At 32.7% G+C, this 121,896-nt stretch overlaps 5 protein-coding genes across 6 annotated transcripts; 3 read left to right on the plus strand and 2 right to left on the minus strand.

The window, feature by feature from the left end:
• The first annotated feature begins 3,163 nt into the window (after positions 1 to 3,163).
• LOC134723704 (gamma-glutamylaminecyclotransferase-like) lies at positions 3,164 to 5,769 on the plus strand. The gene is made up of 2 exons (XM_063587256.1): positions 3,164 to 3,360; positions 5,388 to 5,769. The coding sequence occupies exons 1-2, from the start codon at positions 3,175 to 3,177 to the stop codon at positions 5,664 to 5,666; spliced, it is 465 nt and encodes a 154-aa protein (XP_063443326.1). The 5' UTR covers positions 3,164 to 3,174; the 3' UTR covers positions 5,667 to 5,769.
• Positions 5,770 to 16,879: 11,110 nt separating this feature from the next.
• Positions 16,880 to 20,199, plus strand: LOC134721741 (GTP-binding protein Rit2-like). Its single transcript, XM_063584927.1, has 4 exons — positions 16,880 to 17,536; positions 18,118 to 18,200; positions 18,765 to 18,957; positions 19,596 to 20,199. The coding sequence occupies exons 1-4, from the start codon at positions 17,017 to 17,019 to the stop codon at positions 19,850 to 19,852; spliced, it is 1,053 nt and encodes a 350-aa protein (XP_063440997.1). The 5' UTR covers positions 16,880 to 17,016; the 3' UTR covers positions 19,853 to 20,199.
• A 3,326-nt stretch (positions 20,200 to 23,525) lies between these two features.
• LOC134723706 (uncharacterized) lies at positions 23,526 to 107,571 on the minus strand. The gene is made up of 7 exons (XM_063587258.1): positions 107,466 to 107,571; positions 57,439 to 57,559; positions 44,465 to 44,570; positions 29,803 to 30,120; positions 26,878 to 26,996; positions 25,559 to 25,742; positions 23,526 to 24,161 (listed from the first exon to the last, which is right to left on the minus strand). The coding sequence occupies exons 3-7, from the start codon at positions 44,523 to 44,525 to the stop codon at positions 23,899 to 23,901; spliced, it is 945 nt and encodes a 314-aa protein (XP_063443328.1). The 5' UTR covers positions 44,526 to 44,570; positions 57,439 to 57,559; positions 107,466 to 107,571; the 3' UTR covers positions 23,526 to 23,898.
• On the plus strand, positions 67,825 to 84,996 carry LOC134723705 (uncharacterized). Its single transcript, XM_063587257.1, has 7 exons — positions 67,825 to 67,935; positions 68,156 to 68,461; positions 77,983 to 78,273; positions 81,043 to 81,372; positions 82,222 to 82,335; positions 84,064 to 84,140; positions 84,593 to 84,996. The coding sequence occupies exons 1-7, from the start codon at positions 67,860 to 67,862 to the stop codon at positions 84,689 to 84,691; spliced, it is 1,293 nt and encodes a 430-aa protein (XP_063443327.1). The 5' UTR covers positions 67,825 to 67,859; the 3' UTR covers positions 84,692 to 84,996.
• Positions 107,572 to 109,040: 1,469 nt separating the features above from the next.
• On the minus strand, positions 109,041 to 121,605 carry LOC134723707 (putative tyrosinase-like protein tyr-1). 2 transcript variants are annotated; one of them, XM_063587261.1, is made up of 4 exons: positions 121,500 to 121,605; positions 112,508 to 112,927; positions 111,136 to 111,254; positions 109,041 to 109,954 (listed from the first exon to the last, which is right to left on the minus strand). In XM_063587261.1, exons 2-4 carry the CDS (start codon positions 112,913 to 112,915, stop codon positions 109,078 to 109,080), a joined length of 1,404 nt encoding a protein of 467 aa, XP_063443331.1. In that variant the 5' UTR covers positions 112,916 to 112,927; positions 121,500 to 121,605; the 3' UTR covers positions 109,041 to 109,077. The 2 variants fall into 2 exon arrangements, with proteins under 2 accessions (XP_063443331.1, XP_063443330.1); XM_063587260.1 differs by lacking the exon at positions 121,500 to 121,605 and adding an exon at positions 113,322 to 113,455.
• Positions 121,606 to 121,896: the final 291 nt, after the last annotated feature.

Genomic DNA, 121,896 nt, shown 5'->3' on the forward strand with positions numbered 1-121,896 from the left:
CTCCATCCAAAAACCAATTTAAAAAGTAAACCATTATAGGTCAAAGTACGGTCTTCAACACGGAGCCTTGGCTCACACCGAACATCAAGCTATAAAGGGCCCCAATATTACTAGTGTAAAACCATTCAAACGGGAAAACCAACGGTCTAATCCATTATTTCAGTCTATATATTGTCCTCTAGATGTCTCTAGATTATCTTGTATTGAGATGTTGTCTCATTGCAGTACAATGTATGCCCATATATTGATTAAAATGATTTTATTTGGGGAGTGCGTTATTGTCTTTATCTGGTGTTTGTCCTTTTGTTTTGATAACAATATCAAAAAACAGTTATAGTTTCGGCAAGCTACCTCACAAAAGACAAAACGATACAGATAATATAAACAAAGATCTATTTAGAAATGAATGATTTAATGAAATTATTCATTGCGGTGAGAGCATGCTAGCCGATCAAACGTCGTTTTTAGTGATTCATTTCATCGCACTTGACGTTTAAAACATGATAAAGATATTAAAAGATCTTCATAGCTGCCATGCACATTTCATGATCATCTTTCATAGCAATAGCAAAGTGTTAAAAAAATAAGATTGTATACTTTATTAAACAAATGTCTGCAAAAGTTGAAAACTATGTGTTTTGCCTCCGAGGGACTAGTACAGGCTTCCCACTGCATATATATAAAGTGTATATATGTGATTGACCTCCATTACATATATATTTAGAAGGAGTATCAGATTGTTAAAAATCAACATTAGGTGTGCTCAGATAATTATTTTGAACACAGTACAATGATGGTGTTTTTTTCATTTCAAAATGTCATTTCCTAACAGTTATTTTAAATAAATATACTGTAAATTTACTGCGCGCAAACATATATTAGAATTGACACAATATTATGTATACACCTGCCACATTTAAAATCTGTTTTGCTTCCTGGAGATTTGAGTTTGTGTGATAAACCTTCTCTAAATATATATATTATCATTACAGCGTGTCAGGTTGCTAAATATAAACAAAAGCGTTCATCATTTAAAAAGAAAAGTGTTATGATGTGTTTTTGTATGTGAGTTGAAACATCACTGGCCTTTAAAGGTTATTTTGAATAGACATTTTTGGCGCAAAAAAAACAGTTTTCAAATTAAACGAGGTTTCTAAATAGCTACCTTATGGTTACTTTATGTATATTTAAATCTTTCATATCAAACTTAATAAATTTCTCACGAATTTCTGTAAGGACTCATATCGACAACAGGTCTCTAATCGACGTCTGTTCCTCAAATAGACGTCCAAATCTGTCTATATTATAGTCTACAAAATAGCCTTTCAAATCGATGACCAATAGTATGTCCCTCTAATCGACGTCTTTTGTTCTCGAATCGATATCCAATGTTTGTGAAATCACAACTTTATAAAAGGGTGGATTGAACCTAAATATCAAACAGCTAATGAAAAATATAAGACCCAATTATAATACTTTTTAACCATTAGCTGTACGGGTTTTTTTTTTTTTTTGTCTATTGTTAGATTCCATATACTATCCTCTAGAGGTCTCTTGATTATCTTATATTTGGGTTGTTGGATCATTGTCGTACAATATGCCCAAATATTGATTCAAATACATGTACATGTAACATATGATGTTTGTACTGGTGTCATTGTCTTTCTCATTATTGGTCCTTTTATTTTGATAACAAAATCAGAATCTCTCTCTCTCTCTCTCTCTCTCTCTCTCTCTCTCTCTCTCTCTCTCTCAGGCCGTTAGTTTTCTCGTTTGAATTGTTTTACATTGTCTTTTCGGGGTCTTTTATAGCTGACTATGCGGTACGGGCTTTGCTTTGATCATTGTTGAAGGTCGTACGGTTAGTTCTTAATGTCTGTGTCATTTTTGTCTTTTGTGGATAGTTGTTTCATTGGCAATCATACCATATCTTATTTTCTATAAGCAAGTTTTTAAATCAACCAATCCAAATTGACCAATGCAGTAATATAGAATATATGAGGAATATACGATGCACTTTTAAGACAAAGGTTGTCTTATGCATGAGAAAGTTTTAAAGGTTCGTTTAAAACCTAAGTAATCAATAAAACATAATTTCCTGCTAATTGTTCAGTATAAAGTGACCTTTCGATCTTTGCAATAAACGTGAACTTTTGTTTACTTGTAGTATACATTATACATTACATGATAATGCTTATCATACATGTACATATTTCATATACGCATCAAACATGTTCTTTTCAAAGACTGAAAATAAAAAATAAAAATTAAGGACAAGTAATACAACATGGACAATGCATTTTAAACTTCGATAGAAGTATCTTTATACTTTGGTTCAGAGAAAAGGTCAATTATTGAACGAAAGTTTTAGTCATTTATTACAACATTTTCGTATATTCCTCATATATATTTATTACAACATTGTGCCGTACATCTTGAGTGCAAACATTAATTTGTACTGAGATCTAAGATGTGAAGTACATATATTATGCACAAATTGTCAAGATAATCAAGGAGTACGTGCACTAATGAAGTGCAGAACTTTGTCAAAAAATGATGCATCTACTTTATAGGAAACGCTTTCTTTTTATGTTGTATTCCTGGCTTTCAGTTATATTATCATTTAATTTTCTTTATTTTTGGAAATATTTCGCGGTTAAACTTAAACTTCATGCGTGCTATTGCTGGCTTTCCGTTACATAACAATATAAGAATTTGATTGTCTTTCTTTATTCTGTTTACCAGAAACTTTGAATTTTATCTATTTTTTAACCAGAAACTTTGAATTTCATTTATTTTCGAAAATATCTCGTGGTTAAACCAAGTAAGTTTAAATATGTTTACCATTATGCAACCATTTTTTTTTCTTAAAGAAAATAGCCAATAAAGCTAGCCGATACAATTTGTGAATTTTTTTCAGCAATCCGTTTTATAATGTATTTGAACACACACAAAAGTAAGTACACAAAGTTATATTTAGATTTTTTTTTCTTGCGGATCCTATATTGTCCCTTTATTGTGAATTTTAATGCACACTTTTCAATATACATGTATACGCTATACATATATGTGTACACGTTTCTAACATCGGTTGATAAGAGTTAATTTAATAAATTAATTCATGACACGACACATTGTTATCTGTGAATATGTATAACTTACTAGTGTCCAGCAATGACACACAACGTGTTTGTTTTTGGTACTCTCAAAAGGGGTCAACCAAACTTTTACCTACTAGAGGATACAAGCAACGGTTTGGCGGTATACCAAGCTGAAGGGGCTACGGAAGAAAAATTTCCCGTTGTCATAGCGAGCAGGTGCAACATTCCATTCATGTTACCTGTGGCAGGTAAAGGCAAGGTAATGTTCTTATCAACGAAATGTTTGTGTGTATTGCTTTTAAGTACTACACGGAAGATTAAGTGGAGACAAAACAAAACATGCTTGCTAACTTCTGAAAAATTTCTGTTTTAATCCTGCAATTGGGTGTCCTAGTTATACAGCTACAGCCCTACAGATATCGCTATGCTGTATCTGTATACCCACTGCCGAACTGACTGAGTATTGTGTGAACCTGTGTGACCTCATAATGTGTATTCCAGTTGCATTCCAATGACGATGACAATTGTCGATTTCAAAACTTGAGTGTGTATGATTGTGTTGCAAAATCAACCATGTCAATTTTAGCATGCGTGTTTAGTGAATGTCAAGTCTGAAGCGTAGGACAACTCGTACACTTCTGTTTCAAATTTGACAATGTTTTGTTATTTGTTTTTTACTGTTGAAATTAGTTGCATTGTTAAAATAGACAATTATTCACCTTTAGCGATGAATTATTTTTGACCACTTGAGATTCTTTTTTTGCTAACCTGCCTTCTGCGTTATGTGTGATTTTGATATTACTACGCGGGCCTCAAAAGATTACAAATAGAAAATAAATACTAAATATGCTTGTTTTTGTATCTGTCAAAACACAAACAATATACAGAATTAATTGCAGGAAAAAGACAGTAACTGTTTAAGTGTCTTTATATATCAGCTGTATTTGTACTCGGCTCGAAACAGGTGTAGTAGCTCGCTAAAAGCTCCGATACGCCTTGTTTCCTAGCCTCGTATAAATACAGCTGATATTTAAAGACACTAAACAGTTATTGTCTATGCATCTCTTTTCTTTTGTATACACCTGTATTTTATGCATTGTGTGTGACAAAATGTTTATTCCGGTAGCATTTAAAATATGTGTATATGTCACAGAACCAATTTAACAATACCATAAAATACATGTACATAATTCGTTCTAATATATTTTTTACAGAAAAAAATAGTATGTTAAACAAACAATGCGAAATTTTTATATACGGTATCAAAATAATCTCAAGTTAGAAGTCCATATTTATTTATGATTGACTTTTATACGGGCCACACTACTCACTTCTTTTGTAATATTCCTCGAGTAGTTACAGGGAAGGTAATGACGTTGCTAACGTAATTTGTTATTTTCGCGACGTCAAACTGTGACATATTGGGAAAAGATGCATTTTTCGACTGATTTTTATCATTCAAACTGATTTAATTTGAAAACGAGTTCATGGACCCCTATTTTTCAAAACGGCATTTTGTTCCATTTTGCAGGGAGATTATGTTACCCAAATTTTATAAAACTGTAAATAGAGGATTTTTTTTAATTTTGATAAACATGCAGTAAAAAATGACGTGTTTTACTAAATTCATGAACATTTGGTAACTGAGTTATTTCTGAATAAAAAATGCATATTTTTTATGAAATTTATAAAATACAGAACTTACCGAATATTTAACAAAAAACAATTTGTGTTTATCTTTTATAACAAAAAAGTTATGTCTTTCTTTCGAAAAAGAAATTACGGCCACAAATCTGAATTTTGAGCAAATATACAAAATTTCGACCTCATTTTACTCAAAAAGTAGCACATGAAGGTATATTTTTCATTACATATTTGATTTAATCAGATAAAAAATAGCCTATATGCAAATTTTCATGAACTTGTAAATACAGGATCAAAACTGTATCGTATGCCCTTAAACGTTCTATACAGAATTATTTCTTGTTCGTGGTATGTTATATGCTTACTATATTAAATATCGTATAGCTGCACTAAAATAGTATTATTTTTAAATCAGATAACTTTGTATTGTATGGATGTCTTGTTCCTGTGATCGAATGATAAGGTTTGTTAAATTCATATAAGGATAGGATTCGCTTAGACTTCATGATCTTGAGCACCCAAGGTATCTGCCTGTATTTGGATATAATACTTATATATGCGTATAAAATATTTATAAAACATTGATTCTAAATTTGTTAAAATAGAAGATTAAATCATACAACTTTTATTTTTATTATTCAGAATGTTGTCGGTGAAATTTATAAAGTGGATGACAGCATGTTAAACCGTTTAGATATCTTAGAGAGAAAAGCAGAAATCCTTGACAGACGTGAAATAAATGTCATATCCAATGGACGTACTATAATATGCTGGTGTTATCATCTGGTTAACCACAAGAAAGAGCTACAAGAACTACCAACAATCGATAATTATGACACGAATGGTTCACACGGCCTACCATATATTCCCAATTCTTTAGAAATATGTGACGATTTCAGCGATGTACAAATACCGAAATAAATGAGAATAACATAAAACAGTGACGATAACTATCACAATATGTTATGACAAAAGATGACAAATTAATGCAAACATATTACAATGAATTGTTGTTTTTCATATATACAGACGTAAATAAAAACGTGTTTAAAATGTCTATATTAGGGTTGTTTTCTCCTGTGGCATAATATATTGGGTATATTATTCCCACGTTGCTCACATATTAATTTTATACAAAACAAAAAGATAACTGCCCTGAATTTAGAATTTCAGAAACGAATACACATTTCTCATAAAAATAAATCAAAAGGCAAAGTATACGTTTCCTTTTTGGTTTATCTTCGAATTTCTATTTGAAATAAGGGAGGTAAAATCTTGTAAATGTATACCTCGTTTATTTCCTCCTCTAGAATTTACCATAACACGAATTTCGCTGGGAATGATTGGGTGATTGCTGTTTTCTCTACGACGCCTGAGCACAAAAAGTCTATATTGCAGAGATAATGAATTCCGGATAATATATTCATGCATGACATATATATATATATCTTTTAGACTTGTCTATCATGTCATCATTTTCAGTTATCACAGCTAGTCTAAACAAGAGGCTCTCAAGAGCCTGAATCGCTCACCTGAATTTTTTTGGTTAAATCTCTCACCAATGATTATTTTGGCTTTTCAATTTATTTAAATGTTCTTTGAATCGTCCTATTTTCTTCAAAGCAAAAAAAAAATCAATTTCTCCTATGTTCTTTTTTAGCCATGACGGCCATGTTTTTTGATGAAATAAAAAATAAAGCACAAATTTTATTTTATACACCCTACTGATCATTCAGTTGAAGTTTGGTTGAATTTGGTTGAGTAGTTTTAGAGGAGAAGATTTTTTAAAGTAAGCAAATATGATGAATAAATTGTGAAAAATTGTCATTAAAGAACAATAACCCCTTAAGGAGTCAATTGACAATTTTGGTCATGTTGACTTTTTTGTAGATCTTACTTTGCTGATAATTTTTGCTGTTTACAGTTTATCTTTATCTATAATAATATTCAAGATAATGACCAAAAACTGCAAAATTTCCTTAAAATTACCAATTAATTGGCAGCAACCCAACAATGGATTGTTTGATTCATCTGAAAATTTCAGGGCTGATAGATATTGACCTAATGAACATTTTTACCCCATGTCAGATTTGCTCTAAATGCTTTCGTTTTTAAGATATAAGCCAAAAACTGCATTTGACCCCAATGTTCTATTTTAAGTAACGGCGGCCATGTTTTTTGACGGATCAAGAATCCAAGCACACACTTTGTGCAGGATATTCTAAGGAACAATCATGCTAAGTTTCATCCAAATCCATTCAGTTGTTTCAGAGGAGAAGATTTTTTAAAATTGGCAAATATGATGAATAAATTGTGAAAAATTGTCATTAAAGGACAATAACCCCTTAAGGGGTCAATTGACAATTTTGGTCATTTTACTTATTTGTAGATCTTACTTTGCTGATCATTGTTGCTGTTTAAATCCAATAATATTCAAGATAATAACCAAAAACAGTAAAATTTCCTTAAAATTACCAATTAAGTGGCAGCAACCCAACAATGGTTCGTTTGATTCATCTGAAAATTTCAGGGCTGATAGATCTTGACCTAATGAACATTTTTACCCAATGTCAGATTTGCTCTAAATGCTTTCGTTTTTGAGATATAAGCCAAAAACTGCATTTGACCCCTATGTTCTATTTTAAGTAACGGCGGCCATGTTTTTTGACGGATCAAAAATCGAAGCACACACTTTGTGCAGGATATACTAAGGAACAATCATGCTAAGTTTCATTCAAATCCATTCAGTAGTTTCAGAGGAGAAGATGTTTGAAAAATTGTTAACGACGACAGACGACGACGACGACGACGACGACGTCGACGACGACGACGACGGACGCCAAGTGATGAGAAAAGCTCACATGGCCTTTTAGGCCAGGTGAGCTAAAAAGTAGAGCGAAAGATACCCAATGAATATTTAAACTCATAAGTCGAAATCATGCCATTGCAAAAACGACCATGAGACAAATAATAAAAAAAATTGTATACAAAACTCAGATACATAAAAATCTAAGCACTGAACGACACGAATAAATACCACAACTAAAACAGTTTAACGACCTGAGTGTTCAGTTATGTTAATATGTTTGAACTAAATGCCCTTTTCACACATGTGAATGGTCATGATGAATTCTTCTCTCGTAATTGGAAACCTCAGACTGTTAAACTTTAAAAAAAAAAATATATAAATATAGACGTTGGATCTTTTCCTACAGGACATTGATATTGCGCTGTTTGAACAATATATTGAAGTGATGCAATTGGTGTTTAATGATGTTCTTCCTCCTTTACCGAGATATTTGAAATTTATGTAATAATTCTCTAATTCACATGAACAATATGTATTCCTTAGAAAGTGCTTATGACTGAATATTTCGCAACAATTTTGGTGTCAAATGAAAACGATCATGACTCTTTCCTCAAGGTCAACATGAACTGTACACAAAAAACTACACTTTATGAATTCCGTTTTCACTTGTGTACAGCTGATGACCTTAACTGCATTCACGGTCATCCCAAGATGTCGGATGAAAAATTAGATCAGTTTCTGTATTGTCTGTTAAAGTGTTGCTATATCATTTTCTTTACAAATCATACATTGAAACTATGTAAATCTATAAAATATTCACACGGAAATCACTGATCACTACCGAGAAATGTGCATGAAACAGGAATTTCGATTTGAAAAAATCGTTGAGATGACCGTAAATCACAATTGAGATGACCGTTACAGAATCAGCGATTCATAACAAGGGTGACCGTAATTGGTTTTAAGATGACCGTAATTTCTAAGAAATATCTGTATTTATATAACTACCATTTGTATCAAATGTAGTTAATCGTGTTAGTATAAACGTATTAATATGAGAGATTATCCTATAAGTAGAAGAAAATAAGACGTGCATAATTCACCATATGTATATTTTTTACGGTAGAGGGTTTAGTTTTTAAAATGAATTTGCAACAAGACATGCACATGAACAAGTGGGGAAACCATGCAACAAAAGCGCGATAAAATGACACCTTACATGTATAATGAAAAAAATGCGGTGCACAGCCTCCAACTATATATATATTATTAATAATAATACAAAAGATTTTTTTTTATTTCTGGGATTCCATTTAATGACACATTTTTAAAAATGCCGATGCATGTATATACACCCATTGATATTATATCTTCCATTTTGTCGTGCAAATAAAATAACAGAAAATATTTTGAAAATATCATACAACTAAACTAGTGATGGTGAGCTCCAGCAAAGTAGATCCTTAAAATAGTCTTGTACGAATAGAGTATCACAAGGGGGAACGTTGTCAATTTGTATAAATACAGAAATGTTATTCATAAAGTCAGGATTCTACTTGGTCAAAATATCTCCCCATTACGTCAGACTGCAGGGCCGCGTTCAATAGTGCTACGTAGATTTTGACTATTGAACGTGTAGCTATAGACAAGCTGTTGCATAGATATTGAACTCAACCCGGTTCATTTTCACAATCGTTGAAATGGAAGCCATTGTAGGGATGACGTGCTTCCAATTTTGCTCTCGAAAACCGATAAATTTATCAAAATAGGACTATTACGATCCTTATATGTCAGTTGTATTTTAAAAGACAAATGTATCTTCTAGCTAATGAGCAACCGTTAATGATCTTGTCTGCATTGATTCAACTTAAAACTATTGTCTGATCGGATGTCAGGTGGAATTTTCGAAAATTCTTAAGCTTTAAAAAAATTTCTGATTAAATATTTCGTGGAAGGGCAGACTAAAAATGTTCAGTGGTTAAAGATTATAAACCCTAGTTATCACACACAAAATGTATATTTTTCGAAGATGCATTTTTTAATATCATCCAAATTAAAAGACTGTCGTCAGAAAAAATAGCTATTTGAACACACCTACTCTAGATCTGTTTTTGTGATTCATTAGATAGGTATTTCACTTGACCCATATATTTCATCTGTTATATATGGGTCAAGTGAAATACCTATCTAATGAATCACAAAAACAGATCTAGAGTACTGTAATTTTTTTACGTTATAAAGTCAACCTGTAGCTTTGATATATAAAAATGATAGAATCTGAAGCGAGATGCTATATCAGATACTCTTGCTTTGTACGTTTTAAAGACAAAATAAACACCTCAAACACGCCCTAACATAAAAAGGTGCACTCGATTTTCTCTTTTCGCTACAAACGTTTTCTATTTTGGGAATTTCTTTCTTGATTCAAATGGAAGGGCAGACCCGAAAATTTCTGAACTCATTGATTGATATGTTCTCCGTTCGTGGTTAAAAAATTAAATCGGAGGTTATGCATGTTCTACATCCAACTTATAGATACCCATGTCGTCTACTTGATATCTTATTGTTATACATTACTACGTAATAGGTAAATTAAAAACTTATGCATATGGTGTTTTTAAAATTAACACTTCATTTCGTAATTGAGAAGAAAATTGTCATTTAATTTGTTTCTTATAACTTTTAAAAATATTGTTACTATAGTAAACATTGTAATCATACGTTTTTTGATTGAGTTAAGTCTGCCAATTGATATTTTATTGTATGTTTTTCTATGTTGTGATGTTATGCTATTGTTTCAGAAAAAGGGAGAAGGTTTGGATCCATTAAAACGTTTAATCCCGCTGCAAATGTTTGCACCTGTCCTAAGTCAGGAATCTGATGTACAGTAGTTGTCGTTTGTTTATGTAATATATACGTGTTTCTCGTTTCTCGTTTTGTTTATATAGATTAGACCGTTGGTTTTCCCGTTTGAATGGTTTTACACTAGTAATTTTGGGGCCCTTTATAGCTTGTTGTTCGGTGTGACCCAAGGCTCCGTGTTGAAGGCCGTACTTTAACCTATAATGGTTTACTTTTTTAAAAAATTTTATTTGGATGGAGAGTTGTCTCATTGGCACTCACACCACATCTTCCTATATCTAATTACAGTAAATATTTAGCGCCTTCTCTAAGAAAGAGCTACGATTTTTTTGTTCTATTTCGACTGGGTTTAATTTTCGCCTGTTTATATCAAGAAAAAATAAGATTTTCATCTGCTTCCTCTAGAATCATACACATGGCCTCGATTACCGAATATTCATATGCATTATTAATGTTTTTTATGCTCCATTTATGGGCATTATGTTTTTTTAGTTTGTGCGTGCGTTCGTCAGTTTGTCTGTTCGTTTGTCCAGATTCAGGTTAAATCAGCTGGAAACTTAGTTCAGTTTTTCCCTATAGTATGATCTTTTCAATTTTAATGCCAAATTAGTTTTATCCCGTTTTTACAGTCCAACAAACACAGAAAATGATACTGTAGATGAGGCATCCGTGTACTAGGGACACATTCATGTTTCTTCAAATTTTCGTCGTATCGCTGTCAATTTGTATTAGACATTTGCGGAAACTATGTCTATACCTAGGATAACACTTTAGACTTGCGATTATTGGTGACAATAACAAGGGGTCATCTCAAAATACAATAACAAACCAACAACACAGATACATGTACAAAAAAAAAAATAGCAAAAGGTGTCTTCTATATATAAAAAAAAACGATTTAAGCAACACGTTAAATTGCATGTGTCCGAAGTGCTTTTCTGAATTTACCATCAGGACCGCACAAAGCCGAATATTTGAAGATAATGATTCAAGGACCGAAGGTGTAGATAGATGTGTGATATATAATTATCAGCAAGAGCAATAAATTTCCCCCGCGAAACAGGGTCCTTTTAATGCAATGTTTAGCATAAGAAAACCATAAAAAATATTGTTCAGAGGACACTCTACAAACAGTTTCATTTGAAATAATATTTTTTGTGTCGTTTTTGTTTTGCACGAGTACAACTTGACTTTGTATTCGCAACTGTTGCATTGCCGACTTAAATAGATTGTGATTGTTATGACAATTTCTTTTTTGGCTGCTACTCTATTGCATTATTTTATTTTTATCTCTAACAGTCAGTTGAAAAAAAATGCGTATAAACTTTGTGACACAATGAGAGATCACAGGTTGTTCCAGGTGTTGGAACACTCCATTTCTTGCCAATGAATGCTTTTGAATAGGGACATATGGTCGGATCCCCTCCCCCTTATCTTGGGTTGGAATCTCCGTTTAAAAATGGCTGAATCAATCCCTATATTACAATTCTATGAAAATAGGACAAGTCTCGGAACAGGGGTAAAAGCTCATGTTTCGAGCATACCAGTCCCACCCATGTTCATCAGGGTCAATTATCGACACCGCGAGAGAGAAAAAACGTCCATTCTTAATGATTTCCAAGATCTCTATTATAATAATTGCATAAAAGAAAAACAACTTGGAACTCGTTTGTCATATTTTTGTGTTGTTGTTGTAGACAAAGATAGCAAAGTTTTAACAATTTTAGTACACCTATTCTTACATTTCAACAAGGTCTAGCGAACTTTCTAAAATAAATTTCCGAAATGGAGAAATTCGTTTATATAACTACATGTAGCTACTGCAACGACAATTGCGATAGTTTGTGTGTCTCATGTTAAATTAATTTTTAAAATGATGTTACTTCATTCTTCCATGCGTCGTACACTTACAGCATCATCAACCTAGATAACATACTATATATAAATAATGTTGACACATTGCTGCAAATATATTATTTGGATCGACGGTTTATTTTAACACTTTGAGAAAGCCCCAGATTTAAATGCTACCTGTAGGTGTAATTGTAATCCTAATCGTAGGTGTATGACAGTTTTCGCAAATGCCTATTAAAATTCGTACGTCGTTATAAATAAATATTTCATTGTTTTTCGAAAAATATGTAATTTACTATCATTGTCATGAACCCAAAATACGGCCAATAGTTTAAAAAAAGAAATTTTTGAAACATATTTATATCTGCTTACCGAGCCCCTATTGAGATCGACAAACTCAACAAAAAGCTTTGAATACAAATACGGATATTTCTTAGAATTGACGGTCGTTCTTTATAAAGTACAGTCAGCCTGTACAAATTACGGTCATCCTTTACAAGTTACGGTCATCTTTTTACGAATCACGGTCATCCTTGTTATCATGAAAATATTTTGATTATGATTTACGGTCATCTTAACGATTTTTTCAAATTTCCCGTTTCATGCACATTTCTCAGTAGGAATTTGTGATTTCCGAGTGATTCTTTTATAAATTTACATCGTTTCAATGTATGATTTGTAAAAAAGATGATATAGAAACACTTTAACAGACAATACATAAACTGACCTAATTTTGCATCCGACATCTTGGGATGACCGTGAATGCAGTTACGGTCATCAGCTTTACCCCAGTGGTTTTACTGAAGTCTTTTTCAGGAGTAACCTTCACTAGAAATGCTCATATTACCCAAACACTTCAAAGATAGGGATATACAATTAGTACAATAGGTCGGTGGTTTAAAAAAAGATTTTCACCAACTTTTATATAAACAATAGTACAATGTAACTGTTATATATTTCCGCAGACTTTCCAGGCAATAATATTATCACAAGCGAAATACAGTTTCCGTTTTCAAATCGATGAAAGGTAGAAATATCAGTTGATTTCAATTTGGACACATTAAGATAGTATTTTTAAATAAGTAATAGTGCATATGCCCTTCCAATTTAATACAGGTGTTTCAAAGTTCAGATTATGGAGCAAACGTCTTTTCGTGTTGGTTAAGGGAACCGCGTTTTACATTGTTGTAGAGTTTCTGCTCTTCACCAAACATACATGAATTTACTAAAACAGTGCAAAAACTGAAAGGCTTCTTACATACATATTTTCCAGCCAATTCATTTTCACTTGATATTTTTAAACAATTGAATGAAACGTCCAGCTCCTTTAATTTCCATTACGTTTTACTGTAATAACAATAATGATAGCACGAGACACAATTACAGGTGATTGTTGCATAAGTCTCAGACGGACCAATATAAATTATTCAATATTCCACTTGTTTACATGTAAATATACATGTTCTCGTTATTTACCTACTAGAATTAGATGTATGAGCATGTTGATATAATAAATCATCTGTATAATAGTATACAATACAAGGTGTTTTATTATGTAACACCTAGTAAACAGTCTGAGCAGCAAATAAGCCGGAGATTGAACTAAACAAAACAAAACAAAAACAACGGATACTATGAGGATACTATATGTATATTTCAATTAGTATATATTGTGCTGTAATTAATTATAAAGGTTACATGCATTAATTGATTTATTTCTGTAGTCTTTAATTGCTTGGCTCACAGTATTCTTTCAAATATTCTCTCGTTATTCTTCAAAACAATTACATTGCCATTCTGTAATCACTTGACAACTGTTTTCAGGACATGTTTTTTTTTCTGTTATTAGTATCTTATACTCAATTCCTTAATGTTGCAGTTATACTTTTTATCGAAACACCCAATATTCTCTTTTTTTCCATTTTTCTCCATTCTTTTCTTCTTTTTTTCCCAATGTGCTCTATTCTGGAAACCCTTGATCGCTATTCTGTATACCCCCCCCCCCCATCCCATTTACACCCTCCTACATGCATAACTTCTGTTGAATATTTGGTGCATTATTAATAATAATTTAAAATGGTATGTTACTTGTTATTGTTGGAATTCATTAAGGTAAATTTCTATTCAACCCCCTTTTCACAACATACAAATGTCCATATACCCTTTTTATAAAATATATTAAAATCCTTGCATGTTCAAATATTGTGATAAGCAAAAACATACATTTAGACCAATACAACAACTCTTTGTATGCATAGTATGTACTAGTCTAATTCAACTGAATGTACTAAAAGATACCCTGGATTTGTATATACTAAAAAGTCTATTTGTATTACCACAGTCTAAAAATACAACCGCAGCAGCGTCTGGTTTGATGATGTTTTCTTTCACAATAATGCACGCATCGACTAGGAAATAATGTTTTAAATTAAAAGACAGTATGCGACTTTGAGCAAAAACGGATGGTTTATACTTTAATTTAACAAAATGCAAAATGTGCCAAAAAGACAACAACCCAACCAAAGAGTAAAAAAAACAACCGAACGTCAACAACGGGTCTTAAATACAGCGTGAAATCCCACACCCGGAGGCGGAATTCATAGCTCTTATAAAATGCTTTCAGAGAGTAAAAACGAAATTTCAGTCATGCTAGTTTTCACATTATAGATTGAGTTACCTCTCCTTATAAAGCAAAGTATGTATAAAGGATACATGTATGCATCGACATTTGTTAATTTCAGTAAAACTTGTCGGTCATTCTCGAAGATAACAGAGAACTCCTTAACTACATAAACCAAAATCGTATATATAGTCGGCTTTTGGGCAAAGAAGGCACTGACTATGTAGTCTTATAAGAATGAGGAAACATTAAAAATCATTCCATTATCAATATAATTACAAAATTGTGTTATACAGCAAAACGAAATATCAATGTTTTATAATAATTGAATACCTTTTTCAGAATATTTAAAGTAATTGCTACTATATTACGATATATATAATTATCTTCTTGAATGTTCAGGTAAAGCAAAACGAATTTAGTTCTCTCATGACAGGTGTCAACACAAATTTGCTCTCAAACATGTGCATGTATTAGGCAAAGTCTGTGTTATAAGCAAAAAAATGGCAGGATGTGTTATACATGTACTTTGTTGATGAATTTTTCGACCTTTTTCTTAAATAATGATTATAGATATAAAGAGTAATTTCCTAACTTTTTTCTAGATAAGTATCGTATTCTGTACGGATTATACATTATACAAGCAAGTGTGTTACATTGTATATGTGAATGAAAACTTTATAATACATTCTAAAAAAAAAAGAAAAAAAAAGAAGAAAGCGTAGTTCACCAACTTTTGTTTGCTACTTATAAAAAAACTTATAACCATAATTAGACGTATTTTATCTAAATCATTCAAATTTCATATTCGAATGAAAAATCTCCTCAAATAAATTGCAAGTTTGCATCATCAAAATTAAAGATTTCAGTAAAAATATGGACATCATTTGTGAACAAATATTGTAGATATGTCCCATTTTATCTTAAGAGCTTACAGAACTTTACTTTATATCATTTTAAAATTTAGTACTTTCACATAACTATATTTAACTGGGTTATACGTTTTCAAAAAAACATGATACATTATAACGAATCAAATTTAGAAAAAGACTATCTAAGTTGTGATAACTTGCATCTATTCCTGTATGTTACATTATGTCAGTAATTAGAAAATACTTTACGTTTAAATGAAATGAAATAAACGAATGAAGTTATATTAATATATAGCTTTTAAGAAGGTGCACACGTTGCTTCGTAATTGAAATTTAGATAACATTATCAAATAAAATGCACTGGATTTGTAATGTATTGAAATTAATCTTCTGTTATAAAGCTAACATTTATCGATAAAATGATAGGGTATTGTACTAACATTGTTCGTCAGTCTATGTACCTATATCAGTAGGTAACTGTTCTTAATGACATTTGTTTTATGTACTTGGCAGCTTAGTTTGATCATACCGCTTTGTCCTTAGTGACATAAAGAGGAAAGATATAATTATCATTATTCTTCCGGACAATTATAGTGCAGCTAATCTGCAAGATATTTAGTTTTGCATATTTGAGGCCCTAGCAATACATACGGGAAACTTGTAACCAACTGCTTTTTACAAGAATGCATACAAACAATTCCAAATTGTCAAATTGTTCTAGTAAAAGGTTTGTTTTAAGATTTTATTCAAATATTAAAATCCAATTTGACATCATATATGTTGTACTTGCAAACTTTTAAATAGTTTTCAAAAATAAAAAAACTTCAAGTACATCACGCCATAAAATACCCTTGAGTGTGCCTTGTGTTAATTTCTCGCATTACTTCTTTATAACCGATAGATCAGGGTTAATACGAAAGATAACATAATAATTGAGATATAATGATCTACCTGGGATGTTGTTTTTATATCAGATATTTCCTCGACTTATCTTATGTCATAACAATGCACTGACTGCTGGCATTGCATCTTCAAGAATTAATTATCCCATCAAATAATGTTATTGTACTATGACGTCAAAAGTACAATGATTGACAGTTCAAAATGAGTCAGTGGTGTTTGCTCGGGTATGATTCTTGCAATATAAAAGCATGGATGATTCCTCTTAGCTCACAACTGAACTATAGTGAGCCATATCAAGATATCAGACAATAAATAAAGTGACTTTCGTTTTAAATAATTGAACAGGATATTATGGAATCTGTTGACAACTATTATGAAGCTTGTGAACAGTTTTTGGATGAGGAATTTAAAATGCGATCCGAACCGAATTCACGGACATCATCCATAAAATACAAGAAGCGACCAACACTACTTGCAGACTTTGACGACGATAAAAGACGAAACAGTCTTCCTATTACAGCTGAGATGGCACTGTCTGGTTCGTTTGCAGAACATATTGTGCATAGAAGACAAAAAGTCAAGAAAGTCAGATCGTTCCGAATGACATCGAAGGGTATTAAAAACGACATAGAAGATGAACGCCGACAAAGTAATGCTAGTATTTATTCAGCGGTTTCACAGAAAGAACTTTTTCGAAAACGTCTATCGAGTGAAACATCTGATGATAGCGCCATATGTTGTGGATGTTCGTCTACTTCATCTACTGGATACTATCGTGTCTGTGTGATGGGAGCTGACGCTGTTGGTAAAACAGCATTGACCAATCAGTTCATGACGTCAGACCTATTGTGTTCATTTGACATTGAAAATGGTACGATATATGTATATTTTGTTTACTTTTTACACTTTGATTAAGAGTTGTCTCATAGGCACTCGTAAAAAATGTACCTCATCATCTTACATATGTACATTTCTTATTCTCAATAACGTATAATATGTTGCTTATATTTCATATGTTTTACCTTGAAAAGAAAAGTAGAGATGATATCAACAGCTAAATATGAATAATTTACCTTTAATAATAATAATTATAAAAACGAAGATGTGGTATGATTGCCAATGGGACAATCTCTACAAGAGACCAAATGACACAGAAATTTACAACTATAGGTCACCTTACGGCCTTCAACAATGAGCAAAGCTCATACCACATAGTCAGTATGTTATATCTGCTTATAAAAATGTTCTCGCAGCGATGTAGCCTGTGTGCTGATGCGGCGTAAAGCAATTGCAAGCAAATAAATCTACTTTGAATAATAAAGGCTTAATAGTCTTTTTGGGAAAAAATAGGTAAGAAACTTAATTTGGATGATTTGACTTAATTTATGTCAAAATCAAGACAATGCATTTTTTGTTGAGATACACACTTTTAAAAAAATCTCCTTTTTTCAGATGAAATAGACGAACAGACATTAACAGTGCTCATAGATAACGAAGAGTCAACTTTAGAATTCATAGATTTCTCAAAGCACAAGGTAGGTTACTATTTATAAGTTTTCAGGTTTTTTTTCCGGAAGTCAAATTTTGATTGAATAGTAATTTATTAATTAAGACGGAGAATTCTACTGTCTCATCAACCTTCTCACTATTATTCACCCTCAAACAATTCTAATTGTGATAGTTTAACCTTTGCATCGATGTCAATTATAATGAATGATTATACACCTTGACTCATTGTATCTCCTCGCATCTCTTAGATGTTTGCTGATCTTGCGTGATAAGAAACATAGTTCAGTATATGATTCATGTAACAAAGGTGCAATTAATTTATAATCTTTGACAGTTAATGACTAGGTATTGGTGGTTTTTATACAAATGAAATACGCAACACAGTTTAATCTAAACAAAGAAATGTACTACAGTAATGATAGTTAATACAATCACAGAAGAAAAAGGGGTTTTTTTTGTTGTTTTTTTAAATTGAGAATTTTCAAGATACAGTACTGTAAACTTTTGTGTCTTTCATTTGTAGTAAATGTATAAAAGTCTTTTATTTGGTGCTTCAATTTTATATTTTCTTTTCAAATTATCTTTTTTAGGAGGACATTGAGAGAAATACCTGTGACGCTTGTGATGCCTTTATTGTTGTCTTTTCTGTCCACGAGCGGCCATCATTTGATGTGGCTACAAAGTACCTCACTTACCTTAGAAATGAACTATTTATAGACAGAGCTATCATTTTAGTGGCAAACAAGGTGGATTTAGTCCGTAAAAGACAGATCGCTTCCGAAGGTAATACTATTTATTTTTATATTGGTGTCTTTAAACATAGCAAAATTGATCAATTGCTATAAAATAAACAAGTCAGTTTTACCAAAGCAATTTTTTTAGTATAGCTGTTCTCGAAATTATGGCTACGGTCTATATAGCTACCAGTTCAGCCTTTTCCGCTTTAAAGGGTTTTTTTTATTTTGCGGTTTTGAAATTTGAATTCTATCAATGTATTGTAAAACGATTTGACTCCTTTATACAACCACTACATCTATTCATTAAAAGCCACCATGTGGACACCAAACATAAAAATAACGTTTCATTTGGTAATTATGATAATAACCATTATTTAGATATCAAATTCCAAAAGCAACAACAACCACTGTCTTTCTAATTTTTAGAGTCGGTAACAGTATGCATATAATATAACGAAACTAAATACATCACATCAGCGACAACTATTACACTAGCTCGATAACTGAAATTAAATGTCTTTAGAAATGCTTTACTATTCCCTAACAAGTAAAAAGAAGTGTAAATAACCAAAAATTATCAAGTTTGCTATTATAATGCACATTAACGAAATTGCCTTTACATTTGCATTACAGAACGCATAAGTGTGAGCTTACTTAATCTTCTTTATACACTTTATATTTCAGAAGCAAAACAGCTTGCCATCAAATACAACTGTAAATACACCGAGACATCAGCAACATTCAATCACCAAGTTGATGAATTACTTGTCGGTGTTCTGAAACAGATTAAACTTAAACTTAGTCCAGAAGTTGTTGACAAATCCACATTTGAAATTCCAAAAACAGGAGTAAAACAATCTAAGGGACCCAGAGGACTTTTAAGTAAACTTTTTAGAAGAAAATCGAAACCAGCCAATGAAGTTGTACTGGATTTGGAGTGAAAATCAAGCAATTATGATTAGTATATCTTGAATTAATCCCCCCTCCAGGAGAAAAGAACACTAATGCCAGTAGTAGAGAAAGGACAAAACTAAAATATTATAGGGTTTTTTTGGCGACTGGTATATGAAATTCTACAATCTTACAGAAGAAAGCTCCAAACTAATTGTTTATGTCGAGACGACGAAGTAATCTAGTGGAATAAAATTGTACACATGTGAATAGGAAAAACAAACATCAAAGATAGAAGATTGATTGAAATTTTGAAAAATCATTGTAAATATCATATCCATCACTCATTCAAAGTAGACGTTTACCATTCCTTATTTTTTATACAAATAAATTTTATATAAAACTTTTTTGTCTTTAATATACAAATCAGGAGATGAGGCGGGGTTGCCAACGAGACAAAAATCTACCACAGTACAAATAAAATGAATTTAAGTAACTATAGCCAACCATACGGACTTCAACAATGACAAAACCCATACAGTATATATAGGAGGCTATGAAAAGCCCTGACATGAAAAATATGAATCAATTCACTTGAGAAAATTAACGGCGTATTTTATATCAAAACAATTAACGAATAACAATATAACAGACGTGAACAAACTACAACCGCTGAACTACAGGATCATGGCTTGAGACAGACACATAAAAATGAAACAGAATTAACATGCGTGTAAGCACTCACCCTAACCTCGAAAAGTAAAACACGAGAACAAACTATACAAACAATTGAAAAAGATAAAGTCAACAGATCGATAAAAAGTAGAAAAACCTCAAAAAAAGTAAAGACCGGACGTAGTCGGGTGTTTATCCCTATCCTAAACAACAAAAAGGACACTAAGTACAGACCTGAGAGTACTCGATATTTCTGACAACTAGTTCAAAGCGCATAACAACTTATGAAATAATCATGTGTCTTTAGCTTTAATATCAATCGAAACACATCATCCAATGTAATGGCTTTAGTGTAAAGATTTCATAACAGTCAGAGAAAAACATGACCTTGTGCAATGCCAAAGTATGATATCGACAGATTGTAGGACCGTACAAGTGCACAATTACATAAAGGTAGAACAAAACTATTTACTAGAATAATTAATTACTGATAAAAAAAATCATTATATACCATTTATAAAAGTAAAATCACAAAAATACTGAACTCCGAGCAAAACCCAAAACAGAAAGTCTATATTCAAATGGCAAAATCAAAAGCTCAAACACATCAAAGGAACTAATAACAACTTTTATATTCTTGACTTGGTACATGCATTCATGCATTTTCTTCTGTATTTATTTACCCGGATAGTAAGATTTTTTTTCTTTTCTTGGCAAGGCGTTTGTATAAATATCCGGGAGAATGCACATGCAACAATTAAACCAGAATGTGTCCATAATACACAGATGCCCCACACACACTAGCATCTACTATGTTTAGTGGACTGTCAATTTGGGGTATAAACTCTAATTGGTAAAAAATAGAAAGATCATATAATAGGGAACATGTGTACTAAGTTAGAAATTGACTAGACTCTTACTTCATCAAAAATTACCTTGACCAAAATCTCTAACCTGCCGCGGAACAGACGGAAGAACGAACGAACGGTACGACGGACGGACGGACCGAAAAGCATAATGACTTTAAATGTCTTTCTTCTCTTGAACATATATAAAATACTAGCAACTGGACATACCATAAACAACAATCGTGATACTGTCGAACAATTGTCTCAAGAATACCAAATTTCGTACGATGCTCGTACAACATTGATTATCTGTCGTACGACAAATGTACGTTCGTCGTGCAACATGTTTTTGTTTTATTCAGAAGGATGCAATTCGGCGGGAATGAATCTTTGGAAAAGCATACCGTCTGTCGTTTAAAGAGGATGACTATTACACCAGAACTGTTACGCTTGATCCTGCTAAATAGATGCCTTGCCGGACTCCAACAAGAGCAAAAAATGGTCATGTTAGCGTAATTCGAGCGCGTGAACATTATAGGAACCAGCGAAACGCCCGACTTTGGTGAGTTAGGGCATGGATCGAACGGCGCCTTATGTTTGGGCAGAATAGTATACACTGATGCAAGAGTTGGAACAGGAAACAGCCGGTGATTTCGTTGGATTCGTGAGGATGGGACCTGGCATGTTTCAAGACAGTCGTACGACAGTAACACGCGCATCCTATGACATGAAAACCTGAAAAATACTCGTGATACAGTCACACGATTGTCTCACGAATACCAAATTTTGTACAAAGCTCTCACAACATTGATTGTCTGACGTACGACAGAGGTACGTCCGTCGTGCAACATATTTTCGTTTTATATAGAAGAATTTTTGGAAAACACAAAGATTCTAGCGTTTGAAGAGGATAGTTAGCCCTGCTAAATAGGCGCCTTGCCAGAATCCAACAAGAGCAAATATGGTCCTGTTAGCGTTGATTCGAGCCCTTGGACGGCATACAAACAAGCGAAACGCCCGACGTTGGTGAGTTAGGTCATGGATCGAACTGCGCCCAATGTCTTGGCAGAATAGTACACTGATGCAACAGTTGAAGCAGGAATCTGTCTGTGATTTAGTTGGATTCATGCGGATGGAGCCTGGCATGTTATAAGAACTTTGCCAAGAATCGGGCCTTCTTTATATACTAGTATTTCGGTTTCAAACGCGCGAGTGACCCTAGATTGTTGTGCAAAAGTCATATGAAAGTGACACGACAGTCGCACGACAGTGACATGACAGTAACACGCGCACCACATGACATGAAAACCTAAAAACCTAGCCCCAAACAACTCACAATTGTCGTACGACTATCGCACGACCGACTTGCGACAAACCCACGACAGTACTCTTACAATTATTTTTTCTGTCGTGTACCCATCATGGAATCATCGTGGACATGTCGTAGCTGATGTGAACACTCGAAATGTATTTTTGACATTTTGCACGACAGTGCCACGACAATTGTTTAAAAGATCTTTCACGACAAAATATCGTACGATTTGTTACGAACGACAACTTATAAATCCATTCTAGTTTAACAACTCCTAGTTCTGTAAATCAAATAACTGTTCACTAGCGATTAATTTTCACCACTTTCGCCAGTTGTAAAATAACACGAATATAAATCGTCGCGGATATGTAAATGTGCTTAATATAAGACAACAATATAAAGTCAATGCATACAAAAAAGACAACATATTTTGATAATAGTACATTTTGAAAAACTTGAAAAAACAATGGTTTTTAACGAAAATGTATGTACATGCATGAAAACGTTACAATTCAACAATCATGAGTATGTAAAACTACTTATCTTTTTTCTTAAATGCAAAAGATCATCATGATGATAGGATTTTAGGTTCATGATACTAAAAATACAAACACTGACATGGTAAACTCACAGTGTAGAGCAAACTAATCGATAAAATAAAATTGTACTTTTAATTTCTAACATTATAACAAACAAAAACACACTAATTATATGAAGAAGAAAAATTCTAAATAGTAAGTATATACTGTCCGTCAAACAGACTTATTTTAATTACGACAACACCATTGGCTATTCAAATGACTAAAAATATAACAAATCATAACGCATATATTCATAAATCAACTACATGACGGATATTTCCATGAATATCCAATTGCAAGGCAATAAAGAAATATAACAAAATCATTGAATGTAATGCACATCAATCCATAAACATTTTAAATGTTATTTATTATTTTAAGGTGACGAAACTTTGATTTTTATATGGGGGTAGGGTTTTAAATGAGTATACCATCCTGCCTACAATTTGAATAGAAACAGCATAATAAATGTAGATGAATATTTTATATCACAAATTTCAGGAAATGATTGTTTATTAAATGCACTAACTAGTTGTAAAACAAAAAATACAAAATATGCCTGAAAAAAATAGTATAACGTACGCAAAAATAAAAGCATTACTGAGAGTAAGTTTCATGATGTAAACAGCTGTAGAAGTCCCGACATCATAGTTTTCTGTGCGTTAGTCACTATCATTGCTTTAGTCGTCCTCTTGGTCTGATTTCTCACAAAGAAACGTTTGGTCACTTTTAATTGTTGCACCAGCGAAATCAGTATCCAAAACAGGTAAGTTATACATTTCCTTCAAATCTGCTTCTCTTGTAATTATTGTGCATGGTAAAGCATCCTTCATCCTGTTTCTACAACGTGGATTCCTGTATACGTATATAACAAAACAAATAATTGCTAGTATAGATACACATGCTATTATGCTACCAATTATTATCCACTGGTTCTTATTATCTAAAAATATAAAAACAATTTTATCACATGATGACTCTAATAAATATTAACTCAAAAACATTATCAAAACAGTAGATAAGAAGGATACTTTTTTGATTGATTTTATTTTAAAAGACCGTAACACGATATCTGATACTTTTCGTTGATCTGATTGGGCCATTTGTTTTCATTCTTATCAAAACTTTTAATATTTTTTTCCAAAACTTTTCTGACTCCGTACCAAGGCATTTTTGTTGTTCTAATAATATTGCTCTGTTTTACGTTGACTGTTTTCCTGCAAATGAACACTTCATTATGCATTGTTGTTGGTTCTTTGTATGTGTAAACACTATGTAGGTCGATGCCACTGCTAGTGGACGTTTCATCCCCGAGGGTATCTCCAGCCCAGTAGTCAACACCGAAATGAATATCAATACTGTGGTCATTTTACAAATTTCCTGTTAACAAAACTTTGAATTTCTCGAAAAACAAAGGATTTTCTTATCCCAGGCATATATTACCTCAGCCGTATTTGGCAAAACTTTATTGCAATTTTGGATCCACAATGGTCTTCATCTTTTTACTTGTTTGGCTTAATAAATATTTTGATATGGGCGTCACTGATACATGTAAGTCTTATGTAGACGAAACGCGCGTCTGACGTACTAAATAATAAGTCTGGTACCTTTGTTAACTACTAACATATTGAAGAATGTTTTCTAAAACAACGCAATAGTCAAGATAAAAACGAAGTCAAGATGTGACAAGTTTTTAATGTGAGATATCATGAAAATTATAATTAAAACAAAAGCTTTGGTATACCGTTTCAATTGGCATATATATATATATATATATTCCATATGCAGGCGCTGCTAGAATGTTGATACATAGAAGAGGAGCGTTCCAATTGGAAACTTAAAATTATCACTTTTGTCGTTAAGTTTAGGTTTTCTTGAACTATTCTCAGTATATATTTATATAAGTGGGGTCCTTTATCTAAGATCGATTGGAGAGATGCCATCAATATACCCCAAACTTTAAATAATTAAGTAAAAGGACATCATCTTATAGCGGAACGTGAGGTTAAAGAATAATACCTTTCCTTTTCATTCATGCTGAGAAGATCCTGTATGCAGTCTCATATGCTTAAACGATCAAGTCGATACGAAATACATGTCATCTAAACGTTACAATTATGTTGCCAAAATCAAACCAATCATTTATATGATGTCAGCTTCAAAGATTTTTTTCTTTGAATTAGAGTGATTTTTACAACGTATGAACTATCTTTTCCTAAAACAAGATAATGTTATCTACGTTGGACCTTCTTTTGATAAAACTAAGTTCAATCATTCTCTTAATCGTCTATATACTCTTTCTGTCGACATGACTTGTCATGGCTTTAAACGTATACCTACCCAAACATTCATCGAAAATTGTGTTAATTGGATCGAGCTGTCTGGATCCTATCAAACAAGTCACGTGGAAGTCGCCTTTGCAGAAGCCATAATCTGTTATGTTCAATGTCAAATGGTACGTTACTTTGTAAAAAAGCTGGATAAGCTCAGACTTTATTATCACTTTGGAAGTTACGTCTTTACTCTGCAGAAAGATATTTTAGTAAAGACATTAAAGTTGAATTTGAAAAAGCATACTATGTGTTTCTGTGTTAATGATGTAATGTTCTAATACCCCTCAAATTATTTTGTTAAAATCATTTGAATGATATTTGCAGTTAGTTGCATGCCATATATTAATGTACAAAAATTATACGAAAATGAAAAACATGGTTAACTTCTAATCATTCTAACCATATTCGTTATTAATGCTGTGGAAAGAAAATAAGCAAATTGTAAGTTCATGCAAGAGACCACACTAAAAGTTATGAAAATACATATGACATAATTACCTTACCTTATGGGTGTACCTAATTTTATGAGAAAAACTCGATCTGCATTTTGGATCTACTTGGTGTATCTTCTAACGCATTCAAAATGAAAATCACAACATTTTACTATCTTCATACGTCCGAACACATTTTCTGAATTTACATTCATCAGGAATACCCAATATTCATGACTTGTGACAGGTATTTTCTTATTTTCTTAATAACTAGCTTAACCTCTCACAGTCGCATTGACAACAACAAACAAACTTTATAGGTAAAACGGGAAAAATTGGGGTACAGCAGTCAATATTGAACTATAATCTTAATTCTTATAAACCAATAACTGTTTCAACAAAGTTCACAAAATGGCTTACAGAAAAAATGCATATTAAGCAAATATGAATTAACCATAGCACAGTGACAAAATGGGATGTACCGACCCAAGTCATACGTATATTATCAAAGATGAACTTAACAGTAAAGGTTTAAAATACAAAAGAACAAAAACAGGAACTTCAACACGAAATAAATATGACAAACAAAAAAAGGGAATAGTGTATGCTGCCATCTGTATATTAAAAGCTTTCTGGATTATTTCTTTTAGACGATTTTTCAATTTCACGGGGAATTGTGGGATTCATGGATGAAAACTCAAGTTTTTAATAGAATTAAATTTAGAGATTTAGAATTATCAAGTCGTTCTTTTCATTTACCTTTTTTTCGAATCTGCATATGGTTAATGCTACTACGCTATAACATTATTTACTTATCTCAAATGACTCGTCTTCAATAACATGGAAGTCGAATTTGAAGACATTTTTTCGTGTAATTTTATTTCAATACACTTACGTTAACAGAGGTAGTGCAGTTTGGAAATGGATGAACTTCTTTGAAATCAACTCCCATAGACAAAGTGGTATGGTCGTTAAAAGAAAACTGGCTATCTAGTGTATTATTCATAGGAAGATCTGTGTGAAAAATAGAAAAAAATTATATTAATGAAACATAAGCAGCCGATTCAATTCATCTGGAATGTATATATATATAAAAAAAAAAAAACACGCTAGCATACTTTTAAAACAAGTCGGGATCTTTAAATTGCAAACAAAATAGTAATTCAAATTTTCATGAATTGAAGAAAGATTTTACTAAACTTTTTAAATATCTAATTGTTATGTTTAAATGCCTCCACTTTCAAATGCATTTAACTCTTGTTTGATATTTTTATTTACGAAGGACAATTTCTATATGACTTCATGATGACATGCAGATATTTTCTATACATAATCTCTTTAACTGATTCATGATTGAGTTATTGTATTATAGTAAATTCTTAAGCGTTCAAATATAAAAATTAGTTTTCACTGTTCCAGAATAGTATCCAAAATAAAAGTCATCAAAGATACGAGACTTAACCTTCTGTGCTCCAGACGCGCGTTTCTTTTACAAGACTTTTAAAAGACCCTCCAAACAAAATTTTGAATATTCAAATACAGTAAGAAATTGAAAAGCATTGAGAAACCAAAATGTTTGAAAAGTTTTACCAAAATGCAGCTTAGTTAATCTATTCCTTTTGTAATACGTGGTGAATTTTTTAATTGATTCGAAGTTTGTAAAACAGTTAATTCAAAAACGATATCAAGATATTTGACATCAAACGAGACCCAAAAAGCCCTTTACCAAATAAATTAACGTACAAACAAAGACTAAAAACATATGGTCTAACTTTATTTTGATCTTATTTATCTTATTTATCTTATTTATCTTATTTATCTTATTTATTTATCTTATTTATCTTTTATTTATCTTATTTATCTTATTTATCTTATTTATAACGTATAATACCAAGTGTAATACCATTTCATCACAGTAAATCATTTTTGAATGAGAGTCATCAACATATATCTTTGGTGTTTCAAAGCACCATTATATTGTATTTGGTGTTTCCATAGAATACGTTTGGAACTTGATGTTATATGGTTACTAAAGCTTGTACGCGGATCAAAAAGGGGTAAACATTTGACTGGTTAACTTCTAGTGATGGTTATTGTCTTATAAATTTATAAACAATGAAATATTATGGAACATTTTGTCTATTGTACTGGGCAGGAAAAAAATTTACTCATGCCAAGTATTTCTTTATTAAGAACAAAGATCATTTCTGCACATTATTTATAAAACTGCAAATTTAACTAATACTAAACAATGATGGTTTTACACCTATACTGTGGATTGTTAGGTCTTTTTGAAATGTACTGTGGGTGGTTTTAAGAACTAAATCTCTCTATTTTTCTCATTGGTATTCATGGCGCATCTTTATATTTTTATATTTTAAAACATCAAAGGCGATTATATAAACAATATTTTTCCAAGTTTTGTTTTATACATTTAAAAAAAAAAATTCTAATTGTTTTTGTTTTAAACATGCCAGTAATACCGATGGCAAGACGTGGCCAATTTCCCTCTACTGACGAATTTGAACGTCCCTTTGTTATTCCGGCGTATGGACCGGCGTGCACCAGAGGCACAGAGAAAAAGTCCGTATACGTTAGTCGCACAACAGAGGAACGCTAAGCAATCGTTAAACACGCGTTGCATAAGTTTGAAGTACGTCTAAATGAAAAGGTATACTTCTGTTGAACGCTCTAAATCTAGGTAATATTTTTGCAGCATAAAAAATTTCACCCAGCTCAAGCGTGTGTCAAGTATATGCATAGGCTACAAGCGCTTTGAAAACGCTACAGATAAGTTTCAGACACGTTAATGGCACGTTGTTTACGCTTCAAGATCGTTTGACTTAAACTTAAACGTATGCGGGTGTTTTAGTAACAAACACCACAGTCATATTTAAACGTCACAGACACATCGAAAGCACGGATTATCGTCCTAGATACGACCGGGACGCGTCTCAAATACGTTCTAGAGACGCTTTTACCTTCGTTTCGTGCATTCAATCTACGTTAGATAAACGCCAGACATACGCCAACTTTCGTTACTTGAACGGCCGATAAACGCTTACGTACGCTTCTCGTACGCCCAATACACGCTTATAGCCCGTTGTGCACACGATACAGATATGATTGACAGCTTAAATGCATCAAAAATTACTAGCGTATTGGCAGCGTACGTGAGGTTTTACCATTTTACGTATACCACGCCCCGCGTACATCGGAGCTATCTATACGCTGATGTGTGACACTGGTATTACTTTCTGCCTCTTTTATACAAACCTTCCTATAGTAAAAATGGGTTTCCTATATATAGCTAGTTCCTACAATAATACAGAACTTATCATGCTATCCTAAATAGAAAGTGGCAGCTTTCGTGGACGCAAATAAACCAAACGCTTTTCGTAGTTTTGTTGAAGTAATTTGTTTGAAATGTCCAAGAACACTTGCATTTCTTCGGTGACTGTTGCTGATATATAAGTTGCATATGTTCACAGATGTGTTCCATTTGTACTAAAGTTAATCCAAAAATAATTTTCTCTATAATAACTATAAGTTATGATATGCGAAATAATGAAATATTTTATGCATGCAAAGCATTTCTTTCTTCTAAATCAGTTGATTTCAAATGTTAGCTTTGATCATGTTTACACTGCTGATATTGTAACGGAGAAGTGTATGTCTTTTCCTTTTTTTTCAATATTTATCATTGTTGTCTGTTTTCCTCCGTTTGTTCGCTCGTGTCAGTATCTTTGTATATTTTGACAATGAAATGGATATATGTCAAAAATGGCAATGATGACATGTATCCATGTTTTCTACTTACATTCATAATCATTCCCAATGTCCAGGTTTTTTCTATCATTTTCGAATCCATAAGAACATCTATATGAACCTTTTAAATCTTGCTTACTGAAGTTTTTTATTACTAGACCAAAACCATCAGGTCCTTCGGTAGTGTTGTATTTTGATATTTCAGAAGGAAACCCATTAAACGATAAGAGTTTGAAATCAGATGCCAGATATAAATGCCATCTTTTCGTACATTCGTCACAGCTATGATTGGTTGTCTTGTTATAGCTGCAAAATAGTTCGACATCTTCTCCAAATATAACTGGCTTGGTTTTTAGAACCCAGTAGACTGCTATAAAAACAAATAAAATTATAATTACTGAATGTATTGCATACACCATGAGGGTTTTGTTCTGATTGGATTTAAGTTATTCAAGATATCATGACTAATGCAAATGACCTTAATAATTAGTAAGAGTGATCTTGGTGGATTTTTTTAAAGTGTGAAAACTACATGATATGTATATTCAAATACGTTCAATGCTATCTTGATGTAATACATGCATTTATTATATTTTTTTACGTGAAGGAAACATGTCACAATTAAAGAAATGTTGGTAAGCGAACATTTTAATGATATCATTTTGAAACGCGAAGCAATTGTTTCTTTTAAAGTTGTAACACGATGATGACTTCTGTACCCAAATTTTGACTATTTTATATTCATAATATTATGTCGTTTAGTTCATGCATCACTGTAAATATAACGAAATTAGATGAGACTGTCATACAAAGTGAGAGTTTTAATCCTTTAAAACCATTTTCTACATTTAAAAATGCCTGTACCATGTCCGAAATATGACAGTTGTTGTCCATTCGTTTTATATGTGTTTTGTCATTTGAATTTTGCCATGATTAGGGACTTTCCGATTGATTTTCCTCTGAGTTCAGTATTTTTGTGATTTAACTTTTTTCGAACAGTAGTGCTTCAATTTATGTGTGCTTATGGTTAGTCCCGTGTGCCAATTGTGCAATTACGTTAATAATTGGTTCATGAATTAACTCATCATAAATACCAGGATTGAAATTTTGTATTTGCACAAGACGCGTGTTTCGTTCATAAGAATAATCAGTGACGCTAGAATAAAAAAAGTTACATAGGCTAAATACAGTACGAAGTTGAAGACCAATCTTTCCTAAATGTTTTGCCAAATTCAGCTAAGATAATCTAATCCTGAGATAGAACAGCCTTGGTTTTACAAAAAAAACAAAGTTTTTTTCTCTGCAGTTGATTTATAATTATGACCATATCAATGATATTTCATGTAAACACAGAAGTGCTGACTATTGGGCTCGGGAAATAAAAAAAAGACCATCACCAGTAACATCAACCCAGTGGTTGAAAATAAACTCATCATAGTTACTAGAAATAAAATTTTGTATTTGCGCCAGACACGTGATTTGTCTACAAAAGACTCATCAGTGACGATTGAAAAAACAAAAATTAAAGAGGCTAAATAAAGTACGAAGTTGAAGAGAATTGAGGACCATAAGCTAGATGATTAAATGTATAAAACACATGTTGTTTTGCTACGTGAAATGAACAAATACATATACCATTATGATATTTATTTGAAAGAATCAATTTAAAAAATCATTGCATACTAAATGCAATAATTTGACAAACGAACTGCCACAAGGTTGATCATTATCATTTCAATTGTTTTATTATAATATGGTCATTCTTGTTGGAAAATATAATTAAATTGTTGTACGATTTGAAATGTTAGCCCTACTATAATAAGTGTACTAGTTTTATTTTACTAATTCTATTATATTGAATTGTAAATAGGATAATTTCATTGTTTGATCATTTTCATTGCTCATGAGTTTGGTGGTTTTTATTCGTAAATTTGCATATACCTTTCCGATAAATGTTTTTTTTTCTGTCATGTATTAAATTTTTACACTTTCTTCACATTATCATACATATTCTTATTTATAGTATTCCAATATATACGATGATGAATTTAAAAAAAAGAATGAACTAAAGGACAAATGAAAAAAGATCCAAAGACATATTCTTGCGCCGTATTTCTAGATTCATTCATGTTTTAAAATTTTCATTCCTTTCAACTCGACTTACGAAATGAAAATGTGTAAACACACTCACATACTAAATAAGACCCTATTAATCGTAAACCATAATTCATTGTATGACATGGTTGAGGGCAACTAGAAACGCATGCGTATAACTGGTGTGGACTAAGGTCAAGTTAGTAGACGACGGAAACAAACCATTTAGATGTCTGTGTTTATACTATCGAAATTGATTAATAAAATACTACACTAAAATAAATAATCCATCGATGCACATATTGAGCTAAACACACTGACAAATGAAAATCCTCCAAATCAATAAATTGTCCAGCTGACTGTAATTAATTACTTGTACTTTCCAAAATATAAGAGCGAAAATACAAAAAAGATCAAGTCATCCCTACGTTTATTTTGAACTTCTATTGCATGTATTCACTGTGAGTTATTGCATGATGCTATGCGTCAGGAAAGGAGAAATTGGATTGCTCCTGAAATCCTCATTTACTTGTAATTGTATTCAGTAAATGTATTTAGTAATGTCCTGTTCAATATTTCAAATCCTTAATAGGATATAAATATGAATGATTATCGATTCAAGACAATGATTTTTGGAAGCCTTTTTCCCCGCAATGTTATATTGTTTTAATATTTGATATTTAATAGCGCTGTAACGTTTATACCCTTTTCCCTAATGCATTTCCGCTTTATCTTTCCCCGACAGACCATTTAAAATATGAGATATAAATTGACAAAACAAACCCAGTAATCGCACACAATAGAACTAGTTGTAAGGTTCTAAAGCAAATAAAAAAGGATTCCATACAGTCATGTGTTAAAATTGAGAAAAGAAATGGTGAATTTGTCAAAGCGGCAACAATCCGACCATAGAGCAGACCACCAATGGGTTTTCAATATAGCGAGAAACTCTCGCCCCCGGGAGCGTTCTTCAGCTGGCCCCTTAAAAATATGTATACTAGTTTAGTGAAAATGGACGTCTTACTAAACTCCGAATTATACACATGAAACTAAAATTTAGAATCATACAAGACTTACGAAGGCCAGAGGCTTCTGACTTGGGACAGGCGCAAAATTACTGCGGGGTTAAACCCTCCTTCTATGCCTCCAGCCAATGTAGAAAAGTAAACGCTTTACAACATGTACAATAGGCACAATAAAATTCAGTTCAAGAAAAGTCCGAGTCCGATGTCAAATGTTACAAAAGAAAATGTAGAAATTGACAATAATACATAAATAACAAGAACTATCTTTAAAAAATATATCCGACGTATTTAAATTTTAGAATATTCACCAAAACCCCGCGGAAATCTCACATGCGTAGGTGCTTTCTAAAAGTCATGTACGTTCGTACAACAAAGTTGACATTAAAAATTATTATATACATTAATTTTCCCGAATAAACAGCGGTCATGGATGAAAAGAGCTATTGGAGAAACTATTATTTTAATATAAATATAAATCTTTGTAAGATCTAGTTCAAATATTTATAGTTTTTCACTTGCTTTCCATCATGATATAATTTACGAGACGTTTTTTCAAACACAACCAAATCACCCACCTTGACAGCATTTTGTCCAATCACAGAAAGGATTTTCGAGCATGCGTATACTGTTGCCATAGTTAAGCGTCCTTTAGTTCAAAGGTCAGAAACCGAAACTATACCGACTACGTCGGAAAAACAGACTACTAGCAGTTAACTGACATGCCAGCTCCAGACCTCAATTAAACTGATTGAAAGATTATGTCTTCATCATATGAATATCAGGTACAATTCCTCCCGTTAGGGGTTTAGTATCATACTACCATAAACAATATGAGAAGAACATAACCCGTGTCATGCCAACAACTGTTTTTTTTGTTTGTTAAATAAATGTGTTTAGCTCCGATGCAAAGACACTATAAGTGAATCAATATTAACTCCAAAATATGCAATCTTTAATGATCTGACAACAGTATCGTAACTATATCCCTTCTAAATGAGTCTGTTTAGTTTTTTGTTGAAGATTGACCTTTCTTCTAAACTTTGTCACTTTTTCCAATCTCTTCATCTACGACAATAACCATTGTACAGGTTTAGAGAAATAAGTCTATCTCTGAGTGGTGCCTTGCCATATTTCAAGCAAGTTACATGTAACAAGAAAGTTGCAAGCAACAGGAACTGGTTTTTCATCCTTACGCAATCTGTAAGTAATTACGCCATATTTGTCACAAGAAACAGATTTAAGACGTCTTGTTTAATTCTAGATTTCTTACAAAATGAAAGACACAGACTTATATTCTGTTTTGCAAAATACCTCCTGTCATTTGAGCTTTTTCCAAATGGATCCATTAACGTATCGATCGAAGCTAATAACATTTTTTTAAGTTTATTGCATTCAAAGCGATATGCTGAACCTACCTTCATCACCAACTTGTGAAAGCTTAGAATTATAAGATTCTTAATTTTAGGTATAACAGCTTTATGACTGCATAGACAAATGTGACATAAATAAATAACCAAACATTAAATGGAAATTCATGTTTTCAATACATTAACAGGACACGAATCTCACTTGCTAGTAAATATCAGAAAATTATCGATAGCTTTCATAAAATATTTTCAACATTATGAGAGGGTAAAAGAGGGAAACAGCGATATGTATGAAAGCTTATAGTATTTTGATGCATTTAATAGCTATTAAATCGGTTTGTTGAGTTCAAACATTATTGATGATATAATGGATTTGTTGCGACTGTCATACATCTGAGAGGTTTGGTAGGTTATGAAAAACTGGTTTAATCCACCATATTCCATGTAAGAAAACTTCTACACTAGATAAGGAATATGATAGTGTTTTCCATTCGTTTGATGTGTTCGGGCTGTTGATTTTGTCATTTGTTGAAGGACTTTTCGTTTTAAAATTTTTCTTTGAGTTCGGTATTTTTACACAAAAAATTATAAAAAAATAGCCAATTTTACACTAGATTTAAAGTTCATTCTTTTGCGAGACGCAATCACGAGTTTGTTGATCGTTAGTGAATTTTTATTTACAGATGAAAGCAGATGTGTTCCTATTGTCGTAGCCAAAATCCCAATCTCTTTTAATTGAATGTCCCCTGCCAATTTAAAGTTATCAACTAATTTCAAATATGAGAATCACGATGGGTGACAAATCTGAAGGAGAATCTACTAAATTTTCAAGGGCAACTGATATCACCTTCTATATTTTCTTGTTACTTGATCTATATTTAGTTTGCTTTGTTGTGTTTTATATACTTGTGATGAATATTTTTATATAAAATAGGATGACAGGAATTTGAAGAAAGTTTAGATTTATTGAGTGTACAGGATCACAAACCTGGCATTGATACCTATATACCTAAATAAAAATACGATGTCTGATATCTGACTCCCTCTGTACCAAAAACCGCAATGCTTTACACAGATTGGTACATGATATATCTAAAGAAGAGTAATATGATGCTCTTGCGCTTTTATTGACACCCTATATCTAACTGAATCACCTATTGCTATACAATATAGATTAAGACAGTAAAACTATTAGAATTTGATATTCCGCGATCAACATATAATGAACAACGATAAGATTATAACCAAAAAATGTATGAAGAACATCCCATATGCAAACATGTGACAAATAAAAAGGTTTACTTTATGCAGCCCAGTAACTTCAATGATAAATATAAAAAAAAGACCATCACTAATGAGCATAACCTATACTGCATGGTTAGCTATAAAAGGCCTCGGTATGACAAATGTAAATTAATTTAGTGTAGAAAAATAACGGCTTCTTTTATCTACAAAAAAATGAATAAAAAGCAAATATAACATAGAAAACAAAAAACGACAACAACTGAATAACATGTATATATTTTGACATATCGAATTGTATGTAACATCTGACAGTGCTATATAATCTTCCCTAGTTTAAAAGATTTATTTGAAGTTGATGACCTTGTTTTATCGGGGCCTTTTAAAGCTGACTATGCGGTATGGTCTTTGCTCATTGTTGAAGGCCGTACGGTGACCTATAGTTGTTAATGTTTATGTTATTTTGGTCTTTTGTGGATAGTTGTCTCATTGGCAATCATACCACATCTTCTTTTTCATAGAGTCAGGTTATCGCTTTCATGGTACAAATTATTCATCCAAATTAAAATGGCAGAAGAACTGTTATTTGACAAACGAACATTTATAAAACATAAGCGATATCCACCAACTGTACAACTATGTGTATCAATGTGACTCTGTCGATATTCTTCATGATTAATGTGCATCATCACAAAGCTTAAGATTGTAAGTATAGAATTAACCTGACACATCTGATTATATATCACTGTATAAGTGTATTCATGTCGGTGGTTATAAAAACTGCTATTTTTAAATAGATTCATTTCAAGTGTTGTTTTATGATATGATATTGTAGCTTAATTAAAATGTAAAACTATATATATTTATAGGCTCGTTTAACCTAACATCACCCTAACATTAACACAAAAGACTTTTAACTCAACTATCCTTGGTTTCGGTTTCGGTATCTGTTTATAATTGTATGAACGAAGACACATTAAGGTAATATTTCTACAACAGCAATCAATATGATAAAGGTTACTGCTACGTGAATAAGAATATGCTGTATGAAAGTCAATTAGACAACAATCCATTTATTTCACAAAGTATAAAGTAAGACTTTAAAAAAATAACCTTGGCTTACAACAAGCTATAAGAGGCCCAAAAATGACTAGTGTAAAATGTTACATACAAGAAAAACACATATGAACCACAACAACAAACCACAACCGATGAACAGCTATCTAATGACTTATGACAGGTTGTAACAGCCACCAACCTTCACAATAACATGAGAAAACCAAAAGGAAAACAAGTAAACATACATCGAACGAATAAGTTGGATAGACGGTACAGGCAGTAATAAAAACATGAAGTATGAGTGTCAATAAGACAATTCTTACCTTGGACGAGAGTGCGTTAAAAAAAAAACGTACACAGCTTAATCTTAATATATTTGTTCTTGGGATTACTGAAGTAAAGTTGGGTTTTTTTTACAAAATCAATAAATGAGTTATACACGTACTGAGTAAAGTAGAGTTAAGTGGAAATTTGTCGTCCTACTTAATACCTATCTTAGGTGGCACATATTTAAAGTAAAACTTATTTCACAAGAGGATATTATGAAACCTGTTACAATTTTTTTATTATGATCTTCAACTTTGACCTTGTGTGGCTTTTGATCAGAGCGGCACTGATGAGTCTCATGTAGACGAAACGCGCGTCTGGCGTATGAAATAATAATGCTGGTACCTCTGATAATTATTTACAACACCGGGTCGGTGACACTGCTGGTGGACATTTCGTCCCGAGGGTAACACCAGCCCAATAGTCAGCACTTCGATGTTGACATGAAGATCAGTTATATGGTCATTTTTATAAATTTCCTGTTACAAAACTTTGAATTTTTTGAAAAACTAAGGATTTTCTCATCCAAGGAACAGATTTCCTTAGCCGTATTTAGCAAAACTTTTTGAAAATTTGAGTTCTCAATGCTCTTTAACTTTGTACTTGTTTGGCTTTATAACTTTTTTTTTTTTATCTCAGCGTCATTGATGAGTCTTATGTAGACGAAACGCGCGTCTGGCGTATTTAATTAGAATCCTGGTACCTTTGATAACTATTTCCTTGTTCAAAAGTATCCAGTTAGTTTCAGCAATTCCACCTAACGTAAGTATACTGTATTTTGATTGGTTGAGAGAAATTCACAATTTTTCTAGATATTGAGATTTGTTTCTCTGCATTTGTATTGTTATATGAGAATTCCATGTGCCGGGTTATTTGTAAGGGAATAACTTGTCTAAAACTCCTTGAATTATTTCTTTACTTAAAGGACAAATTTATGGTTAATCTTTGCAACTGTTTAAAAGGAAAATTTGGAATAAAAAACATCCTTTTTTTCAATTGGAGGCGAAACACGTTAAATATTCACATTATAACGTGGAATGGAATATTCCAACAAATAAATTTATAGTTAACTTTGAAATAATCAACAAATGCAAAAACCAATTGAAACTTTAAATCTATAAGGTTGAATTGACGTTTTTAATCGTTGTGTTTGACAAGTATAATTGTTAACATTAGATAACTTATATACGACCTTTAAAAATAATTATTCTTAAGAAACATTATACTTAGAAAAGAAAGACATAAAAAAAAACTTGTCAGTATGAAATAAAAAAAGACATGACATAACTGTGCTAAATATAAGCATATCCACTTTTTTGCCTTGCACAACTATCAAAAGAAAAACTCTTTTTCGAGGTCGTTGTTAATCGGTTAGTTTTATCGTGCAAATATATCTTGTAACAAACCAGTATGATTTACTTGATAACACGTATATGAATAGTCGTTTGTCTAATTTAATCCTCACTAGACTTCTGAGTGGTTAGTTTTGAGATGTTGAAGAAAAAGTACATAAGGAAATTATTATAGCGAAAGTTTTCAAAAAAAGAAATGATTGAAACGGTAAAGAAAACTAAGAAAACTAAGTGATAAAAATCAAACCAGTCTGAGTGGTCATCAAGTACAACTTATAAGATAAAATTAACAAATGGATATAAAAAAGTATCTATTGCATAAGAATAATAAACAGCAAGATGGACAATACCGTATTACACAACGGTACTAACAGGAGTAATTCAGTGGTTGTCGTTTGTTTCTGTGTTACATATTTGTTTTTCGTTCATATTTTACAAAAATAAGCCTCTTTGTTTTTCGTTCGAATGGTTTTACATTGTCCAAATGTTGTCTAATCGGAGCCTTTTATAGCTGACTATGCGGTATGGGTTTTGCTCATTGTCGAATGCCTTACGGTGAGCTATAGTTGTTAATGTCTGTGACATTTTGGTCTTTTGTGGATAGTTGTGTCATTGGCAATCATACCATATCTTCTTTTTTATATGTGAGACAGAGCAAATAACCGTAAAAAGAAATCTAAATTAGTTAATTAATGAAAAAGTAAAAGTAAGTCTAACTCTCTTCTTATTGATGTTCTGGGGACATAAGATTGAATTAAAACCAATTGTAGCAACAACAAATAATGGGTTTGCACTATCTATAACTGAACACCTGCGAATCTCTAGTCAATAGACCACTTTCGAGTTCATCCGTCACCGGCAAAAACTCGTCAATTATACACGCCTTTATGACGTCATTTACCAGATAGAGGGGCTTGCCTGTATCCCTGCACTATTTACGTTCATCAAGCGTCTTAGTGATCGTCTTTGTGCAGGATAAACTAGAAATAATGGTTGCTCTGTAGGTACTTACTGACATTTCCCTAATGACAGCAGTGTTGATTGTCAATTTTGAGAATTTAATTTGCCGAATAATTCGTACAATATAGAATTATAGTTTTCCAACCACTCGCTAAACATTGGAAGGAAGTGACGACGCCCCTAAACGCACAAATGACGATGATAAAGGCGCGTATAATTGACAAGTTTTTTCCGGTGACGGATGAACTCGAAAGTGGCCTATTCATACTCTTTGTTTCTATATTATATATATGGAATTATTATCGTTCGAAATGCCATTTAGGCATACAAGGTAGTCGGTTGGCGTTGTGAACCTATTTTTTGAGAGGCAAATCACGGGGACTCCAATTAGAAGGCCTTTAAATTTGTATGCTGAATTGTTCATTTCATTTACAAATGTATGTTCCCATACAAGCACAAACATGCCTACATTTAATTAACTTCAATCATTTATTAGCATTTTTTAAAGCATGATCCTTCTACGCGAATTTCACTATGAATCTGGTTTATTTATTTCCTCTTGGAAAATATTGAACATAAAAGAGCATGAAATGCCAAAACCTTAATTTATATTTCGTCACGACCTCTATCAGCAGCACACTTTTTATATACACCTGGAAAAAATTATTGCAACACCAAATTGAAATTGAAATTAAAAAAAACACTCTTCATTTTTTTGTGATATAATTTGGTAAAATAGAACTAGTTAAACATTATTTAAGTGTCACCTGAGTTTAATCAATTACTATCGACTCGATAAGTTTTTATCTGCACATGCAGCTACCGTAACCGTAAACAGCAAAACAGATGTTTTTATCCTCATTGTTTTCAACACTTTAAATAACCAAGTTTTTAAAGTTATGTGATTGACACCTTGTAAAGGGTCCTTGACAACTTTTAACTGCAGCAAGATGGCAGATTATCAGCATAAGAGAAGCAGAGATGGCGCTGTAACAGCTGCACGTATGGTTGGTCATCACCATTCCACTATAAGTCGTTTTGAGAATAAAAATCAGGCAATAAACGCTGTTAAAGACCTTCCGAGATAATGAAGACCCCATATACCATTTGCTAGGAAAAATTAAGTATAATGAAGGTTGGTCTGGAGGCAACCCATTGCATACAAGACAATCCTAAAAAAAGAGTGGTGGTCATACATGAGCCTTTTAACAAGAATTGTTCGAGATCGACTCATCGCTACTGGTCATCGTGCGATAAGACCATTCCGGAGACCTTTGCTAACGAACATACACACAGTTTTCCGTATCCAATGTAATGCAGAGCTCACAAAAGTTGAAAATTAACATCGTGGAGAAGGATCCAATGTTCAAATGGAATTCGGTTCATCTTCCTTGGCCCGGATTTGAACCATATCGAGCATATTTGGGACACAATTGGGCGGAAAGTGCGCGAAAGGACAACCCAGTTCAAACAAATCATAAAATAAACAATGCCCTTCATCAGAAATGGTTGCTGCTAACTTAGCAACAAATAAGTCGTTTATGGCAGGAATCAGAAGACGTTTAGATGCGGTTATCCGTTTGAATGGAGGCTGCGCACAAAGTACTAAGTGTTTGGCGTATAACGATCAACCATGATGTGAACAGTCATCTGAAGATTAATTTCGAAATGTCTGACATTGTAAAGTTCAACTACAGTAAAAGTTGTACAATGCATTTTTTGGACCAAAAACACTTCATTTTGTTATTAATATTGTGGTTATATAAATCATATTTTTTTCAAACATTTTTTGTTCGTTTCAATGCCAATGTTATCACAAACTATGTTTCAATAATATTATACAAATATTTTATTATATTTCATCCCAAAAAAAGGCCGATTTTTCAAGTTTAAAAAACTCATGGTGTTGCAATACTTTTTTCCATGTGTATATATAATTACTAGATGTTTTGTTTAGATGAACACTTCCCATATAATTTGTAAACTCAAATAAATCAATTACTTACAACAAATGCTAAAGGAGTGGACCTGCGTTGAACTAAAGTGACGAAACATTTCACCTATCTGTGTTGGTAGGTTAGAATACCCATGAATACTAGATGCAAAACTGTGGTTTACCTATAGAAATAAAGTATACCATCAACTTAATATTATCAATATTCTATCAAAATAAAGTCACGGTCAGACGAACAATGTCAGAAAGACAGATATATGTACCAAAATTAGATGGTTGTCATGCGTATAGTACTGGATAAATAGATCAAACCACAAAATCGTAATATCGACCGATAAACCATGGAAATTAGGTTAAGGTAATGAGAATCCAACCAGAAATGTATGTACACCTTACAACCATTCTGTACACTTATTATAGTCATGGTCAGAAAAAACCGCCAGTCGCATATGGGCATCTTAAAACCATCTCATTCATCAAATAAAAAAAGAATTACTGCTTATATGAGAAACGGACTTGACCATGAAACTTAATCACTCATCCTTCAAATGAGTTTGAATAGATATACTCTATCCCAATATTTTGGTGGAATTAATTAGTTGAACACTGAAATGTAACAACTTCTGGTCACTGGCAAATGATATTATGCCCATGAGAATGTTGATTCAAATTTGAATTACCAAAGAACTCCAACAAAAGGCTTTACCAAACAATCAATTTCTATGTGTAAGAAGCAATATAACAAGGTAATACAATTTGAGAGAAAACAATAAATACAAAATCAGGGCTTTATTTCATTTTGTATCTAGAAACTGAGTAAACAAGTAGAACCCATTCCTTAATTATCAAAGGTAACATGCTTATAATTTAATTCGCTAAACGCGCGCTTCGTGTTCATCAGACTCATCAGTGGCGCTCAGATCAAAATAGTTATAAAGCCAAACAAGTACAGAGTTGAAGAGCATTAAGGACCCAAAATTTAAAAAGTTATGCCTAAAACGTTTAAGGTACTCTATTTCTGAGATAAGAAAACCTTAGTTTTGTAACAGGAAATTTAGTTAAATGACCATATCATTGATATTCATGTCAACCCCGAATTGCTGACTACTGGTTACAGGAAATTTATAAAAATGATCATGTCATTGATATTCATGTCAACACCGAAGTGCTGACTACTGGGCTGGTAATACCCAGCATATAAAATTGTATGTCAGAATTTCATTTTATCTTTGAAAACGTTTGTTCTCTGCAGTGATTTCTTATTCTAACAATATTTTGAGATTTTGAGAATTGATACCCATACAGTCCCCTTGAGTTGGATGTCTGTACTAAGATATAGTAAATTTTCTATTTTTCCTAAATGAATAAAAATCTTAAACTCTTATTTATATTACATAAAACCATCAGTCCTACATTTGATGGAAGCTTAATAATATGATAAAGGAAATGAAATATCTTGTTTTCTGAGTAAAGAAATATAAAAAAAAGCACTTTTACTCTCTAACAGAAATTTCTAGTTACTCTATATAACATGTGTACATATATGTGTATATGCAATAACAGTTATTGTCAATGCCAAGAGTATCAAGATATATTCTGGGTGTGACAGCAACTAAGTATTTGTCAACTTAAAACCCAATTCCCAATCATGTATATCAAATAACTATAAATTGCAAAACATGCTATATTTGACATAATGAAAATGCTGTAAAAAAATGAAAATAGCCTTTTCTCTAATTGTAAGTTGTTTAAGGGGATACATGTTGTTTGTAGTATGGTTATTGAAAGTAATTCAATCACACAATTTGAAAAAAACATCCATTTAAGACATTAAATAAAGTTTTGGGATTTGAAAAATAACTATATAATGAGTTTCAAAAGATTTTTTAAAGTCTAATTGGTACAATCAGAGACATATAAAACCTTGTTTGGTAACATAATAAATAAAGTATTAAAAAAAAAAACATGTTGACCGAATATTTAAATCCTAATTACATGCAGGTACATGTATATACAGCTACAATATTGTAAAAATAGAATGAACTACAATTCATAAATAGGGATTTATTTGGGTAAAACTAAATGCAGATTGAAAAACCATCTATGGAATATCTAATGAATGACTGAATGAATAGATAATGAGCACAAACAATAGTAAATGATTATGTGATATTATCTTCAACTTCTGAAATACATCTGAATGATCTTGATATACAAGCTTCAAAATATGGATCTTAATATTTTCACTCTGTTTTCCTCTTTTTTTTTATCTATGCTATATTAGATCTATGGATATTGTGTCTTTAAGGACAAAACCTGACATGCTAAAATATTACAATAATGTACACCTGGACTTCCCAAAAAATAAAGCACTGCTTCAGGGTTGTCATTTGGAGATTTATGTATATTTTCGTATATGCATAATTTGCTAAATTCATAATATCTGAGTGTGTAATTTCACTTTTGTTCATTTCAAATAATTTTGTGTACTTAAAATGACATCTTTTGAGGCATGAATAAGGGAAATAAATCACAAAAACATCAGATTTCGTTCATTTGAATTACTTGTTGACTATCTTATTCTTAGTGGCCAGTTTGACATATTTCGGAGCTGTTTTGGTCAAGAGCAGAAAAGTTTCAAGATAAGATAAAAGAGGAACCCCTGTGTGGCCTCACCAAAAAGTAAAATCACAAAAAAACTGAACTCGGAGGAAAATCAATTCAGAAAGTCCGTAATCACGTGGCAAAATCAAATAACAAAACACATCAAAAACGAATGGACAAGAACTGTCAAATGTGTACTAAAATTGTGTTCGTATGTAAACAACGAATGGTAACGTCACGCAACTGTTCCAGTTCTGTTCTCCATGATCCAGTTTACCATTCATATTAATTATATCTATGTAAACAGGACATGTGGCAATCTGTCCCGAGCTAACAATTTGTCAGTGACAGTCGAAGTTGAAAAATGGACGCATCAAAGTTAAACGATACATTCCTTTGTCTCCTTATATTTTTCACGTATTTTTACAGCTTATGATATCGTTTATACCGCTCCTGATACGTTTGGTTTATTCAAATTTAACAAAATTCATAATTTCCTACCGGGTGGTCTTCCGCGGGGATTTATTCGGGGGATTTATTTTCCGCGCAGCGTCACTTATTGACTGCCTCCACAAAAAATATCTCTGCTTGATGCTCGATAAATAAATTAGAGGTTTTAACGGAAAAATCAGGGATTTGCTTTCCGGCTGAATAACTGTTGATTTTCTGCATTCATCGGGTTATCAAAATGGCTCTCAATGGGGAATAGTAACATTAAAAGATTACATACTACATACAAATTGTAGATCCAGGGTCCCAAACAAGAAGTGCTGGAAAATCTTCCTTAACATTGTGAATATAATTGCTGGCTGGATCACACTTGTGTATAAATGAGCCTGTGAACGAAAAAATATTTCTGTCATTTCAAAAATATCATTTTAAAAAAGGTCAAATCCGAAAATTACATTTGATATCTATAACAAGGCATTTTAACGCGCATTATATAACACTTCAATTACTCTTACTGCTTTGCACGTTGAAACGAAAAAAAATGTCAGTATTTAGATTGCTGCTGTTTGTTATCCCTAATAAAAATTCAGTATCACAGATTGCCTTGATTTATGAAGACATGTTGTATCTTTTCTTTTTTTTTAATCGTTGTAATCACGTATTCCTTTTAATATGATTGTAAAACTGTTACATCACACTACCAGTTGTATCCCAATATATTTGTGATAACGAATTTGTTAAGAGAGTTATCCTTCGGTCTGTCATCATTCTTATAATTTCCAATAACAGTCTAAAAATCATGACATTTTTTTCAAAAGAGCTTCCAATATGGGCCATATTGAGTTGCAATCACTGACAGATTGCTCGTATTTCGAAAGACACCGTCTACAACCTTAACTCTTAAATAATAAGAGACCGTATGCAGAAAAGTTGTCTCGACCTTTAGAACGAGTTCTGACACAAATATATATTTTCTAAACCAGTTCTATTTTTCAGTAATGTTTTACTTTTTTTACAGCCTCATACCAGTTTCAAGAGCCAATAGGCAGCCCCATAAAGACAACATGGAACTGGCAATCAGACCTGAGGTGACAACTTTTTGTTTCAAATCAAAATGCAAATGTTGATCAATCTGTTAACACTTTTAAATAGATAAATCGATTCTTTATTAATGTTACTCAAAGACAATGTGACCTTTTCAGGAAATAGCTCTCAAGAGCAGAACCTTTGTTTGAATCAAACCTTAGCAGTCTTTAGATGCAAGAAAATGTCTGTATGTATTAGGATGGTTTTGCTGAAGAGCATTATTGAGGACTTTTTATTACTATGGGGAGTAAATCAAATTTGGGTATCAAATATTTAGAATTTATACCCCTGCACCGAATATCTTAAGATATTTCTCTACTCGACTTTCTCTACATATAAAATTTTAGGACAAAACGCACGTCTGACGTACATAATTTTAATCCCAGTATCTATGGTGAGTCTTTTTTATAATATCTCTAAAAAGTGTCCACAATATCTAATCATATAACTGTTCTAGAGTGTTACTCATATTATAAAAGAACACTTTTAATTTGTAAGAGTTCGAAGATAAAACTGCCAGAATTTGTCCAGAACTGTTCATGAAGACAGACTTGCCTGTAGGAACTGAAAAACCTCCATCAAGGTAGATCTGTCAGAGTCTGTTATCAAGTAGAACAGTTCAATTGATATACAGTTCTTGTCGTCGTATATATGAGTAGCAGATAATTGGATATTGTAATGGTAAGATATATTTAAGATATAAAAGGATAATAGGAAAAAAATAAATACATTTTTAAGTTAAAAAGTACTTGCCTTAGTACATAGATGTTATTTCGCCATGTTTGAAATTGATTTCTTTTAAAACATGAAAAATTTATTTTCTGTTATACTTAGAAAAATCGCATCAAAACACATTTCTTGGAATTATATAAATAGATAAATCAGTTCGTATAACACAATGAATGTTTTAATATTAAATAAGTTGGCATAATATCAATAATTCCAAATGAATAATTGACTTAGTTCAATAATTTGTTTAAAATTAATAAGATAAAATACTGAATAATAAATAAATAAAAATTAAAAACCAATTGTTCAGAGAACAATTGAAGGTCTTTCCACATGAAAGAATTTTGAAAAGAAGCTAGTTTCTCAACCTGATGCTATTACTAATAGTTTTGATATGCTTTAAAGTGAACTAAAGGAGATAATGTGCTACTTCTGGTAAAGGAAATGTTACTTCCGGTCTCAAATCATAGCTTTTTTACTCTGATTCCAAAAATGTATAGTTTCTGTATACTTGTATGTGTACAACGTAAGATAATTGGCCACTTCCGGTTTATCGAAAGTTATTTTTAGTCTTGAGGGACAAGTTTATGTATCGATATTACAAAATATATGGATTCCGAGTACTTTTACATGACAAAAGTGCGGTTTTCTCAAGGTCACTTCCGGTTGTCATTTTTCAAGGTCATATGTCACCTAGACTTTTATTGAAGGTCTAATGGCTTTATACTGAACCAAGTTGAAGTTGTATTCAAATAACCTGATAATCAGATATATCAGGGGCATTTACTCCTGTAAGATGTCTTTAGATGGTATCAGACCAAATGTAACATATCTTTATTACCATCTAGCAATCATTTCACATTTGTTCTTTTATACATATCTTTTTAAATGTTGGAGAAAATGCAAAAACATGAAAAAGTCAAAATTAAGAACTTGACCTTGACCTTTGACCTTGACCTTAATTTCTAAGTTAGGACCTAGGGACCTCAAATACAAAGGTTTCAGGGTAATACGGTCAAAGGTTTATGAGTTAAAAAAATAAACCGATTAATTTATTTCGTAAAGGTAGATAACTCCTGTAAAATTTCATCGAATCGCTTCGATCCAAATTAGCCAAAAGATCCTAGGAATATAATGAACAATGTAGAAAAAGAATTTATTGATATCTTTTTATGTTACGAAGGAGATGCACTCACTTGATAAAAAGTGAATATGGAGATAACTCTTACAAAGAAAATTGGTCGTCTTAGCAGGGTGAAATTTAAAACTGCATAAACTGTACGATACTATATAAAAAAAATATCTAAGCGACATATTGCAAAACAAAAATTTCAAGATGCGGCGGAAAAAAAAATAATAATTAAAAACCAATTGTTCTCTGCACACAAAAAACAATGTGTTTTAATATGAAAGTTGAAAAATTTAGTTTAAAATGTCATTTCAATCTTTAAATGATAGCTTATTGTACGCTGATTCCAAAAATATATGGTTTCTATACTTTTTTTTAAATAAGAGAGATGATTTGTTACTTCCGGTTTGAAAAATGTTTCTTCTGATAATATTTAAATATTTACTTGACACTCATTCCAAAAATATCTGGTTCTATATACTTTTATATTTATAAAGTACCAAAAAGAGCTACTTCCGATTTACACAAGGTCACTTCCTGTTGTTTTGTTCAAGGTTAAATGGTTTGTTACCTTTTGTCAAAAGTCTCATGGCTTTATCATGTATATACGTGAGGTAAAAGCAAAGGTCAAAATCTAGAATGTCAAATTAAGCTATGACCTTGAGATCAATTTCAAGATCATAAACCAAGGACCTCAAATCAAAAGACCATAGGTCTTAATTATATTTGGTTTATCAGTTATATCACCATTCCCGTATTTTTAAATGCAAGAGGGGAGAAAACTCACATTAACGTTCATTGTACACTTGCAATCAAAATTTACGTGTTACGACATGTCGCAACTAACAATTTAGAAAAAATATTTTTTTGATATCTTAAGCGGTTTATGAAAATGAGTGGAAATAAGCCAATTTCAAAAATTAGAATATGGCCTTGACCTTTGACATTGACCTAATTTTATTTCTTTTGGATCAAGGACCTCAAATCAAAAGATCCTAGTCTCTTTCACTTATGGTTCACAAGTTAGAAATGCATATCACTTATATCAAAAGCATAATGGGAAATAACTCTCATATGGAGCGTTCATATTGCTTAGGTAAAATAGGACAAATCATGCGAAGGATATAACGAGCAATTTTGTAAAAAAAATTTGTCGTAATCTTTTACGGTTGCGAAGGAGTCGTGGAAACAAGGAAAACAGTGTTTGGGAGATAACTCCTACAAAGAAAAGTATTCGGTTACGCAGGGTAAATTTCATAAGCGCATAAACTGTTCGATATCATATACCAAATATCTAAGCGACATATTGCGAAACAAATATTTATTGCAAGAACAAAATTAGGCGGAAAAAAAATAATCAGAAGAAAAACAATAGGTCTTTCCACAGAAAAGTGGAAAGACCTAATAATCAGAACAAATACAATAGGTCTTTCCACAGAAAAATGGAAAGACCCCCAAATAATACAAAAACACAAAAGTATGTAAAAAGGTAACAAAATGTTAAACGGAATAAACAAATAAAAAAAATAAAAAACTGAAATAAATAAATACATAGATAGATAGAGATAAAACTGCCAGAATATGCTATAGGGTAGAAATGTTTTAAAATGTTCATTGTCAGAACTATAAATTGATCAAAACTCGTTTTCAATCAAACTGCTGTTTTATAAGTATTCTTCAAAACGACTCTTAATTAACAACTTCTTTTCACGCTGGAACCCAAATAATGTCGTGGAAGGTCAAAATCTACATTCTAAATAAGCATTATGGAAAAAATGAGTCTTTTAAGAATAGCCAAACAATCTGACGGACACTTATCTTTGAATTTGGAATTAAATTTTTAAATTATCCTACAAATCATGTCAGTAACGAGGTCCTAACGACAGTGTCTTTGACAGGTGTGCTTTTGATAGGGTCTTGAAATTTTTACTCTGACATTGGTTTCCTGTCTGACAGTCTATAAAAGACTTTATGGGAAGTGAGAGTCAAGAGTGCAGTAAAGAAAGACAATGTGAAAACTGGCCATCATACATGGGGCGCCAAATTTTGTTTCAAAATAGAATTGCAAAATTCATTAGATCCAATTAGAATTTAGTAAAGAACTCAATTCCTGATTCATTTAACTCTACGACTATGTAGCCTTATTCATGAACTACTCTCTGTAGCACAAATTTTATTCGCAAAAGTCCACTGTAGATTTTAAGCGACAAACTTTCACTATGCACAAAATGTTGCGATTTTTTGTATTCCCACGTAATTATGGGAGATGTTTTACGCAATTCTTTTTTCACAATTATCCAGTTATCAATCAGAGATTTTGATAATTAATTACTGCTGTGAGCGCGTAGAATCAAAACAAATAGATATTTACAAAAATGTGCAAAAATTTAGTACTAAACATGAACATGTTGTTACAACTATAAAAATAACTACTAGAAATTAATGTTCTATCTTGTACAGAACAGTAGGTGACAGATGTTTTTCTTAACATACTGAGTGTAAGGGGAAAGTAATACAGATGTAGGTAGTTAGTTCAATTGTATGATGATAGTAAGTTAGAAAATTTATATTTGTAGCAGTCTTTAGTTGCACACACTATCTGTATGTATATGGATTGTTTTGTCGAGTTCTAGTGACTGTTGGTAATTTTAAAACTAGTAATATACTAGGAACTGTTAGTGTTTGACAAGTTTATTGCAGTTTTCAGCTGTATTATGGTTTCACACCGAGCAAGAGTTTTAGATGGACAAGTGATAGATATGCGATGTCATGTTTATGATTGAATTGTTTTTCTTTATATTAAACCAAGATTTTTTTTCGTGTTGAGTCCATTTGAAGTCTGATTGAAGACATTTAATAAGAATACTGTTTCTAATGTATGTTATGATGATTCATTGGAGTTTCTTGTTAGAAGCAAACATGTACATTTGTCAGGATAGAAAGCCACATGCATGCCAGTATTCTAGCCAATTTTGAGATTTGTTAGTTTTGAATATGATACTTTCATTTTTGAACAGTATGAGTTCACTGAACTTCAGATACTCTGGTAAGTTGCAGACCCACAAAAAACTGATGACTCTCCATCCAGGATTATTGTTTATGTGTCCTTTAATGAAAAGGTGGAGATATTATTAAATTGTTGATTGTGTTTCTTTAAAAAAAATTATAACAGCCCCTGGTGTGGAACTTTGTCAAATGCTATGACAAAGTCGATATACTCAAATATTTTAGTGTTCTTTTCTAAATCTGAAGCAAGTTCTTCTACGCAGGACAGGCGTTGTGTTTCAAAGGATCAATAGTGTATAAAGCTGTGTTGGAGATTATATTCTAGGTGGTTGATTACTTGTTTTGTTAAGATATGTTAGTTAATAGATGATACAGAGATTGACAGAGATTTGTCTGTTATAAAATCAACGGTACCAATTTTGTTGCACCAGATGCGCATTTCGACAATACATGTCTCTTCAGTGATGCTCGTGGCCAAAATATTTGAAATCCAAAACATATATAAAAGATGAAGAGCTATAATCCAAAAGGTCCAATAAGTATAGCCAAATTCGTGAAAGGAATCAGAGCTTTGCATGAGGGAGATACATTCCTTTATTTATAATAATTTCTAATATTTTGTAACAGCAAATTTTAATAACACAAAAAATCCGTATTTTCATGCCAGTACCGAAGTACTGGCTACTGGGCTGGTGATACCCTCGGGGACTAATAGTCCACCAGCAGAGGCATCGACCCAGTGGTAGTAATAAAATCAACGGTACCAATTTTGTTGCACCAGATGCGCATTTCGACAATACATGTCTCTTCAGTGATGCTCGTGGCCAAAATATTTGAAATCCAAAACATATATAAAAGATGAAAGGCTATAATCCAAAAGGTCCAAAAAGTATAGCCAAATTCGTGAAAGGAATCAGAGCTTTGCATGAGGGAGATACATTCCTTTATTTATAATAATTTCTAATATTTTGTAACAGCAAATTTTAATAACACAAAACATCCGTATTTTCATGCCAGTACCGAAGTACTGGCTACTGGGCTGGTGATACCCTCGGGGACTAATAGTCCACCAGCAGAGGCATCGACCCAGTGGTAGTAATAAAATCAACGGTACCAATTTTGTTGCACCAGATGCGCATTTCGACAATACATGTCTCTTCAGTGATGCTCGTGGCCAAAATATTTGAAATCCAAAACATATATAAAAGATGAAGAGCTATAATCCATAAGGTCCAAAAAGTATAGCCAAATTCGTGAAAGGAATCAGAGCTTTGTATGAGGGAGATACATTCCTTTATTTATAATAATTTCTAATATTTTGTAACAGCAAATTTTAATAACACAAAAAATCCGTATTTTCATGCCAGTACCGAAGTACTGGCTACTGGGCTGGTGATACCCTCGGGGACTAATAGTCCACCAGCAGAGGCATCGACCCAGTGGTAGTAATTTACTGCATTGTGGGTTTCATTTTTTTGTAGCTGCTGTGACATCAGTTGTGGGTGATTTCTGAAAAATCATGGCATGTTTTGAAGTTGCTTAAGTATTCTGCTTCTGCGTCACTAGCTTTGTGTGAACTAATATTGTGTCAAAATGTCTGTAAGCTATATTAAGTAATGGTGAAAGATGTTATAAATGGATAGGGACTCGCCACTTAATTAGGTATATTATTTAAACATATTGACCTTGTTTATCTAATATGTTTTGTTTCACCAATCAGTTGATTGGGTTGGGTTTTTTTCGGAAAACAAATCTGTTTGTTAGTATTTGATGTTTTATGGTCGTAATTATTGGTTATGTGAAAAAAAAAAAAAATCCACTTATCATTTCTAGTTCGTTTGGTCTTATGGTTCATATCAATTAGCTTTCTAGGTGTATTTTGCAGATCTGCTTCTATATTTTCCTAGTTTGAATCTTCATATCTTAGAATTTTTCTTGGATGCTTTTGCTTCTGTATAGAAAATGCCATTGTCACTTAGTCTTAGAACTGGTGGTGTATCAGCTTCGTTGATGGTTAATATGTTATTAAACAGAGAAAATTTTATATTCCTTCCTTTCTTGTTGGTGTAGTTATAATCTGGTGTATGAAGTCGTCTTAAAGAGGGGACACATAAAATCGAAGATAAACTGACAAAGCCATGGCCAATATAGAGAAAGACACAAAAACAAACAAAATACAAGATAGACAAATAAAGACTTAGAAACACTTACCGCACCAAAAACTGTGGGTAATCTCAGGTGCTTCGGAAGGGTAGAGGAGCTGTGACAGATCATTATGATGTGCAACGCCCGGTTTACCCGGTTTCACATGAGATATAGACCAATATATATATTTTTTGCGAAAGCAAATTTACAGATCTAACATTGTTGGGTTGATGTTTAGACGAGTTGTATATACATTATGTACACAGCCTTGTATCACCATCATTGATGGCGATCCGATGGATACATCTGTTGTAGGGTTGTCACTGACTCAGACGTGCTTATAAATATAATTATTGTTTGTGACTGTATCTTACATTAATTTGTAGGATCCTTTACTATAGATAATTTAGCTGATCTGTAACAAAAACATCTTCATGCCTTATATATCATGTACTGTAGTACGCCGCTAGATTAAAACTGACGTGGAAAGGTAACACATGGCCAGCGAAAGCTCTTTTTTTTTTAGAGCCCAGGTGGTCGTGTGGTCTAGCGGGACGGCTGCAGTGCAGGCGATTTGGTGTCACGATATCACAGTAGCATGGGTTCGAATACCGCCGAGGGAAGAACCAAAAATTTGCGAAAGCAAATTTACAGATCTTACATAATGGGTTGATGTTTAGACGAGTTGTATATACATTATGTACACAGCCATGTATCACCATCAATGATGGCGATCCGATGGATACATCCGTTGTAGGGTTGTCACTGACTCAGACGTACTTATGAATATAATTATTTTCTGTGACTGTATCTTACATTAATTTGTAGGATCCTTTACTATAGATAATTTAGCTGATCTGTAACAATAACATCTCCATGCCTTATATATCATGTACTGTAGTACGCCGCTAGATTAACACTGACGTGGAAAGGTAACACATGGCCAGCGAAAGCTCTTTGATTTGAGGGCCCAGGTGGTCGTGTGGTCTAGCGGGACGGCTTCAGTGCAGGCGATTTGGTGTCACGATATCACAGTAGCATGGGTTCGAACCCCGGCGAGGGAAGAACCAAAAATTTGCTTTTGCAAATTTACAGATCTAACATTGTTGGGTTGATGTTTAGACGAGTTGTATATACATTATGTACACAGCCATGTATCAACATCATTGATGGCGATCCGATGGATACATCTGTTGTAGGGTTGTCACTGACTCAGACGTACTTATGAATATATATATATATATACGAAAGCAAATTTACAGATCTAACATTGTTGGGTTGATGTTTAGACGAGTTGTATATACATTATGTTCACAGCCATGTATCACCATCATTGATGGCGATCCGTTGGATACATCTGTTGTAGGGTTGTCACTGACTCAGACGTACTTATATATATATATATATATATATATACGAGTCTAAATTGAAAACTACGTTCAAACCTATGACTGCGTTGGATAAAAACCGCAGTTTTTATACGTGTGCATGTAAAACAAATTTCGTTGTAGAAGGGTCTAAAAACAGCACAAACAACATTTTCCAAAAGACCAAAAGAGTGAAAAAGTATATTTAAACAAAACGCATTTGACTAACAGGTCGAACAACTGATGTTCTTTAACCCTGCTGACTGCCATTGACGATTGCCAAATAAAATTGAATTGATCACAAGCTGTAACAAAATGGATCCTAATATAAATTTAATACGTCACAGAAAAAAAAAAAAAAAAAAAAAAAAAAAAAAAAATGTTAACTTGTGGACAGGATGTTGTGCCACAAACATTCGGTGTCAATATTTCTTTAGTACACCATATCCGGATTTCGACAATAAATGTCTCTTCAGTGATGTTAGGGATCGAAACGGTATTTGGAAGGCCATATAAAAAGTACCCTCATTTTTAGAGAAAGTACCCTCATTTTTAGATTAACTCTTGAATTTTAAGAGTCAATATATAGGATGAACGGATCATATAAACCGGAGGGAAAATATGATACATGCCCAAACAAAAAATATAAACGAGTCTAAATTGAAAACTACGTTCAAACCTATGACTGCGTTGGATAAAAACCGCAGTTTTTATACGTGTGCATGTAAAACAAATTTCGTTGTAGAAGGGTCTAAAAACAGCACAAACAACATTTTCCAAAAGACCAAAAGAGTGAAAAAGTATATTTAAACAAAACGTATTTGACTAACAGGTCGAACAACTGATGTTCTTTAACCCTGCTGACTGCCATTGACGATTGCCAAATAAAATTGATCACAAGCTGTAACAAATATATATATATATACAACTCGTCTAAACATATATATATATAAGTTGAAGGCGTCATGATGTTACTTTATCTGATGGTGTTCTATAATATATAAAACTGAGAATGGAAATGGGGAATGTGTCGAAGAGACAACAACCCGACCATGCATGGAACTGAAAACAGCAGGTGCAGGTTTTAAAGAGGTCTGACTGCTTATCATGTTAATTCGAGACAAAAGTGTTTCACAGTCATTCGTAAGTTCATTTTGTTTTGCACCTATAAATATTCAATGATTGCCAATAAGTTTACCTACATAGCTTTGGTTTTTTTCATTTAGTGGTCTATCTGATCTGTGTAAATTAATAGTGCTGATGGAAAAAAATTCAAATGTTTTGTCTAGACATGTTTCAGTCTCGAAAATAATGTCAGGTTTAGATGAATCAAATTTTTGATGAATGTTTACTTTTTTATAACGTATCGTTTGAAGATTGATGTTAAGAATTATAATAGTTCTTTGATTTTTCTTTTGGACTTGGTTTACTCTGAGTGGGAAACAATAAGGATGCATGAGGAGTTACTATGCTGTTATTAAAATTAAATATCACTAATGATCAGGTAACTTGTTTCAGTATGTAGTAAAACTGCAATATTTTTACAAAAAGTCTATTGAAAAATTTTGACATTCAAACATGGGTATACTCCCAGCTGATACAACTGCCAACTATACACTTTGACACATTCCCCATTTCCGTTCTCAATTTTACTCATTTATAAGGAATGCAATACTCTGATAGTTTATGTGAAACCAAATATCGCGAGTGTCGTAACAAAGTGCATTTAGATTTCAATTTACTGCTCTTTGGCACATACGACTTTTGCTTTCAATTTTGACAATTTTGATTGGTTATTGGTTTCCTTTCTGGGTTAGTATTATCATTCCTATGATATCATGAATTGGTACGTCCGATAAATGTGTACTTGTGTCGATACTTTTACTTGGTAGAAATTTGGTGATGTGATTGGTTTGTGTCTAAAAATAGAAATGGAATGTTTGGCCTTCTACATTTTATAAATCCCCATCTGATATTGATTCAACCGTTCGTACATTTATGAATGAATTTTATTGGATACAAAAATGGACAATTTCACTTACCTGTAGACTGATGTGATCTATATAAATAAAGATATAAATATCTTATATCGTGTACATATAGGTAACTCGGGACGACTGCCAATACACAGTACATTAATTTCGTACACCATTGTGGAATTATTTAAATTACTTTCTATGCATTTCCTCAAGAAAATATATATATATATACATTGTTACATTGTTGGGTTGATGTTTAGACGAGTTGTATATATATATATATATATAACTCGTCTAAACATCAACCCAACAATGTTAGATCTGTAAATTTGCTTTCGCAAATTTTTGGTTCTTCCCTCGCCGGGATTCGAACCCATGCTACTGTGATATCGTGACACCGAATCGCCTGCACTGCAGCCGTCCCGCTAGACCACACAACCACCTGGGCTCTCAAAAAAAGAGCTTTCGGTGGCCATATGTTACCTTTCCACGTCAGTTTTAATCTAGCGGCGTACTACAGTACATGATATATAAGGCATGAAGATGTTATTGTTGCAGATCAGCTAAATTATCCATAGTAAAGGATCCTACAAATTAATGTAAGATACAGTCACAGAAAATAATTATATATATATATCTAAAAATTTGAACATGCTGCTAAACAATTTAAACATATTGATTTAATTTTTCTTAACCACTCTCTTCAAATGGCCGCACTTGGCACAATCCAAATAAGTTCACAAAGAATTTTTTTTCAAAAAATATTGTGCAAAGGTCAGGCAATCTTCAGCATTTGCTGAAGGACGTTCAGCAAAAAAGAAGGATATACAAGCAAAATATTTTCAGTCATTTTTTTTATTTTTTTTTTAAATAAGATCATTTATTGTTACGAAAGGGTTCACAACAGGTTCAATCAAGTTAAAACATTTTTCATGATATGATTAAGAATGTTTCAGCTTTATTTCGAGCATTGTTTTGAGTTTTGAACGTGTTCAGCTATTACTCAAACAGTTTCAGAAAGGAATAGATGATGTAGTCAGAACTTCGGTGTTGACATGAATATCAATCATATGGTGATTCTTATAAATGTACTGTTTGCAAAAGTTAAATTATTCGAAATACTTAGAATTTTCGTATCCCATGCAAACATTGCCTCAACCGTATACGTATGTTACACAAATCTTTTCAAGTTTATACTTGTTTGGCTTTCAAACTATTTTGATCTGGGCGTCACTGATGAGTCTTATGTAGACCAAACGCACATTTGCGTATTAAATTATAAGCTTGGTACCTTTGATTACTATCTGTTATCTGTTATATTTTTCATTTATAGTGTTGAAGTGTAAATAAGGATGTAGGTTTTCTCTTTTGATTTGATTTAAATTTTTATAACAGTGAGAACTTTTATCTATATCTATCTTTTTATTTTGGTCTATGGACAGCTGTCTCACAAACATTCCTCCAAAAGTTTATGTTTTATCACTGAATAAAGTGAAAGTCTTTATGCTGTTATTTAAACTTGATCTTAAAAATGCACATATTCGAAAGACGCTTTGAAAAAACAATGTAGTATATATTTCTCACCTTTTTTTCTTAACACACCTAGAATTATTGATTAAAAACGAAATTTTAAAAAACGACTTCAAAGGCAAATTGAAAAGGTTAAATTGTCATTACCAAAGGCTAGCAAGTTATATCTAACAAAAGTGATAAAAAATCATACTTAAACCTATAACATAGTTTCTTTTGAAATTCATTGTTTGTCCATTTCCGTATTCGGGAGTAGGCAGACACACATTATTTTTCTACTTACATAATCTTTTCAGTAATCCAAGTTAAAGTTTCAGGTCTTCCAACTTGAATAGTTTAAAACACCTTTCTCTGCATGAAAATCATTAAGTAAACGCTTCTCTGTCAAATGCATGCATTTTCTCCTGCAAGATAAAGACAATCCACAAAGAAATGAATGATATATATTTGTATTGTTTTAATATAAATTTTGGGAGCTTGCATCACAAAGTTAAAACAAATGAATAACATTGATTGAATAATTAAGTTCTTTTGAAACATTTTCTTATATATATATAGATTTCAATATCAATTAAAGATAAAGTCGGATCACATTAAAATTGTTGAATATAGCTTTCCTTGTAAGTAGAATGAAGCTTCCTGTCAATATCTTCAAACGAATTAGACATTTTGAAATGTCTTTAATATAAGCGGAGCTAGTTGTTGCAGCAGACTGACATTTACTATGTCATGAACATTATACAATGTTGTATCGACCTACCTCTGGAAACCGTCGTCGTTTAATAGGAGCATTTCAGTTTGTACTTCTGTAAATATTGACAATGCAATTTCCAATAGGAACTCCTTTTACGGATAAAACTGTACCACTTTTACTTTGAAGTTTTGATACAAAAATCTTATCCTAGAATTGAAAGTTTATATGCACTACAATTTTTTCCAAATGTCAAAATATAGGGCTGTGCGGCATATTTTCAACGTTTATATGACCTGAACTAACAATAATTTTCTTAACTACCCCTACCTCGAATGAAGGGTTACCACAAATTTCAATGTAAACAATGAATATTTACTGGTAAGTTATTTCTCTTTGAGACGGAACACAGAGAGCATAACTGGGAACCAGTATGTAAACAACAAAACTAATTTTCTATGAATATTCTAAATCTCCCCATTTACCATTGAGTCTATTTTTGATTAAGTGACTATTTAACTGGGCTCGGTACTTTTACTCCCCGTCAATGTGTGGTTGTGCATTGATACATTTTTGTGTTCTTGTCTTTCGTTTTTGCTAATGTGCTTTGTCTACATGACCTTTGTTTTTCTTGGTTGACATATCTGTTTGTTTTTATAGTGATTAAAAGTATAACACAGGGTTTACTGTTATACCCCTATTGTTGACATTTTTAGCTATTATGTCTGTTTGTTTTGTTTACATATTGTTGTCAATATAATGGAAATGTATACAACTGTCATACAAGTGAGAGATTAAGCAAGCTATTGAGCCAAGTTTAATCATCCATTTTCTTCATAAGAAAAAAATAGCTGTCCAAAGTTCGAAATATGACAGTTGTTATGCATTCGTTTGATGTGTTTGAGCTTTTGATTTTGACATTGATTTGGGACATTTTTTTTTAATTCTCCTCGGAGTTCTTGTTTTATTCTTTTTTAAGGATTATTGATATACAACACTATAGTGTTTTGCACATATAAAAGGAAGAAATGAAATACATCGGCATAAAGTACATCGGGAGAAGTAAAAAATAATTGACGGAAGGAGCACGAACGATAGAATAAAGAGACAGAGACAAAACAATACACTGGAAGCGAATGATAGGGCAAAACCATACCCGCTAAAAACAATGATAAAATTAGGTGTACTGGTAGTTAAGCGGGCTAATGGCCAAATACTAAAATGGAAACGATTGTGAATAATAATAAAATTGAGAATGGAAATGGGGAATATGTCAAAGAGACAACAACCCGACCAAATAAAAAAACAACAGCAGAAGGTCACCAACAGGTCTTCAATGTAGCGAGAAATTCCCGCATCCGGAGGACTAACAAAGGCTAACAAAGGCTCCTGACTTGGGACAGGCGCAAAAATGCGGCGGGGTTAAACATGTTTGTGAGATCTCAACCCTCCCCCTATACCTCTAACCAATGTAGAAAAGTAAACGCATAACAATACGCACATTAAAATTCAGTTCCAGAGAAGTCCGAGTCTGATGTCAGATGATGTAACCAAAGAAAATAAACAAAATGACAACTAGTATCTCAATTGTTTGTAAAACAATTGAAAGGTCTTTCCTGTAAAAGTGATGTTTTCGTAATGTACTTTGTACGACCTTTCGTTTGATATACGACAAGCATACCTTCTCAAACTTTTCGCTTTTAACACTTTATGACCTCATCCGCCTACATTTTAGAGATCGGAAGTATGATATATGAAACACAGAGTAGATGAGCTTTCATTTGATATGCGACAATGCCATGTTCTAGAAAGTTTGATTTTTGCACTTAATAACCCTATCCAACTAATTTTTGGAGGTCGGGAATTTGATATTTCAAATGTACACATCATGACATTTCATTTGATATACAACAACCCTATCTTAAAAGAAAATTTATTTTTTGCACTCAATGACCTCATCAAACCAATTTTTTGGGGACATCAATTTGAAATTTGAAATGTACGCTTTATGTTCTTTCATTTGATATGCGACAACCTTACCATCTGAGAAATTTGATTGTTTGCACTTAATGACCCCACCCGTCCCCCTGGAATGAAAAGGGGGTTTAAAATTTTCATTTTTAAGTAGAGTTTATTAAGACCTTCAATTTGATATATCAGATGACCCCATTTGACAAAGTGCAAAAAATGATGCAATAACAACTATATAAATAGAAGTTATGAAACTTACAAAGTCAATGCAAAACTTGAAAATTTCAAACTGATTTTTTGGTGTTTTTTTCCATGGAATATTTTTGGTATTTGGTCAAACATATAACTATGTTAACCTCTTCAATTTCTAAAACATTTTAAGTGATAAGCTCTTGTTGATTCAGAAATACATGCCTCCGCTCGCAAAACTTCAAACTGCATTATCTCTATAACGATAATAGATATCTCAAATCTGTTAAATGATAAATGATCTACAGTTGAAGATCAACATTATAGAAAAAGAATTGGAACAAATTCAAAGTTCACCAAGGTCACAATTAATCATCAAATATATGATGCAATATCAAACTTGAGAACCGGAAGTCGTAGAGACATGGGACTAGCACCTTTCAACTCAGGACTACTTGTCCTTTCAACTATCACAAGGTCAAGGTCATAGTAATATGTGAAGGTCAAGGTGAAATTTCATCATGACTTTACATTGACCTCAAATTGAAGGTCTTGAATTACTGATCATCTTTGCAGTTTATAGTAGGTTGATATCTGTTACCTTTAAAAAGATATACACACAATACTATACTTTTAAGAATCATCCCGTTGTAACTTTTCAACAGACAGTCGGACATGTTTGGGCTTATTGCATAAAATGTAGAGCTCGTTGAGAGGAACAATTTACACGCTGTATGTATGCAGCAAAGTCTTAACGTTTTCATAATATGTAATCTTGAAATTGCAGCATAATTTTTTTTTGCACTCAGTGACCTTTGAACTTGACTGCATATTAAAGGTCACATGAATTAAAGTGTATTGGTGAAGGTCCCAAGTCTCTACGACTTCTGGTTCTCGAAATACAATTTTTCAAAAATTATGTTCAATTTTTCAAGGGTAATAACTCCTTATAAGGGTTAAAAACAAAATAATTGTACATGTTTATTAACATTGCCATCTGTTCCTGTACATGTTGCCGTTGTCAAATCGATCCTATCTCTTATACTTTTTGAGAAAAATGCAAAGGAAAGATATTGTTTCAAGGGGATATAACTCTCATAGGGGATGATGAAATCTTTTGCAGCCTTATATGGTAATACATCTTCATTAGATCTACCTATTGTCCAAATAAAGTCATGATATCTTTAAAAACAACAAGGGGGGGCCATTTTGAAAAAAATCAATAAAAGGGAGATAACTTCTCAAGGGGATGATGAAATTCTACAAAAGTTCATCTGGTAAAACTTCATGATGAGGTCTATCGATGGTTTAAATTTGGTATTGATAACTGCAATAAAAGGGGTAGGAGGGCTTGCCAAAAAAATGCTGGAAGTAAAAAAAAAAGAAAAAAAAAAAACATTAGAAAAACAATAAGGTCTTTCCTCACGTAGGGGAAAGACCTTAATAATACATAAATAACAACAGACTACTAGCAGTTAACTGACATGCCAGCTCCAGACTTCAATTAAACTGACTGAAAGATTATGATTTCATCATATGAACATCATGCACAATCCTTCCCGTTAGGGGTTTAGTATCATACCATCATAACATATATGAGAAGAACATAACCCGTGTCATGCCAACAACTGTTTTTAGAATAAATGTGTTTAGTTCCGACGCAAAGACCTTATCAGTGACTCAATATTAACACCAAAATATGCAATCTTTAATGATTTGACAACAGTATCGTAATTATATCCCTTCTTAATAAGTCTATTCAAAGGTTTTGTAAGTTTCTGAGGTGAATACTGACACCTTTGTGCTTTATAAAGAATATTTCCATAAAAAATTGGATGTGAAATACCTGAACGTATAAGAAGTCTGCATGTTGAGCTATATTTACGAATGATGTCTTTATACCGATGATAAAATTTAGTAAATGTTTTGACTAGTTTGTGATATCAAAAACCCTGGTGTAATAATTTTTCAGTAATACATAAATTTCTCTCGTTAAAATCTAAAACATTGTTACATACAGGAGCGAATCGTACAAGTTGAGATATATAAACACCGTAAGATGGTGACAAGGGAATGTCACCATCTAAAAACGGATAATTAACGATAGGAAATGAAAAATCATCCCTTTTATCATAAATATTAGTATTCAGCTTTCCGTTAGTGATATAGATATCAAGATCGAGGAAAGGGCAGTGGTCGTTGTTAGTATTAGCTTTATTTAAAGTAAGTTCAGCAGGATAAATTTCATTAATATACATACTGAAGTCGTCATTATTGAGAGTCAAAATATCAAAAAGTATATAAAAGTATTATTAAATTTGTTTATCAGATGTTGTTTTGATGGGTCTTTGCTTATTTTTGTCATAAATTTTAACTCATAACAATACAAAAAGAGGTCCGCAATAAGTGGTGCACAAATAGTCCCCATTGGAATTCCGATAATCTGACGATATACGGAATCCCCAAAGCGAACAAAAATGTTATCTAGTGAAAATTCAAGCGCATATAAAGTATCAAAGCATGTCCAATTGACATAGTTTTTTTGTTTATTGCTACTAAAAAATGACCTAAAAGAGTTTGAACATATATATTCCCATTCTGATTTTTTTAATGCCCATTTAATTAGGTGTGTGAATTTTTTCTTAATGAGAATGTGAGGCAATGTGGTATACAGGGTAGAAAAATCAAAACTTTGAACAGATTCAAACTCACCAATATTAGCATGCAATTTATCAAGTACTTCCAACGAGTTCTTGACACTCCAAAAGTAATTCATTCCACTATTTTCGAAGGCCTTATTTGAACAATTTATTATAAGGTTTGTAATTGTACCAAGTGTGCTGGTAAGATGAATAGACAATTAAGTAGTTAAACAATGGCTTGAAGACGAAATAAATCTATATTTGTAAGGGGTTTTGTGTAGCTTCGGAAGTCAATACATAGTTGGGACTTTCATTGTATTTGGCTCTGCTTGTAAAGCGGTGGCTAAAAGTTTATGTTTGTTACAGATTTCGTTTTCTGAAAATAGAGTCAGTTGGAATGTTGGTGAATTGGTGATTTCCTTTTTCAGAACCTCAATGTAAAATTTACGTCAAACAATAATAATATTATTAGCAGCTTTATTGGCCGGGACAAAAACAAATTCCTTGGCTAGTTCTTTTAGTTTATGTTTGATACGAGAAATAGGTTTATTGTGGTTATTGTTAATAGTAAAATGTTCTTTAAAATGTTGAATACGTATATCAACTATCTTCATTACTTAATTAAAAAAAGAGTCAGCTTTTTCCAGTTTTATCCATTTCATACAGTAAGTATGGAGTGAGTCGTGGATGATATTACGACACTCATTCCAATTAATAATTGACGGGGGACGATATTTAGGTCCTTTACTGAGGAATGATTTTAACTATCGGTCTTGAACGATGTTAAGATCTCCTGTTATAACATGGGAAATGGGTCCATAAATATATTCGGAATTACTGCAATTACACGAAGTAGGTGTATTTTCCCTGATATTAACATCTTTACACAATTGACTATAATTAAACACAAATTTCCGGTTAGACTTCTTGTAAATATAACAAATAAGAGGTAGCTCAGTATTGTCAAAATATCCAGGAATTTGTTCTTTAACAGAATGGTCGTTAAATATACCGGCAATATTTACAAAATCAAAGCCTTTATAGACATACTTAATTTTAATAAAATGTTTTTTATGATCTTCAGGGCGATCAATTTTGGGAAATAATCTAGAATAACAATATGCCATAATAATTTGAACAATTTCATACTTAGGACTCCTTTATGAAATTGTGTTGCAATCCTCCAGAATTTTATTTAACTTATTAACCGGTAACGAACAGAGTTTTGTTAACAGATAATGTTTGCCGTTGTTTTTTGAAATAGAAATTAGGTCCGAAATATTGGTATGATTGGCCCGAAATTTTCTTTGCGATTTAATGATTTGGTATGATTGGCCCGAAATTTTCTTTGCGATTTGTTCTACGACCGTGAGAACGGTTTTTACGAACAGTTTTAGAAACTATATCCAAAATGTTAACGGAATTGGTTCTAGATATATTACCAATTCCCATGATATTATCATAGTTCATCGGAAGGTACCAAGACCTTGTTGATAAATATTCCGTATCAACTTCTCTAATAATACACGATGGTCTTGATGTATAGATTCTGCGTACTGATGTTGTGTATCATCTTTACAACATGTTTTATTGTTCTTTTATTTGTTTTTGTTCTATTATTAAGATTACTTTTACTGTTGAATGGTTTTATGTGATATCCGTTTGACGTGGCTCGGTACTTATACATCTAGTCAATGTGCTTGTATTGGCTTTCATTTTTTGGTGATTTGTTTTGTATATGTGACTCTTTGTATTTCTTTTGTGCTTATAACGTGACTCTGTACTTTAAAGGATCCCGTCAGTATGATATTTGTCTATAATATGTCATTATGATATATTTCTATTATGAATTACTATATACGTTGAACCACAAACGTCAAAATCATTCAATGGCGTAGTGGAATTAACAATTTTTGGATTCTCATAAATTCTGTGTATAACTTTTGGACTAGTTTGAATCTCGGTCTATTTCTGTAATTTATTCTTACATACTTTTGATTTTTTTAACCCTGCATGCGTACATTGCCTATGTAAATTTTAAAATTGTTTGTATGCACATTGAACGACAAATTTATGTGACGTATATAATTTTTCTGACGTCAGACATTCAAATCAATCCATGTGTTCGTAGATAGTAGATGTTTTTGTGTCCTGTTAAATTATTCCCTTTTAAAAGTTTTGGATTCTCATAAATTCTATGTATAACTTTTGGACTAGTTTGAATCTCGGTCTATTTCTGTAATTTATTCTAACATACTTTTGATGTTTTAACCCTGTATGCGTACATTGCCTATGTAAATTTTAAAATTGTTTGTATGCACATTGAACGACAAATTTGTGTGACGTATATAATTTTTCTGACGTCAGACATTCAAACCAATCCATGTGTTCGTAGATAGTAGATGTTTTTGTGTCCTGTTAAATTGTTCCTTTTAAAAGTTTTGGATTCTCATAAATTCTATGTATAACTTTTGGACTAGTTTGAATCTCGGTCTATTTTTGTAATTTATTCTTACATACTTTTGATTTTTTACCCTGTATGCGTACATTGCCTATGTAAATTTTAAAATTGTTTGTATGCACATTGAACGACAAATTTATGTGACGTATATAATTTTTCTGACATCAGACACTCAAATCAATCCATGTGTTCGTAGATAGTAGATGTTTTTGTGTCCTGTTATATTGTTCCTTTTAAAATTGTTATACGATGATGACTGATGTACCCATATTTTGACTATTTTATTAATTGTGACTGTTTTTTTTAAGGCATCATGTAAATATAGCGGAATTTGATGAGACTGTTATTAAAGTGAGAGGGTTAGCGCTATAGAACCAGGTTTAATCCACCATTTTCTACATTTGAAAATGCCTGTACCAAGTCAGGAATATGACAGTTCTTGTCCATTCGTTTTTGATGCGTTTTGTTTTTTGATTTTGCCATGTGATTATGGAATTTCCAAATTGATTTTCCTCTGAGTTCAGTATTTTTGTGATTTTACTTTTTAGACCGAGAGGGTAAACTGTCTGTAATTTTTTAATCTAATTTAATTCAATTACTTTCCGTGATCGTACAAAATTTGAATGCGATTCACCAGGCTGCTTATTTACTACTTCTAAAGGTTGAACTGCTAAATATTTAAAAGGATGGTTGTGCTTCTTAAGGTGTTGGTAAATGATACTTTTGAATTTATTTGGTCTTTTAAAACGATACAGATGTTCTTGAGTGCGTTTAGATAAATATCGTCCAGTTTCTCCTACGTACTGAATACCACACCCCGGTTTGTTTCATGTGAGTAAATAAATAATACTGTTTGTTTTTCAAGTTATATCAGTTTCAAAATTTAAAGAAAATGTGCGATCATTAAACGTGGACCTTACCGTATTGTTGGTGGAAAGACGGGGACATGTAAGTCATTTTTTGGCATGACACTTATCGATAGAAGGGTAACCACGATTTTTATTGTTAAAAATATTAGCGATGGTAGTATTTTTAGATAACCGATTTTGAAGATTGAGACGTGTAGATACCCTTTGAACAAGTTTAGTATTTAGTATTTTTCCATTTCTAAGCTTCATAATTGTTTAGTTACCACACGCTCAATTAATAAGAAACATTAGATTGTTTATACCAGCTTTAGTACATTTCAGACAGCAATATTTATAAAATTTAGAATCTCGAAATAATAATTAAAAAATCACGTTTGTTAACCATTGATATTTGAGCCAGATTTATATAGGTATCACATATATTTTTATATGAATTTTTGAAATTTTTATACTTTTTCCATTTTTTTTTTTGTATTTTTAGGCAAAAACAATCACCATTTGTTAGCTTCTAAAAAAATCTTTTGAATTTTTCGTTTAATTGGTATATATGGTTCGATATATCAATATGATTATCACAATGTTTTTACGATATTGTCTACCATTCGACATTTTCTTTAATTTGTCCACCCTATATGAGCAATAAAAAAAATACAATTGTTCATATTTCTTTAGAAAATAAATATTCTGCCTAGATACCACTGATTTTCAATTTCGTCAATTAAGGTGAGTATTCAGTATCAAATATGTTCAAGTGAAGTTTCCATATTCCTGTTTATCATACGAACAATAACATTTTGAATAATTTCGTATAATTGTCCGTTTAGTCTTTAACGAACGAAACGCGTGCACTCGTCGTTATCAATGTAAACGGTTTATATTGACTTATTTTATTTATATGATAGCCTTTACTTTAATTTTTCCAATCAAGTTTTATATTTTTTGTTTCCTCAACTATGATGTCATAGCACTTGTACTTGTATTTGAAATTTGACTGGCGCCACATTGGTATGGGTTCATATTGCACAGTATTCAGTTTTTTTTAGAAGTGTTTTTCTTTTTTACTTATTCGACTTATCGTGGCTTCTTCCCGTTTTACAAAAGTGCTGTCAGTTTTGTAATGTTACCTTAGTCTCCCCTTATGTTTCTTCAATACTAGATAACATGGAAATTCATAGACTAGTTTGCATTGAGTATTATATGTAATCGAGTGATCAGCTTTTTATACTACCATATGCATTGCAGTTTTTCCAATCTTTCAAAAAATCCATAATCACAATAATCACAGTTTGCTTCATTGAATTGTATCTACCATAAATATTTTGTACATACTAATAATTTAATAGAAAGCTATCCAAGCCTGGATTGCAAACCAAAATTCCCGAACTTATACATATTCTCTCTTTCAAACAAATAGGTTTGTTTTATATTAATTTCATCTTTTTTGAAAACCAGAGGAAGAATTTGTTCAAAACTTGACTAAAACACATACCCATTGTATTTGAATATACAGATGTATCTAATACTTGTAATTGTCTTTCGGTGCAATCCAAATAGGAAACATTACGCTAATGGTTTCATACTAGTTCAGAATGCAATATCATTACAATTATCTCTATGAAATTGTTAAAATCTTTAAGAGAGAAATAATAATTTGCCTCTGCCTTGATTATATTAGGTCAATTAGTTCCAGTAGACGTAATCAGCCTTTTTCAAAGAATTCCACTTATTTTGGTTTTTTATGTATGTAATATATACACAATCGACGGGAAATAAAAACATTTGCGGAAGATATTCAAAAGTTTTATACACTTGATTGAAAATCAATTAGTCATTTATAGACTATTGAGGTCAATTTGTATTGTTCTTATATAAGTAACTTTTATGTATACTATTCATACATTTCGTTGTTCAATATTTGCAATGCAGGCGATTATCTTACTTGTATGTTTGTGTGAAGGTTTGTGGAATATGTTTATCTTGTGAACCATACAAAATCATTCATATTTAAACGTTTTGGTTTTTATTGACAATTTATCATTGAAATGTTTAAAATTTCCCTCCAACTCATTGAGTCTTTACAAGTTGTTTAGATAGTGTTTGAAATTTGAACTCCGTTGAATACTCGACTCTTTATCGATTTATTATGATAAAAAAACATTGTTTGTATTCTTTTGTAGTAATAGTAATATATGCAAATAATGACATTAGCTGTAAACAGACGAGTAAAACCATTAATACAACAGTTGGATCCACAAACGTTTTAAAATGTCTCGTCAGTAAACAGTTGCCGTCCACTTGGGAGTATGGAAACTTTACTATTGCAGACGGGACAAAAATAAACCCAAAGTTTCAACACAAGTTTACTATTAATCGCATCGGCCAAGAATACAATTTACAAATATCCAATATCTCGACAACTGATAGTGGGAAATACTATTGCGTACAAAAAAGTTTCCAGTACTGTGTAGAGTTATTCGTAATAGGTAAGTATATGCAAGATTTATTTCAATGTTTGAAGATATGAGTCTGTCGGGATGTTCCTAAGATGTTAAGTCCTGACAAGTATTTGCTCTGTTATCTTCTATTTCGCTTGAATATTTGAATATTTTCTGGAGGGTATGTTCTATGGGGAATCTTGTTTTATAAGAAAAGTAAGCTTTGCGAGTCACATTTTTTTTTAATGCTTCCGACGTGATAATGATTGAAGTGGTCTATTTATCTATGTTTTGCTTGTGGAAGACTGTGTTAACTTTTTGTAGTGCAAAAAATAAAAATAGAAAAAATACCGAACTCCAAAAAAAGTGATTTTTTTTCATATCTTCCATATATTATATACTTTCATAACCCCATATCAGTTTACTGTGGATTCTTTTATTTTCCTTGGAACCGATTTTCGTGGATTGCGGAAACTTTTCATTTTCGTGGACATTTGACAACTTTATTTACAGGAATTTTGATTTTCGTTGAACATTAAATTCGGGGTTCACCTGTACCCACCAAACCCACATATATTGGTATCAAGCGATAATGATGTATTTGAATAGTATGTAAACATAAAAACTTTATCATGAACGTTTTATTTAAATTTGACTTTACTTTATTGACATATTTTATTATAGTGCCTTAATAAATTTTGTGAGGGAATTCGATGTTTGCTATACCACTGTTCATTTCAACACACTTTTTGGCAATACTACTATACCAATCCAAATGAAAATATTTCCAGTGTTTTGAGAAATGATATTACGTTGTAGTCACGTATTGTTTGTGAAACAGTTTATGTTTTAAAAGGACGAATTTTCTGTATTAAGTCATTAAATATGTGGACTTTTGAACCCCAAACTTTGTATTGCCTTACATACATAAATGAAAGATCCAAAAAACTGTATCAATACAATACGACATGTTTATGAAATGATGGCAAAAACTTTTGGTTGACAAATTTTTATTCGTTATTGCAATAAACTGGACTTTTAATATCTTACATTTTCTCAATACCCAGTTTTAGCTCTTTTACTTATTATTATGTGGACTGGTCATTGTTATTGAATATAAAGCAATTTGATTGGATTAAGTTATTATTAGTATACCTTCTAACTGTTTATGCTTTTCATTCTCGACCATTGATTAAATTGAACGTGCATGAATCTGACAATAACTATAAATGACCTTCAAACTGGACACTGGATGAGTCCATGTTATGTTTTATCAATGAAAGTATAGGTATGAAACGTTAGAATTCTCTTATTTTTACAAAACTTTTCAATAACTCAGTAGAAAGATTATTTTTCGATAGCCAATTGCTGAGAAAACAGACAAAGTTTACAAATAAGACATTGTATTCCAATCAACAAGTCATTTTTCGAAGAGAAATGCCGAAATAAATTTTACGCACGGCTACGCCAGGTAAATTACAAACAACAACAATTTTCAGTCTCAAAGGAACATACTAATTACAATCAATCTCAAATTAAAGAAGTCATCAAATAAAGTCAAAATATGTCCGATCTACCTATTTTTTTACAAAAAAGGTCAATACGATCGTTTTAAGGTCAATTTCGTCTACCTCACAAAATCTTGTTAGGCATTATAACTATCACCTCGTACATCAACCCTAAGTTGTCCAGGTAAACAATTAATGTGGGCCCGCATTGTAACAGTTTTATTTGTCGCGTGAAATGCAAATGAGCATGCAGAAACTCCCATATTCAGGATTCACATCTATCAATATATATATTTATCATCTTTCAATATATGGTTTTTTAAAGTAAAAACCTTGTTTATGATAAATCTGTACTTACCTGTCTGAAAAAAACATTTGCAATTACCCCTTGGTAACCCCTTGCAATCGCTAACTTTTTAAATTATCTCCCTTTCACGATCTCCCGAATAGAAGATCACTTTACCTGAGGCGAAATAACTATATACATTATATAAAATTTAACTTCCTCAGGTGGGGAGGTGGGTAGGGTCAGACAGGTAAGTACAGATTTATCATAAACAAAGTTTTTACTTTAAAAAACCATAGTTTATATCAAAATCTGTACTTACCCGTCTGAAAAAACATTTGCAAAGAATTTGCAGCATAAACCCAAAGGTGGTGGGTAAGAGGAAGAAAGTAACTAGTAAATAAAAAATATCTACTTTAATACTTCTTCTGTCTTCTGTTAGCTGTATGCAAAATTGCAGCTTTTGCAAAGCGAGATTCCAAATCTGGTACATCTTTCAAGTAATATGAGGTGAATGTTGTCTCATTTGACCAATGAGCTGCTCTTAAAATTTCTTGAGAGGAAAGTCCATTGAACAAAGCCCAAGAAGTTGAGAGCTTTCTTGTATCATGAGCTCTCACAAACTGAAGTGTGTCTGTATCTGCATGTTCATATGCATATTTAACCGTGTTCACAATCCATCGTGCAATGGAATTCTTAGAAGCCTCTACATGATGATTCTTTTGATATGTTACAAAGAGTCTTCGTGATTTGCGCAAAACTTCAGTTCTTTTAATATAAGCTAGTAGTGCTCTACAAGGGCACAGCAGTAAATCCTTTGGATCTGTAGCATAGTTTTCAAATTTGGGAATGAATACTGGTTCCCATGGTTTATTCAAAGTTTGAGTTTTAGCAAGAAATTGCATATTTGGCAACAACCGTATACCTCTTTGATCTTTCCTGAAATGTTTGTCATTAATAGTGAAACTGTGTATTTCACTGACTCTTGCAGCAGAAGCTAATGCCATCAGAAAAACTGTCTTTAAAGTTGAATATTTCAATTCTGCTTCTTCTAGTGGTTCAAAAGGTGTCTTTGTTAACACTTGCAAAACCAACGGCAAATCCCAATTTGGCGCCAACTGCCTTATTGGTGGATTAATGTTGTACAATCCTTTAATTAAGTTACGCAAATCCATTTTAATAGAAATTCTATCTTTAGATGAATGTATTAAAGCTATTGCTGACTTGTAGCCAGCTAAAGTGCTTGGCTTACAATTCTTTACAGTATGTAAAAACATAAGAAATTCAGCTATTTCTGGCACAGTTGCCGTACTGGGATTGAAACCCCGTTCTTGACACCAGCTGTCAAATATCTTGAGTCTTGCATTATAAACTGTCTGTGTTGATTGTTTTCGTGCATTGGAAATAATTGAAGCAATTTTTGGTGAAAATCCTTTTGCAGTGTAAGATCTTTTGACACTTTCCAACCTACAAGATTTAGAACACTTGGATTTGGATGAAAAATTCCATTTTGACTTAATAGATTTTGTTGGACAGGCAGTTGTATTGGAAAGTCTATTAACAGGTTGAGAAGTTGACTGTACCACGACTGTCTCGGCCACATTGGCGCTATCAGTAAAATTACACAGTCCTCTTTCTGTATTTTTTGTAATACTCTGTTTAGAATGATCGGTGGCGGGAATGCATAAGCAAATAGATTTGTCCATATCATTGACAGTGCATCTATTGACACTGCTGTTTCTTCCGGCCAAGGAGAGCAAAACACTGGCAGCTTCTTGTTCATTGAAGTCGCAAACAGATCTATTACCTGTTTCTAGCTGAAGGAACAGCAAATTCACTATTGTCGTATTTAATGCCCATTCTGTCAAACGAATGGTCATTTTCCCCCTTGACAGGGCATTTGCTATAATTTTCTTTTTTCCCGGAATATGAATTTATACACCATTTCAAAAGATCCCATGCCAAGTAACAAAGGTCTGGGGATCGTGTACCTCCCTGTTTGTTCAGATAACTGACGACAGTTGCATTGTCTATTCTCACTAGCACACTTTTGAATTGTACTTTTATCAGAAATGTTTGCAGTGCTAACTGTAAAGCTTTGAGTTCTAGCCAATTGATGTGTTTTACTTTTTACTGAGACGACCAAACACCTGCTATCTGATAATTGTTTATATGAGCTCCCCATCCCGACTGTGACGCATCTGTCACTAGAGTCACTTGAGCAGATTCTTGTTCTAATAGCACTCCCTTGAAAAAATTTCTTCGGTTTAGCCACCAGAATAGATGTTCCTGGAGAGGTTGATACAGTGGAATCAAATGATTTAAACTGTGTAGAGCTGGTCTCCACCAAGCTAGAAGATAAAGCTTAAGTGGTCTCATGTGCAGTCGGGCCCATGGAACTAAATCTATGCATGAAGCCATTAGACCAAGTAGTCTCAACATTACACGTGCCTCTACTGTTTGTGAATTTAGGAATATATGAATCATCTGACTTATAGTTTTGAATCTCTCTAGAGACGGAAACACAAGACCTTCTTTTAAGTGAATCACTGCTCCCAGATACTCTATTGTTTGAGTCGGAACTAAACAAGATTTTTTCACATTGATTATTTAACAATTCTTGAGTGTACTATAATTGTTTTGTCAGCTTTACTTTACTGCTGTTTTTAAACATCCAATCGTCCAGGTACATAAATATGTGAATCGTTTGTTTTCGCAAAAACGCACCTACTACTGCCATCACTTTTGTGAAAATCCTTGGAGCCGATCGTAGACCGAATGGTAGAGCTCGGTATTGATACTTTTTTCCCAAAATGCTGAAGCATAGAAATTTTCTGTAATGTTTGTGAATGGGTATATGGAAATAAGCATCTTGCAAATCCAGTTTTACTGCCCAGTCCCCAATTTTCAGACTTTTTAGAATCGATCGGAGGGTTTCCATTTTGAAGTGATGAGGTAGCGTATAGCGGGTTATTTTCGCGGGGTGTAAATTTTCGCTTATTTTCGCGGACAGAACAAAATCGCCAAAATAAATTCCGCCAATTTAAAAGTGTACATGCAAAGGTAATGTTAAAAATGTTGAATCCGCCAAAATAATAACCGCCAACATTTTTCGTATACCTTATTCAATGAAAATCGCGAAATTTTACACCCGCGAAAATAACCCGCTATACGGTATGACAAACTGGTTTAGTGGTTTTAAATTAAGAATTGGTCTGAGACCTCCTTGTCTTTTTGGTACCATGAATATTGTACTGTAATAACCCTGATTTTCTGCACTTGTCGGGACAGGCTCTATAGCATGTTTTTCTAACAAAGAATTTACCTCTTCTAATATAGAAGATTTTTTTGTACCTACGCTGGGTAAACTGTCTCTTTTACTCCTGTAAAAGCTGGAAGACTTATGAAATCTAAAATTAATCCGTTCTTCACTATCTGAAGTACTAACTTGTCTTGAGTTATTTGAAACCACTGACTGTGGTAATGTAACAACCGTGCTCCTACCTGGAGACTTACCGCAGACATATAATTGTTTATTTCTTGAAATTTTTCTGGGAGGAATTTTTCCATAAAAAAGATCCTTTTCCTCCTTGTTTTGCTGGCAAGGCACGAAAATAAGACGAAGTGTCAGTGCCACGACGGTCATTAAAATCCTGCTTATCATATTTCGATGTTTTTTCAGGTTTGTTGTAGGATACATTAGAAGTTTCTTGAGATTTTCTTTTCCTAGATCCGTCATCAAAGTTTTGCCCTCCAGGAACAAATGAAGAACGATAAACGTTTTGTGTTTCTTTAGCATCTCTTATATTTTCAGCTGAGGAATGCAAAGTATCAAAATATTTACCACCAAAAAGTTGTGCGCAATTCAAAGGTAAATTCAACAATTTTGCTGATGTGGCTTTGCTAGTGAAATCAACATTTTTTAAGAAAATTTTCCTTCTGTTTATAACAGAGTTAGCAACTACCGGTATACGTGAAGTCATATCTGCCATAGATTTGAAACATGCTACTAAAGCTGAACATGCTTCTACCCTGTCTTCCTCTGAATCAGCAACATCAATATAGCTTGCTATCAAAGAGCCATATGAAACACTTCTTAACAATGTTCTAGCTGAGTTGTCAACTTTCTTAAATTCAGCATCCATTTCCTTATGAAAGGAAGGTAAAGAGTGTGAAAACTTTTTACGGTCTACAAAACCTTTTTTCTTATTTCCCATAGTAGATGACAAACCCTCCTCTATGTTATCATCAAGCCTTGGAGGGGAACAAAATTCTGTGAAATCTTTTTTCGACACCATAAAGGCCTTATCATCTCTAAGACGAACGGACCTATTTTTGAGTCTTCCAGACATGGCTTCCTTTTCCACATTCTTAAATACTTCAACTGTGGTACCCTCTAGAGGTAATTTCAAATGAGCTGATTTATTTGAATTGCCAGAATTCAGTCTTGAAGGCAAATAGGAAGTTCTGACTGTTTCTGTTTCAGTTTCCTCTGAACAATCTATTTTTAATTTAGTTGTCAATTTATGGAGAACATTATTACATTGAATTGGATCAGTAGATCCTGGTGCTCCTTCACTAAACAGAGAAAAGTCTTTTTCATGAGAATGTGACTGAGAGTGGGCATCATTATTATTTTCCTCAGAAATAGCTGAACCACCCATACTTATTTCATCCTCGATTTCATGGGAAACAACAGAAATCTGATCATCGGATGGCATAAATTTACTATAGTGGGCCCTTGGCCTAGACAAAGATTGACTCTCCGAAATCTCACATTTCGAGTCAATGAAGCATGCATTGCATCACTTGCAATAAGGCCTTGTGTCTGTACCTGTGGTAACAACTTTTTCAATTGCATTTGCACTTGATCTGCTACAAATTTGTTAAATTCAACTGCTTCAAAATGTACTCCCGTACTTTGAGGTTCACGATCATCTGCACTATGATCAGTTCGAACAACTTTCGATAGTTTTTCATGCTTTGCCGGCGACGCCAATTCACTCAGCTTTGCCGTTTCAAGTTTCTTGCCTGCCGTCTGCACAGAAGGGCTTACGGCACTTGATGAAACCGAAAGCTTTGACCTTGCTTTCTCCAGCATTTTATCCACGAGTGTCCGTTTCTCATCATTCCATTCCCGACAAATACCGGTATTGCAGGGAAAGGCCTTATGACAAATCCGATGTCGGTAGCATTCATCGTGCGTATCTAATACGTTCATGCGTGCGCTGCACTTTCCATAGCTCTTATACTTGTCTTCCATTGTATCCAAACCACTCGATGTCTATTCCTTCTAATATAATATTAACGATTGCTTTTCAAACCAAATGCGATTAGGCTGTAGCCATTTTCGCTGAAGGTAAAGTGATCTTCTATTCGGGAGATCGTGAAAGGGAGATAATTTAAAAAGTTTGCGATTGCAAGGGGTTACCAAGGGGTAATTGCAAATGTTTTTTCAGACAGGTAAGTACAGATTTTGATATAAACTATTCAAATATCATACATTATCTTACCTCATATAAATTTCTAGAAATATGATTGGCTAAAAGCAACCGTGTATGTTCCGTATTAGGTTAGTTGGTAGGCGGGGCTTTTAAATACACGGTTAGTTTTCATGTTCACCTATATCACACTAAATTCTCTAAAATGCTACTGTACAGTACTGATTTGACAAGTAGCAATGTTTATTAACAATCTGAATCGCCCCATGAATTTTTTCTGAACAATCTAAATTGACTGCTAGCGTTCTGATTGAAATTATTGATTACTGCTGTGGATAAGTCGGAACATGACTTGATAATCAGTGTTCGGACTGATGATTTGAAGATCCATAACCACCTTTTCGCGCAGACTTTTATTTATTTACTGTGGCTACATTTAGGTATTTCTGGTCGTGGTCTGTAGAAACCTAAACATATAAACCAGTCATGTATTGACTTATAACTAGGGAAACAAAAAATGTATTTTTCTAGCGTCATTAGCTAGAGGAAATGATTAATGTTTTTTATAGTTATATGATTTAATTCATTTTTTTTCTCACGCATTTTTCTACTTCAAAAACAATTGCAACGAGTCCTTAACTATAAAACCTAATAATTTACTGATATTGTAATTACTATTCAAGTGTGACGAGGCTCGTCTGAGTCAGAGCTCATTATTAAGTGATATGTTATGAAAATTCATGAAATTACTGTTATCTTTTTATATTTTATTTAAGATATATTTCCATTCCTACTTCCATACATGCCCATTTCTGTATTTTAGATTGCGACCTCAATGTTACATAACCCGGATTAAGTTTTTTTTTCTCAATCAATTTGTGAGTTTCGAACAACGGTATACTACTGTAGCCTTTATTTACACCGAAATAGACATTGATTTTTTTCTATGGTATCTTCTTAATTAATCTATGACGTGTTTTAAACTTTATACTTGTTTGGTTTTCTAACTATTTAGATCTAAGCGTCACTGTTGAGTAGATGAAACGCGAGTCTGGCGTACTACATTATAAGTCTGGTATCTTTGATAACTATAAGCTTGTAGAAATGTATCATTGTATTGTGAATTTCTCTCTTCAAAGTGTTCTTGCATTTATTGGATTTTTACTTAGGGCCAATTCATTCAGACTCGACACAGTGTACATCACAACAGTTTCAATACAAAAAGAGTTAGGTATATTGCAAGGGCAGAACTTGTCGCTGTTGCAAATATACATTTCTGATGTAACACTAATATATGCCGTCATAACTATAGAAAACATATGAAAACATCGTCGTAAAATAGCCGTTTAAGATTACTCAGGAAAAATATATAAAAATAATAACAACTTGGATATCAGAAGCTGTGCGTTTTGTATGACTTTGAAGAAAAACATGTCTACTAAGGAAGAAAATGGTCATAAATTCGTCATAATTCGATTAAGCAAAACATATCCAGGTAGCAAACTAAAACCTAGGGAGACACATAAATTAAGATGAAAACAGAGGTACAACCAACAGAAATACTGCACTACAGCAAAATACAAACCCCAACATGCATACATACAAACGGACTATCTTATATCACTGCCATATTCACTCATCTTCGCTAGCCAAGGGTTACGATCCACTTTCGCTCTCTTCACCCTTGGCGGATTGAGATAAAATTTCGGAGACACAGGGTAAGGATTTTTATTGGTTGCAGTCAAAACTTTACATCCCTAAACATACGACTATATTTAGTGACAACTTTAATGTTTTTATTCGTCCAATAGAAGTTCCTGTGTATGTTTAATGCACAAATGCATGAATGTTGACGTAGATTTTCATTTTCGGCTTTACCAAGTGTGTAGAATCTAGACGCTACCGTGTTTTTACCTCCAACTTGAAGAGTTCAAGTGCTACCATTGGTCAAGAATAATGTATTCGGAATGGGCGTGATTTTTATCTTCCGATAGATGGCGCAACATTGTTATCACAAATGTTAGCTCAATCCGCCAAGGGTGAAGAGAGCGAAAGTGGATCGTAAACCTTGGCTAGCGAAGATGATATTCACTTAAAACACATAGATGAAATGTATTACAAATGATGTCCGTTTAAATCCGATGTGCATTGAATTTAATATTTCCAACATAAGCACACTTCTAAAACTTTTTAATTTAAAGCAGCGTGGTTTATAGGGATTATTAACTATGTTCAGTAGAATTATCCTCACATAGTTTACACTTAATATGTAACAAATTGTATTTCCAAAATTAATTGCCTTACTTATAAGAATATGCTTTATTTTTAATATAGAGGCTCCAGAAATTTCTGTTATTCAGCTTGGCGATGGTTCCTTGGTGTGTATTGCAAGTGGTTTTCCAGATAACTATAGCTTCTCTAGATGGGAACACAAATCTTCAACGGGGAAACACTTAAGATATCTAAATGGGACCGAAAATGGAATTCTGAATTTTGACACTTTGGAGGCAAACAGTGGACTTATGTACAATTTGGACGGAATATATGTTTGTCAAATTGGTAATCACAGGGCAGAAAATGATGAAGGCAGTTTTCAAAATGGGTTTGCAGATATCATATTTAAAGGTTAGCATTTTTGTTGTGCATTTGTTGTGATGATTTAAACTTTTGCTAAAATAATCAAATATAGATTTTGGTACTTGTTTGACTTAAACTGGATGTCGTTCGTCAATTTTACGGTGACAATCCCGTTAAGTTGTATCAGTCGGCTCAGTCAACCAAGAGAATGTTACTAACTACTCATTTTAGCACCATTGGTTTTTTTTTAAATACAAACAAAAAGAAGCTTTGAAAAATACTCGAAACTATGGAGGTTGCAAATCACTGAAAGAATTCGAAGTCAGAAGTCAGAAGCACCTTAAACATATCGACAAAGTGAATATATTGTATAAGTCAGAATTATCGGTAGATTCGACGAAACTGTAGTTAGGTTTGAAAAAGAATTCATACAAAATAAGGAAAATTTAGAAAGATAACAAATAATTAAATTATCAACCAGAAACCAAATCATGTCCATGAAGGCATCAATGAGTCACTGAAGCCTACGGTTTTTATCAGTGAGTAAACACCATACCGTTAAGTAAGCTGTAACAGATGACCCGACATGACAAACTGTGAAAAAATTCAAGCAAGTACAGTAATTACCTGAATTATGCTCAGACATTTAAAATAATATGACGGACAGCAACAAACGACAGCCATTGAATTATACTTCTAACGTCGGACAGGCATACATGTGGCGAGGTTTAAGTAACAAACAAAATGAAAGAAGAAGCAACTTTCCGTTTTAAAAGTTCCCACTGTAACTGAAAGTGTTGTGAGTCTAGTACAACTGATACACAAATCATTTTTATTTACATAGAATATCTTTTAGTACACATCCAACAGACTAAGAACAAATATATCATAAAAACGTTGATGATTCAAAATAAAATAATATAAAGCAAAAAACGATAACCAATGAAGTACATGATCCTGACTTAGAACAGGCACATGCAGAATGTACTGCACTGATACAGTAGAATAAGATTGAGAAATCTTACACCATCGGCACTGGTATTACAGTCACATTTCAAATCCTTAATCGGACTAAAAGTTAGGACTCCCGATTGTTTCGACTTTTTTCATTGATACAAGTCTTTGTACAAAAACTATGTTCTAAAATCCTAACATTAACTTTGTGTCACTGTCAGTGCTTTGTTGACGACAGTATAGTATGGTGTCATGAAAATATGATAGTGATAAGCTAAATGATAGACAGTGACTGTGGTTGTGTTTGATTTTTTCGCTTGATCCGGAAAAGCGAAAGTGAGAAAACAATCTAGTAGAGACCTGTTTATCGCTGACGTCTTGTTAATTTCATTGACAACGCACGTGTTCCCTTAGTTTCTAGCGACACTTGTTTTTATATCACTCGGCTACGCTTAGAAAGGAAATTATCAGTCAGTAAGATCAAACGAAAATTTGGTAACATAGCGATAATGTAAAATATAACGAGTCCTGCGCAAATATATAGAGAAATTATGCGTTTGTTAATCGATTTGTAAACACTTTCTTTACGGATTAATCAAAGGGTTTCATTTTTATATTATAATCTGTAGCAAAAGAAAACAAAAGAACGACCAAACAAAATTAAACAAAGTAAACCAAAACTACTCATCTGAATTATACTACTGGTAGTATCCGTGTGCTATACAATAATGACCATGCTTTGGGTTTGTTTCGAGTTAAAACGTCAGTGTATCCATGGAGCACGTTGCTATTGTTAAGAGGTTTATATATAAAATGTATTTGCTTCTTTTTGATGCAGAACGCTACAATTAATATTGGTTTTCCCACAAGTAAGCTCATATAGAATGATTTTGATAGAAAAAAGGTCATTGTTCAATGAATTAACCATTTAACAAATTAAGATCACCGTTACGTTTCTTTAACAAATTTCTGATTATAACTTTAAATTAAAGAAATAGTATACATGACACGTGGCTCTGTAGTAAATTTTGAACTTAAGATCAAAATTATAACTTCGAACTTTAAAAATCTTTAAATTTTGACCAACAAATAGCTATTTCCCATGACCATCACAATATCGTTGTAAGTACAGTAGACGGCAAACTTTTTCATCTAGACTCAATCAGATCTTTTTGTTTGCTCATTGATTAGGGTCAATTTTTAAAACGCATATGTGTAGTGATATTTTTTGTTGGAGAGTATACATTTTATCTGTGCTGGGAAGGTGTTTCGGATTTCTTTACTAGTTTTTACCATGTAATTACTATTATAATAAAACCTATAGTCTAAAATTACAAAGTTACAGCAACAATAGTCATTTAATAAAGTGAGAAATGACTCCCACAATACAAAAAAATGTGCAAGTAATTTCAGTTATAGTTGGTTAGTGAGAGCTCGATGATTAACAAACAATACGCAATACATTTTTGCAGCAGCTTAAAATGAATGAAGTTTAATCGTCAAAACTTTGGCCTCGGCATACCACAAACTTTGCAAACCCTCGCTCAGATTGTTTCAATTTGATATATCTCCAGGTAAATTAACCCCTGTTTTGTCAGTTTGAGTTATTCTGTGATAATTTAAGATCTTAGAAATTCTATGTAAATAAACTCATCGTAGATACCAGGACTAAATTTTGTATGTACGCAAGACGCACGTTTCGTCTACAAAAGACTCATCAGTGACGCTCAAATACAAAAAGTTCAAAAGGCCAAATAAAGTACGAAGTTGAAGAGCATTGAGGACCAACGACAAGTTGGCATTCAAAATTATTAGTCAACTAATTTTTCCAAATATATATATGTCAAATTACATTCAAAATAGGAAAGCCAGAATGTCTTGGTAGAACTGTTGAAATTGCTCAAACAGATGGTTCTATCACATTACAAGTCAATGTTTACAGTTCAAGCAATATATCTTGCAACTTGATTGATTCGGAGGAGGACCTTCCTGTAAAACAGTCACCAAAACACAAAGTAACAATAACTAAAAGTCAAACAATGGTAGAAATGTATAATCATCAAGTACGACTAAATTCAACCAAAATCATTTTGGAGATATTTGACATTGATCAGCAAGACACAAGAAGCTACAGACTTAAAGTATCTAATGAGTATGGAAAACGTTACTGTACCGTATTATTACCAGAGAAACGTAAGTGCATTCATATAGACATTTTATAAAATAAAATATAAAATGTCAACAATCTATGAACATTTCTTTCCTGCAATGTCTTATACGGATAACGCTCTGATTTAATATATATTATAATTACTTTACTGATCCACTTAAAGGAATCACCATTGAACTTCAACAAAGACAGTTATTAAGAGAGGTTGAAATACAAACATTACTTTCCGCATATAAATTAATGTTAAAATAAATCGTCATGTTACAATGAATAGTTACCACTTGAAACGATGTATTTTGCGTGAGCATAACTATAATATTATTCTTTCGCTGTACTGATTATCAGCTGTGTGTGTGGTAAATCAATTTGTAAATATTCATACGCATGAACACCAAAGGAACATATATAAATGAAATTATTTCAGTTATAAAAAGGTTATTAAAAGTCAAGGTTGTTTAAAGACAAAAGATAAAGCTAGTACCAACCTCCACTTGTATTTTAAGAGAAAAAAACGTATCTTCAATTGACAGATTTGTATAATTCTTTTATTTTACAAACTGTCGGAAAAGATAATTTCTGTGTTTATTGTCGATTGGTTATGTCAAGCCTTTTCGAACTTATTTTTATATGTCGCTTTTATGATGTGATGTAATCTCCACTGAAACTACAGTGCCAAATAGTACCAAACTTTCATTAAATGTGTTTATGGACTGTACGCAGGGCTGAGATTGCAGTCTGTGGCATATGTCTAAAAACTAAAGCAGCACAAAACACAAAAAAAATATCATCTAATACTAATCGATTAAAATATGTTTACATATATATGACAGATTTTTCAATAAACTTTTATAATTTATGATATATTTTTAAAGGAAAGGGAAGGAGGAAACACGGCACAGTCAAATTAGCATTACTATCATGTGGAAGTGCTGGTTTTTTATTGTTGATTATTGCTATTGTTTTGATAAAAATTGGAAAACACAGAGGTAGGTGGTAACCATAAGCGTTATTTTTTGTCTCATTTAGCATTATAAGCATTTATTTGTTGTGTTTTGTTACAATTCCCTGCAGGATGATTTTGAAAATAAATAACTCAGCGGTTCCAAAACCCTTCAAAAAAAATGTTGCCTCGCTCCGATCGGCAAAATATGTTTGACAATAATTTTGAATGAGGCTAGGTAAAACCAAACTTTAATACTATGTATATGTATGTATGCAATACATGTATATTGGTTGGGAATATAAATGATTCATTTCGTGAAGAAAAGTATAAAATACTTAATCTAATATACCAATTGTCTTTTATAATATACTATGTATTTGTGTTTCGTTTGTCCAGTCTCGCTATGTATATTATCTTAATATGTTTCTTTGTATATATTGTCCTCTTATACACAAGTATATGTCTGAGGTTATGAATAAAATCTTGAATCTTAAAATTTCTGCAGGGGATAGTGATTAATTTTGATTAAATGGTACACAATAACTTGACTATACATGTATTATTCATAATTAACAAATATTTTAAAAATTGTATGTTTTCGAATATCATAAATATAGTTGTGAAAATGAATAATCAGTCCCTTGCTTTAATAAAAATGAAAAATCTTGCTTCAATAGTGCAGAAAATAAATAATCTGTCCTCTCAGTTTACAAAAAAAAATAACCGATCAAAAACAAATCCTCCTTGTTTTACTCATCTTTTAACCTCAAAATGAGATATATTATCTATTTGTAATATTTAATCATAGCCCTGGTCGCCAATTGAAACCATAAACGAAGATAAAACGATGACCGATAACCGTAAACGGATATGATTCACAATCAATCTTTATTCGAACTTAAAGGTCTGTAAAAGATCTTAAAAACCAAAACGTATAATTGAAGTTTACTCAATCTCAATCATTAAATGCATTCAAATTCTATTTAATCAGATATATCGTATAAGTAAAATTATCCTTTAATTGCCAGTCTCCATTAAGACACTATTCAAATATCTATAACAGAGACATGTGTGTTACCCTATAACATAATTATGTTCCTAATTATATTGACATACCAACAGATCCCGTATTTTTTTAAACTTAAATAAGTTATCACTGTATCATGTTTATAGTTCAAACAATTTTGTAATCACACTTTGATGACATTGAAAACCTGTTCTATCTTACACCTACTACTTACAGTTTTATGCAATTCTAAAATGTTTCTATGAATAATGTGTACATAGAACATCTGGGATATTGAAAAGATCTCGGCGCCCTGTAATTTTTATGAATTTGCTTTTAGTATTTATTTTATGAAAACATAGCTACCGATATTAAAATTTAAGGTGGAGGTACGTCATTGCGATAGACGTTTGCAGGAAAACTAGTACTTCTTTTTTATCATATTATTTTTTTATGTTTAGGTATTGGGAGAATTTGATATAGATCGTTAATATTTGTATATTTTTACTCTTTAATTTATTCAAATCTTCTATAGACTCACTCAAACTCTTTTTTGCAGACTGGAATTTGTAACCCCCTCTAGTTGCTCTTTAGTCATTTTAGATGTCAGAATGTCTATACCCTACATTCCCCTCTATTCACATTTGTTCCACGTGCTCCTGTCGAAAAGTCATAATGATAATATGTTTTTGAGTCATTTGTTTACAATAAAAAAGAATTTATGTTATATCTTTATTTGATTAATTAAAAAAATATTTTTTTAAGTTTCAAAGAAAACACAAAAGAGAGAAAACATATGCTACCACAGACATGAGAAACAGTTCAATACATATTCTATGGCGGTACGTACTAAAATTTTATTAAAAAGATTAAAAGAAAATGTGGTAAGTGTGCCAATGAGACAACTCTCCAGCATATTTATATAAAAACTGTTGACTTACCACTTGAACAAGTGCGAATGAAATACACATATATGACATGTATGAAGAACATAACATAACGTTAAAAAAGAAATCATTTCTGTAAATGAAAGGAAACTTTAAATTGTACGTAAGCAGTATTAAGGCAATGTTGGAAAATATGTAGAGAAGACACCTAGACGTTTTAAAACCTACAATATGAATGAATACAAATACCACAATAGCCAAATAGAAAAGTCCTTAATAACAACGGTCAATTAAACAATTAACCAAAGTTTCTTTTCCACAAACTATCAGACACGTCGTGTTACCAGCAAGCACAGATTTAATGATAAGGATATCAATTCTCTAAAACATTTTATTTATTTTTTTAGAAAATGAGAAATGAAGTATTCGAAGAGGTGACACTCAACATGGATGAACGTGACAAGGGAAAACGATTTACAATATGTTCTGTAATACAAGACGTTTAGCAGTGACGCATATTAGACTTAAAACCACTCAAACTTCGTTTGGTTTTCACCAGCTTCAAGGACATTAGTTGTTGTTTTTCCAATAAGCAACATTTTAAGTCCGTTGGAGTTCTATAACTCTATTAAAAAAAAAGTTATTATATCAATAACTCAGATGCGGCAGCTAGTTTCATATTTCATCTTTCCATGCAGTCATCTTGTTGTACAAATTAATAATTTGGTTTGGTGTTCAAACAGTTCTTCATGTCTATAAATTCATTCACAGTCCATCCTGTACAGATGTGTATACTTTATGACCATAGCAGTTATTTGATTGTCACTTAAAATTAATTTATTCATTTTCGAATAAAAATTAAAATAATTCAGTTGACATTAATTAATTTTTTTGACCCGCCTACAGTAGAGAAATGGGAGCATTTTAGTTACTCCGTCTATGCGTCTCTCTGTGTTAACAATACACATACAATGTAAGTTTAGAATAGACAACGGAAACGGACACTTTGTGATAGAGACAACAACCATACCAAAGAGCAGCCTATGACCATAATTCCTCAACGCAGCGAAATAATTTAATTGTCAAAACTGATGTCAGTTGAACAAAGAGGAATAACTCATAGTTTACATAATACTGTATACTTATGCTTGATAAATGATAGACTTTCCTGATAAAGTATTGATTTTATGATACTCAAATTATTCTCTTTACAATACAGAATAAAAGGGGTTTAAAAAGTCTGTTTGTATTTTTGATGCAGAAGGCTTACTATTCAGTTTGTATGTTTGAAGCAGATAGCTAACTATCAACACTATTGCATTACTAATTTCAATGGTTTTGTGTAAAAAGTTCATCTATGGTGATCATTACTTGTCAAGTCTTAGGGACGATATCAAAAGATCAATGTAGGATAACAAAAAAAACATTAATCAAATAGTTTGGGGTGGTGGGGAGGGGGTATTTGGTTGAAATTCATCTACATATTTTGTTCATCCAAAATCGAGTTTATATATTATATCCTTATTGGTCAATAATTTTTTTCCAAAATTAAGTTAAGAGGAAAAGGAAGGGGGGGCGGGGGTAAGTGAAAAAAAAATATGGGAATTAAATTTTTATCCTTCATTGACCTTTTCATGTCGTCCCTTAAGGGCATACGATACAGTTACAGGGGAGGTAATGACGTTGCTAACGTAAAATGTTATTTTCGCGACGTCAAACTGTGACATATCGGGAAAAGATGCATTTTTCGACTGATTTTTATCATTCAAACTGATTTAATTTGGAAACGAGTTCATGGACCCTTATTTTTCAAAACAGCAATTTATTTCATTTTGCAGGGAGATTATGTGACCCAAATTTTATAAAACTGTAAATAGAGAATTTTTTTTAATTTTGATAAACATGCAGCAAAAAATGACGTATTTTCCTTAATTCATGAACATTTGATAAATATGAGTTATTTCTGAATAAAAAATGCCTAATTTTTTAGGATACTTATAAAATACAGAAATTACCGATTATTTAACAAAAAAAACAATTTGTATTTAATTTTTATAACAAAAAAGATATGCCTTTCTTTCGAAAAAGTTATTACGGCCACAAATCTGAATTTTGAGCAAATATACAAAATTTCGACCTCATTTTACTCAAAAAGTAGCACATGAAGGTATATTTTTTATTACATATTTGATTTAATCAGGTAAAAAAAGCCTATATGCAAATTTTCATGAACTTGTAAATACAGGATCAAAACTGTATCGTATGCCCTTAAGATGCAGCAAAGTTTGTTTGACTCCTATCTTATTTAACAAAGATTACCACCTTTCCTGTTAAAGGTTCCTTGCTCATACTTTTTTTTTACTTTTTGATACTTGAGTTTGAATTCCAAATATATCAATAGGTGGAAATATAAACTACACTTTTTAATTGTGATGTGTCAATGCACTTTTTATTTTAGCTTAAACAGTAATGCTCAAAACCAAAGATGATTAAACACTTTATAACCATTAAGATGTATTAGTGTATTATGCAATAGCTAGTAAACACAAAGTCGGTGAACCTATTATTATTTTACATCATCTATATGATAATGGTGTAGATTTCTAAAGAAAGCTAATGGATTTGAAATGTAATATGATTCTAAATAGACAAATTTGAAAACGTTTTTAATGAAAGAATCCAAATAAGTAATATTCATTGATATTTCTGAAAAGTCAAAGATACATTATTTTTTCTCTCCAATTTTACGCTAAATGTTTCAAATGGGTCAAAGTTGTATACAAAATTTTACCAAAATCTGTGACAAGTCCATTTACTGTAACAATTTTACAGCGTTTAACTGAGTATTTGTAAGTGTAAGTGCACTGAAAATACATTCACCTCCATAACAAAACAAATACTTGTTTAGACGACAAAAGATTATACAAAATCAAAATATTCAATCTATTCTTTTCTATTCAAAAATATAGATGTATATTATACAATGCATTCTGACAAATATTGAAAATTTTAACCAAATTATGTAACGACTTTTTGAAATTATGTGAACCGGTATAAAAAAAAATTGTATACCACATGTCAATTAAGAATGCTACATATGCTTGTTAGTCAATTATTTGAACAATACATTGACATATAAGTCTATGGCATGGTATTGGTTGCATAAATTTGATATTTTTCATTTAAATGCAATATTTTATATTTAATTGGTATATTTCTTCATTTAAATGCAATATTTTTTCATTTGAATTGTATATTTTTTCATTTAAATGCAATATTTTTTATTTAAATGGTATAATTTTTCATTTAAATGGTATTTTTTTTCATTTACATGCAATATTTTTTATTCAAATGGTATAATTTTTTATTCAATTGGTATAATTTTTCATTCGAATGGTATAATTGTTTTTCAAATGCAACAATTTTTATTCAATTGGTATATAAATCATGTGCATGCAATATTTTTATTCAATTGGTATAATCGGTTTTTATTTATATGCAATAATTGCATTACGGGAAATTCTTTGACGGCTTACGGTCAAACTTGCAACAACATTTGTGATTGGTCGAAAATTATTTGGATTTCTCCCCTTTCTTTCTAAACATGGGTGACCAATAATTAAAAAAAACGCTTCAGAATATCGCCCATCTAACTAAATCTGGCGTTCGTGCACTGGCAATTAATGCCAATAATGTCCAGGTAGAGCCAAAAATGCGAGTGACAAGTAATTATAATTAATTTGACACACAACTTGTTCATGGATAGAAACAGATGCCTGCGTGCACTGCAAAAACATCTCCAATGAAAACCCTTTCTGACGAAACTCTCCTTGTCTACACATTGAAATAAAAAAAATATATACACATGACAGCTAGTCCCCCTTTCCCCCCTCAATGTCCATATACATGTTATCATGACGTTCTTTTGTGCTACATGTATATCATTTTTTTTACTTTTCTTGATCCTCAGAGACGTTGCAGGAAGGAAATCATGAAAAAAGAATAAAAAGCCTTCCAGGACGTTATAATTATTTGAACTAAACCACCTCCTTTGTATTTGCTACATGAAGAAAAACAAATCACCTAATTACAAGAACCAGAGACCCCGTGACAAGTAGAGACATAAGCTGTTATACTCCGGAAACTTGCATGTTCTTTAATAAAGCCAATTGAAGATAAATTAGAACCAGTTACTAACCCATGTTACAACAATAGTCCTATGACATAGTACTTCATTGTATGAGGCGAGAACTGCATATTTAAAACTATCTATAATATGTGTTCTCATGTATTATGCCGCAAGTCATATTACATTTAGAATTCGTTGCTGAGCTTTTTTTACTGTTCTCATCTCCGAATACCATAAATAGACCTTTTTCAAGCCCCACAGTAGTTCAATAATTACTATATGTCATTGTTTAAATGAGTATGCAGAGCAAATTTCAAAACATATTTTATCTTCAGGACTTTTAAATGATTTACTTTTCAAAACTGCATTGGGAAAGGAGGTGGGGTATACGAGTTTATTTTGTGATACAGTATATAATATTATTAGGTATCCAATAAATTATATGATTGTATGTTTAGCTATTATCTAGAACCGTACGAAATGTATATATTAAGACACATATAACAGGGGCGGATAAAAAAAACTTCGGTGTCTTAGGGGGGAGGGGGGAGGTTCAAATTTAGATATTTGTATAGAGATGTATATATATATATATATATATATATGCGAGTATTGGCAGTAATGGTTCTGATGTGAGTGTGAGGGGAGGGTTTCAGATCAAAGATCGTTTCTATAATTCTATATCTTTTAGTTTTTACCATTTCACTTCTTTATCCTGTTATCTCTATTATATTTGTCCTTAATATGCGTGACATATTTGCCACTGGACATAAAGCAACCAAAAATCAGTCAACTAATTCTGTATATTTCATCATTTCTTTAATATGTTATCGATAGGTTTGGTCCCGCCCCTTATCTATGTTTTGTTTATATATTTGAAAATGCCATTTTTTGGAGGAAGAAAGGTCGGGGTAAGGCATTTTAAAAAACATATTAATGGGTCGCGTTTTGGGTTTATTTTGTTCTTCGGAAGTGAGTTAGAAAAAGTAAATTTTTGGTTTTTTTTTCTGCATTTGAAAGATCGTCTGGCTCTCTTTTACCTCTTCTTTTTTTATAGGTTATTTTAAAAGGCGGCAGAGGTACATAACAAACATGACGTCGTTTATTTGAAATGAAATTAATTTTATGAATGCAGATATATTAGAATGTGAGCTGTTTTTTAAACATGTTTTATGGTATGAAAGTAGGACGATAAACTGGATAAATATAAGAACTTCACGGACAAAAACTGTTAAGAAACAATTATTTGATATTTTAGGGAAGGGTTTTTGATTAATTACTGTTTAACGCTACTTTCAACACTATTGGGCTATTCCGTGGTGGTCAATTTAAATTTATAAATGAAGGATGGGGAAGGGCAGGGAAGGGAAGGGAAGGTAAGGCATTATTATTCATTTCAATCTGTCGCTAATCATGCCTGCTTTTTAGCTCTTACCAGGCAACCATATTCATATATGAAATCCTCCTGTCCCCACCCGAACAAATATAAAATGGCTCTTATTCAAAACAAGTTTAAATTGATTGATTGTTTGTTTCTAGTTTTAACACCCAGTGACAAATATTTCATGCTGTTCATGAAAACACGAATTTAGAAGATAGGTATTTAATACAAAAACGAAGAGATGGAATGTGATTGCAAATAAGGCAACTATCCACCGGAGACAATCGTAAGGCCTTCAACAATGAAAAAACCATGTAAAGTCGTCTATAAAAGGCCCGACATGAAAATGTAAACAGTTCAAACGAAAAAACTAACAGCCTAATTATACGTATACATAACAAAACAATTTACAAAATATCAAATATGAGTCGAGACATGAACCAACGACAACCACTAAACTACAGGTTCCTGACCTTGGACCGGTAAATAAAGAATATGACAGGGTTGATATAGAAACGAAGATGACTTTTTTTGTGATATAATTGCAAATAAGACAACTTTGCACAAGAGACCAAATGACACAGAAATCAACAGCTTTAAGTCACCGTACGGCCTTCGACAGTAAGCTAATCATACATCGTATAGTCAGTTATAATAGGCCCCGAAATCACAAATGAAAAACAATTCAATCGAGAAAACTAACGACCGAATTAATGTACCAAAAAATAAACAAACACAAATATGTATAACAAAGCAACAAACGGCAACTACTGAAATACAGGCTCCTGAATTGGGACAAGCATATACATTCAGAATGTGGCGGGGTTAAACATATTAGCGGGATCCAAAATCCTCCCCCTAATCAGGGACAGCGGTGTAACAGTACAACAACATGTTTGTGAGCACTCAATCCATCCCGAATCTGGGACAGTGGTGTAACAGTACAGTAAAATAAAAACCTGTACAATCAGTTGCAATAAGGTTAACTCTAAAGATCGAAACGAGACACAAACAAATTTTAAGACAATAGAAAAAGCACCACATGAAAGAATTTGCAATTACTGGAAATTTGCTCAAAGCTAATAACAACAAGAACTGAAATAAATCTTGTTCTTCCAGATTGAGTTATCAAACAGTACACAACGCGCGGCAAAGGATTTAAAAAAAAGAAAACAGTAAGACTTTCTAAGATAACAAGACTAACCAGATGCTCCACAGGGCGTAGCTTTATACGACCGCAGAGGTTGAACCCTGAACGGTTGGGGCAAGTATGGACACAACATTCAAGCTGGATTCAGCTCTAAATTTGGATTATGATTAAATAGTTGACACAGCATAGGTTTCTTACACAGAATGAATTTGTTCTAATGAACTTAAAATTTTTGTTTTCTCTTAGAGCAATTCACTATGCTGTTGAATATTAATCCTCTCAAAAAAATGTTTGAAGAAATTTTCTTTTTATTTATGAAATTTCAAATGAGAAAAATTGAACCCAATTTTTTAATCACATCCCCCTTTCCCTTATTCCAAAACTAATCTCAATTAAAATATTCTAATGGAGTTTGCAACAATAACTACTCATTTAAATACATCATAAAATATTAAGATGTAAAAAAACTGCTTGTTATCACTGAATGGTAAAGATTATTTTAATTTATCAGTTGGTAGTAAAAAGTGAATATACATTGTATATTGTATATAACAAAGATTTAAGTTGATTCTGGACAAAGAAAGATAACTCCAATTAAAAAAAAATCTTGCAATAAGATATTTCTTGCTTACTATTCTGGACAAAGAAAGATAACTCTAATTAAAAAAAAAATGCTATTTCACAATATTGTGAAATTAGATATTTCTTGCCATTGCACAATACTGTGCAATTGAAAAGACTTGCTATTGCACAATACTTAATATAATAATTTTAGATCCTGATTTGGACCAACTTGAAAACTGGGCCCATAATCAAAAATCTAAGTACATGTTTAGATTCAGCATATCAAAGAGGCCCAAGAATTTAATTTTTGTTAAAATCAAACTTAGTTTAATTATGGACCCTTTGGACCTTAATGTAGGCCAATTTGAAAACGGGACCAAAAATGAAGAATCTACATACACAGTTAGATTTGGCATATCAACGAACCCCATTTATTCAATTTTTGATGAAATCAAATAAAGTTTAATTTTGGACCCAGATTTGGACCAACTTGAAAACTGGGCCAATAATCAAGAATCTAAGTACATTTTTAGATTCAACATATCAAAGAACCCAACCGATTAATTTCTTGTCAAAATCAAACTAAGTTTAATTTTGGACCCTTTGGACCTTAATGTAGACCAATTTGAAAACATGACTAAAAGTTAAGAATCTACATACACAGTTAGATTCGGCATATCAAAGAACCCCAATTATTCAATTTTGATGAAATCAAACAAAGTTTAATTTTGGACCCTTTGGGGTCCCTTTTTCCTAAACTGTTGGGACCAAAACTCCGAAAATCAATACCAACCTTCCTTTTATGGTCATAAACCTTGTGTTTAAATTTCATAGATTTCTATTTACTTATACTAACGTTATGGTGCGCAAAACCAAGAAAATGCTAATTTGGGTCCCTTTTTGGCCCCTAATTCCTAAACTGTTGGGACGTAAACTCCCAATTTGAAAACGGGACCAAAAATGAAGAATCTACATACACAATTAGATTTGGCATATCAACGAACCCCATTTATTCAATTTTTGATGAAATCAAATAAAGTTTAATTTTGGACCCAGATTTGGACCAACTTGAAAACTGGGCCAATAATCAAGAATCTAAGTACATTTTTAGATTCAACATATCAAAGAACCCAACCGATTCATTTTTTGTCAAAATCAAACTAAGTTTAATTTTGGACCCTTTGGACCTTAATGTAGACCAATTTGAAAACATGACTAAAAGTTAAGAATCTACATACACAGTTAGATTCGGCATATCAAAGAACCCCAATTATTCAATTTTGATGAAATCAAACAAAGTTTAATTTTGGACCCTTTGGGTCCCTTTTTCCTAAACTGTTGGGACCAAAACTCCCAAAATCAATACCAACCTTCCTTTTATGGTCATAAACCTTGTGTTTAAATTTCATAGATTTCTATTTACTTATACTAACGTTATGGTGCGCAAAACCAAGAAAAATGCTTATTTGGGTCCTTTTTTGGCCCCTAATTCCTAAACTGTTGGGACCAAAACTCCCAAAATCAATACCAACCTTCCTTTTGTGGTCATAAACCTTGTGTTTAAATTTCATAGATTTCTATTTACTTATACTAACGTTATGGTGCGCAAAACCAAGAAAAATGCTTATTTGGGTCCCTTTTTGGCCCCTAATTCCTAAACTGTTGGGACGTAAACTCCCAAAAACAATACTAACCTTCCTTTTGTGGTCATAAATATTGTGTTTAAATTTCATAGATTTCTATTCACTTAAACTAAAGTTATAGTGCGAAAACCAAGAAAATGCTTATTTGGGCCCTTTTTGGCCCCTAATTCCTAAAATGTTGGGACCAAAACTCCCAAAATCAATACCAACCTTCCTTTTATAGTCATATAGATTTCTATTCACTTTTACTAAAAGTATTCGGACGCCGACGACGACGACGACGACGACGACGCAGACGACGACACCAACGTGATAGCAATATACGACGAAATTTTTTTCAAAATTTGCGGTCGTATAAAAATGAGGAACAGTTTTCAATTTGTTAGTGGACATACATGACGTAAAACAGCGACTCAAAGAATTCATCTTTATTTATAACTAATATAGGACAATGTTGTTGATTAAAAATATACTCCATTCCAGGACCTTTTGTTTTCCAAATAATTAATATTACCAATAATTGATAAGTTCCAGTTCGACGGGTTCAAACAGAAAGATTTGAAAGCAGAGAAAAACTGTGTATCTTATAATCGGCATGACTTTATCAGATGACAATACTAAGACTAAAATAAGGCTTGCGCATATAGTTATATACCTTAATTCAGTCACGGACCCGAGATATCACGGGTATTATTATCGGTTTATACATTCTTCTGCATGCGTGTGCATAAATATTTAATGATTTTTCACTTATATGTATATATACTTTTAACAAAACACTTTAATATTATTAATTTATCTTTTTTTTTTAAGTATTTGATGAGTATTCATTTAAAAAATGAATTTATAACAAGCGATGAATGTTAGTTTGCCCTTGATGATGTCTACGTATCATGTTTATAGCGCCAGGTAGTTTCATATTCCGGAAACGGTTTTCCGATGTGTGTCGGACATTTAACTTGAACTCTCTCTCTTCCTGTTTAACGATTACATAACATGCCATGTTTTACTATGTTCGTCAATAAATAGACAATATCTCAAGTCGTACATTTGTGTAGTGATTTTCCTTATTGGCGTGGTGGCAGCGGTATTACGTCCCACGTTCTTCGTACAAATGTGTGTAAGTCATTCCGTAATAAAAACATTACTGTGAACGCAAGTGAACGACAACAAATATTACCCCAACTTGAAGCATGGCTAGTTCCACCCGGGCACCGAAGCAGTGGTGCTTAACAAAGATTGAAACTGTGAACACTTTTGAAAACTGGCGCCAGAACCTTATATACACATTATCTTTAGACAAAAACTTTGCACCTTTTCTTGTGTCTGGTACCAAATGGGAAAAGAAAACAAAAACAACAACTCACAGGGGGTTTGCAAATGATGGGGAAGAAGTCCCAGAAGCCAACAGAAAAACACGAGAGCAAAAAGTTAGCATGCTAGAGCTTATGTTAGGACAGATTGCCAACTACTGCCCAATAATTTCTAGGAACACTATTGTTAAAAATTCCACATCGATCGACAACATTTGGCAAACCATCCGCCTCCACTATGGTTTTCAGATTATAGGTGCGCATTTTGTTGACTTTGATGCTATCCACTATGACCCAGGCGAGAGACCTGAAGATTTGTACCAACGGTTAATGGCTTTTATTGAAGACAGTCTATTAAGAAAAGATATGGGTATAACTCATCATGATGAAGACATAGAGGACGACGAGGAGCTATCACCTACCTTAGAAAATCTCGTGATATTGACATGGCTTCGTCTCATCCATCCTGAGCTACCTAAGCTTATAAAACAGAGATATGGTACAGAGCTTCGTGCAAGAACACTAGCATCTATAAAACCAGAAATATCACAAGCTCTAGAATCGCTTCTAGAAGAGTTACGTACCACAGAGGATGCCAAATCCATGAGAGCAGCCGTCAAGCGCTTTCCCAAGACAAAACAATCTTCGTTTGTGCCCCGTTCAAACTTCAAATCATGCCCACTGTGCAAATCAGCAGGACGACAAGACCGTCATTTTCTAAGTCAATGCACATACTTAACACAACAAGATCGACAATTTATGGCTAAAGCTCGTGCTGTATCTGGAATTCATGATGTTGACGAATACGATTCTGATAACCATGACAACAATGAGTCAACCATTCAAGACCAGTACCCTGTAGCATCTAACAGAGTTCAGATACAACAATCACCTTATATTGACGTTTATTATGGCCACAATCCTACAAGACTTACCATTGACAGTGGTGCTACTGGAAATATGATACGTGCCTCCGCCGCTACCAAACTTAACGCAAAAATTACTAGCAGCTCACAGTCAGCCCATCAAGCAGATGGATCATCACCTCTAACTGTTGTGGGAGAAACTAGACTCACATTTACGAGAGATAAACATCAAATGTATTTTGAGGGACTAGTAGTTGAAAACTTAGATTCTGACATATTGGCCGGTATCCCATTTATGGAGAAAAACGATATATCTATTCGTCCCGCACGCAGACAGGTACTTATAGGGAATGATTGTGTTTACAAGTATGGTTCATCCGCTAACGGAACTTCCAATTGCGCTGTGCGCAGAGCACATGTGGCACGAGCACCATCTGACGCCACAACTTTATGGCCAGGAGACTACATTGATGTAAACATACCTACAGATATGATTTCAAATGACGACATATTTTTCATCGAACCTCACAAAAATGATTCTTTTGAGAATCTCAATTCTTGGCCTGAACCCAGTCTAGTTTCTAGCGTTGCAGGAAACCTAAGAATACCTAACATCACTGATCAACCTCTCGTATTGAAACGTAATGAGCATTTCTGCAATGTACGCTCTACCTATTCACCAGAGAATACTGAAATTAAAAATCAAGATCATGCAGTTGCTACTAAATCTCAACTCAATAAGGCTCAAGTACTACATTCCGATCTTGTTCGAGTTGACCCTGATGGTCTATTACAACCTTGTCTGAAGGAAAAATTTAAATCTTTACTTCGACAGTATGACAATGTTTTCAGTCCAACGTTTAAAGGCTACAATGGAGCAGGTGGAGCCCTAGTAGCAAAAGTTAACATGGGACCAGTTCAACCACCACAAAGAAAGGGACGGATACCTCAATATTCAAAAACTCAGCTAGTTACTTTACAGGAAAAGTTCAATGAACTTGAAGACAGGTGTATTTAAAAAACCAGAAGATAAAGGTGTTACAGTAGAATATCTTAATCCATTTTTAATTATCAAAAAGCCATTTGTCGACTTGTCACAGCATTCGCCGATGTTGGCCGCTACAGTAAACCTCAACCCTCATTAATGCCAGACGTAGATTCTACACTTCGACAAATTGCTCAGTAGAAACATATTGTGATTTCCGATTTGACTAAATCTTTTTATCAAATTCCGTTACATAGGGACTCGATGAAGTACTGTGGTGTCTCAACCCCATTTTGTGGTGTAAGAGTATATGTGAGGTCTGCAATGGGGATGCCTGGATCTGAGACAGCATTAGAGGAACTTACTTGTCGTGTACTAGGCCACCTAGTACAAGAAGGAGTCGTAGCGAAAATTGCCGACGATCTATATTGCGGCGGCAATTCACCAGAAGAACTTCTTACTAACTGGGAAAGAGTATTACAAGCCTTACAGAAGTGTAGCCTAAATTTATCAGCTACAAAAACAATCATTGCACCTAAACAAGCTACAATTCTAGGCTGGATTTGGGAACTCGGATCAATCCGTGCAAGCCCTCACCGCATTGCTACACTTTCTAACTGTCAGCCTCCACAGACCGTACGTGCACTTAGATCTGTTGTTGGTGCCTACAAAGTGTTGTCCCGTGTAATTAAGAACTCTTCTGGACTTCTGTCACTACTTGAAAACGCAGTAGCTGGATCTGAGTCAAGACACAATATTATGGACCGAAGAACTAAACTCAGCCTTTACTAGTGCACAAAACGCACTTTCTACCAATCGTTCGATTGCTCTCCCTCGTCCAAACGACCAACTCTAGATTGTAACAGACGGAGCTTTAAAAACATGCGGACTTGGAGCTACCTATTCATTAACAGAAACGACAAACTTCTTCTTCCGGGATTCTTCAGTGCTAAACTTAGACAAGCTCAACGCCAGTGGTTACCATGTGAAATTGAGGCCTTATCAATTGCGGCTTCTATCAAAATTTTAGTCCATACATTATTCAATCGTTATCTTCAGCATGTGTTCTAACTGATAGTAAACCGTGTGTTCAAGCCTTTGAAAAGTTATGTAGAGGTGAATTTTCATCAAGCCCTCGAGTTTCTACTTATCTGTCGACTGCAAGTCGCTTCCAAGTATCTATAAGACATGTTTCTGGATTAGCAATACTACCATCTGACTATTCAAGCCGTAACGCACCCAATTGTGACAATCCTGCTTGTCAAATTTGCAATTTTATACATCTTCAGGAGGAATGTGTTGTGCGTCACGTAACAACTGCAGATATTTTTAACGGAACAGTAAAGCTTCCCTTTACAAGCAGGACAGCATGGCTCTCAAACCAGACCGAATGTTCTGACCTCCGGCGAACGGTTGCTCACTTACGACAGGGGACCAGACCCTCCAAGAAACTCACAAACATAAAGGACATAAAGCGCTACCTGAATGTAGCTTCGTTAGCTAACGATGGACTTTTAGTAGTAAAAAGAAACCTTCCGTTTACACCTTGTCGTGAAGTAATAATTGTACCGCGGCAAGTATTAGATGGATTAATTACTTCAATTCACATTAAACTAGACCATCCGTCGTGTCACCAGATGAAGTCTATATTACAACGATACTTTAACGCATTAGACATGGACAAGGCTATCGAATCTGTAACTAGTAGCTGTCATCAGTGCGTTTCATTGTTGAAGACCCCAAAGGTCCGCGAGGAACAGAATTCAGCAGACCCCCCTTTAACTATTGGTTCATCATTTGCCGCAGATGTCTTAAAACGAGAGCGTCAGTTAGTTTTTGTTTTACGAGAATGTGTAACTTCTTACACCTTTACCAAATTGTTAGATACCGAGCGCCATCACGATTTACGAGATGCAATTATTCAACTTCTTGCAGAAGTCCACCCACTAGACGGCCCATATGCTGTTATCAGGACCGACCCTGCATCTGGTTTTAAAACTTTAGTAAAAGACGAACTGTTAGCTAGACAACACATCACTATCGAATTAGGCCGTCCCAAAAATGTTAATAAAAACCCTGTTGCTGAGAAAGCTATTCAGGAACTAGAAGATGAAATACTTCGTTCGAACCCGTCAACCCCAGTATTAACATCATTAACACTTTCACTTGTCACAGCTCGACTGAATACACGTATTCGAAACCGAGGATTATCTGCACGAGAAATGTGGACACAGAGAGATCAGTTTTCAAATAACCAAATACCGTTCACCGATCAAAACTTAATTATTGCTCAACACGAACAACGATTAAAGAATCATCCACACAGCGAGAAGACAAAGTGTCCATCAGGAAAATTACCCGTGTGTCCGTATCTAGAAATTGGTGACATAGTATATCTACGATGTGACCTCAACAAAACTAAGTCACGTGATAGATACCTAGTGTAGCCGTTGATACCCCATGGTGCAATATTCGTAAATTCATTGGATCACAATTAAGACAAAATTCCTATCGTGTGAAATGTTCAGATTGCCACAAAGTTTCCTATGAAGTTGCGCAACTTGATAATCGTCAACACCGACTGCCGCATTCCGATGACGACGACGATGAAAGAGTGACCGACAGCTCCTTACCTCCATCTGTGCCGGTAATTCCTAAAGCTATATCCGACCTTCCAGCATTGCCGTCAGTAATACCGCATCACATTACTCAATTAGAAAATGTTGAACATCCTCTTAGTATAAACAGTCCGGACATGAATTTAAGTAACGATAACTTTATGGACTCACCAGAGGAAACATATAGTGATTCTCAAAAAAATGAACAAAATTTCTCACCATCCGATTCAATTAGTCGACCGGATCGCCAGCGCTCACTTCCAAAGAAATTCAATGACTATGTTATGTACTGAGTGTAATGGAGAGATTAACAAATGTATATAGAACAGTTCATTTTTATTTTTGTTTAATTATTGTATTAAAGGAGCAGAATAATCCCCAACACCAGAGGGCAGTCTACCCTGTGAATGTGTTTATAATTGTGTAAAAATAAAGAGAAAAAAAAAGCAATAACGCCAGGTAGTTTCATATTCCGGAAACGGTTTTCCGATGTGTGTCGGACATTTAACATGAACTCTCTCTCTTCCTGTCTAACGATTATATAACATGCCATGTTTTACTATGTTAATCAATAAATAGACAATATCTCAAGTCGTACATTTGTGTAGTAATTTTCCTTATTGGTGTAGATCGGTTAAAAGCTCAAAACGAATATTCCGTAATTAAAATCTAGGCGGTAGCAGTACACCAGATGCACTCACGGTCATCCGCTGTAAAAATCAGTTGAAAAGGCTTATAATTAACTCATCAGAATAAAATTAAATGTAGGATGCAGCTGTGTTTTAACTGTAATAATTTTTAATTAAAATTGTTTATATTCTGTCCCTATACTTGTGTGATCTGGAGATGAATGACGATTTTTAAATGTGTGAGAAAGTCATGAAAGTAGCCAGGGCCTTGGCAATAATAAAATGAGTGAATGTTGAGATTCGGGAGGATTGAAGATAGTATGTGAAAGAGAATGGACGTGTCTCTGTATTAACAATGTAATGTAATGAAAGAATATATATAGTGATTTAGAACTTGTACATAATATATTTGTATATCTGAACATAAGTTTTTAAAGCCAGTGCCTTATTACAGCTCCGTGAAAAAAGCAATCATGACACCCTTCATACGTCAAATTTGTAGTATTTCAATTAATTTTAAACGATCCCTCCTGGAGTCGTAATTTCAAAGGCCATTCATGCAAGGTTCATTTGGCCCTCCATACTTTTCGAACGGCCCAACTGATATATAGTAGGGACAACAGGGAGCCTACTATTACCATCTGTGAACCATGAGTTGTTATGGAACTATGTTCATATGAATGCCCTTCTTTAAAGAAGAAGTCATAAAATTTTAACAAAAAAAAAGAATTAGTAATATCAATTGAAAGGGGTGAGGGTGCAGAGTAATATAGTCATTAACAACCGCCTATTATAAGTATAAGAGGAATACAAACACTACTTGTAGAAGTAGCACACAAGGAACGGCCAGAACTAAAAATTTAAAAGCCGAGGATTTATAGAGGCAAGAAAGGGTACAAAGCTCCATGAAGAACAATTTTATTAAAGTAAATAATTACAAGGCAATTTTCTTTTAAGTTGTCTTAAATCAAAAGCCAGTTTGTCAGAAATTAATAAAAAATTTTTACTCACCAGAGTTATTCGTATATATATCCTACTTTAACTGCAGTTTATAACAGAATGAAAGGTTGTTAAGTGTGCGTCTAAACAATATAATTGAGGTCGACGATGTTGATCAGGTTGGTTGCATTGAATTAAAGCGATGGTCTCGTGGAAAACATTAGATGTATAATGTAAAATATATATATATTGATTAGATTACATTTAATCTCATTAAATGAATACAGATACCAAAATCCGTGCTAGCGATATAACTTTATGGATCTGTTCTTATGTAGTATAAACCAGTTGCTTCGCAGGGCGCAGCATTATACGACCGCAGATGTAGAACCCTGAACAGATAGGACAAGTATGGACACAACTTTTAAGTTTGATACAGCTTTAAATGTGGATTGTGATTTAATAGTTGACACAACATAGGTTTATGTCACATTATGATTTGGACCCTTTGGATCTTAATGTAGACCAATTTGAAAACTGGACCAAAAATTAAGAATCTACATACACAGTTAGATTTGGAATATCAAAGAACCCCATTTATTAAATTTTTGATGACATCAAACAAAGTTTAATTTTGGACCCCGATTTGGACCAACTTGAAAACTGGGCCAATAATTAAAAATCTAAGTACATTTTTACATTCAGCATATTAAAGAACCCCAAGGATTCAATTTTTGTCAAAATCAAAAAAAGTTTAAGTTTGGACCCTTTGGACCTTAATGTAAACTAATTTGAAAACGGGACCACAAATTAAGAATCTACATACACAGTTAGATTTGGCATATCAAAGAACCCCAATTATTCATTTTTTGATGAAATCAAACAAAGTTTAATTTTGGACCCTTTGGGCCCCAAATTCCTAAACTGTTGGGACCAAAACTCCCAAAATCAATACCAACCTTCCTTTTATGGTCATAAACCTTGTGTTTAAATTTCATAGATTTCTATTTACTTATACCAAAGTTATAATGTACTGATTTCAATTCAAATTTCTAATGAAGTTTGCAACAATAACTGCTGATTTAAATACATCATACAATATTAAAATGTAATAAAAAGTGCTTGTTATCATTGAATGGTAAAGATTGTTTTAATTTATTAGTTGGTAGTAAAAATGAAAATACATTGTATATTGTATAAAACTATGATTAAAGTTGATTCAACTACTATTCTATACAAAGAAAGATAACTCCAATTGAAAAAAAATAATTGCTATTTCACAATATTGTGCAATTAGATATTTCTTGCTATTGTGCAATACTGTGCAATTGAAAATTTCTTGCTATTGCACAATACTTAATATGATAATTTTGAATCCTGATTTGGACCAACTTGAAAACTGGGCCCATAATCAATAATCAAAGTACATGTTTAGATAAAGCATATCAAAGAAGCCAAAGAATTTAATTTTTGTTAAAATCAAACTTAGTTTAATTTTGGACCCTTTGGACCTTAATGTAGACCAATTTGAAAACTGGACCAAAAATTAAGAATCTACATACTCAGTTAGATTTGGAATATCAAAGAACCCCATTTATTCAATTTTTGATGAAATCAAACAAAGTTTAATTTTGGACCCCAATTTTGACCAACTTGAAAACTAGGCCAATAATTAAAAATCTAAGTACATTTTAAGATTCAGCATATCAACGAACCCCAAGGATTCAATTTTTGTCAAAATCAAACAAAGTTTAAGTTTGGACCCTTTGGACCTTAATATAAAACCAATTTGAAAACGGGACCAAAATTTAAGAATCTACATACGCAGTTCAGTTAGATTCGGCATATCAAAGAACCCCAATTATTCAATTTTTGATGAAATCAAACAAAGTTTAATTTTGGACCCTTTGGGCCCCAAATTCCTAAACTGTTGGGACCAAAACTCCCAAAATCATTACCAACCTTCTTTTTATGGTCATAAACCTAGTGTTTAAATTTCATAGATTTCTATTCACTTATACTAAAGTTATGATGTGAAGACCAAGAAAAATGTTTATTTGGGCCCCTTTTTGGCCCCAAATTCCTAAACTGTTGGGATCAAAACTCCCAAAATCAATACCAACATTCCTTTTGTGGTCATAAACCTTGTGTTTAAATTTCATAGATTTCTATTTACTTAAACTAAAGTTATTGTGCAAAAACCAAGAATAATGCTTATTTTGGCCCTTTTTGGCCCCTAATTCCTAAACTGTTAGAACCAAAACTCCCAAAATCAATCCCAACCTTCCTTTTGTTGTCATAAACCTTGTGTCAAAATTTCATAGATTTCTATTTACTTTAACTAAAGTTACTGTGCGAAAACCAAGAAAATGCTTTTTTGGGCCCTTTTTGGCCCCTTTTTCCTAAAATGTTGGGATCAAAACTCCCAAAATCAATCCCAACCTTCCTTTTGTGTTCATAAACCTTGTGTTAAAATTTCATAGATTTCTATACACTTTTACTAAAGTTAGAGTGCGAAAACTAAAAGTATTCGGACGACGACGCAGACGACGACGACGACGACGCAGACGACGACGACGACGACGCAGACGACGACGCCAACGTGATAGCAATATACGACGAAAATTTTTTCAAATTTTGCGGTCGTATAAAAAGAAGATGTGGTATGATTGCCAATGAGACAACTATCCACAAAAGACCAAAATGACACAAACATTAACAACTATAGGTCATCGTACGGCCTTCAACAATGAGCAAAGCCTATCATATCTCATCTAGGCTAGAACTGTGTCCAAAACGTTTTAAGATGAAATCTGTTTTAAATTGTTCTAAGGTAGATCAGCATCTGTCAGAAACTATTATAAGGGTTTCATCGGAGCTGTTATAGAACAGTTATCCTGGTAGTTTTGTGAGTTTAAGATAAGTAAAAACTGATCGGTACAGTAAATAGGGAAAAGACAGAGCTGCCATTAGCACTAAATTTTACAAATGAATAAAAATCATGTTAAGCCATTAAACTACCTGACTTGTGCATGTTGAGGGTTTTCAAACTATCTATTTTAGATCTTAAATACACCTATTTACTCTACTCATGGGTGTGCTAATGTGTAAATTTACTACTTGCAATATAATTTAAGACCAATAACCGTAAAACGTGTATGGTTAATTAGTCTGAGTATAGCATGTATAGATGTTTGTCGGGTCACCTGGATGTGCGGCCAGTAAATGAAAGAGGCGTCGGTTGGGAGGGACTTATCAAAACTAAGTCACGTCAGATCTAAAACGGTATACAGTATTATTTCTATGTCCTGAATATGCATACTTCGAATATTTGTCATTTGATATAAAGTAAACAACAATCAATCAAATTTGAATTTTCTGTAAACATTACTCTCATGCTTATAACAAAAACTATATAGTTTTTTTAGGTTTGAATGTCATGTGATTGTCAAATATAATTATAAATAACATACACGATAGGCCATACATACAAGTTTTACTGACCTTTTTATGTCAAAATCATGCCTGACGTCACTATACGATTAATATGAGGGGGAGGACAGGGGTATGGGAGTAAGGGAGAAAGGGGTTAGGAGAAAGGAGAAAGGGGGTAGGAGAAAGGAGAGGAAGGCTGGGAGAAAGGAGAAAAAGTTATAATAAAATATGAAAAAATAAAATATCTCTCTTTTTTCCGGTAAATTAAAAAAAATGAAATAAGGAGAAGGGTAGGAGAAAGGAGAAGTGGGGTAGGAGAAAAGAGAAGATGGGTGGGAGAAGGTAGAAGGGTACCCCCTGTCCTCCCCCTCTAATATACTTGTTTACTTCCAGCATCAGAACAGAATAGTCTGATTCATATTCGTTTGGTTTTTTACAAGTCCCAAAAATAGATAAATTGAAGTTTTACAGTTCACAGATTTAGTTTGACCACATTCATGGACTAAATGAGAAAGGGGATGGAAAAGGTACAGAAAACACACAAAATAACACAAAGGTAAATATGGTCCCTGGCCATTTACGCGAACAACATTCACCTATGTTTCGTCTAAATATTCGCATCATCTAAAAATAACATAAAATCGCTCGTTAGTCATAAACGTTTCAGTAGAACTTCCGATCAATTTAGATCCTAACATTTTTTAATAGTGCAAAGAGCCACAGCACATAAAGAATATTGACGTTTTCGGCCTTACAGTTGAATAAACGATGATTTATATGATTGAAACAACGAAATGGAGAAGCAAAGCACGTTGAAATGGCTAATTATTACTTTTGTTGAAAAGAAAATGACTTTCAAAGCACAACAAATTCCTTAACAAGAAAGTGTCCCAAGTACAAGGATGCCCCTCTCGCACTATCATTTTCTATGTTCAGTGGACCGTGAAATTGGGGTAAAAAATCTAATTTGGTATTAAAATTAGAAAGATCCTATCATTGGAAATTATATGTGTACTAAGTTTCAAGTTGATTGGACTTCATCAAAAACTACTATGATCAAAAACTTTTAACCTGAAGCGGGACGATCGAACGAACGGACCCACATACCAGAAAACATAATGCCCCTCTACTATCGTAGGTGGGGCATAAAAACGGCTGGAATAACGTAAGAAAAAATATACAAAAAATACAACAGGGTACTAATGAGCTAACTTTTTTATTGTTTTAAAAATTGTCAAAAAAATTAAGATAAAAAGTAAATTTTCAAAGAGTAAAATTTAATTTGGAATTCCCATATTTAATATAGACCACACACATTTTGATTGTTTATTGTATGTTATATGTCTTGCTGTTTACATCATTGTTGGTCGAATTGATCTTTGTCTACCTTTTAATCAGTAAAATATAGATTAACGTTTCAATTTTATTTTTGTTTACATCTGTATCGTTTTGTATTACAAATTTTGAATTATTTACCTTTATAAAAGCCGTAGTAATAGATTACAGTCACCACCAAAAGCTATCGAGTGCTTAATAATAAATACAATGATGCCTATGTAAAGATATATAAGATATTTTTTTAAATATAATTATGGTGAATGTAACTGGGGCAAAGATGGTGTAGATAGGCATCTTTAATACATACAATACATAATTTAAAGTGCAAAATGTTTCTTTTTTTTAGTGGATGGGAAGCCAAGGGGACATGATCCATGTTGCTCTATCCGATTAAAATCGTGCAATTCCTCGAGATATTACGAAACTGTGCATCTGATGCCAGTCGTCTGTTTATCACCCGTGCTGAAAAAAATTATTATGTTCTAGGAATTAAGATTGAAATCCTTGTGATAGAGTAAATAACATACTCGAGAAAGATTTCGTTCAGATAACTTGACTTGAAAAGACGCAACGTGTCATGGGATTTACCTGGTGTAACGTTAACCCACCTCCCCCTATTTTTGTAATTATATAATCGTTTAAATTACTTATGTTACAGACCTCATGTTTATAACAAATAATGTTACTTCACAGTAATAATCAAAAGTGTAAGTGTACCATCATCATGTCAATGATTGACTGGGCTGTACCATTAGACTTCTCTCATCCAATTGCCACAGAAAAACGTCCATTTCGCAAAGCTTTAAAACGTCAATTAGCACATATGTTGTGCATTTGTAAGAACTAGTTAACAATGAATACAATAGGTCCTGCAATAGAGTTCATCCTTGATGAAAGTCGTGGTAATTTGGACTGCCACTGCAAATTGAAATGACGGTAAATTTGATAGGGAGATACATTTTGTTTTGCATCCGACCACCAAAGGACTCCTTATGGAATTGTTGCAAGGGGTTTAACATTCAGAGAATGGAGCACTATCTCTAGAGGAGGCGTCGGTTTTATTGTTCGAGTTACCATTGGTGAAGGTGTTAGTCTGCAATCTTATCACCAGTAGAACTTATAACAGTGTGAACACACTCGTTTTTGTGATCCCACCATTCTATTCCTCAATGGAAATTACGCCTGTTCCAAACAGACCATAAACATGTACTAATTTGGCTCCATCATTCATTAAAAATATTTGTCAATTGTAAGAAAATGAATATTTAACTCTGATGTGGGCTATGGTTATTATATATTAAAAAAAGACCCATTCTGATTCCAAACATATTTTAACTGATTTTTATAGTTTGTGTGTATGTTGTACTGTTACACCATTGTCCCAGTTTGTGTTAATGTTGTGCTGTTACACCGTTATCCCAGTTTGTGTTTATGTTGTACTGTTAAACCATTGTCCCAGGCTAGGGGAGGATTGAGCGCTCACAAACACCCACATTGTTAATGTACCTGTTAAAAGTCAAGAGCCTTTAGTTCATTGGTTATCGATGTGCGCCAAAAAATAGTAATTTGATTGTTGTTTTGTACGAACAAAAAGTTCTTAATTAAAAAAAATCAGTACATTATCAATAACAATCCCCCCCTTTCCCCATTTTACTTTTCAAAAGAGAAATGTTCGTTCCGGTCAATATGATCAACCCATTCTGACCAACACTGATTTGTTAGAAATCTGAATGGGACATGTTGGGCGACTTAGCTTGCCATTAACGTTTTACCATGCAAGTCAATAAAGTCGCTGATGCTTTCAGTCGACAAAAGTAACACTACAAGAACACATTTTGATAAAAAGACATTCGGATACAACAACGGTCACTTGGACACCAGACAGAATACCAAAGCAACGAAGGAAGTACTTTGGGTTGGGAATGATGTTAAGATATAATGCCACGGTCGATCTGATTGGAGACAAACATATGATAGATTCCCGATTACTTGCCACTTGATGTTTAGTAAACAAAAATCAATCAAATGATAATTAAATTTTCTGTTAGGATCATGTTCGCGGTCCTAAAAGAAGTTATATATTGTTATATAGGGAGTCACAGGATGTCAAAGTGACATTGAAACTGATAAACTTAAGACAGAGCAAAAAATGAAAAACTTGAAGACAAGCAATAATCTACAAAGCAACATAGAAAACTAAAGAAGACTGATGAACACGAAACCTTCCGAATTTCAAGAAGATGTCAGATAAAATCTAATCAACAACAAATAACGCAGTTAATATACTAACCTTCGTTTTGAACAACACTATGTCTTCCAGCATCAATTTAGAATGAACTAATCATTGTTAGCCTATAAATAGAATGGATTACCAATCTTTTTGTTTGATTGATTAGTCAGCGAATGTGTTGGAATTTGTATTTGTTCAAATACAAAGCATTAATCAGTAAATTAATGGAGTTTTAAAATAATTCAGCAGACGCATTTGTCACATGCTCACAATTGTTTTTCGTTTGTATTTTATAATGTATTGTCATACTGCAAAAATCGCATCATGCTTTTTTATATAATCTGTTGGGTTTTTAATGTATTGTACATTTAAGTATCAAAAAAAATCATAGTTCAGTGTTAATGCTCATCCATAATGTAGATATCTCTATATGTTATATCTGTGATTAACTCTCTGTACCAAATCAGCAAAACTAGAAAACTTTAACCAATAAAGTGTGTCTCATACCGTATACTTGATCTTCTAAAACTGAAATTTTCAGCTCTCACAAGATTGATTGTTAGTTTTAAAAGCCACTTTTAACATTATTGCCTTTTATACCGTTGCTGTCAGTTTTTATTGACTGACAAAAGCAGTAGGGCTCGCAAATCACAACAAAAACTGACAATCCTAGTCAATAAAGATTTTAGAGTGTTACGAACCAACTGGGTTCTGGATTCGAACTTATTTGGAACAGGCATGTCAAGGGACTCAGTAAGTGTTATATTCGAAACCCCCAACCCTTGTTACTATTTAGACATAACGAGAACATACGGACAAATTGTTTATAGAGTTGTACATTAAGTTACGACCAAAATAAACTTATATGAACTTCTTTAAAGGTTTAAAAATTAAATCTTTCAATATTCCCCTTATCTATACCGATCCCTATTGAGGTCTTTGAGAACATTGTTTATTTATTAGTTGAAACTGTGATTTCCGAAACTACAATATCTAATATATCTAATATAAGAACTTTTTTTCTTTTAACTGTTTTTTTGGGGTGTTTTTTTGGTTGGTGATTTTTGGTTGTTTTGTAATAAGGTCCAATCAGATGAGTTATTTTAGTCTTTATAAAAAAGAAGATGTGGTATGATTGCCAATGAGACAACTCTCAACAAGAAACCAAATGACACAGAAATTAACAACTATAGGTCGCCGTACGTCCTTTAACAATGAGCTAAGTCCATACCACATAGTCAGATATAAAAGGCCCCGAAATGACAATGGAAAACAATGGAAAACAACTGTAACGAGAAAACTAACGGCATAAACAAAAATGAAAGAAAAACAAACATGTAACACATAAACAAACGACAACCACTGAATTATAGGCTCCTGACTTGGGACAGGCACATACATAAATAATGTGGCTTAGTCCTTTTTTTTCCTTTCTTTTTGTCTTTCTTTCTTTCTTTTGCTTTGTTTTGCTTTGTTTGATTTTTTTTTGTGGTGGGGGAGGGGGGAGTTTTCTGCGTCTTTTTCGTTTTATCTGTAATGGATACTTTTTTCGCTGGCGATAATATTACATTACTAATTCGACATGTACGAAATATTAGATTCTGGTAATAAAGGACATATCATTAAGTATTGGTATATTTCCGAAGTATTATTACATCATTTATTCCTTTATTTACATAAATCTCATGGAAATGCCCGTCGTTCGTCTGTCTCTCATTCCCACAGGTCCAAACATTGGCCCATGAATTGGTAATGCACCAAAGCGGTTCATGATTCTCTGAACACGAACAGGACTATCGAGTTCCATCATTTCAGCAGTTTCAATACCATCATTTGTGTTCATTGGTACTCGGTTTACAGCCATATTTTGGGTTCCTTGTCTTGTCCTTGAGACGCAAATGTTTTGTCTTGTATCACAATATAGGTCATCACTTCCGGCACAATTTGGGCATGACGGAGTAGAGGTGTAGCTAACTAGTTGATCCAGATTCTCACCATATCCATCTTCGTGTGTTAAAGATTCTATACCAGGAAATGTGTTATAAAATAGCATTCGGTCTCTAGGTGCATGTCCCGTTATCTGTTTGTCTGGATAAACTGCATTTCCTTCTTGTATCATTCTCCTTCTAAATAATCCAAATATTTTATCAACAAAAGCATGTAAGGGATAAAATATTGGATCAAAAGAAGCTGTGGCAGTTGGCTCAGCAGTGCCACCAAGCCAGACATGCGTACCATCGTGTAAACATTCCATACTATAAGCGTAGCGATTTCCATTGTAACAAGGTGATGGTTCAGTGAATTCGAAATAACTGGGTTTAGAAAGTGCCATTTGAATATCTTGTCTAGACATTAACCAACCGGCACTATTTATGTTTCTTATGGGTTGCATTACTCCAGGTAAATTGGCAAAAGGACCGGAGGTAATTGCACCATAACCATTACCAAAAAATTTAGGAGACCAGACAATGGACTGAGTGGGGTCGTCCATAGGAAAGTCTAATGTAGTATCCCAGTAAGGTAATGGACAACCAATTGCAAATTCCATTCTGAAAACAAAAAGATTCATATCTAAATGTTAAGGCAAAATAAGAAGTTCATTAAGTGTTGTTTTTAACACTTGTTTGCATTTTTATTATTTCGAGTGTCATTGACAAATCTTAGGTAGACGACATGCGCGTCCGGTGTAATATAAGCATCATCCGCTCGGATTTGACGGTTGCTTTCGTTTTCTTCACTTCTCTGTGCTTATCATTCATTCCTCTAAATATCTGTATCACGAAAAACGCACATGGAACAAAATCTTAACATGTGAATGTAATGCTTTTTTACAAAAAGGTCTTAAACTGTTTTTATATATATATAAATAACTTATAAATATATAATTATATATATAAACAGTTTAAGACCTTTTTGTATATATATATATATTAAAAGTGAGTTTTAATTTTAGTTTCTTGTGTATAATTTGGTGTTTAATATGGCGTCCATTATCACTGAACTAGTATGTATATTTGTTTATGAGCTAGCTGAAAGACGCCTCCGGGTTTGGGAATTTCTCGCTGCATTGAAGACCTGTTGGTGACCTTCTGCTGTTGTCTGTTCTATGGTCGTATTGTTGCCTCTTTGACACATTCCCGATTTCCATTTTCAATTTTATTTAGTAGTTTTTTACCATTAATGCAATCTTCAATACATTGACAATTATAATAGATAAATTATGTATAAAAATCATTTTTCTAAAGTTAATAGTTCTTGCTTTGAAGTTTCGTCTACTTTTTTTTATTGTTTTTGTCATGTAGGTACCCAACATTCATAATTTCTTTTAAAAATAGCCTCATGATTAAGTACATCCTTAGATAAACCCTTCTGATATATACACAATGCAAGTACATGTAAATGTACCTTTATTGTTTTCATCCTGCAATTTACACCCGGCACTTGAAACCTCATTTCTAAAAAATTCAATCAATGTCTCTTATTTTTCAAAGAAATCGACATAGTATATAAGCGCGGACCGCGAAGAGGACCCCAAATGAACTGTTTTAGCAATTAGAATTATCAATATTACCGGTTGCTCATCATTGAAACAGGGTACCAGAAGACTTTATTTGTTCAAATACAAAGAAAGGAAAAATGTATCTGTGTACCTATTATTTTAACAATAGTTGGCTGATTGCAGAATGAAATAAAGCAAAGGTAAAAATCTATATATGCTAAACTATCATACATGCGTAGAAAGGCTTTATGCCAGCTGAAGAATCCCGGTCCATCATGGCCTACTGGTATTGCAGCTCCAGTATGTAAAGATGCGATGACGTCAAAAGTATTCATTGTATTGCTTACATCCTTCAATACAATATAACATTACTGCATTACGGTACATTTTGATATTTGCTTTCTGAATTAGTTACTATTAGAATGTTAACAATAGAAAGCAACATTACATTAACCAAAGCTTTTTATGTGTTTCTGTTGTGTTATGGATTGATATCCTATATCCTTTGTTGTATATTACATAAATATTTTAGGAATTGTAATGTTGAAACAAGCTCTAAACATTACATTAAATTTGGTTCATTCTAGACAAGGTCCTGCAGTCTTAAAACTTGAGTAAGATTACCGTACTTATACTCCTAAATCCATCAATCAAAAGACTGAACTTTTCGTTTCGAGCGCACATTTAGTACACCGCGTACTGAATATAAGTTTATGACTGTAGAACATGGGCATTATTTTACCACCCCACGCCTAAAACACCACTAATAACATATTTTAAAAGCATCGCCTACATGTAACCATTCAGAATCAAAATATTATAAAATAAACTATGGTAATTTTTATATATTTTATCAAAATAGGGATTGTAAATTTAAATGTGTATTGTGACACGCGTCTGGTTATGCGACGGTACAACACTGTTTTTTTACTTTATGCATTAACCCAAAATAAAGACGAAGAATGTGTCTTTTCAACATCATATAAACATTTAAATGTTCCGAACATGCATAAAATATTTGACACTGAACGTGAATCAAACAATAATCAACCGTTCATCTTTAAGATTGATTGTTGAATTGATGTTTAATGTTACTTAGAGCACTACTGTGCTATTTCGTGGCTGACACTTTTTATTGGTCGGGGAAGCCGGATAACACCATCGAACTTCGATAGGAAAACTGACAATCCTGTGCAATTAAGATTGAATTCGACCTGCCACGTACGAGATTCGAACTCACAACCGCAATTTTGACAGAATAATGTTACAGTAGTTCATCTACTATAAAGGGCCCCTTCCATCGTTAATATTATTTTAAAAGGTTATTGCCTGCCTAATATTATAATTTTGCATGTGAAAATATCAGTTATTATGTGTAAGCGTTTGGTGGTATTGTTTAGGCGTTTGGTGGTCTTCGAAGGTTAAAAGTGAGTTAAACTAATTGTCATTGTGCTGTAACTATTACTGTAAATGTCTATATAAAATGAAAAACACAATATTAAAATGTTGATATTTCAGCTTTAAGGATTGATAGTCCACGGCACTAAAAGCGGTTTCGACCCAGTGCTATAAAAAATGAAAACAACCCTCATACTTTACCTACATAGCTATTCTTAAGTCGTCTGACTCCTCTTGCATAACATCCCCACACCTGATCATAAGGCGGCTCTCTGATTTCTCTTCGCATTACATTTCCAAATCTGAAAACACTTCTCTTCTGCCGAGAATTAGCATTTTCTATCTCGGATATTATTCCTCTCGCGAGATGTTTGATATAATTTGTTATATTTGGATTTTTCATTTCGACAGCCATTGACTCCATCTGGTTTACCAACAAATCTTTACAAAATTTCTGTACTTCTATTTGTGAAATATTTTTAGCGTCTGCTATTATGAATTCATATTCCATACATTCTACAAAGTTGCTCGGGGTACCGTTTGGATCCTCCATTTGCAAGGTCAAACTCACAGAGCATATGAATATTACCAGCGATGTCAAGAAGGCCTTCATTTTGGTGATAGTCTAAGAGAGATAATGAAACATATATTTCTTGTTTTTATTCATGTGTTAATAAATCATATTGAGTTTCAAATCATATTATTTAAACACAGGTTTAAAAACACACTGAGAATTGCAATATCGTCTCGAAGTAACAAAAGAACAGACACAACAAAATGAAAATTACTGAAATGAAAAAAAAAATTAAACATCCATTTAGTCGGTTGTTTATATATATTGTTATATTTGTTATGCAATAAATTAACGTATAACACGAGTTCAATTTCATTTATTCAGACAAAACGATATAATTGAGAAAAAAAGAAACAAAATAATTTTACAAGAAGATAATGTACATTTTTATTGAATTATGATGTAACATATACATTGTTAAATAAATTATCAGATAAACATTTACCCTTTTGAAAAATGAAGCTCCCTCTGCTGCCGAAACTTGAAGTAATAATACAAATCACGATTTGTTTGTCGACCATGCACTGAGATCAAAGCATTTAATTACAAAGTAACTTAATTGTATTGCAATTCATCTTTTTTTTATGTAGATCACTTAATTGTTTTACGAGCAATTGCCTTTTATATGGATGTACATCAATTCGTGTAAATAACTTATTTTTAACAGGTTTATTAGGAAAGTACTTTATGTGTTACAGTTCACGTGTGATATACCAATCTTTGAACGCCATAGCTGACACAACAAAGATATATTGCGGATCAAATTTTTGTAGTTTAAAAGAACTAAGAATTGAAAAAAAGATTCATAGAAGATTCATATGATTTAGTCGAATGTATAAATTAACTGTTAAATAACTTGTTATTTGAATTGTACGAAAAACTTATACTTATAATGTATATATTAAGCACTTGGTGGTCATCAATTGTTTATATATTGTTTATATATATATATTTGTTAGCGGCAATAAGTGAAATCAGGCATTAAGCTTATATCCTAGGCAATAAGCTAACGTCTAGGCATTAAGTTATTACCTGAAACTTTCAGGCATTACGCATATTTCCTGAAATTTGATGATGATTGTTCATCCTATTGCCGAACATAATTTTAGGCAATACTAGTAAGTAAACTCTGGAATTTACACATATTTGGTGATTAATTCTTGATATAAAGTCGTTATGTTCCAGAACATATGAGTATTTGGACCGTACGCGTACGGTCCGATCATACGCGTACGGTCGGACCGTATGAGTATACGCGTACGGTCCAGTACGAGCTGACCATACATGTTATTTGATCATATGGATTAAATTGAAACAATCTTTATTTTTAGTTTTACAAATTGTTATTGATAATTAATTACAATTAGATATATAGAGAATAATACATGGCAAAATCCGTATCATATGTCGTATCATCCCGAGACATCAATATCAGCCCAAGGGCCTTTAGGCCCGAGGGATGATATTGGTCGAGGGTGATACGGCATGTGATACGGATTTTGCCATGTATTATACGCTTTATCATATATTTCAACAGAAGAGTATTATATAATATGAACTGTTTTCTGATCCATAGCACTGGGTTACTTTCAGTTTGCTTTTGTCTTGTTTCAAAGCAAACAACTGTACAATTATTTATACGAAGCACCTGGGTTACCTTACAATCTGTTGTTTAAAACATATTTTGTGTATTATTGTATTTATTTGAGTGTTTTGTATTTTTTATAGTTGCATTTAGTGTGCCAAAAAATATGTTGTGAAAACTTGATGTTAGTGACGTCACATACAATATGAAAACTTGACGTTCGTGACGTTACATACAGAACAGAACAATGACGTCATTAAAAAAATTGACCTATTTTGAGGAAATTTTTTCTTAAGCAAAAAAATAAGACTATGTAAAAAAAAAAAAAAAAAAAAAAAAGGTATGCGATACGGGTTTTTCCATGCGATACGGGGTATGCGATACGAGTTTAGCTATGCGATACGGGGTATGCGATACAGGGTAGGTGATACAGACTGGAAAAAAGAACCTTTATTAGATATACAAAATAGCTGTATTTTGTACTAAATATATGATAAATAAAATAAACAAACGAAAAATTGAAATTAGGTTTTTGTGTAATTGTATATATATCTGAATCCTATTTTGATACTCTCGCCTAAGGTGACACAATTCAAGTAACGTAATTTTTTTAGCATTTTCATGTATGCAGTTCATGCATGTTCTTTTGCATTTGCATTTTTTGGTAAAGTTGCTAAATATTCTAAAACAATTGAACTCCCACTTTATGTTTACTTCCGATATTTTCAATTTCAGCGTTCATAATGCAATAAATGTATTACTGATCGACATATTATATTACAAATATAACTGTTCCAGACCGTATGAGTATTTGGACCGTACGCGTACAGTCTGGACCGTATGCGTACTTTTTCAAAATACTTATACGGTCGGTCTGTACTAATATTAAAAAGTTGGTCCGGGCAAGTTTATTAGATACAAATGCATATAGCAGATCAACATATTAACTTAACTATCAAATTATATAAAAAAATTCCATAAGAGATTAACATATTATTTAATAAGCGTGAATTTAAAAAAAGTTAAAATAATAAGTTTTTGTTTCAATTACAATGGAAATTTTTTATATTAATTTGATATGCGTACGGTCCAAATACTCATACGGTCTGGAACAGTTATATTTGTAATATAATATGTCATGATAAATATACATCCATTTGACAGATCTTCAAAATTAAGTTTAATAAGTTATTTTATGAGTTAAAAAACAGAATAAACTCATACTTTTTTCATGTTTTTGTGGTATTACAAAATATTAAAAACATTTAAAATTTAAAAAAAGCGATTGAATTCTCATTGGCAATCATACCATATCTTCATTTTTTATATTTACTAATATTATTAATTCGTATATTTTAGCAAATTTGATTCGTTTAGGGATAGTCACATGTTAAACTATATTTTCTAAGGTAGAGAGAAAACGGCGGATAACAAAAAGCATATTGACCGGCAAAAAGCATATCGCACGGTTATTTTTAGAATATCTAAAAACCGACATGTATACTTTGTGACGTCATGTAATGAATTTCCGGATATTGTTTAACGTTTTGAAACACTTGATATCTGTGATTGATTATTTGACGAAAAAAATCTTCAAAAACATAAGATGAAAAAAAAAAAAAGTAAATGAAATAGCAATTAATATGTTTTTATTGGCAAGGAGACAATGTAATATCTTTAAAATTCCAACAAACCTAAATGACGATTTTGATACAAATATGGTCAGAAATGAATAATATAACAAATATAGCCTTTGTATGAGGTCAATACAGGATATATCGACCCAAAGAAGTATATCGACCTCGGACTTCGTCCTCAGTCAATATTCTTCTTTCAGGTCAATATATCCTTGTATCGACCTCATGCAAAGGCTATATTTGTATATTATAGGATGAAACTAGGCCATGTAGTTTTGCATCAGTAAAATTATATATGTTTTTTTCTTAAAATGAAAATATTTGAAGTACTCAGGATTCATATGGAAGATGTACGATAATATATTTAATTTTAACTTAGTGTTTACAATTCAATTTTAAGATAAAAAGTAGTTATATTTTTTGACTTATTGTTTTGTTTCAAAGAGTTAAAATGTACAACCATTATTGATATCAAAATTATTTTATTTCCCTTAAATTAAGAATAAATACTGTAAATTCAGAAATTATTGCGTGCATTTATTATGGCGATTTTGTCATTTTAGACTTAAATGCGATTTTGATTATTTTAGTATTGCGATTTTGAGAAAAATCCTGTTTAATTCATATAAGATCATATAAAACATTTCAGATGCGAGTTTAAATTATTGCGTTTACAACTCTGTCGCATTTTCCGCAATAATAAAAACCTCGCAATAATTTCTGAATTTACAGTAAGTATTTTCTTATAATTAATCGGGATTTAGATTAAAGTTGTTGGTTAACTTTGATTATACAATGTTTCAATATTTTCATTTGCTACTTCTTTTACGTCAAAACTTAAGACAGCAGTTAGAACATGATAGCTAAGAAAATCCTCAAAGATAAAGGTCAGATAGCTTTTTGCATGCTGAGAAATGTCGTAAGTCGGTCCTTACTTTATCATTATTTCTGTTTATTAATATAATCTGATAGGACCAATCTTAGGATACTTTCGATAATTTCTCATAATGTTATAGTGTAACTAATATATTTTTATTTTAATGAATAAATGTCTTTTATTTACTCACATTATATTTTAGGCATTAACCTAATGCCTGCCCATATTTTTCCGGATTTAAGCTTAAATCCTAGGATTTAAGACTAATGCCTAACATCATTTATGCAATAGACTTACTGCCTAGTCGTTAGCTTATCGCCTTGAATTTAATCTCAATGCCTAATTTCACTTAATTTTATTTAACTATATATAATACCACTGGCCCATGGGAAGATATACGAGTGTATATGTGCAGATCGGCGCATGAAATTTACGCTAGTTTTGTAGAAGAAGAAAACTCATATGCGCAAAAGCAGATGTGTCGTTTCCGCTAAGAATTATTTTTTTTTATCTAGAAGACAAACTAAATGAGAGACTCTTTATTAACGAAAGTCCTTCTTAATGTATCTTTTGACTCTCATAACTATCATACTTGTTATTTATAGATTATAACATAACACAAGATGTTAAAAACGATATGAATACATATTTATCTATTTTAAAGACCAATAAAAAAACAATAAGTTCCAAGAAGTTTTACATTATTACCTAGAAGTCTATTCCCGGCCGTATTTGAATGAAAAAGAAGATACATTATTTTGTATTTGCCTTTTCAAGTACTTATGATATATCAATACATTTTCCCATTTTTTTACGCATGACAAATTTCAATGATTAATCTGTATACAAGTAGGTTATGGGTTGTTAGTGGACGAATTAACGGATTTTAACCTTATATGGTGTATTATTAATGAATATTTAACCTAGCATGAGATTTTATTTGAAGAATATTAACCTTATATGGTGTTTAATTAATAAATATTTCCCGTTTTATCGGGATCGCCTTCGCGTTTAAGCGATTTTGCTTTCTTAATTTCTCTATTTCTCATTTCCCAGATTTCCCGTTTGGTGTTCTCGATTTCGATTTCCAGATTTCCAGATCTCTCAATTTCTTGATTTTGTGTGAAAGTTTAAGCAGTATGCGAAAACGTGAAAAGGCGAAATGACCTCATCCAGTCATCATACATTTTAGACACTTGTGTTCTATACATTCCTTCATTAAAATAATTGTTTATGTAATAAAACTAGAGGCTCTAAAGAGCATGTATCGCTCACCTTGGTCTATGTGCATAAGTTCTTTCACTAAACAATTCAAAATTTGGTGACTATGTGGAACGCATCTATCCCATCGAATTGGAGATAAAGGATACTACAGATACAGTTAAGTCAGCTTCATATCTTGACTTACATCTAGAAATTGACAATGAGGGTCGGTTGAAGACAAAACTTTACGACAAAAGAGATGATTTCAGCTTTCCAATTGTGAACTTTCCATTTCTAAGTAGCAACATTCCAGCAGCACCTGCATACGGGGTATATATCTCTCAATTGATACGATATTCCCGTGCTTGCATTTCCTATCATGATTTTCTTGATAGAGGGTTACTGCTCACAAGGAAGCTATTAAATCAAGAGTTCCAAATGGTGAAGTTGAAATCATCCCTTCGTAAATTTTACGGACGCCATCACGAGTTGGTTGACCGTTATGGAATAACCCTTTCACAAATGATATCGGATATGTTCCTTACGTCGTAACTACAATCACCTTCCCTTTCATGAATTTGACCTACCGAATTAGACTATTTACCGGATTTGTAATCACATAAGCAACACGACGGGTGCCGCATGTGGAGCAGGATCTGCTTACCCTTCCGGAGCACCTGAGATCACCCCTAGTTTTTGGTGGGGTTCGTGTTGTTTATTCTTTAGTTTTCTATGTTGTGTCATGTGTACTATTGTTTTTCTGTTTGTCTTTTTCATTTTTAGCCATGGCGTTGTCAGTTTGTTTTAGATTTATGAGTTTGACTGTCCCTTTGGTATCTTTCGTCCCTCTTTTAAACAAAGGACACAGACGGATTCATGACAAAAAAGTGTTTTGATATTGTTGATGTGTTTGTAGATCTTACTTTACTGAACAATCTTGCCGCTTACAATTATTTTTATCTATAATGAACTTGGCCCAGAAGTTATATTCAAGATAATGACCAAAAGCTGAAAATAAAAAAGATAAAATTACCAATTTAGGGGCAGCAACCCAACAACAAGTTGCCCGATTGGTATGAAAATTTTAGAGCAAATAGATCTTGACCTAATGAAGAATTCTATACACAGCAGATTTGCTCTTACTGCTTAGGTTTCAGAGATATGAGCCAAAAACTGCATTTTGCCCTATCTACTATTTATAGTCATGTCAGCCATCTTGGTTCGCGGGCGGGATATTCGACACATTTTTGAACTAGAAACCCTAATGATGATTGTGGACAAGTTTGGTTAAATTTGTCCCAGTATTTCAGAGAAGAAGATTTTTGTAAAAGATAACTAAAATTTGCGAAAAATTGGTAAAAAAATACTATAAAGGGCAATTACTCCTTAAGGAGTCAACAGACCATTTTGGTCATGTGACTTATTTGTAGATCTTACTTTGCTGAACATTATTGCTGTTTAAAGTTTATCTCTATCTATAATAATATTCAAGATAATAATCAAATACGGCATAATTTCCTTAATATTACCAATTCAGGGACAGAAACCAAACAAACCAGTTGTTCGATTCAGCTAAACATTTCAGGGCAGATAGAAATTGACCTGATAAACAAATGTACACCTGTCAGATTTGCTCTAAAGGCTTTGGTTTCAGATTTATAAGCCATATATCTACATGTTACTTCTATGTTCTATTTTTAGCCATTACGGCCATCTTGTTTGGTTGGCCGGGTCATCGGACACATTTCTTTAACTAGATACCCTAGTAATTATTGTGCCCAAGTTAGGTTAAATTTGGCCATGTAGTTTCAGAGGAGAACAATTTTTGTAAAAGTTAACGACGACGGACGACGAAGACGACGACGGACGCCGGACGCCGGACGCTAAGTGGTGAGATTAGCTCATTTGGCCCTTTGGGTCAGGTGAGCTAAAAATTAAATGAATTGGTTGAGTTTCATCCACATTTGTTAATTTCTCAAAATGAACAGTTGTAGTGAAGAGAGCGTACGTAGGACCCACAAATTAAAACATTAGTTTGTATACTGTTGCAAGTTTATTTTTGACTTGTTAGTTTGAATGTCCTTTTAGTATATTTTGCCTCTCTTTTATGTATCAAACGTACTTAAAAATGCTCTGTCAGATAAAACGCATTTACTTGAACGATTAACTTTTGGGATGAATAAAAATAATTGAGTGATTGACAAAAAACGAATACTTGACATTGTAATTTGTTTTAATTAAAGGCTCTTGTTCTTATTTTCTTAAAGTACTAGTGTTATTACTATCGCGTCCTTTTCCTCGCGTCATTTTCCTGCATAAAAAAAAGTAGCAGTTATACAAGAGGTGGGAGATTGTTAGGTAGAACTATGATGCTATGAAAGAGGTAGCATTTTGTTATGTTTATGTTATTGTTTGCCTTTATAAATATTTTGATATGAGCGTCATTGATTAGTCTTATGTAGAAACGCGCGTATGGCGTACTAAATTATAATCCTGGTACCTTTGATAACTATTTACATAAATTTCCGGTTTACAAAACTTTGTATTAGTCGAAAAACTAAGGATTTTCTTATCCCAGGCATTGATTACTTTGGCCGTATTTGGCACAACTTTTATGAATTTTGGATGCCCAATGCTCTTCAACTTTGTTCTTGTTTGGCTTTATATATATTTTCATATGAGCGTCACTGATGAGTCTTATGAAGACGAAACGCGCTTATGGCGTTCTAAATTATAATCCTAGTACCTTTGATAATTATTAACACCACTGGGTCGATGCCAATGATGGTGGGCGTTTCGTCCTCGAGGGTATACCCAGACCAGTAGTCAACACTTCGGTGTTGACATGAATATCAATAATGTGGTCGTTTTTATAAATTTCCGGTTTACAAAACTTTGAATTATTCGAAAAACTAAGGATTTGAGAGTCATGAGTGTCACTGATGAGTCTTATGTAGACGAAACGCGCGTATGGCGTACTAAATTAAAATCCTGGTACCTTTGGGTGCAATCAACAGTTTTTTTCTATGACGTCATATTTTGAGGGACCATCTATAAATGACCCTTAGTGGTGTTAATGTTAATGAAGATACTTGTATAAAACTAGATATCATTAGAATCAGGGTTTTCTCTAGTTTATAATGAAATAAAAATAAATTGTACTTTTAACAGTACCAAAAAGTTTTATCCAGAGAAAATGGGAAAAAACATTGCCTAATCTATGCATAAAAAACATGAAATCAGGCCATGTGCACACTCATGCAGACATGATACATGCACATTTTTCATATTCAAAACTGTATGAATTTCATAGGTTTTTACCTGGTCTTTCTAAAAATTTAGGCTTCAGGCTACGTTCGCCTGCTCCGAAAAGAGCTACAGTGGGTGCAAATAAGTGTTGCACTTTTCACTGCCAAAAAACAGGATGTTTACAGTTTGTCTCCCCTTAAAACATGTGTATTTAATCTAATTTTTTTAAATTATTTTAATCATTCAAACTGTTTTAATTGAAGCTACTTAACTTATTTTTACAATCAAATATAAAAAAAACATGGTACTTTTTTACCAATTATGTTGATAAAAAGGGACTTCCCTCCAAGTCAATTTTTAGTCGGGGAATAACCCCTAGTTTTTTTTTATACGAAACTGTTTATAGCACCCTTTGATAACTAATTATAGTCTGCTAAACAAGTGGTAGCATTTTTTTATGGTAAGTGTG

Source organism: Mytilus trossulus, chromosome 6 (assembly GCF_036588685.1).
Source record: "Mytilus trossulus isolate FHL-02 chromosome 6, PNRI_Mtr1.1.1.hap1, whole genome shotgun sequence".
Taxonomy (NCBI): domain Eukaryota; kingdom Metazoa; phylum Mollusca; class Bivalvia; order Mytilida; family Mytilidae; genus Mytilus; species Mytilus trossulus.

Excerpts from the sequence above, each read along its gene's own strand:
- LOC134723706 (XM_063587258.1), bottom strand. The coding sequence starts at position 44,525 with ATGTTAAGGAAGATTTTCCAGCACTTCTTGTTTGGGACCCTGGATCTA. Across the intron at positions 30,121-44,464 it reads GGATCTACAATTTGTATGTA|CAGTCTACTGGGTTCTAAAA; the intron begins GTATGTAATCTT and ends TTGTTTTTATAG. Across the intron at positions 24,162-25,558 it reads AATTTTCGATGAATGTTTGG|ATAATAAGAACCAGTGGATA; the intron begins GTAGGTATACGT and ends TTATATTTTTAG.
- LOC134723704 (XM_063587256.1), top strand. The coding sequence starts at position 3,175 with ATGACACACAACGTGTTTGTTTTTGGTACTCTCAAAAGGGGTCAACCA. Across the intron at positions 3,361-5,387 it reads CTGTGGCAGGTAAAGGCAAG|AATGTTGTCGGTGAAATTTA; the intron begins GTAATGTTCTTA and ends TTTATTATTCAG.
- LOC134723707 (XM_063587261.1), bottom strand. The coding sequence starts at position 112,915 with ATGAAGGCCTTCTTGACATCGCTGGTAATATTCATATGCTCTGTGAGT. Across the intron at positions 111,255-112,507 it reads GACGACTTAAGAATAGCTAT|GATGTAAGCAATACAATGAA; the intron begins GTAGGTAAAGTA and ends ATTGTATTGAAG. Across the intron at positions 109,955-111,135 it reads CATAAAGCCTTTCTACGCAT|AATGGAATTTGCAATTGGTT; the intron begins GTATGATAGTTT and ends TTTTGTTTTCAG.
- LOC134721741 (XM_063584927.1), top strand. The coding sequence starts at position 17,017 with ATGGAATCTGTTGACAACTATTATGAAGCTTGTGAACAGTTTTTGGAT. Across the intron at positions 17,537-18,117 it reads TTCATTTGACATTGAAAATG|ATGAAATAGACGAACAGACA; the intron begins GTACGATATATG and ends TCCTTTTTTCAG. Across the intron at positions 18,201-18,764 it reads TAGATTTCTCAAAGCACAAG|GAGGACATTGAGAGAAATAC; the intron begins GTAGGTTACTAT and ends TATCTTTTTTAG.
- LOC134723705 (XM_063587257.1), top strand. The coding sequence starts at position 67,860 with ATGTATACTATTCATACATTTCGTTGTTCAATATTTGCAATGCAGGCG. Across the intron at positions 67,936-68,155 it reads ACTTGTATGTTTGTGTGAAG|TAATAGTAATATATGCAAAT; the intron begins GTTTGTGGAATA and ends ATTCTTTTGTAG. Across the intron at positions 78,274-81,042 it reads TGCAGATATCATATTTAAAG|GAAAGCCAGAATGTCTTGGT; the intron begins GTTAGCATTTTT and ends CATTCAAAATAG.